Source organism: Rutidosis leptorrhynchoides, chromosome 2, assembly GCF_046630445.1.
Source record: "Rutidosis leptorrhynchoides isolate AG116_Rl617_1_P2 chromosome 2, CSIRO_AGI_Rlap_v1, whole genome shotgun sequence".
Lineage (NCBI taxonomy): Eukaryota > Viridiplantae > Streptophyta > Magnoliopsida > Asterales > Asteraceae > Rutidosis > Rutidosis leptorrhynchoides.
In genome coordinates this window covers 79021783-79165961 of record NC_092334.1, presented here as the reverse complement: position 1 = coordinate 79165961, position 144179 = coordinate 79021783, and the positions used below count along the sequence as shown (strand labels likewise).

Sequence of the window (144179 nt, the reverse complement as noted above, 5' to 3'; positions counted from 1 at the left end):
CAAGAAGTAAGTAACCTAGCAAGGTTAATAGGTGAAAGAAAACCGGGAAGTCTACCTAGTGATACAAATGCTAACCCCCGGAATGAAACACCTAAAGCTATTACCACAAGAAGTGGTACAACGCTTAAACCACCGGAAATACCTGTAACTTCTGATGAAGCTATTCCTACTCCACAAGAACCACAACCTGATCAAGATAAGGAAAAAGAACCGGTAGTTGAAAAGGTTAATGAAGATAACACAGTTAAGGATAAACCTTATGTTAAACCATATCAACCACCACTTCCTTATCCGAGTAAAATGAAGAAAGAGAAACTTGAAGCCGAGCAATCCAAATTCTTGGATATGTTTAAACAGATAAATGTAAATCTTCCTTTCATTGATGTGATTTCAGGAATGCCTAGATATGCTAAATTCTTGAAAGATCTAATCTCAAATAGAAAGAAAATGGAAGAACTCTCGGCTGTTACTATGAATGCTAATTGTTCAGCAGTGCTGTTGAATAAGATACCAGAAAAACTATCTGATCCAGGAAGTTTCACAATTCCATGTTTTCTGGGAAGTCTTAGTTCAATAGAAGCATTGGCAGACTTAGGTGCTAGTATAAATCTAATGTCGTATTCACTATACGCTAAACTAGACCTTGGAGAATTGAAACCAACAAGAATAAGCATACAACTAGCCGATAGATCAATAAAATATCCTAGAGGGATAATGGAGAACATGCTAGTTAAAGTTGGTACTTTAGTATTTCCAGTAGATTTTGTTGTTTTGGACATGGAAGAAGATTCTCAAGTTCCTCTCATATTAGGAAGACCATTCTTAAACACGGCTAAAGCAATGATAGACGTGTTCGGTAAGAAACTGACCCTAAGTATAGAGGATGAGAGTGTTACCTTTTCAGTTGATAGAGCAATGCAACAACCACAATCTGCAGATGATACATGTTATTATATTCAAACTATAGATGCACATGCAGAATTATTAGAAGAATTTCTAGAATTACAAGGAACAGGAGAATGTTCTTTAGGAGAAGGTAATGAACCAATTGATGAAGCTGAAATGTTAGCTACACTTATAGCTAATGGATATGAACCAACAACAGAAGAAATTCAAATGCTTAAAGAAGAAGACAGATATCGATATAAATCATCGATAGAAGAACCACCGAAATTAGAGTTAAAGCCACTTCCAAACCATTTGGAATACGCTTATTTACATGGTGAATCTGAATTACCTGTAATAATATCGTCTTCTCTTACTGAAAATGAGAAATCACAACTCATTTCTGTGTTGAAAGCTCATAAACCAGCCATTGCATGGAAGATTCATGATATTAAAGGAATAAGTCCTTCGTATTGCACACATAAAATCCTTATGGAAGAAGGTCATAAAACGTATGTGCAACGCCAACGAAGACTAAATCCTAATATGCAAGATGTAGTTAAGAAAGAGATTATTAAACTGCTAGACGCAGGTCTAATTTATCCAATCTCTGATAGTCCATGGGTAAGCCCAGTTCAATGCGTGCCTAAGAAGGGTGGCATGACTGTCATTACAAATGAGAAAAATGAGCTTATTCCTACTAGGACTGTAACAGGATGGCGTGTATGTATTGATTATAGAAAATTAAATGACGCCACCAGAAAAGATCACTTTCCCTTACCTTTCATTGATCAAATGTTGGAAAGATTAGCCGGAAATAGTTACTATTGTTTCCTAGATGGATTTTCCGGATATTTTCAAATTCCAATAGCACCCGAAGATCAAGAGAAAACCACATTCACGTGCCCTTATGGTACTTTTGCTTACAAACGCATGCCATTTGGACTTTGTAACGCCCCTGCAACCTTTCAAAGGTGTATGATGGCGATTTTTCATGACATGATAGAAGAATGCATGGAAGTTTTCATGGATGACTTTTCAGTCTTCGGTGATACATTTGAATCATGTCTAGTTAATCTGGAACGAATGCTTCTTAGATGCGAACAATCAAATCTAGTACTTAATTGGGAGAAATGCCATTTCATGGTTAAAGAAGGCATCGTTCTTGGACATAAAATTTCAAAAGAAGGAATTGAAGTGGATAGAGCTAAAGTAGATGTAATTGCTAAACTTCCACATCCCACCAATGTTAGAGGAATTAGGAGTTTTCTAGGGCATGCCGGTTTTTACCGACGTTTCATAAAAGGTTTTCCTAAAATTGTCACTCCTATGAATAAACTCCTAGAAAAGGATGCTCCATTCATCTTTTCAGATGAGTGTATCAAATCTTTTAATATTCTTAAAGAAAAACTCACTAATGCGCCGATTATGATAACACCAAATTGGAATCTACCATTTGAACTAATGTGCGATGCAAGTGATTTTGCAATGGGAGCCGTTTTAGGACAAAGGATTGAAAAACGATTTCAACCTATATATTATGCTAGTAAGACGTTACAAGGAGCACAAACGAACTATACAACTACTGAAAAAGAACTCCTTGCTATTGTCTTTGCTTTTGACAAATTTCGATCATATCTCGTTCTAGCAAAAACGGTGGTCTATACCGACCATTCTGCTCTTAGATACCTATTTTCAAAACAAGATGCTAAACCAAGATTAATCCGTTGGATCTTACTCTTACAAGAGTTTGATATTGAAATCCGAGATAAAAGAGGAGCAGAAAATCTCGCCGCTGATCATCTTTCTCGTCTTGAAAATCCCGAATTAGAAGTTCTAAATGAATCGGCCATACAAGACAACTTTCCTGATGAATATCTATTGAAGATAGATTATAATGAAATCCCATGGTTTGCAGACTATGCAAATTATTTAGTATGTGGATTCCTTGAAAAAGGATTATCGTACCAAAGACGAAAGAAATTCTTCAGTGATATAAAACACTATTTCTGGGAAGATCCACATCTGTTTAAAAGTTGTCCCGATGGAATAATACGCCGATGTGTATTTGGAGATGAAGCTAGTAAAATTTTAAACCATTGTCACACAGGACCAACAGGAGGGCATTATGGGCCTCAACTAACAGCAAGAAAAGTTTATGAAGCTGGATTCTATTGGCCTACAATTTACAAAGACGCACACCTTCTTTGCAAATCCTGTGATGCATGTCAAAGGGCCGGAAAAATAAGTCAACGTGATGAAATGCCACAAAATGTCATCCAAGTATGTGAAGTATTTGACATTTGGGGTATTGACTTTATGGGTCCATTTCCAAAATCTCATAATAATCTATATATACTCGTAGCCATTGATTATGTATCTAAATGGGCGGAAGCACAAGCTCTCCCAACTAACGATGCACGAGTTGTAGTCAACTTTTTAAAACGTGTTTTTGCAAGGTTTGGAACACCGAAAGCTTTAATAAGTGATCGGGGTACTCATTTCTGTAATAATCAACTTGAGAAAGTTCTTAAAAGATATGGAGTAACTCATAAAATCTCCACCGCATATCATCCACAAACAAGTGGACAAGTTGAAAACACCAACTGAGCTTTAAAACGTATTCTAGAGAAAACCGTAGGATCAAATCCGAAGGAATGGTCCATTAAATTGGAGGATGCACTCTGGGCTTTTAGAACAGCCTACAAAACTCCAATTGGAACCACACCTTTTAGACTCGTTTATGGAAAAGCATGTCATCTTCCAGTAGAAATTGAACACAAAGCATTTTGGGCTTTGAAGACATGTAATCTTGATTTACATGAAGCCGGACGTCTACGATTAAGTCAACTAAACGAATTAGAAGAATTAAGACATGAAGCATACGAAAATTCGTTAATCTATAAAGAAAGAACGAAGAAATGGCATGATAAAAGAATCAGAAGTTCAAAAGAATTTAAAGAAGGAGACAGAGTTCTTCTTTTCAATTCACGATTCAAGCTATTTCCTGGAAAATTGAAATCAAGATGGTCTGGACCATTCATAGTCAAAAGAGTTTTCCCATACGGAACGATAGAATTGATAAATTCAAATGGGATTGAATTTAAAGTTAATGGTCACAGAGTTAAACATTACATACATGGTCCGATGGAAGTCGACAACGAAGTTAATCACAATTTCGACACCACAGCTAACTAAGTGTGGGGAGAATCAAGTCTTTAAAGGATAATATGTATTTCTGTTAGAGTTAGATTGTCTGTTTTCGTGTAGTTCTCGAAAATGGAACCCGAATGGTCTTTCCCTAGCAGACCCTAAAGAACTAGTCTTCTCCCCCCATTCTGAATTTTTATTTTTTTAGGTTTTTACAAAATGAAGACTGCCTGTGAACTAAACCATGGTCTAATGCTACACGCTTTGATCACTAAAAGAAATAATGACATACTACCAAGTGAAATAGTATCAGTAATCAGAGAAAGAATGGACGGAGTTAGAAAAGAATCCAGATGCGAAGATAATAAGTTACAATTTGGTAAAGGAAAATCAAAATCCGCAGCGAAAAGAAGAGCACGACACCTAGAACGATGTCACAAATGCGGAAAATGGTCACATGGAGGTAAATGTTCAAATAATCAAATCTATTCAAATACCGAATTTGTTACTTTATGCAGAGACGGACCGTTCATATGTTTAGAAGAAAAGACACTGAATGCTCGAGGTTACGCCTATGTAGCCATGGAAAACCAATTAAACCGACTATCTTATGAATGGGATAGATCATATAACTAAGAAATCTATTTCACAGGTATGTCTGTACAGTTTTTATTTTTATTTTTAACCTTTTGATAATAAACGCTAATTTGTTCGCTAAAAAGTATTAAATTGGTATTGAATAAAATTAGGTTTGGCGACCGAAATTATTGATATCATTCAAAAATTTATTACATCACTGTGAAATTTAACGTTTATTCTTAAGGTATAAATATCTTTAAACAATCAACCCAAAATATTTCAAAAATTCGTCATGAGTTAAATTAGGTTTTGGAACCGAAATTACTTTACCGAAAAGAGGGGCGCATATTTTTGATAATATTTGATTGATTAAAGTGGGATAAAAAGACAAAAATATTTTTAATTTTATTTTTACCATGTTTTTAAAATTAATATTTAAATCTTAAATTAATATTGTAAACTTTGTAAAAACAATATATTTAAAATTATAAATATTTGAAAAATTAATATAAGTTTGGTGTGAATTTATAATATGAATTTTTAAATTAAGTTTGGTGTGAATTTTTAAAATATGAATTTTTAATTTTATGCATTTCAAATTTTAAGTTTGGTGTGAATTTTTAATATAAATTTTGAATTTTATATTTAAGTTGTGTGAATTTAAAAACAAAAATTTACTTTATCTCATTAAGTTAAAAATATGATTTTTAAAATTCGTCGTAAGTTGAAGACTAGGTCTTTGAACCGAAATTGCTTTACCCGAGGGAGGGACGAGAACTTTTATTATCATTGTTTTTAATCTTATTGAATTAAAGTATGCCAAAAACATTAAAAAACCCAAAAATCTTAGCTTTTAAAATAATCGCTACAAAAAGACAAATTTTAAAAATTTTGTCGAGGGAGGGACTAGGACATCGATCTGAAACGACCTCGTCCTAAATAACAAGGGAAACAAAATTTTAAAATTAAGTACTTAATTGTTTTATAAGTTAATGATTATAAAAAATAAAAAAAACTCCGCGAGTCGCGAAGTTTGAAGGCCAAAAAGGCCGCGACTCGCGGGAGGACCGGATTACAGAAAAAAAAAATAAAACGAGCTGAAACAGCTCAATTTCACTCCCCAAAACCGAAAACCTGCGAAATACTCCGAAAAAATACCCAAAAACAACCCCAAAATCACAATTTTTAACCGTTAATCACCAAATTTTTTACTAAAATCATGTTGAGAAGGATGCTATCTAGGAATTACTCAAGAAAAACGGTAAATTTCTACACCTAAACACCATTTAATCCGAAATTTGGTGTTCTTGAGCAATTTTTTCCCCAATTTGATTTTGATGCTTTTTAGTGTAATTATGCTTAAATTGTTTATGTATTATGCTTGTATAACCTAGATTGATGCTATTTAACATGATTAGAAGCCTTAAACTTCAAATTTTGAGTAATCTAGGGTTTGTGTTCTTGAGCAAATTTGGGGCTTTTTGATATAAACAGGTTATGGCCGATTTTTGTCATGAATTGTTGCTAAATTAAGTAGTGTAACATGTTTAGGTAGTTAAATGATCCAAACTTGAGCCTAAACATGATTTTGAGAATTAAAGTAGACTTTTTCAAGTCTAAAAATTCATGAACTTGATTTTTGAAAGATAATGCCATTTGAGACTTGTTTAATTGCTAGTAATGATTATTTTGACATGTTATTTGAGTTGAATGCTTATGAACTTGGCGAACATTTTCGTATATGCTTATTTGAAAAAGTGTAGATTTGATAAAAATGTGAAAATAAGCTTAAGTTTAATATAAATTGATAATGTCATTGTAATTATTTTGATTGATGTTTTTGCTGACACTAATGCATATTTGGATGCACAAAAAAATTGTGTTTGATGTGTTTTGCAGACTGAAAGGGGTGAATCTTCATCCCAAGCTCGCAATGCTCCTGCTGAGAATGCGGAACAACAGGAGGTGGATAACTACTACAAGCAGGATATACCTCATCCAGTCATGACCTTTTCCGATATGCACTTGGAAGAGTTGCACCCGAACCTGAGATTTGACAGACTTTGGATAGATTATCCAAAATATCAAAGGGGTTTGCATACTCTTCATTCTAAGGTTGTTGAGGTACCAAGGGTCATAGAATGGGGACCCTTAGAAGCTGTAGAATTGGCCGGGCCAATTAGGGAATTACTTGTACAGAGGTATGGTAATTCTACTTTTAATGACTGGGTACGTTTATTCACCATGCGTAGACCTGTATATAAAGTATGGTGTGAAGAATTGTTGTTTAGTATAGAGTTGAATGATCGGGTAGCTAGTTTAACCGATCGTTCTTTTATTAGATTTTTGTTAGGCGGTTCGATGCGCCACATGTCTTTACTAGACATGGCTCAGGCTTTACGTATATATACGCCTGAGGAGTTAGCATCTGCCGATTGTAGAGGGTTGATACTAAACGGTAGAAAGATAGATGAAAATTTTGATACACACGGTGTGTGGAGTCAAATGACAAGCCATCACCGTTTCAAATGGGGAAATTACTCTTATTTGGATATAGATAGAGCCGAATTAAGAGTGATTCATAGGTTTTTAGCCAATTCGATTACACAAAGGGGTAAGAACAAGGAAAAAGTAAATGAACAGGATTTGTTTTACCATATGTGTATTCGAGACCCACAAAGCGCTGTAAGTATACCATATTGTGTGGGTTATTATTTATCAGCTATGGTTCGGGGGATGCGACCGCATAGCATAATAGGAGGTGGTATTTTTATTACTTTGATTGGTGAATATCTCGGTGTGGATATAAGTCGGGGGAGATTATTAGTAGAAGAACCGGAACCCCGCGATACTATAGGTTTAAATGTATACCATGGTGCGAAAGTTTTGAAGAGGCGAAATAACGCCGCAGTACAATACCATGGTAGACATCCACAGGTTGAGAGAAACCAACAGCAAGGTAATGTAGGAGGGGGGAATGAGATGCAAGAAATGCAAAGGTTTATAGCTTCTCAGGAATACGAAAATGCTAGACAGAGAGCATTTGAAGATTGGCAAGTTCATCAGAACCAAATCATAGCTCATTGCCAACATATAGGTAGAAACTATATTCCTACACCGAAACCCATCTTCCCTCCCTGGTCTATAGAGATGCAGCCACCATATCCTACGTATAACCCTGCCGAAGCATTCTATAGCACCTATGGTTATGCCTGGAACCCCTATTGGTACCAGTATCATCCCTAGTATACTTATTTTTTTTTTGTAATTTGTAATTATTGATACGTTTAATACTTTTGTTAATATTGTAATCATTTTTATAATTATCTAACTTTTATTCTTAGATTTTAATAATTTTTGAATGTGGGGTAATATACCAAACTTCAAAAATATGTATATATGTTATCAGTTTATCTTATGTACACAACAGGGTAAAACAACTCATTTTCAAAGACTGGCATTAAGTTCAGCAAAAGCAACTAATTTTGACGACAAGATGCAAAATATATGTGAAATAACAACAAGACGGAATGAACAAATGATGTGCACCATTTATCATTCAGCAAACAAACGCCAATATATTTGGAAACTTTGGTAAAAATTTAATCATTTTTACACTAATCACCCTCAATAATTTAAATTGTTACTGATTTCTTGCAAATGAGGGCATTGCAAGATCTTAAGTGTGGGAAGGGGTTAAATTCTTTCGGATTTTAAAATTTTTTACTTTATACACTTGGTTACCATTAAAAATACTAGTAAAGCAGTAGTTGTATTAGAATCTAGTGCTCTCTGATAATAAAGAACAGCCCTGGTCTTATATACTGACTACCCAATTCTAGTAAAAAATTTCAAAATTTTCAATTAAATGAACTCAAAATCATGTTTATACATATTTATGAACGATAAAACTAGGTTTTAACACCGAAATTATTGTTACCTCGGAAAGGACATAAATTGAGAAACAAACCAAAATGTTAAAATTCATTTAAAATGGAATAGAGGACGATAAAAAGGAAAATAAAAGCCAAGTGTGGGAAAATTTACCAAGTTATCTTAAACATATGTCACATATATCTGTAACAAATAACTGAAAATACTTTTGCTTTGGACTAAACTAAACTGTTTTACCCGATAAAAGAAAAGAAGAGATGGATCTACATGATGAATCAATTCCATCATTAAAAGGAAGTAAAGTCTTCCGAAAAAGAAACGCGCTTCTTGATTTAGGTCATGAAGTTGTCGTCCAGACCAGCTGTAGGTTGACGAAAAATCTAGAAAAGTCATCACTAAAATCAGCAGGAAATCCACGGACCTCAGCATTAAACAGGGTCGCCAAGTGGTCAGATTTATCCTAACCATGAGAAGGATTTATCTCGTACAATGGGGGGGCACCATGAAAATTAGCTGGATAAGACTAATGAATCAGATCCCCAGAAAGGATAATCTCCATAAAGATAAAAAATCAGCTTTTAAGACTGATATTACTCAATCCTAGAGATTGACCTTAAAGATTGAGAATTCAAACTCATGGAATTCAATGATATCTAAACTTGAGCTTGAACGAGAAAATATTTTGATCAAAATTACAAACCGATTTGTTTTCTGAAAACCCTATTTTCAATGCGTTCATTACCATTGAACGTAAAATCCTAGGAATTCACCTGGAATTCATTAGGTCACCTGAACTAAAACGGGTGTCAATCGTAAGAACGGTGGTTGCATAGTGGTCAAAGACAGGACCTTGTGCCATACCGAAAAATTATAAGGGTGAGCTTTACTATTGCTCCTACCAAGGATAGTAATTGCGTCCGACACATTATAGACCATAATTAAAAGCATGTCAGGGGACATTGCCTTAACAGTTGCTTGTTCAACGCTTTCCTTTACAACCGGACGGTAGTTTACCGAAAGGTAATATACGGGACAAGTAAACTGGACGTGTTGCTTTCCAAATACAATGTTAGCAAGTGGGTGACACAAAACCGCAAGTTTTGAGCTAAAATTTTCAAATCTGAAACCCACCAAACCCACAAAAATATTTTGCAAACACCGGTAAAGGGTTATCCCGGAAAACTTATCTAGGGTAAAAACTAGATTTAATTTTCAAAAGATCAAATGTTTTCATAAAGATCCAATTTCCTTAATGGATCTAAATTTTTATAGTCATGTGGGACTGTAAACCATATCGTTACTACCATTGTTTATACCGCCGTATAGAAATCACTGATGTACAAAGTGTGAAGAATAAAGAAGTGATTCTAGTATTTCAAGACGATATTGCTTGAGGACAAGCAACGCTCAAGTGTGGGAATATTTGATAATGCTAAAAACGAACATATAATTCATAGCATTATTCCTCAAGAAAGACAAGCTTTTAGTTGCAATTGTTCTATTTACAAGTGATATTCGTTTAAATAATAAAAGGTGAAGACAAAAGACAGATTCGACGAATTGAAGACGCAAACGACCAAAAAGCTCAAAAGTACAAAAGCCAATCAAAAAGGTTCCAATTATTGATAAGAAACGTCTCGAAATTACAAGAGTACAAGATTCAAAACGCAAAGTACAAGATATTAAATTGTACGCAAGGACGTTCGAAAATCTGGAACTGGGACATGAGTCAACTCTCAACGCTCGACGCAACGGACTAAAAATTACAAATCAACTATGCACATAAATATAATATAATATTTAAATAATTCTTATAATTATTTATATATTATAATAAATAATAAAAACCGTCGGCAATAAAGACTCCAAACCAGAGTGAGCTGTAATTGCAAACTCCGCGACTCGCGGAGTTTGAAGGCCAAAAAGGCCGCGAGTCGCGGAGCCCCAAGTTTCAAAAATCCCTATAAAAGCAACCGAATTCTGATCGCAAAAACCATCTTTTTCTTCTCCTCATTCATACGTAAAATATATATATATATATTTATAATTTATATTTTAATTTTAATTATAATTCTAATAATAAGGGTATGTTAACGAATGTTGTAAGGGTGTAAGTCGAAATTCTGTCCGTGTAACGCTACGCTATTTTTAATCATTGTAAGTTATGTTCAACCTTTTTATATTAATGTCTCGTAGCTAAGTTATTATTATGCTTATTTAAAACGAAGTAATCATGATGTTAGGCTAATTACTAAAATTGGGTAATTGGACTTTGTACCATAATTGGGGTTTGGACTAAAGAACGACACTTGTAGAAATTAGACTATGGGCTATTAATGGGCTTTATATTTGTTTAACTAAATGATAGTTTGTTAATGTTAATATAAAGATTTACAATTGGGCGTCCCTATAAATTACCATATACACTCAATCGGACACGATGGGCGGGGTATTTATATGTACGAATAATCGTTCATTTAACCGGATACGGGAATGGATTAATAGCCACTAGAATAATTAAAACAGGGGTGAAATTATGTACAAAGGACACTTGGTATAATTGATAACAAAATATTAAAACATTGGGTTACACTCAGTCGACATCCTGGTGTAATTATTAAACAAAGTATTAAAATCTTGTTACAGTTTAAATCCCCAATTAGTTGGAATATTTAACTTCGGGTATAAGGATAATTTGACGAGGACACTCGCACTTTATATTTATGACTGATGGACTGTTATGGACAAAAACCAGACGGACATATTAAATAATCCAGGACAAAGGACAATTAACCCATGGGCATAAAACTAAAATCAATACGTCAAACATCATGATTACGGAAGTTTAAATAAGCATAATTCTTTTATTTCATATTTAACTTCCTTTATTTTATATTTAATTGCACTTCTAATTATCGCATTTTTATTGTTATTATATTTAATTGCACTTTTAATTATCGTACTTTTTAATTATCGCAAGTTTATTTTATCACACTTTTATTATTCGCAATTTCATTATCGTTATTTACTTTACGCTTTAAATTAAGTCTTTTATTTATTTATTATTTTACATTTGGTTTTAACTGCGACTAAAGTTTTAAAATCGACAAACCGGTCATTAAACGGTAAAAACCCCCCTTTATAATAATAATTTTACTTATATATATATATATATATTTGTATTTTTATAAAAGTAAACTAATATAGCGTTAAGCTTTGTTTAAGAAGATTCCCTGTGGAACGAACCGGACTTACTAAAAACTACACTACTGTACGATTAGGTACACTGCCTATAAGTGTTGTAGCAAGGTTTAAGTATATCCATTCTATAAATAAATAAATATCTTGTGTAAAATTGTATCGTATTTAATAGTATTTCCTGCTAAAATTAATAACTATTTTATACCACTCCGCTACCACATCAGAAGTACACCAGATCAGGTGTGTTTAATATAACCTCGAAGTACTAAAGCATCCCATAGTCAGGATGGGGTTTGTCAGGCCCAATAGATCTATCTTTAGGATTCGCGCCTACCGTACATAGACAAGTAGTTTAATGTTACCAAGCTAAGGGTATATTTCTGGTTTAAACCCACGTAGAATTAGTTTTAGTACTTGTGTCTATTTCGTAAAACATTTATAAAACAGCGCATGTATTCTCAGCCCAAAAATGTAAATTGCAAAGCAATTAAAAAGGAAGCAAATGAAACTCACGCATATAATTATTGTAAAACAGTTAATAAAACATTTGCATGTATTCTCAGCCCCAAAAATGTAAAGAGTAAAAGGGGAGCAAATGAAACTCACGCATATAATTATTGTAAAACAGTTAATAAAACATTTGCATGTATTCTCAGCCCCAAAAATGTAAAGAGTAAAAGGGGAGCAAATGAAACTCACCATACTGTATTTTGTAGTAAAAATACATATGACGATATTGAACAAGTGTAGGTTTGACCTCGGATTCACGAACCTATATCATTTATATATATTAACACATGTAATTGTAATCGAATAACTTATATATTATTAATGATATACTTGTTATTTCAATAAATTATATGTTATATGTATTAAATATAGTTTTATGTAACTAATTGTTAATTGGTAAAATAATATTTGTAATAATAAATAAAAAGTTGTATTATTTTATGATAATAATAATAATGATAATACTTAAAATAGTTATAGTAATAAAGATAGTTTTTAATGATCATAAAATGATCACTTAAATAATACTAATAATAATAATAATAATAATAATAATAATAAAAATATTAATTTTTAAATAATAAAAGAAAAATAATAATAAAAATTTTAATAAAAATGATAAAATTAATTATTAGAAATGATAATATTAAAAATGATAGTTTTAATAATGATAATAACAATAATAATAATAAATAACTACCTCAAGGAAGTATCCCCTAAAAAAATGCCCAAATCTGGGTTTGAACCCGCGACGTCCCGCTAACCCGGTAAAATCCTTAACCGTTCCTTTGTCGCTTACTTTTCTAAATTAATGATCATTTTTATTTAAGTTTTATTTTATTGTTTCCCTTAATTCTTCTTCTTCTTCAATTTTACTAATCATCATCGTTCATAGCTCGTTCCTCATACTAATTAGCAAGACAAACTTGAGGTTACTTCTTTACGGCTCAATTAGGAGGTTATTTGTTGAATCATGGCCCAAGAATCACGGCCCAAAAGAGGAAATCACTTGATCCGATACATTGTGGAACGAATACAACATGGAACGGTAAAAAAAAATTATAGATAAAGTAAAATGGAACCCACACTCCATTACAATATCATTTTCGTGCATGTATGTTTTGTCACCCCATAGCTTTCAACGTGGGCACTACAACCAACCTTCTCCAGCACATGTTTGTCCCCCCATTATCATTAAATAAAAAAAATGTATGTTTGTATAACCCAAAACAAACATAGCAAAAACCGTAAAATTTATGGGGTGTTCGGTTACGATTAAAACAACCGAAGGAAGAGGAGAAGCAAGAAATTAAAGGTGGGGTTGAAGCCATGATTTAAGGTTGCATTGGTGTTTCATGTTGGTTGTGGGTTTCGGTTTATATGAAGGTAGTGGTGATGAGTTTCGTAAGCCACAGTATTAATAATCATGGGTTTCGGTTAGGGTTTTCACTCAACGCATATAACAGAAACAACAAACCTAGTAGTAGCAGTTCACGATGGTATTGTAACTGCAGCCCGTACACATACAGTAGAAAATATAATAATAATAGTTGCAAGTGTGTGGGGTCTTAGTGGTGGTTAAATGGTGGTTATGGTGGAAGACAATGGTTGAATGAAACCGAAGACCAAGGTAGCAGCAACATGTAGTTGCGGTGGTGACCGGTAACAAAAGCAACAACAAGTGGGTTTGTGTTAATGAAGGTGATGGCTATGGTGTGTTGATCGGATAGGGTGGTTTGGTGGGTTTTGGTTTGGGTTTCCATCTAATAGCAAATCCAGAAACAGTATCGGCTTCATGATGGTGGTGACTTCTCAAGCAACCGAAACAATATGGCATATGGCGGTGATTGTTTCAATAGGGAAGAGAAGGAGAGATATAATGGTGAAGGAGATGGTGAGATTATGTTTGGTTAGTTCACATATCAAGAAAGAAAGAAAGAAAGAAAGGATGAGTTTGTGTTTTGGAATGATCATAAAAAAAATGAATTTGATTGATCTCGGGCGATTGTTTTATGGGTTGGTGGTGTATAATTGGGATAGCCAAGAATATTACATGGAAGCAGAAGACAAATAAAAGAAATAAAAGTTAGATGGCGATTAGTAACAGATTTTGTATGTATCAGGAATTTTATTTGATTGAATGTCAATCATATAGACAAATTGAACAGAACGGAAAGTGATATGAAGCATCTTCTTGTAGTATTTATGTTTAATTTATATTAAATAAATATTAATAATAAATGTATTAATACTAATAATAATACTAATAATAATTATTTTAATAATAATAAAAATAAAATCATTAATAATAAGGATATGAAAAATAATGATAATTATAATATATTGTATTATTTTTTTAAAGAAATATAATAATAATGATAGCTATACCATTGATTTTTGATATTAATGGTAATGATAATTATAACAGTAATAATATTAATAATGATAATATAAAAATTATTACTTTTAGTATAATACTGTTACAATTTATTACTTACGTAATATTTACTAGTAATATTTAATTTAATATATATTTACTATATCTATTACATTATGCATTTAATAATAATTATACATTGAACTTTTATCTATTTATATATAGACTCATTTTTAAATTACAACATAATTATTTTGTATTTTGTTTTTACATATTCAATTTTAATGCTTAAATTACATTTTATAATTTCAAATTAATATATATATACTTACATTTATATATATACATATTTATTTATAATTAATTGTTCGTGAATCTTCGGACACAATCAAAGGTCAATTGAATATATGAAACAAATTCAAAATTTTTGAGATATCACCTTACAGACTTTGCTTATCGTGTCAAAAATACAATATCGTATTGAGAGTTTGGTTTAAAATTAGTCAAAATTTTCTGGGTCGTGACAGTATGCTATTTGAGAAGCGTATACATTGGTTTGCGTGTAATATTAAAATTATTATACAAATGGTACTTATTAGATAGACGTTAAAGTTCAGTTACCAGGGTGCTCTGTTACGTAGAATCTTTTGATAAACGTTTCTGGATGAAACAACTGAAATCTTGTGATCCATCTTTATATACAGATTATGCGCAACATTAAAACTATGAACTCACCAACCTTTGTGTTGACACTTTTAAGCATGTTTATTCTCAGGTTCCTAGAAGTCTTCCGCTGTTTGCTTATATGTGATACAAGCTATATGCATGGAGTCATACATGCTTTATTTAAGACAACTTTGCATTCACAAAATCATCACCATGTATCTTATTTTGACTGCATTGTCAACAGATGTAGTATTGTAAACTATTATATACGGTGATTGTCTATACGTAGAAATCATCAGACGTCAAAAACTTTGGATTTATATATTCATTTATGGTGTGTTTTTTCAAAAGAATGCAATGTTTACAAAACGTATCATATAGAGGTCAAAACCTCACTATGAAATCAATGAATGATGTATTCGTCCAAAGGGATTTGGAAGGATCGTCACAGTTGGTATCAGAGCTTGAGGTCATAGGGAACCAGAATTTGCATTAGTGTGTTTAACTGGTAATAGTTAGGATGCATTAGTGAGTCTGGACTATGACCGTATCTGTTTTTACCGAATTTTGCTTACCATTTATCGTCGGAAATTACTTGCTTATCATTCCTAAGTCTAGACACGTCTTACTGCATTTACTGCATAGATAGTGTACCGACAAAATTCATATCTTAGCATATCTGTTACTGTAAACTTTTCCTGACATCTTCCGAAAATTTCTCCGTAATTTACGGGATTTTGGTATTATATATACATATGTAAATTATGTATTGAAGAGTACCAATCTAAATTCTATAATCTATCTTATATCAAAAATCAATTCCCTGATTATACAAGATGGATCACGTATCTAGTTCAAATTTCTTAAATTCCGACAGCTATTCCGATATGGATATTCACCTGAACTCCGAAGACAGTGTAACCGGAATGGATCAAACAATTAGCCATCATCTATTCTGGATGAATTGGGGATGGGTTCGTAGCTTACTTAGTCATTGGAGACAAGAAGAAGGCGATCCCTTCCATCCACCACATTGCCCTCTTGGCGAAGAACCTGAAGCACTTACCGGCGAACCTGTTCGTAATACCATTTTCTCTCTCATTTCCAGAGTATCTAGTCATGATTATATACTATCTCACATTCTAAATCTTATCCGTCTGCTCGTCCGAACCGACAATCATCCCGGTGTAGTAGAAGAAGTCAACGAGCTTCGTGCTCGAGTGGTGACTTTAGAGAATATGGTACAAAGGTTACAAGCACCAGCAGCATCACCAGCATCAACAGTATCACCATCATCAACGCCAACAGTATCATTACCACCACCAACAACAACATCCGTATTCCACACCTCAACATCACAATCTGTACCTCGAACATCAACGTCATACGCACCATAGATACCAAGAAATACCAACAACAACAAACGATGAAGTATTGATTCATAACTTCATCGAAGAAATATTCTGCAGAGAATATGTAGTTTCTAAAAGTTTTAGAGATTATATATTCTAGTCCTAGTCGAAAACCAGATGAGATTAATATTATATTAACTCATTAAATCCATGATTACATCTAAAGAAAATATATATGTAGGTATATTTTCATAAAGATTGTAATTAAGAAAATTCTTTTGTACAAACTGTTATTGGTGAGAATATTTTAACGGGTAGGTAATACCCGATATATATATAAATTCACAATTAATATGTTACATTCTTCGATTCTGATTCAACAAATCATCAACTATACTCACTACTTTCACAACAAAATATATTCTTTTACAAAAATCAAAACAACTATCCTCATCCAAATTTGATTACATGTTTTTATTTTTACAAATCAAAATCCAAGTCAAGATTTAACAAAAGACATCATTCTTAGATTCCTACATCTTTCGAAGCTATACTTTGACTTCAAAACTATGCTAGAATATCATTTCTATTCATAGAACCCAGAAAAGTATTTGCATCATTCAAAATCCTAGAACATCATATGAATATTAACGATTACAATCTATGTTCAAACCCTTCGAAATTTCTGAAGACACTTCAAATAATGAATCATCGAGATGATGATCCAACCACATGTTAACCGCAGTCTTGTACATGAAAAACCCTCGAAACCAAATGTAGTGACCCGAAATTTTCCATGTTTATATATATTAATTGAGATTGATATTTACATGATTAAATGTTTCCAACATGTTAAGCAATCAAACTTGTTAAGACTTGATTAATTGAAATATGTTTCATATAGACAATTGACCACCCAAGTTGACCGGTGATTCACGAACGTTAAAACTTGTAAAAACTATATGATGACATATATATGGATATATATATATATATATATATATAGTTAACATGATACTATGATAAGTAAACATATCATTAAGTATATTAACAATGAACTACATATGTAAAAACAAGACTACTAACTTAATGATTTTTAAACGAGACATATATGTAACGATTATCGTTGTAAAGACATTTAATGTATATATATTATATTAAGAGATATTCATACATGATAATATCATGATAATATAATAATTTAAAATCTCATTTGATATTATAAACATTGGGTTAACAACATTTAACAAGATCGTTAACCTAAAGGTTTCAAAACAACACTTACATGTAACGACTAACGATGACTTAACGACTCAGTTAAAATGTATATACATGTAGTGTTTTAATATGTATTTATACACTTTTGAAAGACTTCAATACACTTATCAAAATACTTCTACTTAACAAAAATGCTTACAATTACATCCTCGTTCAGTTTCATCAACAATTCTACTCGTATGCACCCGTATTCGTACTCGTACAATACACACCTTTTAGATGTATGTACTATTGGTATATACACTCCAATGATCAGCTCTTAGCAGCCCATGTGAGTCACCTAACATATGTGAGAACCATCATTTGGCAACTAGCATGAAATATCTCATAAAATTACAAAAATATGAGTAATCATTCATGACTTATTTACATGAAAACAAAATTACATATCCTTTATATCTAATCCATACACCAACGACCAAAAACACCTACAAACACTTTAATTCTTCAATTTTCTTCATCTAATTAATCTCTCTCAAGTTCTATCTTCAAGTTCTAAGTGTTCTTCATAAATTCTACAAGTTCTAGTTACATAAAATCAAGAATACTTTCAAGTTTGCTAGCTCACTTCCAATCTTGTAAGGTGATCATCCAACCTCAAGAAATCTTTGTTTCTTACAGTAGGTTATCATTCTAATATAAGGTAATAATCATATTCAAACTTTGGTTCAATTTCTATAACTATAACAATCTTATTTCAAGTGATGATCTTACTTGAACTTGTTTTCGTGTCATGATTCTGCTTCAAGAACTTCGAGCCATCCAAGGATCCGTTGAAGCTAGATCCATTTTTCTATTTTCCAGTAGGTTTATCCAAGGAACTTAAGGTAGTAATGATGTTCATAACATCATTCGATTCATACATATAAAGCTATCTTATTCGAAGGTTTAAACTTGTAATCACTAGAACATAGTTTAGTTAATTCTAAACTTGTTCGCAAATAAAAGTTAATCCTTCTAACTTGACTTTTAAAATCAACTAAACACATGTTCTATATCTATATAATATGCTAACTTAATGATTTAAAACCTGGAAACACTAAAAACACCGTAAAACCGGATTTACGCCGTCGTAGTAACACCGCGGGCTGTTTTGGGTTAGTTAATTAAAAACTATGATAAACTTTGATTTAAAAGTTGTTATTCTGAGAAAATGATTTTTATTATGAACATGAAACTATATCCAAAAATTATGTTTAAAATCAAAGTGGAAGTATCTTTTCTAAAATGGTCATCTAGACGTCGTTCTTTCGACTGAAATGACTACCTTTACAAAAACGACTTGTAACTTATTTTTTCGACTATAAACCTATACTTTTTTTGTTTAGATTCATAAAATAGAGTTCAATATGAAACCATAGCAATTTGATTCACTTAAAACGGATTTAAAATGAAGAAGTTATGGGTAAAACAAGATTGGATAATTTTTCTCATTTTAGCTACGTGAAAATTGGTAACAAATCTATTCCAACCATAACTTAATCAACTTGTATTGTATATTATGTAATCTTGAGATACCATAGACACGTATACAATGTTTCAACCTATCATGTCGACACATCTATATATATTTCGGAACAACCATAGACACTCTATATGTGAATGTTGGAGTTAGCTATACAGGGTTGAGGTTGATTCCAAAATATATATAGTTTGAGTTGTGATCAATACTGAGATACGTATACACTGGGTCGTGGATTGATTCAAGATAATATTTATCGATTTATTTCTGTACATCTAACTGTGGACAACTAGTTGTAGGTTAGTAACGAGGACAGCTGACTTAATAAACTTAAAACATCAAAATATATTAAAAGTGTTGTAAATATATTTTGAACATACTTTGATATATATGTATATATTGTTATAGGTTCGTGAATCAACCAGTGGCCAAGTCTTACTTCCCGACGAAGTAAAAATCTGTGAAAGTGAGTTTCATTTGCTCCCTTTTTAAATGATTTTGCAATATATATTTTTGGGACTGAGAATACATGCGCTGCTTTTATAACTGTTTTACGAAATAGACACAAGTAATCGCAACTACATTATATGGTTGAATGATCGAAGCCGAATATGCCCCTTTATGCTTGGTAGCCTAAGAATTAGGGAACATCACTAATTTTGAGAATTAGTGCACCCCTAATTGACGCGAATTCTAAAGATAGATCTATTGGGCCTAACAAACCCCATCCAAAGTACCGGATGCTTTAGTACTTCGAAATTTATATCATATCCGAAGGGTGTCCCGGAATGATGGGGATATTCTTATATATGCATCTTGTTAATGTCGGTTACCAGGTGTTCACCATATGAATGATTTTTATCTCTATGTATGGGATGTGTATTGAAATATGAAATCTTGTGGTCTATTATTATGATTTGATATATATAGGTTAAACCTATAACTCACCAACATTTTTGTTGACGCTTTAAGCATGTTTATTCTCAGGTGATTATTAAGAGCTTCTGCTGTCGCATACTTAAATAAGGACGAGATTTGGAGTCCATGCTTGTATGATATTGTGTAAAAACTGCATTCAAGAAACTTATTTTGTTGTAACATATTTGTATTGTAAACCATTATGTAATGGTCGTGTGTAAACAGGATATTTTAGATTATCATTATTTGATAATCTACGTAAAGCTTTTTAAAACCTTTATCTATGAAATAAAGGTTATGGTTTGTTTTAAAAATGAATGCAGTCTTTGAAAAACGTCTCATATAGAGGTCAAAACCTCGCAACGAAATCAATTAATATGGAACGTTTTTAATCAATAAGAACGGGACATTTCAGTTGGTATCCGAGCGTTGGTCTTAGAGAACCAGAATTTTGCATTAGTGTGTCTTATCGAGTTTGTTAGGATGCATTAGTGAGTCTGGACTTCGACCGTGTTTACTTGAAAAATGATTGCTTAACAAATTTTGTTGGAAACTATATATTTTTAACATGTGAATATTATGTGATATATTAATCTCTTAACGCGTTTGATATTATGTGATAGATGTCTACCTCTAGAACAAGTCCCATTGACTCACCTAATAATAATGAAGAGTCAAATGTAAATTGGAATGATTCGTGGACTGATTCACAAGTTCCCGAAGAGGAACCGGAAGAAGAGTCGGAACCGGAAGAAGAATCGGAACCGGAAGAAGAATCGGAACCGGATGAAGAAATAGAACCGGTGGGGGAAATAATAAAACGGTTAAGTAAAAGAAAATCCTCAACCAACCGACCAAGGTTAATTATGGTCAATGGTGTTTCCGCCAAGGAAGCAAAATATTGGGAGGATTACCAATTCTCCGATGAATCGGATTCCGACGAGAATTCCGATGATGTTATAGAAATTACCCCAATTGAATTTAAAAAGGCAAAAGAAAATAATAAGGGAAAGGGCATAAAAATAGAGAAATCTAATTCCAACCCCGATGAACTTTATATGTATCGTCAACCACCGAAGTCCTTAAGTTGTAACAATGACCCGGGAACCTCTAAACCACCAGGTTTTTCTAAACCAATGTGGAAAACGACGGCTCGTATTAGGGGAACATCATATATCCCTAGAAACTTGGCAAAACGAACCAAAACCGAAGAAGGAGAAACAAGCGAGTCGGAATAAGATAGTTGTATTCGTGTGGTGTAATATATGTAATATAGTGTGCTTATGCTTTATGATATATGTAAAAATTGCTTGTATTAATAAGTATTTTTTTTTATGAATCTAACTCTTGTCTTTTTTACAGTATAAAAACACAAAATGGATAGACAACCCAATATTTTAAGAGACCTACCCGGAGACATGATTGATGAAATCTTGTCTAGAGTCGGTCAGAATTCTTCGACACAACTATTTAAGGCGAGATCAGTTTGTAAGACATTCGAAGAACGTTCCAAGAATGCCTTGGTTTATAAAAGGCTTTCGTTCGAAAGATGGGGGATATCACATTGGGAAATCCATAAGTTACGATGTGTTTACTTTGACGCATATATTACGGGGAACCCAAATGCTATTTTACGCAATGGGTTAAGAAATTATTTTGACTCAATATATCCGAATATTGGACTTCGTGATTTAGAAAAAGCGGCTAACATGCAACATAAAGAAGCATGTTATGCTTACGGATTACTAATGTTCGCTTCTCACCAAAGTGAGAACAAGAACATCGGGCTACAACTATTAAACAAAACGTTCCCACAAGTGACGGAGTCGGTAATTGGGGTAAGAAATGAGGTTTTTAGATTGTTACGGGACTGTTGGACATTACGTAACCCTCGTCCCTTTGACGACGTTACAACACGCTGTCTTATCAACGGCCATAACGGTTATGTTCCACAAGACCAAGGATGGGAAGTAGTCCTAGTAAAACCAGAATGCATGACTTGTTTCTGGACGTATGAATTACGTGTCTTTATTGCCTTTGCTGAACGACTTGTGTACTAGCTAGAATTATCTTCACAACTATCTTGTATCAAAGTTATTGTGTGCTATATTTCATGCTTTATGTAAAATAAGCGGTATTGTAAGTTTGTAAAATATTGTATAAAAGTTTGAACGCGAAATATTATTATAATCAGTTTTTCATATAGAATTGTAGTAGTTGAATTGTATATTAGCTACTAAGTATGAACTTAACGGGTAGGTACTACCCGAATTTAAACTTATAAAACGCTAATATGAAGAAAAAGCTTTTATAAATGAGTTCATATTATGCTACGAAATACTATTAACTACTCTTAATATTCTGTATGACTAACTTGTTCCATTTGACTATTTTGAAGGAAATGGCACCGACTACTCGACACACCGTGAATATGAATGAAGAGGAATTCCGTACTTTTCTAGCTTCAAACATAGCCGCAGTACAGGCTGCGCTACATACCAACAATAACCTTGGATCTAGCAGTACAGGAAATCGTGTAGGATGCACCTACAAAGAATTCACTGCCTGCAAACCTTTGGAATTTGATGGAACCGAAGGACCGATCGGATTGAAACGGTGGACCGAGAAGGTCGAATCGGTGTTTGCCATAAGTAAGTGTACTGAAGAGGACAAAGTGAAGTACGCTACGCATACCTTCACAGGTTCTGCATTAACATGGTGGAATACCTATCTAGAGCAAGTGGGACAAGACGATGCGTACGCACTACCGTGGTCAGCATTCAAGCACTTGATGAACGAGAAGTACCGTCCCAGAACCGAGGTCAATAAGTTCAAGACAGAACTTAGAGGGTTACGAACCCAAGGATTTGATATTACCACGTACGAAAGACGATTCACAGAATTGTGCCTATTGTGTCCGGGAGCATTCGAAGATGAGGAAGAGAAGATCGACGCGTTTGTGAAAGGATTACCGGAAAGAATCCAAGAAGATATAAGTTCACACAAACCCGCCTCCATACAACAGGCATGTAGAATGGCTCACAAACTAGTGAACCAGATTAAAGAAAGAATTAAAGAACAGACGGCTGAAGAGGCCAATGTAAAGCAAGTCAAAAGAAAGTGGGAGGAAAATGGTGATAAGAATCACCAATACAACAACAACAGCAATTACAATAATAATCGCAACAATTATCCCAACAATCGCAACATCAATCGCAACTACAACAAATGGCCCAACAACAACAACAACAACAACAACAACAACAACAGCAACAGTAACTACAACAATCATCCCAACAACAATAACAACCGCAACAACAACAACAACAACAACAATCAGAAGCAGCTATGCCAAAGGTGTGAAAAGTATCACTCGGGGTTCTGCACCAAATTTTGCAACAAGTGTAAAAGAAATGGTCATAGCGCGGCGAAGTGTGAGGTCTATGGACCAGGGGTTAATAGAACGAAAGGAACAAATGGTGTCGGAACGAGTAATGGCGGAGCAAGTAGTGTCAGAGCAAGTTATGCCAATGTAGTTTGTTATAAATGTGGAAAACCGGGCCACATTATTAGAAATTGCCCGAACCAGGAGAACACGAATGGACAAGGCCGCGGAAGAGTTTTCAATATTAATGCGACAGAGGCACAGGAAGACCCGGAGCTTGTTACGGGTACGTTTCTTATTGACAATAAATCTGCTTACGTTTTATTTGATTCGGGTGCGGATAGAAGCTATATGAGTAGAGATTTTTGTGCTAAATTAAGTTGTCCATTGACGCCTTTGGATAGTAAATTTTTACTCGAATTAGCAAATGGTAAATTAATTTCAGCAGATAATATATGTCGGAATCAAGAAATTAAACTTGTTAGCGAAACATTTAAGATTGATTTGATACCAGTAGAGTTAGGGAGTTTTGATGTGATAATCGGTATGGACTGGTTGAAAGAAGTGAAAGCAGAGATCGTTTGTTACAAAAATGCAATTCGCATTATACGAGAAAAAGGAAAACCCTTAATGGTGTACGGAGAAAAGGGCAACACGAAGCTACATCTTATTAGTAATTTGAAGGTACAAAAACTAATAAGAAAAGGTTGCTATGCTGTTCTAGCACACGTCGAGAAAGTACAAACTGAAGAAAAGAGCATCAATGATGTTCCCATTGCAAAAGAATTTCCCGATGTATTTCCGAAAGAATTACCGGGATTACCCCCACATCGATCAGTTGAATTTCAAATAGATCTTGTACCAGGAGCTGCACCAATAGCTCGTGCTCCTTACAGACTCGCACCCAGCGAGATGAAAGAACTGCAAAGCCAATTACAAGAACTTTTAGAGCGTGGTTTCATTCGACCAAGCACATCACCGTGGGGAGCTCCTGTTTTGTTTGTCAAGAAGAAAGATGGTACATTCAGGTTGTGTATCGACTACCGAGAGTTGAACAAACTTACCATCAAGAACCGCTACCCACTACCGAGAATCGACGACTTATTTGATCAACTACAAGGCTCGTCTGTTTATTCAAAGATTGACTTACGTTCCGGGTATCATCAAATGCGGGTGAAAGAAGATGATATTCCAAAGACTGCTTTCAGAACACGTTACGGTCATTACGAGTTTATGGTCATGCCGTTTGGTTTAACTAATGCACCAGCTGTGTTCATGGACCTTATGAACCGAGTGTGTGGACCATACCTTGACAAGTTTGTCATTGTTTTCATTGATGACATACTTATTTACTCAAAGAATGACCAAGAACACGGTGAACATTTGAGAAAGGTGTTAGAAGTATTGAGGAAAGAAGAATTGTACGCTAAGTTCTCAAAGTGTGCATTTTGGTTGGAAGAAGTTCAATTCCTCGGTCACATAGTGAACAAAGAAGGTATTAAGGTGGATCCGGCAAAGATAGAAACTGTTGAAAAGTGGGAAACCCCGAAAACTCCGAAACACATACGCCAGTTTTTAGGACTAGCTGGTTACTACAGAAGGTTCATCCAAGACTTTTCCAGAATAGCAAAACCCTTGACTGCATTAACTCATAAAGGGAAGAAATTTGAATGGAATGATGAACAAGAGAAAGCGTTTCAGTTATTGAAGAAAAAGCTAACTACGGCACCTATATTGTCATTGCCTGAAGGGAATGATGATTTTGTGATTTATTGTGACCCATCAAAGCAAGGTCTCGGTTGTGTATTAATGCAACGAACGAAGGTGATTGCTTAAGCGTCTAGACAATTGAAGATTCACGAACAAAATTATACGACGCATGATTTGGAATTAGGCGCGGTTGTTTTTGCATTAAAGACTTGGAGGCACTACTTATATGGGGTGAAAAGTATTATATATACCGACCACAAAAGTCTTCAACACATATTTAATCAGAAACAACTGAATATGAGGCAGCGTAGGTGGATTGAATTGTTGAATGATTACGACTTTGAGATTCGTTACCACCCGGGGAAGGCAAATGTGGTAGCCGATGCCTTGAGCAGGAAGGACAGAGAACCCATTCGAGTAAAATCTATGAATATAATGATTCATAATAACCTTACTACTCAAATAAAGGAGGCGCAACAAGGAGTTTTAAAAGAGGGAAATTTAAAGGATGAAATACCCAAAGGATCAGAGCAGCATCTTAATATTCGGGAAGACGGAACCCGGTATAGGGCTGAAAGGATTTGGGTACTAAAATTTGGAGATATGAGAGAAATGGTACTTAGAGAAGCTCATAAAATCAGATACTCAATACATCCTGGAACGGGGAAGATGTACAAGGATCTCAAGAAACATTTTTGGTGGCCGGGTATGAAAGCCGATGTTGCTAAATACGTAGGAGAATGTTTGACGTGTTCTAAGGTCAAAGCTGAGCATCAGAAACCATCAGGTCTACTTCAACAACCCGAAATCCCAGAATGGAAATGGGAAAACATTACCATGGATTTCATCACTAAATTGCCAAGGACTGCAAGTGGTTTTGATACTATTTGGGTAATAGTTGATCGTCTCACCAAATCAGCACACTTCCTGCCAATAAGAGAAGATGACAAGATGGAGAAGTTAGCACGACTGTATTTGAAGGAAGTCGTCTCCAGACATGGAATACCAATCTCTATTATCTCTGATAGGGATGGCAGATATATTTCAAGATTCTGGCAGACATTACAGCAAGCATTAGGAACTCGTCTAGACATGAGTACTGCCTATCATCCACAAACTGATGGGCAGAGCGAAAGGACGATACAAACGCTTGAAGACATGCTACGAGCTTGTGTTATTGATTTCGAAAACAGTTGGGATCGACATATACCGTTAGTAGAATTTTCCTACAACAACAGCTACCATTCAAGCATTGAGATGGCGCCGTTTGAAGCACTTTATGGTAGAAAGTGCAGGTCTCCGATTTGTTGGAGTGAAGTGGGGGATAGACAGATTACGGGTCCGGAGATTATACAAGAAACTACCGAGAAGATCATCCAAATTCAACAACGGTTGAAAACCGCCCAAAGTCGACAAAAGAGCTACGCTGACATTAAGAGAAAAGATATAGAATTTGAAATTGGAGAGATGGTCATGCTTAAATTTGCACCTTGGAAAGGCGTTGTTCGATTTGGTAAACGAGGGAAATTAAATCCAAGGTATATTGGACCATTCAAGATTATTGATCGTGTCGGACCAGTAGCTTACCGACTTGAGTTACCTCAACAACTCGCGGCTGTACATAACACTTTCCACGTCTCGAATTTGAAGAAAAGTTTTGCTAAAGAAGATCTCACTATTCCGTTAGATGAAATCCAAATCAACGAAAAACTTCAATTCATCGAAGAACCCGTCGAAATAATGGATCGTGAGGTTAAAAGACTTAAGCAAAACAAGATACCAATTGTTAAGGTTCGATGGAACGCTCGTAGAGGACCCGAGTTCTCCTGGGAGCGTGAAGATCAGATGAAGAAGAAATACCCGCATCTATTTCCAGAAGATTCGTCAACACCTTCAACAGCTTAAAATTTCGGGACGAAATTTATTTAACGGGTAGGTACTGTAGTGACCCAAACTTTTACATGTTTATATATATTAATTGAGATTGATATTTACATGATTAAATGTTTCCAACATGTTAAGCAATCAAACTTGTTAAGACTTGATTAATTGAAATATGTTTCATATAGACAATTGACCACCCAAGTTGACCGGTGATTCACGAACGTTAAAACTTGTAAAAACTATATGATGACATATATATGTATATATATATATATAGTTAACATGATACTATGATAAGTAAACATATCATTAAGCATATTAACAATGAACTACATATGTAAAAATAAGACTACTAACTTAATGATTTTTAAACGAGACATATATGTAACGATTATCGTTGTAAAGACATTTAATGTATATATATCATATTAAGAGATATTCATAGATGATAATATCATGATAATATAATAATTTAAAATCTCATTTGATATTATAAACATTGGGTTAACAACATTTAACAAGATCGTTAACCTAAAGGTTTCAAAACAACACTTACATGTAACGACTAACGATGACTTAACGACTCAGTTAAAATGTATATACATGTAGTGTTTTAATATGTATTTATACACTTTTGAAAGACTTCAATACACTTATCAAAATACTTCTACTTAACAAAAATGCTTACAATTACATCCTCGTTCAGATTCATCAACAATTCTACTCGTATGCACCCGTATTCGTACTCGTACAATACACAGCTTTTAGATGTATGTACTATTGGTATATACACTCCAATGATCAGCTCTTAGCAGCCCATTTAAGTCACCTAACACATGTGGGAACCATCATTTGGCAACTAGCATGAAATATCTCATAAAATTACAAAAATATGAGTAATCATTCATGACTTATTTACATGAAAACAAAATTACATATCCTTTATATCTAATTCATACACCAACGACCAAAAATACCTACAAACACTTTCATTCTTCAATTTTCTTCATCTAATTAATCTCTCAAGTTTTATCTCCAAGTTCTAAGTGTTCTTCATAAATTCTACAAGTTCTAGTTACATAAAATCAAGAATACTTTCAAGTTTGCTAGCTCACTTCCAATCTTGTAAGGTGATCATCCAACCTCAAGAAATCTTTGTTTCTTACAGTAGGTTATCATTCTAATACAAGGTAATAATCATATTCAAACTTTGGTTCAATTTCTATAACTATAACAATCTTATTTCAAGTGATGATCTTACTTGAACTTGTTTTCGTGTCATGATTCTGCTTCAAGAACTTCGAGCCATCCAAGGATCCGTTGAAGCTAGATCCATTTTTCTATTTTCCAGTAGGTTTATCCAAGGAACTTAAGGTAGTAATGATGTTCATAACATCATTCGATTCATACATATAAAGCTATCTTATTCGAAGGTTTAAACTTGTAATCACTAGAACATAGTTTAGTTAATTCTAAACTTGTTCGCAAATAAAAGTTAATCCTTCTAAATTGACTTTTAAAATCAACTAAACACATGTTCTATATCTATATGATATGCTAACTTAATGATTTAAAACCTGGAAACATGAAAAACACCGTAAAACCGGATTTACGCCGTCGTAGTAACACCGCGGGCTGTTTTGGGTTAGTTAATTAAAAACTATGATAAACTTTGATTTAAAAGTTTTTATTCTGAGAAAATGATTTTTATTATGAACATGAAACTATATCCAAAAATTATGGTTAAACTCAAAGTGGAAGTATGTTTTCTAAAATGGTCATCTAGACGTCGTTCTTTCGACTGAAATGACTACCTTTACAAAAACGACTTGTAACTTATTTTTCCGACTATAAACCTATACTTTTTTTGTTTAGATTCATAAAATAGAGTTCAATATGAAACCATAGCAATTTGATTCACTCAAAACGGATTTAAAATGAAGAAGTTATGGGTAAAACAAGATTGGATAATTTTTCTCATTTTAGCTACGTGAAAATTGGTAACAAATCTATTCCAACCATAACTTAATCAACTTGTATTGTATATTATGTAATCTTGAGATACCATAGACACGTATACAATGTTTCGACCTATCATGTCGACACATCTATATATATTTCGGAACAACCATAGACACTCTATATGTGAATGTTGGAGTTAGCTATACAAGGTTGAGGTTGATTCCAAAATATATATAGTTTGAGTTGTGATCAATACTGAGATACGTATGCACTGGGCCGTGGATTGATTCAAGATAATATTTATCTATTTATTTCTGTACATCTAACTGCGGACAACTAGTTGTAGGTTACTAACGAGGACAGCCGACTTAATAAACTTAAAACATCAAAATATATTAAAAGTGTTGTAAATATATTTTGAACATACTTTGATATATATGTATATATTGTTATAGGTTCGTGAATCAACCAGTGGCCAAGTCTTACTTCCCGACGAAGTAAAAATCTGTGAAAGTGAGTTTCATTTGCTCCCTTTTTAAATGATTTTGCAATATATATTTTTGGGACTGAGAATACGTGCGCTGCTTTTATAACTGTTTTACGAAATAGACACAAGTAATCGAAACTATATTATATGGTTGAATGATCGAAGCCGAATATGCCCCTTTATGCTTGGTAGCCTAAGAATTAGGGAACATCACTAATTTTGAGAATTAGTGCACCCCTAATTGACGCGAATCCTAAAGATAGATCTATTGGGCCTAACAAACCCCATCCAAAGTACCGGATGCTTTAGTACTTTGAAATTTATATCATATCCGAAGGGTATCCCGGAATGATGGGGATATTCTTATATATGCATCTTGTTAATGTCGGTTACCAGGTGTTCACCATATGAATGATTTTTATCTCTATGTATGGGATGTGTATTGAAATATGAAATCTTGTGGTCTATTATTATGATTTGATATATATAGGTTAAACCTATAACTCACCAACATTTTTGTTGACGCTTTAAGCATGTTTATTCTTAGGTGATTATTAAGAGCTTCCGCTGTCACATACTAAATAAGGACGAGATTTGGAGTCCATGCTTGTATGATATTGTGTAAAAACTGCATTCAAGAAACTTATTTTGTTGTAACATATTTGTATTGTAAACCATTATGTAATGGTCGTGTGTAAACAGGATATTTTAGATTATCATTATTTGATAATCTACGTAAAGCTTTTTAAAACCTTTATCTATGAAATAAAGGTTATGGTTTGTTTTAAAAATGAATGCAGTCTTTAAAAAACGTCTCATATAGAGGTCAAAACCTCGCAACGAAATCAATTAATATGGAACGTTTTTAATCAATAAGAACAGGACATTTCACCAAAGTCATAGTTTAACACGTATCCGTGTCAGACCCTTTGGCATTTATTAGCTAAAATAACTTTTCAATTCCTTCTAAAAATAGACAGCTTTGTCACAGCTCCAACAAACCAACTTCAATTGTTCATTCGAATAAGCCTTATTATAACGATTACCCATTCACCATTGTTACTGAAGAACCTTTCATATTCCACCACATTAGCAGTAAACTTATCAGCAACCATAATGATCTAGGATTTTCTGAAAAACTGTTATATTTATCAGAACCCTATCATTTACTCATCCGCATATTATAACGAGAATTGCCATACGACTCATCGGGAATTAGCAATCAATATTTTGAATCCCGTAGCAATTTTATGCCAACAGTTATATATATACATATAACATCTACCTCTAAGACTTACAGACTTTGAATGTCAAGTTTCTGAAAAACACCTTAAACCGCGAACTAGTTCTCAAAATTTTGAAAAGTACTGATGAAGCAGCAAAAACTGTAAACGACCTTAACAGTAAAAAGTTTGATGATAAAGAATAGTGTGTTGGCAAAGCTCAGAAAAAGAAAAGGCTTGGAACTGGAAAATGAATTGAGCAAAATATGAAGGAGGCTGTGGATAAATCACAAGGACGAAACCTGCCTTCCAAGAATCCAAATGATTCAGTATTTGCTGAAGCCATTAATGAATACCTTGCTTCCGAATCTAAACCCTTGCGGACAATATTCTTCATCATCCTCTGATATTAGAAATTCTAAGATATCATCGTATCTTTCATTATAAATATCCTCCATATTTCTGGAGATAATTCCATAATCATTCTTATCAGAAATCAATTTTCTCCTTATGATATCTGTGTTACATCATAAAAGAAACTATTTTAGTTTCAAAATTCTGAAACCTTCGAGTTTAAAATATGAATATTTTTTAAGTGGTGTTGGGAGCTGAAGCATGAGTTAGTATAATATAATGACACTTGATCAACGTGATTATATTAAAGTAAGTCATGCTGACTTTCTAAATGGAACGTGATGATTCACAGATCATAACGTCATCATGTGCTATGTCATACGACTCTTGTATTCTAGTTAATCTCTAAAATATCAAGAAAATATTTCTTGATGATTCTGTCTTTTCCAGGACATTCTTGATTATATATAGTTTGAGTTGTGATCAATACTGAGATACGTATACACTGGGTCGTGGATTGATTCAAGATAATATTTATCGATTTATTTCTGTACATCTAACTGTGGACAACTAGTTGTAGGTTACTAACGAGGACAGCTGACTTAATAAACTTAAAACATCAAAATATATTAAAAGTGTTGTAAATATATTTTGAACATACTTTGATATATATGTATATATTGTTATAGGTTCGTGAATCAACCAGTGGCCAAGTCTTACTTCCCGACGAAGTAAAAATCTGTGAAAGTGAGTTTCATTTGCTCCCTTTTTAAATGATTTTGCAATATATATTTTTGAGACTGAGAATACGTGCGCTGCTTTTATAACTGTTTTACGAAATAGACACAAGTAATCGAAACTACATTATATGGTTGAATGATCGAAGCCGAATATGCCCCTTTATGCTTGGTAGCCTAAGAATTAGGGAACATCACTAATTTTGAGAATTAGTGCACCCCTAATTGACGCGAATCCTAAAGATAGATCTATTGGGCCTAACAAACCCCATCCAAAGTACCGGATGCTTTAGTACTTTGATATTTATATCATATCCGAAGGGTGTCCCGGAATGATGGGGATATTCTTATATATGCATCTTGTTAATGTCGGTTACCAGGTGTTCACCATATGAATGATTTTTATCTCTATGTATGGGATGTGTATTGAAATATGAAATCTTGTGGTCTATTATTATGATTTGATATATATAGGTTAAACCTATAACTCACCAACATTTTTGTTGACGCTTTAAGCATGTTTATTCTCAGGTGATTATTAAGAGCTTCCGCTGTCGCATACTTAAATAAGGAAGAGATTTGGAGTCCATGCTTGTATGATATTGTGTAAAAACTGCATTCAAGAAACTTATTTTGTTGTAACATATTTGTATTGTAAACTATTATGTAATGGTCGTGTGTAAACAGGATATTTTAGATTATCATTATTTGATAATCTACGTAAAGCTTTTTAAAACCTTTATCTATGAAATAAAGGTTATGGTTTGTTTTAAAAATGAATGCAGTCTTTGAAAAACGTCTCATATAGAGGTCAAAACCTCGCAACGAAATCAATTAATATGGAACGTTTTTAATCAATAAGAACAGGACATTTCACCAAAGTCATAGTTTAACACGTATCCGTGTCAGACCCTTTGGCATTTATTATCTAAAATAACTTTTCAATTCCTTCTAAAAATAGACAGCTTTGTCACAGCTCCAACAAACCAACTTCAATTGTTCATTCGAATAAGCCTTATTATAACGATTACCCATTCACCATTGTTACTGAAGAACCTTTCATATTCCACCACATTAGCAGTAAACTTATCAGCAACCATAATGATCTAGGATTTTCTGAAAAACTGTTATATTTATCAGAACCCTATCATTTACTCATCCGCATCTTATAACGAGAATTGCCATACGACTCATCGGGAATTAGCAATCAATATTTTGAATCCCGTAGCAATTTTATGCCAACAGTTATATATATACATATAACATCTACCTCTAAGACTTACAGACTTTGAATGTCAAGTTTCTGAAAAACAGCTTAAACCGCGAACTAGTTCTCAAAATTTTGAAAAGTACTGATGAAGCAGCAAAAACTGTAAACGACCTTAACAGTAAAAAGTTTGATGATAAAGAATAGTGTGTTGGCAAAGCTCAGAAAAAGAAAAGGCTTGAAACTGGAAAATGGATTGAGCAAAATATGAAGGAGGCTGTGGATAAATCACAAGGACGAAACCTGCCTTCCAAGAATCCAAATGATTCAGTATTTGCTGAAGCCATTAATGAATACCTTGCTTCCGAATCTAAACCCTTGCGGACAATATTCTTCATCATCCTCTGATATTAGAAATTCTAAGATATCATCGTATCTTTCATTATAAATATCCTCCATATTTCTGGAGATAATTCCATAATCATTCTTATCAGAAATCAATTTTCTCCTTATGATATCTGTGTTACATCATAAAAGAAACTATTTTAGTTTCAAAATTCTGAAACCTTCGAGTTTAAAATATGAATATTTTTTAAGTGGTGTTGGGAGCTGAAGCATGAGTTAGTATAATATAATGACACTTGATCAACGTGATTATATTAAAGTAAGTCATGCTGACTTTCTAAATGGAACGTGATGATTCACATATCATAACGTCATCATGTGCTATGTCATACGACTCTTGTATTCTAGTTAATCTCTAAAATATCAAGAAAATATTTCTTGATGATTCTGTCTTTTCCAGGGTATTCTGGTAATTTAACAAACCAAGATCGTGCCATTACCATTTTCTTCTTAGAACATTAACAATGTTCATTCCAAAATTCATATCTGCGAATTCTGGACCATTACAAGCAATGCTTAGTCACAAGAAGAAGAAACGAAGGGACAAAACTCCAAAATAGAAATTGGGGTATAAATTGCAGCAAATAAAAGAAAGCATTAACTGGGGATGACAATAATTATAGAAGACAGAAGCAGGAACTTTGAAATATAAGGGAGAATATAAAGCCCGGTAACAACACATAAATTACAAACTGTGTATATCAATGTTTATAGCAACATAAATATACGGGAGAATTAAAAGCATTATAACCCCAAGAGCAAAGTAGAAGTAAGCAGATTCCTCCGGTGGTAGATGAAAAGGAAGAATGACAGATATGAAAGTTAAGAGTATATCAAGAACCAGAACTGGATGAAGCATTTTTCACAATCTTTTGAAAATAGAAAATGAGGAAGAAGATGTAAGAGTGATGAAAATAATGAAACGGAAGAGGTCAATTTATAGCAAAATATCAAACATAGCAATCAAGGCAAATTACGCATTTAATCAAAAGAAATCTTAATTTCCTTAAATTCTGAAGAATCAAATCTTATATAGATTATGAAGATTTTCTATTCCTTAAATTACGAAAATCAATCGTTAATACGTCAAGAGTTAAGACGAATCTCTATTCTTCATTTCACTCTTTTACGATAACTTCTCTCATACGCTTCGAATAATCGGATTGTTTTATCCATATTATTCAACGGTGATAAAACTCTATTTATCAACACATATACGGCATGAAAACATTTTTATTGTTAGTCATGACGACCTCACTCAAATTTCGGGATGAAATTTCTTTAACGGGTAGGTACTGTGATGACCCGGAAATTTCTGACCAAATTTAAACTTAATCTTTGTATGATTAATATTTCTGACGCGATAAGCAAAGTTTGTAAAACTGAATCTCAAAATTTTTGAACTACTTTCAGATATTCAAATACCTTTCGGTTGTTCTCGATGATTCGCGAACAATTATATGTATATAGACACACATATATATACTATAACTTGAAAACGTAACAATGTATTAATTGTTTGATACCGTACATTAAACTTATTGGTTTAAATATTTATTTGAATATATATGATAAGTTGGAATATTAATTGTATGAATAACTTGCGACGTATATTTAAAACGTGTTTATGAATGTTGAAAATATATATTAACTTGGTCATAAAACGATTTGTTATTATATATATATATTAATAAATAGCGAGACAATGATTTATAGAAGTAAATGACCAAAACACTCGAAAGTTTAAGATACACTTTGAATGATATAGTTTATTGATAATTTAAGACTATATTTTGACAAAGGTACGAGTCACAAAACGTAAATTGAAAGTTTTCTAAGAGTATGAAAATGCGTTCGAGAAACCGAAACCAGGACATAAGTCGAGTGACATCGTACGAGTCATCGAAATGAAAATTACAAGTTAACTATGCACATGAATTTAATATAATATATAATTAATTATTTAAATTATATATATTATATTTAAATATGTCGACAAACTAGCAAACAAAAACATTTTGAGCTGGATCAGGCGGCCATGCGATCGCATGGCAAATACACTAAAAACTCATGCGATCACATGGGCATCAGATTCCAAAAAGTTGCCTATAAAAGGCCAGTTTCTGCTCTAGTTTTTTTTACACATATACTACTCCCTCTGTAATATTATTATTATTTTTTATTATTATTATTATTATTATTATTATTATTATTATTATTATTATTATTAAGATTAATATTATTATTAATCTTATTATTATTAGTAGTATTTGTATTATTGTTAGTATTATACATAAAATACTACGACGAGGTCATGAGCGTGTCACTTTCAAAATGGATTTTCAAGCAGGATAGAGCTAAGAAAACTATGGGTTATTACTAAGGAGGTTTTTGGTATTGTTCAAGGGTTTTGCTTGTGAGTCAAACTAGTATTTATCATCTTCGTTGCGTCTACGTACTTTCCTACAATATTGAATCACAATATTGATACGTAAGCATTTATATCTTATCTATTATATATTAATTGTGTATCCCTGACTAGTGCTCAAGTATATAGGATTATGCATGCTAGTACGATTAATTTTGTCGTTAAATAGTTTATGATAGATCACGAATTTAATACATATATTACTGATATAAGGTATATGATATGCATGTTTTTGGAAAGCTGGCGAAAAATCAATAACTTTTAATTTAGAGATCGCGTAATTTCGATGAACGAATTAAAAGATATGGACAACTGAATTATGATTAACATTAATTGAAATTGATTTTGAATCTGCAATTGATATTTAAACAACTTGTTTATAAGATTGATAATTTGGATTTTCAAATATTACTAATCGAGTAAATGAATTTCTATATAAGGCACGTCTCGATTTGTTGAACAATTGTCAAAATTGACTGTTTTATCATATTTTAAAGCTTTATAAAATTATAGTCTAATTATTCAAGTATTGGGAAACCATGTGAAATGTTAAACTATTTTCGATTACCATGATCATTCATACTATAGTATAGATTTTAAAAGATCATATTGGGTCAGGTTGACTTTTTGAAATGACTTTTGATAACTTTTGTATGTCAATCTCGAGCATTAGGATTGTGATACACTATGACCCAACCTAGCTTATTAGACATGTATTGACCAACATATGTTCTATAGGTTGAGATCTACGGTTAATTTTGCATTCTGAGTTTCGGTCACTTTTTGGTGAATGACCTTATGTGCTGCTAATGTGAGTTTCATTTGCTCCCTTTTTAATTGCTTTTGCAATATATATTTTTGGGTTGAGAATACATGCAATATATTTTAAACGCAATGGATACAAGTACATACTTAATTTTACACTGAGTTTGAACCAAAAATCCCTTAGCTTTGGTAACTAGTAACTGCCGGTTATAAGAACTGGTGGGCGCGAATAGTGGTATATGGATCCATAGGGCTTGACATCCCCGTCCGAGCTAGAGCACTAGCCTTTTAACGGACGTATGCTATTTGAGAAGCATATACGTTGGTTTGCGTGTATTATTAAGATTATTATACAAAGGGTACTTATTATATAGACGTTAAAGTTCAGTTACCAGGGTGCTCTGTTACGTAGAATCTTTTGATAAACGTTTCTGGATGAAACAACTGAAATCTTGTGATCCATCTTTATATACAGATTATGCGCAACATTAAAACTATGAACTCATCAACACAATGAACTCACCAACCTTTGTGCTGACACTTTTAAGCATGTTTATTCTCAGGTTCCTAGAAGTCTTTTGCTGTTTGATTATATGTGATACAAGGTATGTGCATGGAGTCATACATGCTTTATTCAAGACAACTTTGCATTCACAAAATCATCACCATGTATTTTATTTTGACTGCATTGTCAACGGATGTAGTTTTGTAAACTATTATATACGGTGATTGTCTATATGTAGAAATCATCAGACGTCAAAAACCTTGGATTTATATATTCATTTATGGTGTGCCTTTTCAAAAGAATGCAATGTTTATAAAACGTATCATATAGAGGTCAAAACCTCACTATGAAATCAATGAATGATGTATTCGTCCAAAGGGATTTGGAAGGATCGTCACAAAAAATCAAATCATTTAATCATATAAATATATTTTAAGTTACGAACGACAAACGTTGTTACGAATAATTAATTGAGCATAAAACGAGTTTTAAGAATCCAATTCAAGTGATATCTTAGTCTAAATTGTGTAATTTTTTAATAAATCATATGGTAATCAACTCATGTTCCATATCATAACACAATTCACCCAGATTTCAGATTAATGCAAAGACGAAAATTCAACTAATCATAACGGTAGCATAACATAACAAAAATCCATGATTCTTGAGCCTAAAATTAATAGTTTTCGAGTGATTTTCAAATACGTAATAATATTTAACAAATTATAAGTCTAAGTTTCTGTTAGGTCAAGTTTCAAATTCGGGATTTAACATAAACATAGCAATCGAGCAAACTAACGAATACAATCTAGCATAAACACATAGACTTGAGCAATAGACGCTAATAACATATGTAATCATCAAAAATATGAACTTTAAGAAATAGGGTTACATGTTTTATACCTCAAACAATCATATTGCTTATACCAATGTGTAGAGAAAGATGCAAGCAACAACTTTGATCAAAGAAGCAAGTGTTAATTTTTAGTAATTGATGGTGTTAGGTTGGTGATGATGATCGACGAAGAATAGAGGGAGAGGAGGAAGAAAAAAGTCGACCGCCCTAGGTTATGAGAAATAAGATGCAGTTTACCTATTTTAAATTAGTTTAGGGCCTAAATCACACCACTAAACACATGGACTAGGTTTGAAAGGCCAAAAATAGAGGGGTGAGATGGGGGTCGGCCGAATGGCCCATGGGGTGTCATCCCGAGATTGTTTTTTTTTTTTGGACAGCGATTGGGATCACCCGAGGGGGACTAAACCACCCGTTGCGATCATCTCCCGTTTCGACTATCCCGAGATTTTTTTGCTTGCTAACTCATAACGTGTGGCTCGTTTCTAGTTGCCGTTAATCGAAACCGAATTCTCAGAACGTTAACCGGACGTTTAAACAAATCCACAAGGTTTAATTTATTAAAATAATTATTAAATTAATTAATAATTATTTAATTAATTATTAATATTTACTTCGAGTGTTTCCTTAATCCGAAAAACAACTTTTGCAGTGATCAATGCCATATCGTTTTATTCATATTTCAATATCCGAAATAAGTTAATCAATTAATATCTAATCATATTACTTATGGTAACCCTCAAAAGATTAAGTATGTATTTATTAAGCTAAAAACATAAACTTTAAGTAAACAATGTAACAGAAAGTTAAATAGAAGTAACGGAAAAAGTATGGTTGTTACACAAAACGTCAAATTAGTTTTACTTAAATGGAACCATCTCAAAGTTTGAAATCATATAAATGATGAAAACAATTAAACGTCTTTAAAGCGAACAATATTAGGATGCCTTAAAAGCCTATGATTGGTCATTTTTCTTTAAACATTTTCATCTCTGTGAAAAAAACAAAAAGTGTTAAAATACTAATCACAATTTACAATATATAATGATGATATCACTGTTACTAATCGTTTATGAACATGAAAAAATAATTTTCATAATATACAATCAAAGTTTGCTTGATATCATAACCTTAATCGATTATTATGTAACATATAAACAATATTGCGCATTCAAAGCCAAATAATTATATTAAAATCTTATCAAATATACTTCATTCGAAGAATATCAATGCCAGATGGAGCCTAAATCTCCAATTCTATCCTCTTATGGTGTAATCGATGGTTAGGTTTATTGAATTGAAAGAATAGATTGTAATTTAGATTTTCTAGGGTTTTGATCTGCACAATCGGAGTATCTGCACAATCAATTTCCTAGGGTTTGAGAGCATGCGTTTATTTTTCTGCCCAATTAAAGGAGAGCATTTGTTTTTTTATACTAATACTAATTATTAAATTAATGTTAGTTAGGGAATTAATTTATTAATTGAATGAATGAATAGATTATATATTTAAATTTGTTATTATATAAATATTATGTTAATGATATCATTTACATGTTGTCAGATTTCTTCAATTTTTTTTATTTTCTTTTGTGAAGGAAATTTTTTTATTTATGACATTACGAGGGCTAGAATAAGAATAGTTGAGTAGGGCTACTTTTATTATTATTATTGTTATTGTTATTGTTATTGTTATTGTTATTACTGTTATTACTGCTATTACTGCTATTACTGTTATTATTCTTACTATTACAATTATTAGTATTATTATTGTTATTATTATTATTTTTTGTATCACTATTATTAATTATTAGTGTATTAGTATTTGTATTACAAATATTTATTACTATTAATATTTATATAAACTATTATTATTACTATTATTTGTATTACTATTACTATCGTTTTTATTAGTTTTATGTACTGTTACTAATATTATTAAATGAGTATGTTTTTGGTATCTTTGGTTTTGGATGTATGCATGCTTGCTTGGTTGTTTGTACGTATGCACGTAGGTTCTTGTATGTTTGTATGTATGTATGCATGCATGCATGTATGTAGGTTTTGTAATGAAGGTGTGATGCAGTTACACACGTTTTTGTATGTGAGTTTATTTTTTATGTATGTATATTTGTAGGTAGGTATGTATGTATGCTTGTTTTTTACTTGTCTGCAGGTGTGGTATATTCACTCATGTATGTATGTTTTGCTAATAGGTTTATGTAGGACTTGGTGTTTATGCTATGTATGTATGGTTGTATGTGTGGCTTTATGCATGTATGTATGTACGTAGGTATGTTTCATGCTTGTACGTAGGTATGTCTCATGTATATACGTAGGTATGTCTGGTGTGTATGTAGGTTTAGGTATGTGTGTATGTATGTACGTATGTATGCATGTATGTATGATCAGGTGATTCGCATCGCTCGGTGCATCTTGGGACCATTATGGCTGAGGACGACTTCCCTTGCTCTAGAGCTTGGTTGGTTCCTTTTAGTTGGGTGGTTTCGGGGGTGTCTACCATAAAGGTGCATGAGTGGTTTTTGGTTTGCTAAGGGTGGTTGGCTCTTTGCTTGCGCAACAACTTCCACCCGGCATGCCCTCGAGTTGCTGTCCACAAGGTCTTTTGGCTCTATTTTTTGAGGCAACGACAAGCGTCGTTTTAGTGGCGTCTTGACTGCCGCTCAGAGCCTAAATTGATTCTTAGGCATGCTTTAAACCCCATGAAAATCTGATTCTACCATTTTCATGGCGTCCCCCCTTTTTCTTTTTTTTTTCTTTTTTTTTATATATCTATATATTTATCTATTTATTTTATTTTATTTTTTTATTTATCTTTGTATTTTTTAATTTATTTTTTAATTTCTTTTTTTTAGTTTTAAATTTAAAAAAAAAGTATTTTTTAACCGGAGGTCCTCACGGAAGCAATCTCTCTACCCTGGAGTAGAGAGGGGGATGAATTTCCTTTCCCGTGGGTGGAGAATTCTCTCGACTCGTGGTAAAAGAAACGACTTCTCTTCTAGTTTAGGGTAGAGGAAGGATTGTCTACATCTTACTTCCCCCATACCTCGCAGGCGCGGGATTGAGTATTGTTGTTGTTGTAAGGTTAGTATTTTATATGATACTAAGATAGAAGATAAACATGGTACATCCAAGTTAAAAACTTTCATTTTTCAAGTAGGATAAACATATAAAATCTTATATGTTTATAAGTTTTTATTTTAACGTATCAATAACTTACTTTTAGTCTATTATATGAGAAGTGATTGTCTACCGTTTATTTTCTCATACCTACATTTTTATGATACAGTATTGTTATTGTTTTGTATGAAGTCAATAAGTTGATTCCTTAGAGCAAAGTACGGAGTATATATATTTCCATATAATATTCCTGAAAAATAAGAAGGACCAGCGTGGTGACATATGTGTGTACTACTCGGTTTTAAAATATAAAAGTTTAAGTTATTTAAAAAAATTGAATACAAAAAGGTGAAAGAACAAATTCCCTCCAAATGATAGGGCATCTCAAACCACCAAAATTAGCTTTTTTCAAAAGAAGTTGATCCCATACCCTTTCTCTCCCACCAAAAAATTACATGCATTCATATTCATATTATATATCTATATCTATCTATCTATATGTATCAACAAATGGAATTCAAACAGAACCTCAACCTACTATCTATACTACGTCATCTGTCGAATTTTGCTTTCATGATTCCTGATCATTTTCTATACGCTTTTATTATATATGCATTCAATAGCACAATTTCTACATCTACAAAAACCTAAATTTCAATTCTTCATCTTACACATTCGTGCTTAATTGAAGAAACTTGACTGTCCTTTGCTGAGGTTGACGGAAGCGGTAGTAATCGCGATCAGGTTAGGTCGTATATATATGTATGTGTATTTCAATTCACAATTTAGAGTTATGCAATTATGTGACGTACTATACGTTGCTTCTTAACTATGCATGATTTAGATGAACAACTGAAGACGCTAAGTATTGAAACCTCATCGATTAATTAGGTTATACACACAACTTGAACCCAACTACAGAGTGGTAAAACTAATGACAATGGGTAAAAACCCGTATTATTTAGTAAGAATTTTTTTTATTTAGTGTAATTTTTTTTTTAAAGACTGACGGGGTGCTAGCGAGCACCTCTTCCAGCATCCACTATCTTCCGCCGCTGCAATACACTCGTGTAATGAATTCTTCTTATATTTGGCCAATCAATAGACGTAAAAGTTTAATGTTTTGTCGAGTAGAATAATACGGACTATGAAATTGTTGTGAGTTTTTTGTTTTGCCAAAAAAGACTAACCTATAAAAATTTTGGGAGTAAGTTGCAAAGAAAATTATCACTTCAATACTAGTCGGCTCACAAAGCGAGTCTAAAACTCAAGCCGAAAAAAACCAAATAAAATAAAATAATAATAAATAAAGGGTCAAAAAACCACCCCGAATGAAAGTAATCCAAAACAAGCTTAAACGAATCACAAACTATGGAGTAACCCAAACAACCAAATTGGAGTGAGTTTAGAATTGGATTTAGGTGTTTATTTTATGTTGTAGGAACTTTATTTATTTATTATTATTATTAATGATTAATGATGGGCAAATGACCCGAAAAGGTAACGTATGTTGTCAAATTTGACAATCAAGGTAACCTCCAAAAAAAGATGCTCGAAAAAAATTTTAATTTTAAAAACTTCAGAGAAAAGGTAACATCGTCAAATTCATTAACGATCGTCAGTTAGAATTACACAATTGGTCTCTAAAGTTTGTTAAAAGATTTCATCTTCAATCCCAATCTTCATCCTCTTTTTCTTTTTCAAAACCTAATTCCATTGTACATTCAAACACCCAAAATTAACATACAATTACAATATAATTAAAAAGAAAATAATTAGCAACAAAATAACTAAAAAGACATACAAAACCTAATTCCACTTTCGGATCTAAAACCACCATCGACGATTTAAGATAGCAATTCAATTTAAAGGAGCAATTCTAACTCTACACAATAACAATTTAATAATAAATCCTTTCAAGGAGCAATTCAATTTAAAACTATCGATAATTATCAATTTGAGAATTAAAATTGATAAATTGATAGTTACTAGCCAGAATTCATACGTGAGTCAAGGAGCAATTCAATTTGATAAATACTCCTTTTTCCGGTGACTTCCGGCGGGTGCAAACGCCAGGATTCTCTTAATCCATTATGGGTGGTCACTCACATACGATTCCTTTAAAGGATGGGTCGTTTGTTCAGGAACGAAGAGGGTGTTCCCGATGCTTGATATGAATTTTAATAGAAGTGATGAGAAGGAAAACACATCATTCTTCGTCACTAATTTTCCAGAACAGGCGACTGTTGATTCCTTTGGAACGTGTTCGATTCTTATGGTTGTTTGGTGATGGTGATGAATAAAGATGAAGATTTGTTTTTTTTTTTTTTTTTCTTTGAACAGATCAACGGAGGGGGACTTTACCACCCGTTGCGATCATCTCCCGTTTCGACTATGCCGATGCAGCGATAATAACCCCGCCTTCATCGCTGCCTGGGAGGAAACCTTGAAACCTATCCAAGGGCACGGCCAAGTAAACCCCCCCTCCTCTTTACCCCAAACGATGATGGGTATGAAATTGTGTTTTTAATTTAATTTAATATTTCATTTTTCATTATTTCATTAAAATATAAAGGTGAAGATATGTTTTAATTTAATTTAATAAAGATGCTGATTCAAATTAGTTTTTGGCTTGAATTTGGATTCATGAAGAAACCATGAACTCCTCCTACTTACTGCTGCTGTTATTTAATTCTTTTAAGGAAGACGATACAAGGACTTTTGGTGCAACGTTTTTAGAAACTTCAGGGACCAACTATGTATTTTCACCTAACGATTGTTAATGAATTTAATGAAGATTACCCTAATTTTAAAATTTTTGAACACACAATCCTTTTCTTGAGCAAAAATAAAATTGAAATTCTTTTCGGACTTATACGATTTGAGGGTTACCTTGATTGTCAAATTGGGTAACTTACGTTACCTTTTCGGGCCATTTGCCCCATAATTAATTTCAATATTATAGTATTATTATTTAGTATCATTAATTATAATAAATATTAATATCATTTTTTACAAACTTCATTTCAACAATGAGTAAATGGACAGCGTGCTTAGCTATTAAATTAAACTAGTTATGGAGCCTTCGCTTCGCGCCGGGGGCTCCGTTTTGAATGCGAGTAAAAAAAAAATCTTGATCTATTTTGTAAAAAAGAATTTTTTTTCGACATCTAACATTGAAGGGTTGTTCCTTTTGTGAAAATTGCTTTTTTAACGTTAAAGTTAGTTGATCTATTTTGTAAAAAAGAATGTTTTTCGACATCTTTTGGTAGCATTGAAGGGTTGTTCCTTTTAAGAAAGTTGCTTCTTTTATCGTTGGAGACAAAAAAAAAATTGTAGCACAGTAGTGGCCTATGTGGGTCCTACTGTTTAAGCGCAGTGTACAAGTCTGTGACGATCGCTCCAAATCCATATGGACAATACGTCATTCATTGATTTCATTGCGAGGTATTTGACCTCTATATGATACATTTTGTAAACATTGCATTCTTTTGAAAAGGCACACCATAAATGAATATTTAAATCAAAGGTTTTCGACATCTGATGATTTCTACATATAGACAATCACCGTAAATAATAGTTTACAATAGTACTTCCGTTGACAATGCAGTCAAAATAAGATACATGGTGATAATTTGGTGAATGCAACGTTTCCTTGAAAAGTATGTCAGGTAAGACTCCATGCACATAGCTTGTCTAACATATAAGCAACAGCGGAAGACTTCTAGGAAACCTGAGAATAAACATGCTAACAAGTGTCAACACAAAGGTTGGTGAGTTCATAGTTTTAATGTTTCGCATAATCTGTGTATAAAGGTGGATCACAAGATTTCAGTTGTTTCATCCAGAAACGTTTATCAAAATATTCTACAAGATTGAGCACCCTGGTAAATAAACTTAACGCATATATAATTTGTACCATTTGTATAATCATCTTAAAAATACACGCAAACCAACGTGTACGCTTCTCAAATAGCATACGTCCGTTAAAAAGGCTAGTGCTCTAGCTCGGACGGGGATGTCAAGCCCTATGGATCCATATACTACTACTCGCGCCCACCAGTTCTTATAACTGGCAGATACTAGTTACCAAAGCTAAGGGATTTTCGGTTCAAACTCGGTGTAGAATTTAGTGTGTACTTGTGTCCATTGTTTTTAAAAATAAAGTGCATGTATTCTCAGCCCAAAAATATAGATTGCAAAAGCAATTAAAAAGGGAGCAAATGAAACTCACGCATATAAATCTAGTATTTTCAGTATTTATAAACAGTCGCATGTATTCTCAGCCCAAAAATATATTGAGTAAAAGGGATCATATGAAACTCACCTTAGCAGCACATAAAGTTGTTCACCAAAACGTGACCGAAACTCGGAATATCAAATAACCGTAGATCTCAACCTAGAGAACATATGTTGGTCAATAAATGTCTATCAAGCTAGGTCAGGTCATAGTGTATAACAATCCTAATGCTCGAGATCGACATACAAAAGTTATCCAAAGTCGTTTCAAAAAGTCAATTATGACAATAGTTCAACAAAACGAGACATACCTTATATAAGGATTTATTTACTCGGTTGGTAATATTCAAAAATCCAATTTATCAATCTCGTAAACAAGTTGTTTAAATCTTAATTGTAGATTCAAAAGCAATTTCAATTAACGTTAATCATAATTCAGTTGATCATATCTTTTAATCCGTTCATCGAAATTATTCGATATCTAAATGAAAAGTTATTGATTTTTCGCCAGCTTTCCAAAAACATGTATATCATATACCTTTTACCAGTAATATATGTATTTACTTCGTGATTCATCATAACTGTTTAACGACAAAATTTAGCATACAAGCATGCATAAATATATATACTCGAGCACTAGACATGGATACACAATTAATGTATAAAAGATAAAATATGAGTGCTTACGTATCAATATTGAGATTCAATATTGTAGGAAAGTACGTAGACGCAACAGAGATGATAAACACTAGATTTGATTCAAAAATATACCCTCGAACATTACCCATAACCTCCTTGACAATAACCCATAATTTTCTTAGCTCTATCCCGCTCAAAAACCTATTTTGAAGGTGACACGCTCATAACCTCGTCGTAGTATTTTAGGTATATATACTACTAATAATAATATTATAATAAGATTAATAATAATAATAATATTAATCTTAATAATAATAACAATAATAATAATAATAATAATAATAATATAAAAAAATAATAATACAGAGGAATGAATCGAGCTTTTATAGTATGTGGCCTGCTACAGTACCTCATGCGATCGCATGAGTTTTCAGCGTTTTTGCCATGCGATCGCATGGCCGCCTTATCCTGTTTTTGTTTGCTAGTTCGTCGACATCAAATAGTGTTTTACTGTAGCAAATAGTGCACTGTAGCAAATAGTGTTTACTGTAGCAAATCACTGTAGCAAAGTCGTTTTCACTGTAATACTGTAGCAAAATACGGTTTCACTGTAGCAAATAGTATTTTACTGTAGTAAATAGTGTTTTACGGTAGGAAAGTCATTTTACTGTAGCAAATAGTGTTTTACTGTAGGAAAGTCGTTTTTACTTGTACATATATATATATACATACATATAATTGTTCATGAATCGTCGAGAGCAGTCAAATGTAATTTAATACATGAAACAGTTCTAAAATTTTAAGATTCAACTTCATAGACTTTGCTTATCGTGTCGGAAACATTAAATCATTTATAGATAAAGTTTAAATTTGGTCAGAAATTTTCGGGTCATCACAAAGTCGGTAAAGAGTGGTGGGTATTATTATTCAGTATTTTTGGTGTTAGTGATGGGATAAATAATAATTTAGAATATAGGTATAAAGTGGGGGGTTCGATTTGTATTTTAATGGAAGTTAGGGGGTTAGGTATAAAGTGGGGGGTTCGATTTGTATTTTAATGAAAGTTAGGGGTTATGTTTGTGAAAAGTGAAAAACTAAATAGTACTATTCATAACAAATAAGACAAATTTTGTCTATTAGTTATATTGGTAAATTAATGTATAAAATAGTTACATTTTAATTGTTCACTTTTTATAGTAAAAAAAATGTTATTAAAGTATATAAACTTCCAAATATACCACCGTCATCTATATAGATAATATTAAAATGCTAAAATGATGATGTCATTATTAGGCTAATTCCTTTATTAAGAAAAAATCAAAAAGAAAAAGAAAAAAAATCTAAGCATGGTGAGTGATGTCATTAATTAAATAATTTTGAACTAAATTAAATCTTATTAATTAATTATTATTATTATTAAATATTATTAATAATTATTTCAATTATTAAAATTAAAAATTTTTGAATTATTTTAATTAATTATTTGGAAATTGAATATGAGAATGTATAAAAGCTCGGCATAAGGAAACTAATTCTAATTCTAAATTTATATTTTAATTTACACTTTTAAAATAAAATGACAACCAATATCATCTCTTATGATTGGATGTTGATTGTTTAATATGCATTTTAGGTGTTTGATGAAATGTTCAGTTGACGAGTTTCTTAGTCGGACTCTGTGGTTTCACGGGTCATTAAACTAAATAACTTTAGCATTTACGTTCACTTAATACCTAAAACATATCATTAAACTGTTTCGTTTAAACAAACACGTGATTCCAAGGGTCATTTCACTAGTTATGTCATTAAACTGTTTCGTTTAAACAAACCCGTGATTCCACGGGTCATTTCACTAGTTTATTCTAAAATAGTCATATTTAAAAAAAAATAAGTCAAAAGTATCTTGATTATAAGAGAAAAATTGTCATTTTCTAGCGTATCTTAAATTCGAGATTTTTGACGGATATTATTATTGAAAGAGAAGAAATATTATACTACGTATTATGTATGACTGCTAACGCTTACTAGAATTCCTTAATGATAAACTAAGAACAAGTAATTCAAGATATACTTATTGATTGATTTATTAAAAGTTGATAACTAATTTAAAGCTTTACACAAATAAAAATAATAATTTTTGAGCATTGAAAATAGTTGAGGTATAATATTAACGTTTTTTTTTTTTTGGGTACGCAAGAAAACCTTCCTATGAACGAGCACATTGGCTCCCCCATAGAAGGTAAAATCTCGGGTAATCAAGCCCCCCGATCGCGAGACCTGGTACCGGATGAATTGCACATTATGCGCACCCTCTAGTCACACTCTCTTTTTGAACAATTTGGCATGGCCAGAAATTGTACTCGGGTTGTGTGCTATATTGGACAACTCGATGGCCACTCAACCAAGCATGCATGGTTTAATATTAACTTTTTTACTCCGTATTTGTTTTTTAAAATTTCCTGACGTCAAAAAAGATGTATGATATTTTTAATCCTTTTATTTTTATACTGATAGTAAATTACTCCTAGTAATATATATATATATATATATATATATATATATATATATATATATATATATATATATATATATATATATATATATATATATATATGATATTTCAACTTCAATTTTTAATAAATTTATTTATATCTATACATTAACACTTTGTACTAATGATGTACTAATCATTACCCAAATGATGTATATTAATCATTATGTAAGTTCTCAATGTGTCTGTTTTATAACCTTTGACGAAAGAACATCAACAATCTTTTTCAATCATAAACAATAATTTTGCTTTTATAAAAGTTAGTGATGTCATCAGGAAATCTTTAATAATTAATTCAACGATTTGGACATACGTGTTTTCGTGTTTATATGATGTGTCTATGTGTTAGAGAAAGATTCCATCAACACTATATCATAATAAAAATATCTTATTTTAGTGAGGCTACAATGAAAAGCATGCCCGTCTCAATAATTTAGAGGCCTTAGGCGAAAATAAAAATGGACCATTATACACGTTAATTTTTTTTTAATACAGATAAAAAGATTATACTATAATTTATCAATACAAAAGAAGTTTTCAAGACAGCCGTAACAAATTTTTTTTGTTATCAGATATTTATTCGACAATATTTTATTTAATTTACTCAACTATTCGACAATTGTTTTATTATTAAATAAATATTAAAAATTTCGGGCCCTTCTAGTATTTGGGCCCTACGCGATTGCCTATGTTGCCTTATGCTTGAAGACGCCTCTGATGAAAAGTTTTTTAAAGTTGCATGTTTTTTCCTACATAAACAAACATGTATAAACTTAATTCAGTGAGGTTTAGATTTAGACCACGTTTCCGAGTCTATTTTTGGATAGGAAAAAGAACGACAAAGAAAACAATACAAAACCGAGTATGCAATTATGATTTTTTTTTTTTTTTTTTCAAAAATAGTGAAAGGCAAATTATCCAAAATTTTATATGAGTCTTTTCTTTAATATTTAATAATAAAGGCAATGACATGAAAGTAATCGTCTAGCTAGAAGAGTTATAAAATTGTTACTTTCTTTCATTTTTCTGTAAAATAAAAAAATAAATCTAAAGGTGTAATAGCCTAATAGGCCGAGTCGAATTCGCCGCCTTTGAGCATTTGATAAGTTTACTTCTAACTCGACTCATTTAACATTATAAAAATTTGTATTCAACTTGTTTGACATTATACAAGCTCGAGTTCAATCAGAATCAAACTTATTTAAAGTATACTCCGTATTATTATATATATAAATATAATATATTAATTTTTTTAGTTAAGCGAGTAAACTCTCCTATGAACAAGCATACTGGCTCCCCCATAGAAGGTAAAACCTCGAGTAATTAAGCCCCCCGAACGCGAGACCTGGTACCAGGTGAATTGCGCATTATGCACACCCTCTAGTCACACTCCATTTTTGAACAATTTGGCATAGCCATGAATTGAATTCGAGTGGTGTGCTTTATTGGGCAACTCGGTGGTCACTCAAGCAAGCCTGAATGGTTTATATATATATATATATATATATATATATATATATATATATATATATATATATATATATATATATATATATATATATATATATATATATATATATATAGTGTTTTAATCAAGAGGAGAGCACTTTTTTCGGGAGAAGTGGGGGGAAGTATGTGATGACCCGGGAATTTCCGACCAAATTTAAACTAAATCTTTATATGATTTCGACACGATAAGCAAAGTCTGTAATATTGAGTCTCGAAAATTCTGAACTATTTTATATATTCAATTGACCTTCGACTGTTCTCGACGATTCACGAACAACTATTTATAAATAGATACATATATATATTTAAAAATATAAAAATATATATTAATTCGAAATATAATTTGAAATATTATATTATGTAGTTATTAGAATTAATTATGTAAAATAATAATAATATATAATAATTATTATTTAAAAAGTATCTATCTATATATATAAATAAAGTATACAGAATAAATATTTTGTGCTTTCGAATTTATTTATTAAACGATAGAAGCACTCGTTTATCATTCGATGGTTATTTAAATAAGTTAAGTTCAAACTTAGGTGATTTTAAAAATTAACAGTGATCCAAAAATGAGTAATATAAATTTTAGGCTTATTAAAAATATATTTAGGAACTGTTTGTTGAATTTTAAAACTTTTTATATTTTACTTTCGATTGGGAGTGAATAATTAATGTAATTTTTATTTAATAGTTAATGACCGAATTTTATACCATAATGATTAGAATAATTAAAGATAGTTAATTTAAATATTTGGAATTTTTTTGAAGACTTTTATCCGCCACTGATTAATAACGGAGTACAAAATACTATCCCATTAAAACTGTGGTAGAAGAATTTAAAATTTAGGTTGCCTGCTTTTCATATTCACACGTTTTTATTGTATTAAATTATTAATTTCATTGATTTCTTTTTCTCTATATATTACTTCCACTTGAAAGTGGTTAAGCAAGACACATGACTTTATCGTTTACTACTACCTTTATATATGTTTCTATTTCAAACAAATAAAAAAAAAAAAAACGCTATTAATCACCCACCACATCATTCCCTATTTTTTCTTTGCATCGACCACCACCACTAAACTAATTCTGTTTCTTCTCAAATCAAGTTTTGGACACAATACATGTGAAGAACAATTATTGTTAAAAAGCTTGAGGCCTGCTACTTTCTAAGTTTTAAATTGAAAAGAATTAATAGGTGGGTCATGGTCTTAGTGATAACTTACGGAATATATATCTAAAATAAGGAGAGTCCTTATTCTTCTTCTCATTTATCTCTACTACTTATTCAACCAACACACATGCACCAACACAACCCAGGTCATCTCTCAACAATATGTTCATATCCTTGTACTCGACATGCATATACATACATACATATATATACATACATACATATATATATATATATATATATATATATATATATATATATTTTTTGCAAACCGATTACCATTTCGTCTTTAATAAACCACCATCGAATTTTACTACACCACTACTATGTTAATCACTTACTACTGCAGTCCCGTACCCATTTCTTTTCTCTGGTCCGGTTAAACCCACTCGAGAACATCCAACCACGCAACAGTTTGAACCTCTTGATGTTTCTACGGGTTCCTGTTCCTTTCTGATTATGATCATGAAATAACCACACCACAACCACCCACCCTGAACCCGCTTACTATTTCTTGTATGTTTATAACCGAGAACCCTCGTCGTATTCACCACCCTCTATTCCTCGATTACCATCAACAACTTAATAAATTTGCAACTTAACCCATTTTGTTCTTGCTATTTCTCGATGATCTTAAAGTTAAGGAAACTAAATGAAGTTGAAAGAGAAGATGCAAGATGGTCGACAAATTGCTGTTGTGTTGTTTTAAAAAAAAAATATATATAAATAATGAAGATAATAAAGGTGAAACACGTTGGTATGGGTAAAGTCTCTCTGGTTCCTATTTTAGCCAAAACCAATTTTTAATTATGATGTTGCAGTGAGTTAGCGAGTAAACAAAGGTGATTATTATTCTGTGATTAAAAAAAAAAAAAAAAGGAAACGAAGACGGTGATGCGATGTAATGATAAAGATGATCACGATAGGAATAAGATGTTAAGATTATGATGTTATGATACATAAAATAACGATTTAGATAATGGTGAATTGGAGACAAGGTGATTATATGATAATGAAGGTGAAACAGTTATATGGGTTTTAATCCACGATTTAAAACAGAAATGTTTAAGCAGAGGATTGGTTAGGCAGGGTGTTAAGGGAACAAGAGGTTATAGGTTCGAACCTAGGCTACATCACTAATTTTCTTTTTAGTAATAAAAGTCGCTGTTGGGCCAGGAACGAAGAGTTGGGCCGTGTATTCACTCTGTTGGGCCGAGTAATTAAGCCAAGTACTACTTGGGCCGAGAGATGGGTTAAATAGAATTAGGCTGGGATTGTAATTAGAAAAGCAGGAGCAGTGGAACGGTTAAGAAGGGTGTCGGGTGTTCGAGAGGTCATGGGTTCGAGTCCCGTTGCGAGCAATTTATTTTTTTAGCCTATTTGAGGTAGTTACTTATCATTATTATTATATGTACTATTATTGTTATTATTATTAATTGTTAGGTTAATTAAATTAATATTAGTATTACTAAAAGTATCAATACTGTAAATTTATCATTTTTATTAGAATGAGTATTACCATTGTAATGAACATTTTATCAAAATTATCATTTTTGTTATCAAATTTATCATTAGTATTATCATTAGAAACTATCATTTAAAAGTAACATTTTAATATTATCATTATTATCATTAGTTGTATCATTATTATTATTATTATTATTATTATTATTATTATTATTATTATTATTATTATCATTATTATTAATTTCAAATCTAATTATTACTATCACAATATTATTCTTATTATAATTATTATTTTACAAACAAATGATATCAATATAAAAATATATATTTATTACATATATCATAAGTATACTAATTTCAGATTTTAATATATTACCTAATATAATATTATTTATATTAATGTAACATCTAATAAAGTGTATATATCATATAAGTATTACCCCAAATTATAAGGATTAATATAAATATATATAAGGATATGTATTTATATATACTATAAAATATATATATAAACTTAGTTGATTAATATCACAAGGTGTTAATGAATATACTTGATATAGGTTCGTGAATCCGAGGTCAACCCTACATTGTTTCAAATGTCGTCGTATGTATTTTTACTACAAAATACATTAGGTGAGTTTTATTTGCACTTTTTACTCTTTACGTTTTTGGGCTGAGAATACATGCAAATGTTTTATTAACTGTTTTACAATATTTATATGCGTGAGTTTCATTAATCCCTTTTTAAATGCTTTCACAATATATATTTTGGGACTGAGAATACATGCGCTGCTTTTATAACTGTTTTACGAAATAGACACAAGTACTTAAAACTACATTCTATGGCTGGATTATTAAACCGAATATGCCCCTTTTTATTAAGTCTGGTAATCTAAGAATTAGGGAACAGACACCCTAATTGACGCGAACTCTAAAGATAGATCTATCGGGCCCAACAAGCCCCATCCAAAGTACCGGATGCTTTAGTACTTCGAAATTTATATCATGTCCGAAGGAGGATCCCGGAATGATGGGGATATTCTTATATGCATATTGTGAATGTCGGTTACCAGGTGTTCAATCCATATGAATGATTTTTGTCTCTATGCATGGGACGTATGTTTATGAGAAATGAAAATATGAAATCTTGTGGTCTATTAAAATTATGAAATGATTATTTATGTTAAACTAATGAACTCACCAACCTTTTGGTTGACACTTTTAAGCATGTTTGTTCTCAGGTGTGAAAGAAACCTTCCGCTGTGCATTTTGCTCATTTTAAAGACATGATTTAGAGTCGATCATCGCTCTGGAATCAGTTGTTGGCGACTTCGTCCGGATGGTTTAGGACGGGTCCTTTCAAAGTAATTTTTTTCATTTTTTTTTTTGAATTTTTTTCCAAGCATTATGATCACATGAAAATATGAATATTTAAAAAAGACACTTTGTGATAAACCTTACTATTTTAGCGAGAAAACGCAAAAGAAATAAATGACAGCATTCAATGCACTCAATGTTTTGTTCTGATTTTTTTAAGGGGTTAGAAATTAGGGTTTAGAAATTAAGGGGTTAAAAGTTAAGGTTTAGCTATTAGGGTTTAGAAATTAGGGTTTGGGGTTTAGAAATTAGGGTTTAGATTGAATTTTTAACACGAACGGTTTAGAGTTGAAGGTTTAGGGTTTTAGGTTTAGGGACTAAACCCAAAACCCACCCTAAACTTGAATTTAAGAGCCCGTGATGTTTGATAAGTTTGATAAGTTTTAAAAGTTTTTTTGAATTTAAGAAGTCGTAGTATTGACAAATTTTAAAAGTGATTTTGGGTGGTGTTAATAACTTAATGTCTAGTTTTTTTTTTTACGATTAATATCTTTTTAATAATATCTAAATTATATACTACGTAATATTTAGAGAAAATATGAGAACATTGAAAATTTATGACAGAACATAACATTAGTAAATTTAATATATACAATTATTTACCTTTCTAGCTATTTTTAAAGATCAAAGATAGATGGTACTTTTCTATACTTTATTTAATTATTATTTATTTGTTTTCATAAGGGTGGAGAAAAAGAAAAAAGCTAAATAATAAACTCACGATACTAAAGGAGAGTTAGGAATCTCGAAGGCAATCAATGATCAAATTAATTGTAGCAACTATCTTAGATATTTACGGGTAATATCTATTTTATATATTAATATATTTGTTATAATCTACACACATATATGTAAATCTATATATCTATATTTATATATTAAATATAATTAATAATTAATTCAATTTAATAAGAAAATCACACCTAAGCAAAAGCCTATTCCTAGGTTTGTTAAATGACTCGTGAAATCACGAGTTTGTTTAAATGAAATAGTTTAATGATATGTCTTATGTCTTAAGTGAGCGAAATAGCTTAATGATATGTTTTAGGTATTAAGTGAATGAAATAATTTAATAATATGTTTAAGGTATTAAGTAAAAGTAAATGCTAAAGTTATTAAGTTTAATGACTCATGGAACCATGAATTTCGACTAAGCAGTTTCACGTTGTTTTTACAAACATATTGATGTACTTAACTTGGTCAGAAAAAATGAACTACATTTATTCTTCCACCACCATCTTCTAAATTTCTTCATAATTATTTTTTCTTTGTCATAAAACTCTACATTACAACCTTTTATTGAGACATGTATTTCGCATACATATGTAACGTAATTAATCATGTTAAAAGAACCTATATTTGAATAATAATAATATAATTATTATAATTATTATAATAAATAATAACAATAAAGTTTGATTAAAAGTTGAGTATTTATATTTTTAATAATAATTATTAGTAATAACAAATACCTTTTGAATTTAAAAAAAAAATTAAAATACAATTACTATATAAAGATTGTACAATATGATTCAAAGTTTGTACATGTGTTCATGAGATGTTTTGTAAAAGATTGTACAACTTGTTTTAGAGTTTGTACATATGATCATAGAGCTGTTTTATCATAAAGTTGTACATAATCCTTCAAATATTATATATATAATCATGATGTGTTTTATTATAGCCAGAAATTGAACCCGAGTAGTGTGTTTCATTGGGCAACTCGGTGGCCACTCAGACAAGTCTGCGTGGTTAAAAAAATCTTCATTTTACCTTCTTAGTTTGTTCTAGCTTAATATAAGAAGCTCAATCTCGTTTTTTAAACAATATGTAAATTTTATTCGAGCTCGGGCTCCAATTCTATGTCGCTGAGTTATTAATAAGTCGAATTCAAATAGCTCACGAGTAATTCGATTTGTTTACACCTCTAGATAAAAGTATTATTTTTTTTTTCAAACCCTATCTTTAAAAGTTCCCTTTTTCCTTCTTTTCACCATTTGTCCATTCTGGTTCTATTTCTTTCCTTGCTTATCAAAATCTGTGAAGTGGATAGCAATTTACTAACAAAAAGATTTTTTGTTAAAATATACTGTATAAAGCAGCATTATATATCTCCTTTTCATATCCAAAAAGTAGATCTTGATTACTTTTCCTTTAGTAGACCCCAAGACCACGCCTAGTGCAAAGTTTTTGAGCCTGTCCCATGGTGACATACACTATCCTTAGACCATCCCTTATGGTAAAAGTTGTGGGCTGACGATGTGAGCTTTTCTACGACGTAACATTGTGGGTTGAAAAATATAAAGTTATGATGGTGTGGGTTGGAGACGTGGGTGAGGAGAGAGGTGATGATGCGATAAAAATTATTGAGAGTGAATTAAAACGTAAATAAAAATAGGGAATTGCTAATTTGTGCCACCATGGCACATGATAATCAACAATATGAAAGTAAATATTTCCTTAAATTAATTAAAAAACATATAATAAACACAAAACTTTCTAAAATTAAATGTGTATTGAATGTAACTAGTGTTCGAACCCTCGCTTCGCGCCGGGGGTTCGGTTTTTAATGTATTTTATTGTGTTTAGTTTGTAAATTTTTTTTGTGGCTAACGATGATGTTGTTGAAGCGCAACTCGGGTCGAACTAAAAGGTATAACCCGTGAAAGATTTAAATGTTATTTAAAATTAACAATATATGTGCATCTCCGCGTTTTGCTATGGAGTTGTCGACTTTTAAAAATTTAACGGGGAATTAACGTGTATGAAAAGTACCCCAAATATTTAGTGTTTTTTAAAAAGCGCCCGTTTTGCGTATAGCTAGTGACATTGTGTTCCTAAAATTATTTCAAGTTTAACGATGGTGGCGGAAAAATTTAACTCGTTGCGAGTGCGAAGATATGGCCCGTTGAATATTTGGGTGGAGTTTGTTCAAGATTTTTTATGAGAATGGTTAATTGACACTTTACCCTCCTGGTTGGGGGGTGGATTTAATTTTTTGGATAAAGTGTGTGGTGGTTTGTGGTTGAATTTGCAAAAAAAAAAAAAAAAAAAAAAAAAAGAAGCAAAAAGTCGTAAATACCCCGGGTACTATTCATTTCCCCTATGTCTTTTAGAATATAGGTATAATATAATGGTTAATTGACACTTTACCCCCTGGTTGGGGGTGGATTTGTTTTTTTGAATAAAGTGTGGGGTGGTTTGTGGTTGAATTTGCAAAAAAAAAAAAAAAAAAAAAACAAAAAGTCAAAAATACTCCCGGGTACTATTCATTTCCCCTATGTCTTTTAGAATGTAGGTATAATATATATATATATATTTTTTAATCGGCGAAGAAAGATTATATTAATAAAGAAACGCTTGCTACCTTCATCAAAACGATGAATGATAACAATGCAAAAAGATTCAATTGAGGAGTTACAATTGAGAATCGATAACTCGATCTACTTACACCGATAAACTACTAATCGAAAATACATAGACATTGACTTTGAATGCAAACTAACAACATATCAAATATGGGTTTTGAACCCATATATATGATTGAAATCTATGGCACATCTTCAAATTTGTAGACCATAAGAAAACTTTTAACTTGATATTTCGAACGATGATCGACCTACACGTGAATTTGTAATATTTTTTTTAAAAGGTAAATTTTATGATCAATTAATGCTTTTATCATATGCCACCATGGCACATTTTAGCATAACCCATAAAAATAATTTAATTAAAAAAAGTGGACCAATCATGTCAAACCACGACATTTTATTTTTTGTTGCTTTCCCACGATTTCTTCTCCCACTCTCCCAAGCAACGCAACGTAACCACAAAAATGGACGTGTTTCGCCATGTAAGCAAGCCAACAACGTAAGTGGATACTGTAACGCATGATTTTAGTACCAAGAGTGGTAAGTTAAGACATCTGTCACTTTTCGGTACTTGACCTAGTCAGAAAAAGTAGAGGTAAACGGATAAAAAAATACGGAGCAAGTATTTTTTTGTAAACTATCATAAAACATAATAACATAAAACTTTTATAAGTTTATAAACCATCATGTTTGTATCATTGTATGTTTATAGTAAGAGTGCTTCCAACCAAGACATGGTTTCTTCCAAGACTAACCAATCATTCACCGCCACATCAGCACTTCCATCTCACTTCCTTACCAGGACTAAATCAGGACTAAACACTCCCAACAATGACACTCCTCCCTCAAATAAATTGAACCACTATATTAATTAAATAAATACATGTACAACTTCAAAAGCAAAAGGTACCTGTGATTATTGCATCTCCCTCGTTCGCATTGTCCACAAATGTGCTGAAAAAGGACTAAAATGAGAACGAGTGAGCTGGGCGGCGGTCTGAGCGAAGGCTGGGCGGCCGTGGTGCCATCGGAGCCCAGCTGGGCGGCGGCCTGGGCTGGAGGTGAACGGGACCATTGGGAGCACTCTAAGAGAGCTCCCAATGGAGTAAGACCTTCATCTTAGTCCAGGTCCACCACATCAGCGCCACCTCAGCACTTCCTTCACAGGACTGACCCAGGACTAAACACTCCCAACAATTATACCTTTATTCCATATTTTTTATTTATTTTTTATTTTTTTTAAACAATCTTTATTTAAATAACACTAAACTTTTATTAAAAATTATAAAACATTACAATACTTGAAATTAAAAATTAAAAAAAATACATTAAAAAATACATTTAAAAAAAATTACATTAGAAATAAATAACTAGTCTTCGCCTTCTTCTTGATCTTGGACTTCTTCTTCGTCATCGGGAATGTGTGAAGGTCCTGCCTCGAATTGATTGTTTGGATTAATTGCATTCTAGTCGTTAACTTTTTTTTTTATATATTTTTCCAACGGTCATTTTTTTTCCAATTTTCCCGTCCAACAATATGATTAAAAAGCACGGAGGGGAGAACGATGGGCTTGACGATTTGCTGGGCGGACCCCTGGGCGGCCTGCTGCCATCGGCGCCCAGGAGGGCGGCCCGCTGGGCGGCCCCCAGGGCGGTATCGTTGGGAATGCTCTAAAGGTAAACAAATAAAAAAAATAAGTATTTTTTTTTAAATCACGACAACGAACTTCTATTAGCATATAATGAAAAGTACTAAAGTACGTAAAGTACGAATGCACATACAAAATTATAAGAAGCAATCATGCACTTCAAAGCACTGTTTTTTTAAGGTCAAAACTTGCAACAAACATTTCGTCACAACACCTTATTGAAAAGAAGAGGGGACCCGCAACAACGTGCGTTGGACACCACACCTCGTTATAAACAGAAGCCCATAGTAAATTTTCTTCAATAATTAGTATACATACCCTTTAATGGACTTTGTATATAAATGACAAATAATATAATTAGGTTTCAAGTTGACAAGAGGTTATTATGAGTAGAGGGGTAAACACATTCAAATTCGTACTATTACTTCCCATGTTCATATTTTTCATGTTGTGACGCACCATAGTATCCAAATATCTTCATGAAGGTACTCAGGGGCGAAAGTGTTAAGGGGCAAGGGGGCGGCCGCTCCCGGTGGATTTTTTTTCAGTGTAAAAATTTTGGGTTTTTCGACTTTGCCCTCGGTGAATTTTATTTTTTGCCCTCAAACCTATATATTTTGCCTCAAAACCTTCAAATTTTGCCACAAATTCTCCAACTTTTGCCCCAAAATTTACAACTTTTGTTTCAAAATCTTCAAATTTTGTCAAAAAAAATTGCTACGGTTAAAAAAATTTTTTTTGCCCCCGGTGAAAGAAATCCTAGTTTCGCCACTGAAGGTACTCCCATCAACAATGTTTGAAGAATTTCGATTCAGTTTGACCGTACGATCATCTTCCGCTTTAACTGGGGATGTTAACGACTGCTCCGTATTATTATTGTTTAACTATTGTATTTATGTTAAGCAAGTTGTAATTATGTTAGTGATTACAGTTTGGCCCGTTATATGATTCTATACATATGCTTTTGAAATCGTTTATTGATGGAAGATTTCACAATGAACGAACACATTTTTTCACAATGAACGAACACATTCTTTTACACGAATGATAAATGTTGTGACGATCGCTCCAAATCCATATGGACGAACACGTCATTCATTGATTTCATTGCGAGGTATTTGACCTCTATATGATACGTTTTGTAAACATTGCATTCTTTTGAAAAGGCATACCATAAATGAATATTTAATTCCAAGGTTTTCGACATCTGATGATTTCTACATATAGACAATCACCGTAAATAATAGTTTACAATAATAATACTTCCGTTGACAATGTAGTCAAAATAGATACATGATGATGGTTTTGTGAATGCAACGTTTTCTTGAATAAAGCATGCAAGACTCCATGCACATAGCTTGTATATCATGTAAGCAAACAGCGGAAGACTTCTAGGGAACCTGAGAATAAACATGCTAACAAGTGTCAACACAAAGGTTGGTGAGTTCATAGTTTTAATGTTTCGTATAATCTGTATATAAAGGTGGATCACAAGATTTCAGTTGTTTCATCCAGAAATGTTTATCAATAGATTATATAAAAGTGGATCACAAGATTTCAGTTGTTTCATCCAGAAACGTTTATCAAAATATTCTACGAAATTGAGCACCCTGGTAACTAAACTTTAACGTATATATAATTTGTACCCTTTGTATAATCATCTTAATAATACACGCAAATCAACGTGTACGCTTCTCAAATAGCATACGTCCGTTAAAAGGCTAGTGCTCTAGCTCGGACGGGGATATCAAGCCCTATGGATCCATATACTACTACTCGCGCCCACCAGTTCTTATAACTGGCAGTTACTAGTTACCAAAGCTAAGGGATTTTCGGTTCAAACTTAGTGTAGAATTTAGTATGTACTTGTGTCCATTGTTTTTAAAATAAAGTGCATGTATTCTCAGCCCAAAAATATAGATTGCAAAAGCAATTAAAAAGGAAGCAAATGAAACTCACACATATAAATATTGTATATCGGTTAATAAAGCATTTGCATGTATTCTCAGCCCAAAAATGTAGAGAGTAAAAGGGATCTTATGAAACTCACTGTTTTATATTGATATACAATATTGCAGGAAAGCACGTAGACGCATTGGATATAATAAGCACGAGGTTTGATTCACAAAAATACCCCCGAATATTACCCATAACCTCCTTGGCAATAACCCATATTTTCCTTAGCTCTAGCTTTCTCGGAAACTCGTTTTGAAAAATTACTTGGACAGCACTCCGTCGTAATATTTTATGTACATTATTATTTTTGTATCGCAAAAATAATAACACTAATAATAAAAATAATAAGATTAATAATAATCTTATTATTATTAATAATAATAATAATAATAATAATAATAATAATAATAATAAAATAAATAAATACGGAGTAAAAATAATATATGTGTGTGTGTGATTTATCTGGCCAAAACTCGAGAATTTATAGCACTTGGCCTGAAATCTGGAGTCATGCGACTCGCATGGAAATGGCCTTCTGACCATGCGACTCGCATGAGGACCAGGGACAGCTCACATTGTTTTTGTCCTAACATTTGTCGACATAATAAAATATAAATATAATATATATAATTTAAATTAATTAATTATATATTATATTAAATTCTCGTGCATAGTTGACTTGTAATTTTTGTTCCGATAAGTCGTACGTTGTCACTCGACTTATGTCCCGGTTCCGGTTTTTCGAACGCCCTTTCGTACGCTGAGAAAACTTGTACTTTACGTTTCGTGAATCGTACATTTGTCAAAATATAGTCTTAAATCATCCATAAAATATACCACTGTAGCAAAGTTACTGTAGCAAAGTCAATTTTTACTGTAGCAATTCACTGTAGCAATTCACTGTAGCAAGTCAATTTCACTGTAGCAAATAGTGATTTTTGAAAACACTGTAGCATTTTGAGTAATGTGGCAATTTGAAAACACTGTAACAAATTAGTGTTTAACTGGTTCATCTTAAACGCTTTAGTTAACTTATCTAAATATCAATTGAATCAATAAACGAATGTTACTATCGTTTATTATATATATGTATATATCTTTTTAATATACATAAATCAGTTTTTAAATACACATTGGAAGTTATTTATAAATAAATTTTAATAATAAATATTTCAACTTATCATATACATTCAAATAGATATTTAAACCAATAAGTTTAATGTACGGTATCAAACAATTAATACATTGTTACCTTTTCATGTTATAGTATATATGTATCTATTTACATATAATTGTTCGCGAATCGTCGAAAACAACCGAAGGGTATTTAAATATATAAAAGTAATTCAAAAATTTTGAGATCCAGTTTTACAGACTTTGCTTATCGTGTCGGAAATGTTAATCATACAAAGATTAAGTTTAAATTTAGTCGAAATTTTCGGGTCATCACAGTACCTACCCGTTAAAGAAATTTCGTCCCGAAATTTGAGTGAGGTCGTCATGGCTAACAATAAAAATGTTTTAATGACGAATATGGGTTGATAATAGAGTTTTATCTATGTTTGAATAATATAGATAAAATAATCCAATTACTCGAAGCGTATGAGAGAAGTTATCGTAATAAAGTGAAATGGAGAATAAAGATGCGTCTTATCTCTTAATGTAGTAACGATTGATTTCCGGATTTTAAGGAATAGAAAATCTTCATAATTTAAATAAGATTTGATTTTTCAGAATTTGCGGAAATTAAGATTTTCTTTGATTAAATGCGTAATCTGCCTCTATTGCTGCGTCCGATATTTTGCTATAAATTGACCTCTTTCGTTTCATTTATTTTCAACACTCCTATAATCTTCTTTCTTATTTCATACATCCCAATAGATTGTGAAAATGCTTAATCCAGTTCTGATTCTTGATATTTTCCTGGCTATCGTATCCTTCATTCTTCTTTTTCATCTGCCACCAGAGGAGGTTATTTTCTTCTACTATTACCTTGGGGTTATAGTGTTTTTCATTCTCCCGTGTCTTTATATTGCTATACGCATTGATATACACGGTTTGTAATTTCGGGGTTGTTATCGGGCTTTATGTTCTCCATTATATTTCGGAGCTTCATGCTTTCGTTTTCTCTTCCCGGCCTTAAGTCAAGCGAATAATGGTCCAGAATTCGTAGGTATGAATTTCAGAATAAACATAATTAATGTTCTAAGAAAGAAACGGTAATGGCACAATCTGACTTGTCAAATTACCAGAATATCCGGAAAAGACCAAATCATCAAGAAAATATTTTCTTGATATGTTTAGAGGTTAAATAGAATAAAAGAGTTATGTAACATGGTTTATGATGAGGGTGTGATCTGTGAACCTTTGTCACGTTCCATTAGAAACTCAACATGACTTACTGTAATATAATCACATTGATCAAGTGTCATTACATTATACTAACTCATGCTTCAGTTCCCAACATTACTTCAAAACATCCATTTTTTTCGAATTTTTTTTTTTTTTTAGATTTTAGAAATTAAAATAGTTTCTTTTATGATGTAACACAGATAGCGCGAAGAGGTAATGATTTCAGATAAGAATGGTTTAAAAAAATATCTTCAGAAATATGGAGGATATTTATAATGGGAGATACGATGATATCTTTAGAATATTTAAGATAAGATGATGATGAAGAATATTGTCCGCAAAGGTTTTAGTGTAAGGAGCAAGGTATTCTTTAATGATTTCAGCAGACTCTGAATCATTTGGATTCTTTGAAGGTAGATTTAGTCTTTGTGATTTGTCCACAGCCTCCTTCATGGTCTGCTCAATACGTTTTTCAATTCCAAACCTTCTCTTTTTCTCTGCTTTACCACCATACTATTCTTTATCATCAAACTTTTGACTGTTAAGGTCGTTTACAGTTTTTGCTGCTTCATCAACATTTTTCCAATTTCAGAGAACTAGTTTCATAGTTTGGGGTGTTTTTCGGAAATTTCACATTCGAAGTATGTAATTCGAGGAGGTAGACGTTATATGTACACATATAACTGTTGGCGTAGACGTGCTGCAAGATTTCAAAATACTGATTGCAAATTCCCGATAGTTGGAATGGCAACTATTGTTACAAGATGTGGATGAGTACATGATAGGGTTTCAATGTATATATAGTGATTTCCGGAGAGTTTCAAATAGCAGAGTGACGGAGTCGCTGGTACATTTACTGCTAATATGGTGGAACATAAAAGGTTCCCCAGTAACAAAAACGTATATGCCAAAGTTATAAGTCTGAAAGGTCGTCGTTGACTAGTTGAATGGGTGATAATACTGGATACTTTTAAAAAGGAATTGCAAGGTTATTTTCAGTAATAATAATGCCGAAGGATTTATCACAGATACGTGTTAAAGTTTTACTTAGGTTTCGAGAGCTTTCCAGATATATGATTATAAGTACAAATCTTTCTTCTCGTAGATATCGTGTAGTTGGTTTGTCTTCTCGTTTGTTCATTAGTTGAAGTGTTTCCAAGAATTTCGATGGGTTTGAATGCAAAATGTAATCATATGATGTTCTAGTACTGTTCTGAATTCAAAGCATGGTTTTCGAAGCATGGTTTTGAAAGATGTAGGAATCTAAGAGTGATGTTTTTCGTTTAATCTTGACTTGGATTCTGATCTATCGAAATCAGAATATGAAATTGAATGAAAATGGTTATTCTGCGATGAACAGATACGTATATCTATAGGTTTGAGCAGTATAGTTAATGATTGCTGAATCAGAATTGAAGAATGTATAGTGTAACATATTAATGTGGAATTTATATATTTCTAGGGTATTACCTACCCATTAAAATATTCTCATCATTAACAGTTTGTACAAAAGGATTTTCAATTATAATCTTTATGAAAATATATGTATGTATATTTCCTTCAGATGTAATATAGATTTAATGAGTTATTAAACTCATTTGATTTTCGGTTGGAACTAGAAACGAATAATCTCTTCTATATTAAAGATTACATAATCGTCGCAGGATATTTCTCCAATGAAGTTATGAATTAATACTTCATCGTTTATAGTTATTAGTATTCTTCGGTGTCTACGGTGCGTATGAGGTTGATACTCGTGGGACAGATTGTGAAGTTGAGGTTTGCGATGAAGATGTTGTTGGTGATGGTAATGGTACTGTTGGTGTTGTTGTCGGTGGTACTGTTGATGCCGGTGATGCTGCTGGTGTTTGTAACCTTTGCACCATATTCTCCAAAGCCACTACCCGAGCACGAAGCTCGTTGACTTCTTCTACTACACCAGGATGATTGGCGGTTCGGACGAGCGGATGAATAAGATCCAGAATTTGAGAGAGTATATGATCATGACGAGATATTCTGGAGATGAGAGAGAAAATGGTATCACGAACAGGTTCGCCGGTAAGTGCTTCAGGTTCTTCGCCAAGAGGGCAATGTGGTGGATGGAAGGGATCGCCTTCTTCTTGTCTCCAATAATTAAGTAGGCTACGAACCCATCCCCAATTCATCCAGAATAGATGATGGCTAATTGGTTGATCCATTCCGGTTACACTGTCTTCGGAATTCAGGTGAATATCCATATCGGAATAGCTGTCAGTGTTTGAACTAGATATGGGATCCATCTTGTATAAATAGGGAGATGATTTTTTTTATATGAATTAGATTATAGAATTTAGTTTGGTATTCTTCAATACATAATTTACATATGTATATATAATACCAAATTCCGTAAATCACGGAGAAATTTTCGGAAGATATCAGGAAAAGTTTACAGTAATAGATACGCTAAGATATGAATTTTTGTCTATACACTATTTATGCAATAAATGCAGGAAAACGTGTCTAGACTTAAGAATGATAAGCATGTAATTTTCGATAAGAAATGATAAGCAAAACTTTTAACTTGCAGACACGGTCGAAGTCCAGACTTACTAATGCATCTTAACAACTATCAGTTAGACACATTCATGCAAGACCTGATTCGCTAGGACCAACGCTCTGATACCAACTGTGACGATCGCTCCAAATCCATATGGACGAACACGTCATTCATTGATTTCATTGCGAGGTATTTGACCTCTATATGATACGTTTTGTAAACATTGCATTCTTTTGAAAAGGCATACCATAAATGAATATTTAATTCCAAGGTTTTCGACATCTGATGATTTCTACATATAGACAATCACCGTAAATAATAGTTTACAATAATAATACTTCCGTTGACAATGCAGTCAAAATAGATACATGATGATGGTTTTGTGAATGCAACGTTTTCTTGAATAAAGCATGCAAGACTCCATGCACATAGCTTGTATATCATGTAAGCAAACAGCGGAAGACTTCTAGGGAACCTGAGAATAAACATGCTAACAAGTGTCAACACAAAGGTTGGTGAGTTCATAGTTTTAATGTTTCGTATAATCTGTATATAAAGGTGGATCACAAGATTTCAGTTGTTTCATCCAGAAATGTTTATCAATAGATTATATAAAAGTGGATCACAAGATTTCAGTTGTTTCATCCAGAAACGTTTATCAAAATATTCTACGAAATTGAGCACCCTGGTAACTAAACTTTAACGTATATATAATTTGTACCCTTTGTATAATCATCTTAATAATACACGCAAACCAACGTGTACGCTTCTCAAATAGCATACGTCCGTTAAAAGGCTAGTGCTCTAGCTCGGACGGGGATATCAAGCCCTATGGATCCATATACTACTACTCGCGCCCACCAGTTCTTATAACTGGCAGTTACTAGTTACCAAAGCTAAGGGATTTTCGGTTCAAACTTAGTGTAGAATTTAGTATGTACTTGATATTGCATATTTCTCATACGTTTATCTTAGCAATATCAGTCGCATTTTGGTCCTTTTGGATGCGGTTCGGTTAATATTTGGTGGTATTAATGAAGATTTGTGTTTTGACGTCAAGAGGTGCTTCGGTATAAGTTTTATTGGTTTTCAGTGTGTTTTCGATCTCATTTATCAGCACAGTTTATTCTGGTTCACATTGAAGATTCAAATCATAAAGTTAGAGAGTTTTAAACTTCGTTTACATGGTATGTTTAATCGATCTTGCATTCGGGTAGTATCATTTAACAATGGAGAAGTTGTGTGGAAGGTTGATGGTATTGCAAAGTCCGCGCGCCTTCACGAAAACGGCCATATCTCATTGCTCGTAACTCCGATTGAGGTGAGGTCAGAGCCCAGACGTCCGTATCTCAGAGCTCTACAACATATAATTGAATGTTTGGTGGTTTAATGAGTTAAGAAGTGCGCGCCGCGCATTGGAGTGCGCACCGCGCAAATGTGCTTCAAAACAGATCAGAAAATTCAGATTTTGTGCAGCAGAATTTATTTGGGGTTTGCGCACCGCGCATTTTGGGTCGGCCAGGTGGTTTCCACATGATATAAAAGGCAGTTTTTAACCCTAATCTTTTAGCTTTCACTTTGGACGATTAGGAGCAGCAAAAAGGACGAAAAAAGGTGATTTTTGGGGAATTCCAAGGTCACCAATCCCATCCAATCGATCCATTAACGCGTTGCAATCCTACAAACATTGAAGATTCATCATCATCTTTGGTTGATTCTTTTCTCAAACTTATGAATTATCAATTGATTTTGATTTTATCTTTTAACATGGTTGTTGGCTAATTTATTTATGTTCATCTAGACTAAATACATTGTTGGATGTAATTTTATGATTGATTATTATTTGTTTGATGATTGATAGCTTGAACACTTGATTGTTCTTGTTGATACTTATTTTTGGATTGATTGATAATTGTGATTGTCTAATAGAGAGAGATTTCATTGGAGTCTATTGCAATTGTTCATTAAGTTCTAAGCGTTTAGTTGATTGATTAATTTGGTTGTCCAATTTAGTGACGTTTGTTGGAGTCTATCATATTAAGTGAATTGATCAAACTGTCTTAGATACTTGTGCATTTAACCGGAGACGGTAATGAATCGTAGGAAATAATTAGTTGAGGCAGGGATAGATTGTGTGCAACGAGAGTTGGCACGATTGTTGATCTTAGAGAACCCTAGGTCACGGTTTGGGTCTATCAGTCAGTCAATTTGATTAATCACAGATTAGAGGTCCTAGGCTACAGGGAATTATGTGTCGTGTAATCTAGTTTGAAGTGTTTACTCAAGGGAATTCTTGGTGAACCGATTAGTTAATTTGCAAGCATTTGGCAATTGATCAGGGCGTAATCTAGAAACATCCAACATTTGTGAAGAAAGTCTAGGTGAACATATTTTCATCTTATCGATATCACATCTATTTAAAAACGTTTTATTAATATAAAACACCAAAAACATTGTCTTTACTTTTAAAGTTACTCTTGATTCGGCTAATCGTTAAATAGCCATAAACCAAACTATCTCGTACTTTAAATTTTATTAGATTAACTTTAGTTTATTTCCATTAGTTACAATCTTAATTCTCACGTTTAAACTGTCATTGGAACGATCACGGATTTACCAACTGTATACTATTGCACGATCGGGTACACTGCCCGTTAGTGTGTAGTAATCCTTTTAACCGGTATTTCCTACTTATAAATTTATAGACACGATTTCACACATCAAGTTTTTGGCGCCGCTGCCGGGGACAGTTGTGTTGAAAATTAAGTTTGTTTTCTAATCGTTTTTAGTTAAGTTTAATTATTTTAGTTTAATTTTATTTGAGTCGGTGCGTTTAATTGTTTTGTTAGCCGTGTTCTTGCAGTTACAGGTAGTGCATGCCACATACGCGTTCTTCAGATTCTCCGATTCTTAAACCATTTGACGAGCCTGAAAGAGAGTTGTTTAAAGCGTTAAGTCAAGAGCAAAAGTCTACAGTGGATTCATCTCATTCTTCGAGTGATAGTTTAATTAACTTGGGTAGTAGTTCTGAGACTGTGGTGCCCGAGACACCACCTGAAATCAACAAAGAAGAGGAATCTTACATTTCATTAGATACTTTCGAGACTGAAGAGATGGCTGATCAACCACCTCGTCCTCAGACCATGGCAGAAAAGTTAAAGGTCACCCGAGGTGGCCAAGGCAATTCGATTACTCAGCCGGATATTACTCAGCCTTTTCAAATTACAGGGCCGATCCTGAATTTGATTTCTACTGAGTGCCGATTCTATGGCAAAGATACTGAGGATGCTAACGAGCATCTTCGTAATTTTAATGATGTTTGTAACTTATTTAAGCTACATGAGGTTGCCGACACTTCAATCAAGTGATGTGCAACGAGGTGTATATAAAATAGCTTATATTTTACGCAGAAAATACTATTAAATACGATACAATTTTACACAAGATATTTATTTATTTATAGAATGGATATACTTAAACCTTGCTACAACACTTATAGGCAGTGTACCTAATCGTACAGTAGTGTAGTTTTTAGTAAGTCCGGTTCGTTCCACAGGGAAATCTTTAAGCAAAGCTCAACGCTATATTAGTTTACTTTTATAAAAATACAAATATATATATAAGTAATATTATTATTATAAAGGGGGGTTTTTACCGTTTAATGACCGGTTTGTCGATTTTAAAACTTTAGTCGCAGTTAAAACCTAATGTAAAATATAAAATAAATACAAGACTTAAATTAAAGCGTAAAGTAAATAACGATAATGAAATTGCGAATAATAAAAATGCGATAAAAATTAAATTGCGATAATTAAAAAGTACGATAATTAAAAGTGCGATAATTAGAAGTGCAATTAAATATAAAATAAAGGAAATTAAATATGAAATAAAAGAATTATGCTTATTTAAACTTCCGTAATCATGATGTTTGACGTGTTGATTTTAGTTTTATGCCCATGGGTTAATTGTCCTTTGTCCTGGATTATTCAATATGTCCGTCTGGTTTTTGTCCATAACAGTCCATCAGTCATAAATATAAATTGCAAGTGTCCTTGTCAAATTATTATTATACCCGAAGATAAATATTCCAACTAATTGGGGATTCGAATTGTAACAAGGTTTTAATACTTTGTTTAATGAATACACCAGGTTATCGACTGCGTGTAAACCAAGGTTTTACTACTTTGTTAACAATTACACCAATTACCCTTGAATGTAATTTCACCCCTGTTTTAATTATTCTAGTGGCTATTAATCCATTCCCGTGTCCGGTTAAATGAACGATTATTCGTACAAATAAATACCCCGCCCATCGTGTCCGATCGAGTGTATATGGTAATTTATAGGGACGCCCAATTGTAAATCTTTATATTAACATTAACAAACTTTCATTTAGTTAAACAAATATAAAGACCATTAATAGCCCATAGTCTAGTTTCCACAAGTGTCGTTCTTTTGTCCAAACCCCAATTATGGTACAAAGCCCAATTACCCAATTTTAGTAATTAGCCCAACATCATGATTACTTCGTTTTAAATAAGCATAATAATAACTTAGCTACGAGACATTAATATAAAAAGGTTGAACATAACTTACAATGATTAAAAATAGCGTAGCGTTACACGGACAGAATTTCGACTTACACCCTTACAACATTCGCTAACATACCCTTATTATTAGAATTATAATTAAAATTAAAATATAAATTATAAATATAAATATATTACGTATATATTGAGAGAGATTGAGAAAATAAGATGTTAAATTCGATCAGAATTCGGTTGGCTTTATAGCCAGAAATGAAATTTGGGGCTCCGCGACTCGCGGCAAAAAGCCCTTCAAACTCCGCGAGTCGCGGAGAGGTATTTTCATTTTACACCCTTGGAGTTTATGGCTGCCGACGGTTTTAATAATATATATATATAATATATATATAATTAATATAATTAATTATATATTATATTATATTTATATACATAGTTAACTTGTAATTTTTAGTCCGTTGCGTCGAGCGTTAAGAGTTGACTCTGGTCCCGGTTCCGGATTTTCGAACGTCCTCGCGTATAATTTAATATCTTGTACTTTGCGTTTTGAATCTTGTACTCTTGTGATTTCGAGACGTTTCTTATCAATAATTGGAACCTTTTTGATTGTCTTTTGTTCTTTTGAGCTTTTTGGTCGTTTGCGTCTTCAATTCGTCGAATCTGTCTTTTGTCTTCACCTTTTATTATTTAAACGAATATCACTTGTAAATAGAACAATTGCAACTAAAAGCTTGTCTTTCTTGAGGAATAATGCTATGAAATATATGTTCGTTTTTAGCATTATCAAATATTCCCACACTTGAGCGTTGCTTGTCCTCAAGCAATATTGTCTTGAAATACTAGAATCACTTCTTTATTCTTCACACTTTGTACATCAGTGATTTCTATACGGCGGTATAAACAATGGTAGTAACGATATGGTTTACAGTCCCACATGACTATAAAAATTTAGATCCATTAAGGAAATTGGATCTTTATGAAAACATTTGATCTTTTGAAAATTAAATCTAGTTTTTACCCTAGATAAGTTTTCCGGAATAACCCTTTACCGGTGTTTGCAAAATATTTGTGTGGGTTTGGTGGGTTTCAGATTTGAAAATTTTAGCTCAAAACTTGCGGTTTTGTGTCACCCACTTGCTAACCTTGTATTTGGAAAGCAACACGTCCAGTTTACTTGTTCCGTATATTACCTTTCGGCAAACTACCGTCCGGTTGTAAAGGAAAGCGTTGAACAAGCAACTGTTTAAGGCAATGTCCCGTGACATGCTTTTGATTATGGTCTATAACGTGTCGGACGCAATTACTATCCTTGGTAGGAGCAATAGTAAAGCTCACCCTTATAATTTTTCGGTCTGGCACAAGGTCCTGTCTTTGACCATGCTATGCAACCACCTTTCTTACGGTTGACACCCGATTTGGTTCAGGTGACCTAATGAATTCCAGGTGAATTCCTAGGATTTTACGTTCAATGGTAATGAACGTATTGAAAATAGGGTTTTCAGAAAACAAATCGGTTTGTATTTTTGATCAAAATATTTTCTCGTTCAAGCTCGAGTTTAGATATCATCGAATTCCATGAGTTTGAATTCTCAATCTTTACGGTCAATCTCTAGGATTGAGTAATATCAGTCTTAAAAGCTGATTTTTAATCTTTAAGGAGATTATCCTTTCTGGGGATCTGATTCATTAGTCTTATCCAGCTAATTTGCACGGTGCCTCCCCATTGTACGAGATAAATCCTTCTCATGGTTAGGATAAATCTGACCACTTGGCGACCCTGTTTGATGCTGAGGTCCGTGGATTTCCTGCTGATTTTAGTGATGACTTTTCTAGATTTTTCGTCAACCTACAGCTGGTCTGGACGACAACTTCATGACCTAAATCAAGAAGCGCGTGTCTTTTTCGGAAGACTTTACTTCCTTTTAATGATGGAATTGATTCATCGTGTGGATCCATCTCTTCTTTTCTTTCATTGGGTAAAACAGTTTAGTTTAGTCCAAAGCAAAAGTATTTTCAGTTATTTGTTACAAATATATGTGGCATATGTTTAAAATAACTTGGTAAATTTTCCCACACTTGGCTTTTTATTTTTCTTTTTATCGTCCTCTATTCCATTTTAAATGAATTTTAACATTTTAGTTTGTTTCTCAATTTATGTCCTTTCCGAGGTAACAATAATTTCGGTGTTAAAACCTAGTTTTATCGTTCATAAATATGTATAAACATGATTTTAATTCATTTAATTGAAAATTTCGAAAAATTTTACTAGAATTGGGTAGTCAGTATATAAGACTAGGGCTGTTCTTTTTATCAGAGAGCACTAGATTCTAATACAACTACTGCTTTACTAGTATTTTTAATGGTAACCAAGTGTTTAATATAAAAATTTTAAAATCCGAAAGAATTTAATCCCTTCCCACACTTAAGATCTTGCAATGCCCTCATTTGCAAGAAATCAGTAACAATTTAAATTATTGAGGGTGATTTGTGTGAAAATGATTAAATTTTTACCAAAGTTTCCAAATATATTGGCGTTTGTTTGCTGAATGATAAATGGTGCACGTCATTTGTTCATTCCGTCTTGTTGTTATTTCACATGTATTTTGCATCATTGTCGTCAAAATTACTTGCTTTTGCTGAACTTAATGCCAGTCTTTGAAAATGCGTTGTTTTACCCTGTTGTGTACATAAGATAAACTGCAAACATATATACATATTTTTGAAGTTTGGTTTATTACCCCACATTCAAAAATTATTAAAATCTAAGAATAAAAGTTAGATAATTATAAAAATGATTACAATATTAACAAAAATATTAAATATATCAATAATTACAAATTACAAAATAATAAAAAAAATAAGTAAACTAAGGATGATATTGGTACCAATAGGGGTTCCACGCATAACCATAAGTGCTATAGAATGCTTCGGCAGGGTCATACGTAGGATATGGTGGCTGCATCTCTATCGACCAAGGAGGGAAGACGGGTTTCGGTGTAGGAATATAGTTTCTACCTATGTGTTGGCAATGCGCTATGATCTGGTTCTGATGAACTTGCCAATCTTCAAATGCTCTCTGTCTAGCATTTTCGTATTCCTGAGAAGCTATAAACCTTTGCATTTCTTGCATCTGGTTCCCCCCTCCTACATTACCTTGTTCTTGGTTTCTCTCTACCTGTGGATGTCTACCATTGTATCGTACTGCGGCGTTATTTCGCCGCTTCAAAACTTTAGCACCATGGTATACATTTAAACCTATAGTGTCGCGGGGTTCCGGCTCTTCTACTAATAATCCCCCCCGACTTATATCCACACCGAGATATTCACCAATCAAAGTAATAAAAATACCACCTCCTATTATGCTATGTGGACGCATCCCTCGAACCATAGCTGATAAATAATAACCCACACAATATGGTATACTTACAGCGCTGTGTGGGTCTCGAATACACATATGGTAAAACAAATCTTGTTCATTTACCTTTTCTTTGTTTTTACCCCTTTGTGTAATCGAGTTAGCTAAAAACCTATGTATTACTCTTAATTCGGCTCTATCTATATCCAAATAAGAGTAGTTTCCCCCTTTAAAACGGTGATGGCTTGTCATTTGACTCCACACACCGTGTGTATCAAAATTTTCATCTATTTTCCTACCGTTTAGTATCAATCCTCTACAATCGGCAGACGCTAACTCCTCAGGCGTATATATACGTAAAGCCTGAGCCATGTCCAGTAAAGACATGTGGCGCATCGAACCGCCTAACAAAAATCTAATAAAAGAACGATCGGTTAAACTAGCTACCCGATCATTCAACTCTATACTACATAACAACTCTTCACACCATACTTTATATACAGGTCTGCGTATGGTGAATAAACATATCCAGTCATTAAAATAAGAATTACCATACCTCTGTACCAGTAATTCCCTAATTGGCCCGGCCAATTCTACAGCTTCCAAGGGTCCCCATTCTATGACCCTTGGTACCTCAACAACCTTGGAATGAAGAGTATGCAAACCCCGTTGATATTTTGGATAATCTATCCAAAGTCTGTCAAATCTCAGGTTCGGGTGCAACTGTTCCAAGTGCATATCTGAAAAGGTCATGACTGGATGAGGTACATCCTGCCTGTAGTAGTTATCTACCTCCTGTTGTTCCAAGTTCTCAGCAGGAGCGTGACGGGCTTGGGATGAAGATTCACCCCTTTCATTCTGCAAAACACATCAAACACAAATTTTGTGCATCCAAATATGCATTAGTGTCAGCAAAATCATCAATCAAAATAATTACAATGACATTATCAATTTATATCAAACTTAAGCTTATTTTCACATTTTTATCAAATCTACACTTTTTCAAATAAGCATATACGAAAATTTTCGCCAAGTTCATAAGCATTCAACTCAAATAACATGTCAAAATAATCATTACTAGCAAATAAACAAGTCTCAAATGGCATTATCTTTCAAAAATCAAGTTCATGAATTTTGGACTTGAAAAAGTCCACTTTAATTCTCAAAATCATGTTTAGGCTCAAAGTTTGGATCATTTAACTACCTAGACATGTTACACTACTTAATTTAGCAACAATTCATGACAAAAATCGGCCATAACCTGTTTATATCAAAAAGCCCCAAATTGCTCAAGAACACAAACCCTAGATTCTAAAGATTTTGAAGTTTTTGGCTTCAAATCATGTTAACAAGCATCAATCTAGGTTATACATGCATAATATACTAACAATTTAACACTAATTACACTAAAAATTAACAAAATTCAAATTATGAAAATATGCTCAAGAACACACTAAAATTCGGATTTAAAGGTGATTTGGGGTGTAATTGTACCTGTTTTCTTGAGTAGTTCCTAGATATCATCCTTCTCAACATGATTGTAGTGAAAAATTTGAAGATTAACGGTGAAAAATCGAGTTTTTGGGATGATTTTCGTGGGTTTTCTCGGGTTTTTTCGAGCTGTATTTGGGTGTTTTTGTGTGTGTGAGTGATCAGTTCGTGTGCAGCTGTTTTATTTTTTTTTCTGTAATTTGGTCCCTCCGCGAGTCGCGGAGGTTTGTACTTAAAACTCCGCGAGTCGCGGAGTTACTTTTTTTTTTTTTTTTTTTTATAATCTTTAACTTATAAAACAATTAAGAAATTAATTTTAAAATTTTGTTTCCCTTGTTATTTAGGACGAGGTCGTTTCGGATCGATGTCCTAGTCCGTCCCTCGACAAAATTTTAAAATTTGTCTTTTTGTAGCGATTGTTTTAAAAGCTAAGATTTTTGGGTTTTTTCAATGTTTTTGGCATACTTTAAATCAATAAGATTAAAAATAATGATAATAAAAGTTCTCGTCCCTCCCTCGGGTAAAGCAATTTCGGTTCAAAGACCTAGTCTTCAACTTACGACGAATTTTAAAATCATATTTTTAACTTAATGAGATAAAGTAAATTTTTGTTTTTAAATTCACACAACTTAAATATAAAATTCAAAATTAAAATTCAAAATTCACACCAAACTTAAAATTTGAAATGCATAAAATTAAAATTTCATATTTTAAAACTTAAAAATTCACACCAAACTTAATTTAAAAATTCATAAATTCATACCAAACTTATATTAATTTTTCAAATATTTACAATTTTAAAAATATTGTTTTTACAAAGTTTACAATATTAATTTAAGATTTAAATATTAATTTTAAAAACATGGTAAAAATAAAATTGAAAATCTTTTTGTCTTTTTATCCCACTTTAATTAATCAAATATTATCAAAAATATGCGCCCCTCTTTTCGGTAAAGTAATTTCGGTTCCAAGACCTAATTTAACTCATGACGAATTTTTGAAATATTTTGGGTTGATTGATTAAAGATATTTATACCTTAAGAATAAACGTTAAATTTCGCAGTGATGTAATAAATTTTTGAATGATATCAATAATTTCGGTCGCCAAACCTAATTTTATTTAATACCAATTTAATACTTTTTAGCGAACAAATTAGCGTTTATTATCAAAAGGTTAAAAATAAAAATAAAAATAAAAACTGTACAGACATACCTGTGAAATAGATTTCTTAGTTATATGATCTATTATATTCATAAGATAGTCGGTTTAATTGGTCTTCCATGGCTGCATAGGCGTAACCTCGAGCATTCATTGTCTTTTCTTCTAAACATATGAACGGTCCGTCTCTGCATAAAGTAACAAATTCGGTATTTGAATAGGTTTGATTATTTGAACATTTACCTCCATGTGACCATTTTCCGCATTTGTGACATTTTTCTAGGTGTCGTGCTCTTCTTTTCGCTGCGGATTTTGATTTTCCTTTACCAAATTGTAACTTATTATCTTCGCATCTGGATCCTTTTCTAACTCCGTCCATTCTTTCTCTGATTACTGATACTAATTCACTCGGTAGTATGTCATTATTACGTTTAGTGATCAAAGCGTGTAGCATTAGACCATGGTTTAGTTCACAGGCAGTCTTCATTTCGTAAAAACCTAAAAAAAATAAAAATTCAGAATGGGGGGAGAAGACTAGTTCTTTAGGGTCTGCTAGGGAAAGACCATACGTGTTCCATTTTCGAGAACTACACGAAAACAGACAATCTAACTCTAACAGAAATACATATTATCCTTTAAAGACTTGATTCTCCCCACACTTAGTTAGCTGTGGTGTCGAAATTGTGATTCACTTCGTTGTCGACTTCCATCGGACCATGTATGTAATGTTTAACTCTGTGACCATTAACTTTAAATTCAATCCCATTTGAATTTATTAATTCTATCGTTCCGTATGGGAAAACTCTTTTGACTATGAATGGTCCAGACCATCTTGATTTCAATTTTCCAGGAAATAGCTTGAATCGTGAATTGAAAAGAAGAACTCTGTCTCCTTCTTTGAATTCTTTTGAACTTCTGATTCTTTTATCATGCCATTTCTTCGTTCTTTCTTTATAGATTAATGAATTTTCGTATGCTTCATGTCTTAATTCTTCTAATTCGTTTAGTTGACTTAATCGTAGATGTCCAGCTTCATGTAAATCAAGATTACATGTCTTCAAAGCCCAAAATGCTTTGTGTTCAATTTCTACTGGAAGATGACATGCTTTTCCATACACAAGTCTAAAAGGTGTGGTTCCAATTGGAGTTTTGTAGGCTGTTCTAAAAGCCCAGAGTGCATCCTCCAATTTAATGGACCATTCCTTTGGATTTGATCCTACGGTTTTCTCAAGAATACGTTTTAAAGCTCGGTTTGTATTTTCAACTTGTCCACTTGTTTGTGGATGATATGCGGTGGAGATTTTATGAGTTACTCCATATCTTTTAAGAACTTTCTCAAGTTGATTATTACAGAAATGAGTACCCCGATCACTTATTAAAGCTTTCGGTGTTCCAAACCTTGCAAAAAGACGTTTTAAAAAGTTTACTACAACTCGTGCATCGTTAGTTGGGAGAGCTTGTGCTTCCGCCCATTTAGATACATAATCAATGGCTACGAGTATATATAGATTATTATGAGATTTTGGAAATGGACCCATAAAGTCAATACCCCAAATGTCAAATACTTCACATACTTGGATGACATTTTGTGGCATTTCATCACGTTGACTTATTCTTCCGGCCCTTTGACATGCATCACAGGATTTGCAAAGAAGGTGTGCGTCTTTGTAAATTGTAGGCCAATAGAATCCAGCTTCATAAACTTTTCTTGCTGTTAGTTGAGGCCCATAATGCCCTCCTGTTGGTCCTGTGTGACAATGGTTTAAAATTTTACTAGCTTCATCTCCAAATACGCATCGGCGTATTATTCCATCGGGACAACTTTTAAACAGATGTGGATCTTCCCAGAAATAGTGTTTTATATCACTGAAGAATTTCTTTCGTCTTTGGTACGATAATCCTTTTTCAAGGAATCCACAAACTAAGTAGTTTGCATAGTCTGCAAACCATGGGATTTCTTTATAATCTATCTTCAATAGATATTCATCAGGAAAGTTGTCTTGTATGGCTGATTCATTCAAAACTTCTAATTCGGGATTTTCAAGACGAGAAAGATGATCAGCGGCGAGATTTTCTGCTCCTTTTTTATCTCGGATTTCAATATCAAACTCTTGTAAGAGTAAGATCCAACGGATTAATCTTGGTTTAGCATCTTGTTTTGAAAATAGGTATCTAAGAGCAGAATGGTCGGTATAGACCACCGTTTTTGCTAGAACGAGATATGATCGAAATTTGTCAAAAGCAAAGACAATAGCAAGGAGTTCTTTTTCAGTAGTTGTATAGTTCGTTTGTGCTCCTTGTAATGTCTTACTAGCATAATATATAGGTTGAAATCGTTTTTCAATCCTTTGTCCTAAAACGGCTCCCATTGCAAAATCACTTGCATCGCACATTAGTTCAAATGGTAGATTCCAATTTGGTGTTATCATGATCGGCGCATTAGTGAGTTTTTCTTTAAGAATATTAAAAGATTTGATACACTCATCTGAAAAGATGAATGGAGCATCCTTTTCTAGGAGTTTATTCATAGGAGTGGCAATTTTAGAAAAATCTTTTATGAAACGTCGGTAAAAACCGGCATGCCCTAGAAAACTTCTAACTCCTCTAACATTGGTGGGATGTGGAAGTTTAGCAATTACATCTACTTTAGCTCTATCCACTTCAATTCCTTCTTTTGAAATTTTATGTCCAAGAACGATGCCTTCTTTAACCATAAAATGGCATTTCTCCCAATTAAGTACTAGATTTGATTTTTCGCATCTAATTAGCATTCGTTCCAGATTAACTAGACATGATTTAAATGTATCACCGAAGACTGAAAAGTCATCCATGAATACTTCCATGCATTCTTCTATCATGTCATGAAAAATCGCCATCATACACCTTTGAAAGGTTGCAGGGGCGTTACAAAGTCCAAATGGCATGCGTTTGTAAGCAAAAGTACCATAAGGGCACGTGAATGTGGTTTTCTCTTGGTCCTCGGGTGCTATTGGAATTTGAAAATATCCGGAAAATCCATCTAGAAAACAATAGTAACTATTTCCGGCTAATCTTTCCAACATTTGATCTATGAAAGGTAAGGGAAAGTGATCTTTTCTGGTGGCGTCATTTAATTTTCTATAATCAATACATACACGCCATCCTGTTACAGTCCTAGTAGGAATAAGCTCATTTTTCTCATTTGTGATAACAGTCATGCCACCCTTCTTAGGCACGCATTGAACTGGGCTTACCCATGGACTATCAGAAATTGGATATATCAAACCTGCATCTAGCAGTTTAATAATCTCTTTCTTAACTACATCTTGCATATTAGGATTTAGTCTTCGTTGACGTTGCACATACGTTTTATGACCTTCTTCCATAAGGATTTTATGTGTGCAATACGAAGGACTTATTCCTTTAATATCATGAATCTTCCATGCAATGGCTGGTTTATGAGCTTTCAACACAGAAATGAGTTGTGATTTCTCATTTTCAGTAAGAGAAGACGATATTATTACAGGTAATTCAGATTCACCATGTAAATAAGCGTATTCCAAATGGTTTGGAAGTGGCTTTAGCTCTAATTTCGGAGGTTCTTCTATCGATGATTTATATCGATATCTGTTTTCTTCTTTTAGCATTTGAATTTCTTCTGTTGTTGGTTCATATCCATTAGCTATAAGTGTAGCTAACATTTCAGCTTCATCAATTGGTTCATTTCCTTCTCCTAAAGAACATTCTCCTGTTCCTTGTAATTCTGGAAATTCTTCTAATAATTCTGCATGTGCATCTATAGTTTGAATATAATAACATGTATCATCTGCAGATTGTGGTTGTTGCATTGCTCTATCAACTGAAAAGGTAACACTCTCATCCTCTATACTTAGGGTCAATTTCTTACCGAACACGTCTATCATTGCTTTAGCCGTGTTTAAGAATGGTCTTCCTAATATGAGAGGAACTTGAGAATCTTCTTCCATGTCCAAAACAACAAAATCTACTGGGAATACTAAAGTACCAACTTTAACTAGCATGTTCTCCATTATCCCTCTAGGATATTTTATTGATCTATCGGCTAGTTGTATGCTTATTCTGGTTGGTTTCAATTCTCCAAGGTCTAGTTTAGCGTATAGTGAGTACGGCATTAGATTTATACTAGCACCTAAATCAGCCAATGCTTCTATTGAACTAAGACTACCCAGAAAACATGGAATTGTGAAACTTCCTGGATCAGATAGTTTTTCTGGTATCTTATTCAACAGCACTGCTGAACAATTAGCATTCATAGTAACAGCCGAGAGTTCTTCCATTTTCTTTCTATTCGTGATTAGATCTTTCAAGAATTTAGCATACCTTGGCATTCCTGAAATCACATCAATGAAAGGAAGATTTACATTTATCTGTTTAAACATATCCAAGAATTTGGATTGCTCGGCTTCAAGTTTTTCCTTCTTCATTTTACTCGGATAAGGAAGAGGTGGTTGGTATGGTTTAACATAAGGTTTAGCCTTAACTGTGTTATCTTCATTAACCTTTTCAACTACCGGTTCTTTTTCCTTATCTTGATCAGGTTGTGGTTCTTGTGGAGTAGGAATAGTTTCATCAGAAGTTACAGGTATTTCAGGTGTTTTAAGTGTTGTACCACTTCTTGTGGTAATAGCTTTAGCTGTTTCATTCCGGGGGTTAGCGTTTGTATCGCTAGGTAGACTTCCCGGTTTTCTTTCACCTATTAACCTTGCTAGGTTACTTACTTCTTGTTCTAGATTTTGAATAGAAGCTTGTTGATTTCTAAATGCTTGAGCATTTTGTTCATTGGTTTGTTTTTGCGATGTGAAAAACTGCGTTTGAGTTTCAACTAGCTTCGTCATCATATCTTCTAAATTCGGCTTTTTATCATCGGTTTGTTGTGGTGGTTTGTTTTGAAAATTCGGTCTTTGCTGATTGTAAGTATTATTGGATACTTGTTGATTGCTAGGACCTTGTTGGTTATTGTATGGAATATTTCGGTTATAATTCTGGTTTTGATTGTAAATCGGTCTTGGCGGTTGATAATTATTCTGATAATTATTTCCAGGCCTTTGGTTTATGTATGAAATATTCTCTCTTTGTTCCATTGTTAATTCAATACTGAGACAATCTTTTGTCAAATGTGGTCCTCCACACTGCTCACAACTAATTCTTATAGCATGAATATCCTTAGTCATCTTTTCCATTCGTCTCTCGAAAGCATCTATCTTTGCGGAAATGGAATCTAAGTCATGGCTAGAATCGGCTCTAGCTGCTTTAGATGATCTAATGATATCTTTTTCTTGGTGCCACTCATGTGAGTGGGAAGCAGTATTATCAATAATTTTGTAAGCTTCAGTTTCGGTTTTCTTCATAATAGAGCCACCAGCTGCTATATCTATGTCTTTTCTTGTAGTGATGTCGCATCCTCGGTAGAATATTTGTACTATTTGACAGGTGTCTAAACCATGTTGCGGACATCCTCTTAACAACTTTCCATATCTTGTCCACGCCTCATATAGAGTTTCATTTGGCTTTTGTGTGAACGTAACAATTTCTGCTTGAAGTCTTACGGCTTTAGATGCAGGAAAGAATTGTTTAAGAAATTTGTCAATTAAAACGTCCCATGTATCAATCGCCCCTTCAGGTAACGATTCCAACCAATCTTTGGCTTCTCCCTTTAAAGTCCAGGGAAATAACATGAGATATATCTGTTCATCCTCCACTTCTCGTATTTTAAATAGTGTGCAGATCCTATTAAAGGTACGTAGATGTTCATTTGGATCTTCCTTCGGCGCACCACTAAATTGGCATTGATTAGTCACCATGTGTAGAATTTGTCCTTTGATTTCATAATCTGGCGCATTAATGTCTGGATGAGTAATTGCGTGACCTTGGCCAGTGCGTTTAGCTCTCATTCGGTCTTCCATACTTAAAGGTTCCAGATTCTCCATAATTGAATTTGTTGAATCGGTATCACTAGATGCTTCAGATTTAATAGTTCGTTCCTCAACAATCTCTGTTTGAATGATTGGTGGTTCCGGAGGAAAGTTTAATGGTTCAGGATCTATGAACCGTTCCTGAATATTTTCTGGATTCTCAATTGTGAGGTTCGTTTCAAAAACTGGATTATCGGAAATTTGAACTGAAGTACTTGGTCGACTGGATGACGATTCTAAAGAAAAATCAACGGCGGTTATATTTGTTAAACGATGTCTTGATCGAGTTACAGGTGGTGAACGTACAAAAGGTGGTGAACGTCTTGCTCGGTGCATTCACAGAATATCCTATTAGTTTTTAAAAGGAAAGAAAAATTATAATAAGTTATCCAATCAATAGACTTTTCTGATTTTGCCCACGTTTCGAATAGCCAAAAGATGCAGCAGAGGGGCAGGATTCGTTTGGTCTCAATATAATTGAGGACTGTTTGGCTCCAATAACCCGGTCCACGTACAAATCCAACTATTACTACGAACCAGAAAATTTTGATGTCTATCAATTTAACCACTTAAAATAAATTTTCGTAATTTTAAGAAATTTAGAGAAGAAGTAGAAAAAAATTCTAAGTCCTAAAAACTAGAATGGCGAGAAATAAGAAAGAAAAAGAGTTCGTCGCAAAATGTCGAAAAAAAAAAAATGGTTGAAAAATAAAAGGTGACGGAAAAATAAAAGAAACTTATAAAAACTTAAAAATACTTAACTAATTTAACCTTATTACTACAACTAACTTAAAATTATAATCGCAAATTGAAATTACTAATTGGAATGATAATTGATACATAGTAAAAGGTCTAAAAATATTAAAGCTTACAAGAAAAACTAAATCCCAAATGGAAATAACTTAAAAAGAAACTAAAACTTAAAAAGGCGTCGCAAAATTCTAAAGCACCTAAATCTTAGTCTAAAGAAAAAGCACTTAAGGAATTCTACGGCAAAGCCTAAAAATATAGGAGTAAAAATAACTATAGCAAAAACTAAGTTTAAAATTAAATATGAGCTAAAAATATAAATATTACGCTACAACGATTAAAAAGGTACAAAATATAAAAATATATAAAAAGTTGTAAAAAGTACAAAAAAATATTATTTTTATATTATTTATTTAATAAAAACTACTAATTTTACAATTTTAATAAAACTAATTAAACAAAATACATAAATATAAAGTAAAAAGTAAAAATAAAATTAATAATAATAATAATTAAGTAATTAATAATAATAATAATAAATTAAAACCCGTGATTAGGGTTTTGTCCGTGTGTCAGAGGGCCTCCGCGAGTCGCGGTGATAAATGAGGAAAACCCCGCAAGTCGCGGGGTTCAGGAATTCAGTTGACAGGTTTTGTTTTTACGCGTTTTTCTTTATTTTTTTTTTTTTTTTATTTTGTTTTCTGTTTTTAATTTAAATAAACGATTTTTAATAAAATTTATATTTTTATAAATTAAAATAAAGATAAAGAAACTTATAAAACTTAAATATTTAACAAAATCCTAAAAATACTAATATTTTTGTTTTTCTTTTTATATTTTTGAATAATTAAAACGTATTTTTACAAAAACGAATTTTAATAAAATTAAACTAAAAAATCTTTTTTTTTTTTTTTTTTATATTAGCGTTGCGCTTCCGGCTTTTAAGATAGATTCCCCGGCAGCGGCGCCAAAAATACTTGATGTGCAACGAGGTGTATATAAAATAGCTTATATTTTACGCAGAAAATACTATTAAATACGATACAATTTTACACAAGATATTTATTTATTTATAGAATGGATATACTTAAACCTTGCTACAACACTTATAGGCAGTGTACCTAATCGTACAGTAGTGTAGTTTTTAGTAAGTCCGGTTCGTTCCACAGGGAAATCTTTAAGCAAAGCTCAACGCTATATTAGTTTACTTTTATAAAAATACAAATATATATATAAGTAATATTATTATTATAAAGGGGGGTTTTTACCGTTTAATGACCGGTTTGTCGATTTTAAAACTTTAGTCGCAGTTAAAACCTAATGTAAAATATAAAATAAATACAAGACTTAAATTAAAGCGTAAAGTAAATAACGATAATGAAATTGCGAATAATAAAAATGCGATAAAAATTAAATTGCGATAATTAAAAAGTACGATAATTAAAAGTGCGATAATTAGAAGTGCAATTAAATATAAAATAAAGGAAATTAAATATGAAATAAAAGAATTATGCTTATTTAAACTTCCGTAATCATGATGTTTGACGTGTTGATTTTAGTTTTATGCCCATGGGTTAATTGTCCTTTGTCCTGGATTATTCAATATGTCCGTCTGGTTTTTGTCCATAACAGTCCATCAGTCATAAATATAAATTGCAAGTGTCCTTGTCAAATTATTATTATACCCGAAGATAAATATTCCAACTAATTGGGGATTCGAATTGTAACAAGGTTTTAATACTTTGTTTAATGAATACACCAGGTTATCGACTGCGTGTAAACCAAGGTTTTACTACTTTGTTAACAATTACACCAATTACCCTTGAATGTAATTTCACCCCTGTTTTAATTATTCTAGTGGCTATTAATCCATTCCCGTGTCCGGTTAAATGAACGATTATTCGTACAAATAAATACCCCGCCCATCGTGTCCGATCGAGTGTATATGGTAATTTATAGGGACGCCCAATTGTAAATCTTTATATTAACATTAACAAACTTTCATTTAGTTAAACAAATATAAAGCCCATTAATAGCCCATAGTCTAGTTTCCACAAGTGTCGTTCTTTTGTCCAAACCCCAATTATGGTACAAAGCCCAATTACCCAATTTTAGTAATTAGCCCAACATCATGATTACTTCGTTTTAAATAAGCATAATAATAACTTAGCTACGAGACATTAATATAAAAAGGTTGAACATAACTTACAATGATTAAAAATAGCGTAGCGTTACACGGACAGAATTTCGACTTACACCCTTACAACATTCGCTAACATACCCTTATTATTAGAATTATAATTAAAATTAAAATATAAATTATAAATATAAATATATTACGTATATATTGAGAGAGATTGAGAAAATAAGATGTTAAATTCGATCAGAATTCGGTTGGCTTTATAGCCAGAAATGAAATTTGGGGCTCCGCGACTCGCGGCAAAAAGCCCTTCAAACTCCGCGAGTCGCGGAGAGGTATTTTCATTTTACACCCTTGGAGTTTATGGCTGCCGACGGTTTTAATAATATATATATATAATATATATATAATTAATATAATTAATTATATATTATATTATATTTATATACATAGTTAACTTGTAATTTTTAGTCCGTTGCGTCGAGCGTTAAGAGTTGACTCTGGTCCCGGTTCCGGATTTTCGAACGTCCTCGCGTATAATTTAATATCTTGTACTTTGCGTTTTGAATCTTGTACTCTTGTGATTTCGAGACGTTTCTTATCAATAATTGGAACCTTTTTGATTGTCTTTTGTTCTTTTGAGCTTTTTGGTCGTTTGCGTCTTCAATTCGTCGAATCTGTCTTTTGTCTTCACCTTTTATTATTTAAACGAATATCACTTGTAAATAGAACAATTGCAACTAAAAGCTTGTCTTTCTTGAGGAATAATGCTATGAAATATATGTTCGTTTTTAGCATTATCATCAAGACTAGGCTTTTCCCTTGGACTCTTAAGGGAGAAGCTAAGAGATGGTTAGACAAGCAACCAGAGGGTACGATTAGATCTTGGGAGACTTTGGAGGATAAGTTTTTAGCTAAGTTTTTCCCTGCATCTCGAGCTGCTCGACTTCAAGCAGAAATTTCACAATTTAGACAAAAGAGCAGTGAGACATTGTTTGATGCTTGGGACAGTTTTGCTACTCTGTTACGCTCGTGTCCGCAACACGGGTTGAATGATTTACAGAAGGTTCAGATTTTCTACAAAGGTTGTGATATTCCAACGCGTCAGAGTATTGATCAAGCAGCAGGTGGTACTTTAATGGATAAGACCGAAGAAGAGGCACTAGAGATCATTGAAAAGCAAGCCGCCTACACTCACGAATGGCATCAAGATCATGAGTCATCCCGTTCTGCTTCAGTTAAGAGAACCGAAACCACTAGTGCATATGATGATTTCGGGTCTATAAGTGCTAAGTTGGATTCCTTTGGTAGGAATTTGGAGAAGATAAACAAGGATATTCATGGTATGAAGGTTGGTTGTGAGTATTGTGGGGGATTACATTTAGGTAAAGATTGCGATGCGGGGTTGACTATGAACCAAAAAGAAGAGATCAATTTTATTAGTCAACAAAACAACAATCAATTTCAGGGACGAGCTCAATTTAACAGAAATTTCAATAATCCTTACAATCCTCAAGGTAATCAGGGTTCGAGGTTTCAACCCAGTTCTAGTGGAGGTTTTCAGCAGCAAGCTCCAGGGTATTTTCAAAAGCCCCAAGTTGAAGAGAAAGAGTCGAATCTTGAATCTATGTTAGAAAAGCTTGTGGTGTCTCAAACTCAGCTTGTCACTACTGTTACTCAAACCAATGAGAAGAATGATCAAATGTTTCGCAATCAACAAGCCGCTATACAAAATTTGGAAAGGAAAATAGGTAGTCTTGCGGGAAATATGAATGACAAGAAACAGGGTGAGTCGCCTAGTGATGCGAAGATCAACTCAAAAGGTGAAAATTTGCATGTGATTGTGTCTTCGTCGGGAGAGAAGTCGGGTGATGAGAAGAGTACATTAAAATTAAAAGAGGTTGAAGATGTTCCACCAGTTGTTAAGAATGAGAAGCCGGTGGTTAAACCGTATCGACCACCGATTCCCTTCCCGATAAAGGGGGTTGAATACGAGGTGGTGGAGAGACCTTCTAACCTTAATAATGTTTGTACTGATAGCTCTTTTTCAGGTACTTCCAAGATGCAAAAAGAAATGCGAAAAGAGGCTAGGAAGGAAAAGAGAAGAGCGGAGCATGAAGCAAATTTCAAGGCAAAGCAAGAGATTAAGGCTGCACGGGCAGTTCCAATGAAAGTTGAACATCCGGTGTTTCCACCCAAGATGGGTGATCCGGGTGAATTTATAATTTCTTGTTTACTTAGAGACTCTGTTATGTATAATGGGTTAGCGGATTCGGGGGCGAGTTTAAATGTTATGCCCTTAGCTTTGTATAAACGATCAGGTTTGCCTGACTTAGCACCCACTACTATTAGTATAAGTTTATATGACCAAGCCAAGAAACGCCCGGTTGGTATGGCAGAAGATGTGCATGTCCGGATTGGTGACATGAATTTCTTGGCAGATTTTGTGGTTATGGATGTAGAGGAGGACACCGATGTCCCTCTCATTTTCGGGAGACCTTTTCTCTTTACCGCCCGTATGTTAGTTGATGAGGAAGCGAGTAAGCTTACGTTGAGAGAAGGTGACAAATCGGTCACCTTTATGAGAAAGAAACGTGGAAGCTTACCTACTAAGGTCATGGGGTATTTAGGAACAGTTGTGACTATTAAAAATTGTGGTGATCCTTTAGATACCCCAGTTGAAAAAGATAAGGTTAAAATACCTAAGTGTGAAGTGGTTGAACCTCAACCAATTGATAACCCACACTACATTGACCCTTTAGTTGAGAAGTTGGTAGATGAACTTGTTGTTGATCGTAGTATGAGAAAATTATACAAACGAGTTCATGAGGCTAGAAGTAGGGGGGACTATAAATTGTGTAACCGGCTTGTATCGAATTTATCGCCTATCGAAAAGGCGAAACTTGTTGAATTTGCGCAGGTTAATAAAGAAGCCGACGAATGGCTCATGTCAAAGGTAGATGTGAATGTTATTGGAGTAGGTTCCCGAAAATTGTCGGATGATGGAACCTACGATCCCGGAGCTGGCTAATTACGGGGTTTTGAATTGTTGTAGAGTTTGTAAATGATGTTTTGAAAACCTTTTAAAAATCCTAAAAATTTGAATAACCCTTAAAAAAACACAAAAATATTTTCTTTTCTTTTTGTATTGGTTTGTTTCATGTGCAGGTACTTTTGGATATTTGGTTTGTTGCATGGTAGTGAAGAAAGATTCTGCCATACTGTTGCGTATTTTGATGTCCGGGCATTACAAAGACACCTGCACATGATTATGTAAAGTTTTATATATTTCATTTTCATATTATTTCCGAGAATTATAACTCACCTTATACTAATGTCCTCTTAAATTCATACTTATTTATGGTTTTAACGTAATGAGGACATTACTTAACTCAAGTGTGGGGTGGGTGTATGAATTCTCGCGGGTGTATGAATTCTCGTGGTTATTAGATTTGGTTTCAGTTATTTTGAACTTTAAAAAGCGTGAAACATCACGTTTTAGGTCATTTTTTTGGGAAATTAAAATTTTTTATGGCTAATTCGTGACTTAAAAGAAGCCAAAAGTGTTCCACATGTCCATTACCATTGGACATGAAATCCTACTAGTTCAAAGAACTCAATAGTAGGTCACCTGTACCAAAACGGGTGTAAACCATGAGAGAGCGGTGATTGCATAGCGTGATTGTGACCGAATCACGTGCCAGATCAAAAACTTTTAGTTACTTGGTATAGCAGACTTCCGAAACTATATCATTTTATTATTACATCATCTAATGGTGTGATACTGTGGGAAGAGGAGCCTCGAGCTTCACCAGTGCTGTCCTTTTTAGGAGCAATAGCTACGTGCTTGTGTTTGCTTAGACAACACAACCCATAGCCAAAAGCTATGGAACCCGAAGGTTTTCGGGATTTATCGGGAGTAAAGTCTTCTGAAAGTTGTTTCAAAACCGGTGTCAATTGACATAGATTGGCACTTCCGAGTGACTCAGATCCACTCAATTAAGGAAGTAAAGTCTTCCGACTGTTCTACTTGGTACGTATACCTCTTAAGCGTGCCATTTCATTACCCATCATTTCACGATGAGGTACTGTTAGAGGAGAAAGTCTTGAACTTTCAAAACATATTCATTATTTTGAATATGAAATCCTACATGAACAGAACAGTTCATACGTAGGTCACTTTTACAAAAACGGGTGTCAACCGTATGAACGGTGATTGGATCGTGTGGTCGTAGCCGGGCCATGCGCTAGATCGAAAACTTTTATAGGGCGGTCTTCATTGTTTCTCCTAACAAGGACAATGATGCGCCCGACCACCTTATATGACCATACAGGATGTATCCATTCCATCCTAAAGGGAGTCAAGTCTCCCGAACGACACACTTGCTGATTTATTTCAGAAGTTGTAGTCCAGACCAGTTGTAGGGTGACGAAAAGTCTTGAAAAGTCATTGCTATGATCGACTGGAAATCTACCAGGCCTCAACATCAAACAGGGAAACTGGTAGTCAAAGCGTATCTCAATGAGGAAGATTTGCTGGCCAAATGGGAAGCGCACCATGATACACAAAATGTCAGTGATTGATCAGATTCCCAGTGGATAACCTCCGGAAAGGTAATATATCAGCTTTTAAGCCTGATGAACCTCAATCTTTATGATTGACCTAACGGATTAGGTGATTACCTCATAATTATCGATGATATCCGGACGTAATGTGTATCCTCCTAAGCACATTATTTTCTTACCGACATCTCACGATGTTAGGTACTGTGGGAGGCATTGGCTTGACCAATCGCGGAGTAGCCCGTACGGTTCTTTGGTTCGTTGGTTTATCTTCTCGGCTCACGGCTTCCACTTGTATCCATTGTTTTACATATTTGAAGACATTATCAGGTTTGAGATTTCCTACATTTAATTGGATTATCTATTGGGCACACTTTGTTCGAATTATTATTATTGTGCCGATACTCTGTTTGGGGATGTTGGAGATTTTGGGATTACAAGTGGAAGTCGTTTTTGTTGATATGTTCTATTTAAACCGTACCCACGCTAGTTGATTCATTTGGTTATCATTCGTTGGTTCTACTTACACTTATGAAGGCGTTATAATTTGGTAGAAGATATTTTTGAGTCGAATTTGCTTGAGGACAAGCAAGACTCTAGTGTGGGGTGATTTGATATTGCATATTTCTCATACGTTTATCTTAGCAATATCAGTCGCATTTTGGTCCTTTTGGATGCGGTTCGGTTAATATTTGGTGGTATTAATGAAGATTTGTGTTTTGACGTCAAGAGGTGCTTCGGTATAAGTTTTATTGGTTTTCAGTGTGTTTTCGATCTCATTTATCAGCACAGTTTATTCTGGTTCACATTGAAGATTCAAATCATAAAGTTAGAGAGTTTTAAACTTCGTTTACATGGTATGTTTAATCGATCTTGCATTCGGGTAGTATCATTTAACAATGGAGAAGTTGTGTGGAAGGTTGATGGTATTGCAAAGTCCGCGCGCCTTCACGAAAACGGCCATATCTCATTGCTCGTAACTCCGATTGAGGTGAGGTCAGAGCCCAGACGTCCGTATCTCAGAGCTCTACAACATACAATTGAATGTTTGGTGGTTTAATGAGTTAAGAAGTGCGCGCCGCGCATTGGAGTGCGCACCGCGCAAATGTGCTTCAAAACAGATCAGAAAATTCAGATTTTGTGCAGCAGAATTTATTTGGGGTTTGCGCACCGCGCATTTTGGGTCGGCCAGGTGGTTTCCACATGATATAAAAGGCAGTTTTTAACCCTAATCTTTTAGCTTTCACTTTGGACGATTAGGAGCAGCAAAAAGGACGAAAAAAGGTGATTTTTGGGGAATTCCAAGGTCACCAATCCCATCCAATCGATCCATTAACGCGTTGCAATCCTACAAACATTGAAGATTCATCATCATCTTTGGTTGATTCTTTTCTCAAACTTATGAATTATCAATTGATTTTGATTTTATCTTTTAACATGGTTGTTGGCTAATTTATTTATGTTCATCTAGACTAAATACATTGTTGGATGTAATTTTATGATTGATTATTATTTGTTTGATGATTGATAGCTTGAACACTTGATTGTTCTTGTTGATACTTATTTTTGGATTGATTGATAATTGTGATTGTCTAATAGAGAGAGATTTCATTGGAGTCTATTGCAATTGTTCATTAAGTTCTAAGCGTTTAGTTGATTGATTAATTTGGTTGTCCAATTTAGTGACGTTTGTTGGAGTCTATCATATTAAGTGAATTGATCAAACTGTCTTAGATACTTGTGCATTTAACCGGAGACGGTAATGAATCGTAGGAAATAATTAGTTGAGGCAGGGATAGATTGTGTGCAACGAGAGTTGGCACGATTGTTGATCTTAGAGAACCCTAGGTCACGGTTTGGGTCTATCAGTCAGTCAATTTGATTAATCACAGATTAGAGGTCCTAGGCTACAGGGAATTATGTGTCGTGTAATCTAGTTTGAAGTGTTTACTCAAGGGAATTCTTGGTGAACCGATTAGTTAATTTGCAAGCATTTGGCAATTGATCAGGGCGTAATCTAGAAACATCCAACATTTGTGAAGAAAGTCTAGGTGAACATATTTTCATCTTATCGATATCACATCTATTTAAAAACGTTTTATTAATATAAAACACCAAAAACATTGTCTTTACTTTTAAAGTTACTCTTGATTCGGCTAATCGTTAAATAGCCATAAACCAAACTATCTCGTACTTTAAATTTTATTAGATTAACTTTAGTTTATTTCCATTAGTTACAATCTTAATTCTCACGTTTAAACTGTCATTGGAACGATCACGGATTTACCAACTGTATACTATTGCACGATCGGGTACACTGCCCGTTAGTGTGTAGTAATCCTTTTAACCGGTATTTCCTACTTATAAATTTATAGACACGATTTCACACATCAGTACTTGTGTCCATTGTTTTTAAAATAAAGTGCATGTATTCTCAGCCCAAAAATATAGATTGCAAAAGCAATTAAAAAGGGAGCAAATGAAACTCACACATATAAATATTGTATATCGGTTAATAAAGCATTTGCATGTATTCTCAGCCCAAAAATGTAGAGAGTAAAAGGGATCTTATGAAACTCACTGTTTTATATTGATATACAATATTGCAGGAAAGCACGTAGACGCATTGGATATAATAAGCACGAGGTTTGATTCACAAAAATACCCCCGAATATTACCCATAACCTCCTTGGCAATAACCCATATTTTCCTTAGCTCTAGCTTTCTCGGAAACTCGTTTTGAAAAATTACTTGGACAGCACTCCGTCGTAATATTTTATGTACATTATTATTTTTGTATCGCAAAAATAATAACACTAATAATAAAAATAATAAGATTAATAATAATCTTATTATTATTAATAATAATAATAATAATAATAATAATAATAATAATAATAATAATAAAATAAATAAATACGGAGTAAAAATAATATATGTGTGTGTGTGATTTATCTGGCCAAAACTCGAGAATTTATAGCACTTGGCCTGAAATCTGGAGTCATGCGACTCGCATGGAAATGGCCTTCTGACCATGCGACTCGCATGAGGACCAGGGACAGCTCACATTGTTTTTGTCCTAACATTTGTCGACATAATAAAATATAAATATAATATATATAATTTAAATTAATTAATTATATATTATATTAAATTCTCGTGCATAGTTGACTTGTAATTTTTGTTCCGATAAGTCGTACGTTGTCACTCGACTTATGTCCCGGTTCCGGTTTTTCGAACGCCCTTTCGTACGCTGAGAAAACTTGTACTTTACGTTTCGTGAATCGTACATTTGTCAAAATATAGTCTTAAATCATCCATAAAATATACCACTGTAGCAAAGTTACTGTAGCAAAGTCAATTTTTACTGTAGCAATTCACTGTAGCAATTCACTGTAGCAAGTCAATTTCACTGTAGCAAATAGTGATTTTTGAAAACACTGTAGCATTTTGAGTAATGTGGCAATTTGAAAACACTGTAACAAATTAGTGTTTAACTGGTTCATCTTAAACGCTTTAGTTAACTTATCTAAATATCAATTGAATCAATAAACGAATGTTACTATCGTTTATTATATATATGTATATATCTTTTTAATATACATAAATCAGTTTTTAAATACACATTGGAAGTTATTTATAAATAAATTTTAATAATAAATATTTCAACTTATCATATACATTCAAATAGATATTTAAACCAATAAGTTTAATGTACGGTATCAAACAATTAATACATTGTTACCTTTTCATGTTATAGTATATATGTATCTATTTACATATAATTGTTCGCGAATCGTCGAAAACAACCGAAGGGTATTTAAATATATAAAAGTAATTCAAAAATTTTGAGATCCAGTTTTACAGACTTTGCTTATCGTGTCGGAAATGTTAATCATACAAAGATTAAGTTTAAATTTAGTCGAAATTTTCGGGTCATCACAAATGTACTCAATCAAATTTGTATCGAAGATCAATATTTTATTTTCGGGTCTGTGTCAATAACTGTAACAAAGACCGTACAATCTTTTAATCACACGGCTGTGACTCAATTGTAACTCTCATTTATCTTTTGACTTTTTAACCCATCATAGTGGTGCAGTGGTTCACCCCTTTATACTTGTGTATTGGGATGAGGGTGAGAAGGTCTCAAGTTCGAGTCACCTCCCTTAAAAATATTCGTTAGATTTATTTCTTGAAAGCTGGATTGCCCCGGAGAGGTTTTACCGACCCGTATTCAGGATCTAGGTCCGACCTGCCTGCCTATTGGGATGGTTTAAGGTTCGGATTCCTATAATGAGGTTCGAGTTTCTGCGCAAAAGCGCGTGCGGGCGTGACAAATAAGAGTATTCGATGCGAACAACTTACCTTTCAAAAAAATAATAATTAATTAATTCATATTGTTCGAAACAAAATAAAATATAAGGGTGATAATAAATTCAACAAGAATTTTGATAAATCCACTCAAATTGTGCATTATTTGTTAAGCTAGTTGTAACGGGTACAAGAAATGCCAAGATGGGATGATGTGGAGGGGAAGAAACACCATTTTGTTTCATAGGTGTGTGTTGGAAAGAAACACCCGTTTCTTGCGTTTTATTATTTTTTATTATTTTAAAAATATTATTTATATCTCCATTTAATACTTAACTTAATTATATTTTAACACATCATCACAATATTCCTAACTAACATAAAAAAGTAACACCACTAATACTCCACTCACGTCCTACTCATCTAAAAAGTGCAAAAAGGCAAGTGATACCGCTAACCATTACAAATGGTCTTAGCACAGTAGAATATCTTAATAATCGTTATTGGATTTATCAATCCCGAGAATAAAATATTAGGGAGTATATACATAGAGGGGTCGATCTGTACACCACTTCAAATTTGCCATACACCACCAAATTAATTATTTAGACATTTTTACCCCTTCTTTTACACTATCAAATTTATCATACACCACCAAATGAAGGGTATAAATGTCTAAATAATTTATTTGGTGGTGTATGGAAAATTTGAGGTGGTGTACGAATCAATTCCCTATACATAGGTTTAAATAGGAAAATCTGTTGTATAAACTAAATCAAAAATCAAAAACAAAGCCCTGAAATGAGTCCAATGATTGGGGTTTAAACCTGCATGGCTGGCTGGTAGAGAGAGACCTTGTAAAGTTTACACGAGTATCCCTCTTCTTTCTACCACTATGTCTATTTTCTGCCACCCAAACCCACCATTTCTTTCTTTCTTCTTTTTTATCATCTCTCTTAAACCCTTCTTCTATATTCTACGGCTGTGATTGGGTTCCTTCATCTAACGGCCGATTCAACTAAATGACTCAATTTTGGTCAGTCCGTCTTTAATTACATGTTTCTTGAATTAATTTCAACTGGGTTTCGTTAATTAATGAAAAAGCTTGCTCCTTTATTCAGTCTACAGTGTTAGTTCACATGCAATGTCTGGATTCTTGAAGCTAATTCGAGCCCTGAGTTATATTATATTATTTTCATGATCTTTGGCCTGGTGTGTTTCAGTGTTTTTCTGTTTGCCTTTTGTTTGAATTTATTATGTATGTTAGTTTTTATTTAAGTGGATTTAATTAATTAAGATGAATTGTAAACGTGGGGTTTTGATATCATGGACTGAAATAAATCAATAATATGGTAGGACCCCATCCCCATTTGTAGTTTGATAAAATTATGTGGATCCCATTTGTAATCTCTTTCTTTTATATGCCCTTTTATTTTTGCTAATCTAACAATGGTGAAGAATTTTCTGTTTATGACTAAATTATGCTCTGTTTTGATCATTATTACTTGTATTTGTAAGTGTTTAAGGTTTAATGGATTTGCTTATTTTCTTCAAACATAATGTAGAACAACAACTGCTTTGGGTTGGTTCAACATTACTGTCCACTCCTTTTAAGGTTATTATGCCTGGGAATAAGTACAATGGCAACTCATCGGTTCCAACGAGTCGTATCGAGCGGCTTTTAAGAGAACGAGAGCTAAGGAAGATCAACAAAGCTTCGTATGCTAATGAATTTACCACCAATGATGGTTCTGAGTACGAACCACGTGGTGATAATTTTGTCGAACAGTATCTAGAAGGTGCGTCTGCTGCACGTGACGGGTGGGAAAAGCCAGATGGCGGATTATTTACGCAACGGTTATTGGTTGTTGCTAACCGACTTCCTGTTTCGGCTGTCAGAAGAGGTGAAGAGAGTTGGTCGTTGGAGGTTAGTGCAGGCGGCCTTGTCAGTGCCCTTCTCGGTAAGTTTTTATAAATTAAAACTCTGTTTTGAATAACGTTTGTAACGAAGTTTAAGTTTTTATGCATTTAATCTGTTTTGAATGTACTAAAGGTGTTAAGGAGGTTGAGGCAAAATGGATTGGGTGGGCAGGAGTAAATGTGCCCGATGAGCCCGGGCAGAGGGCATTGACAAAAGCATTGGCTGAGAAGGTATTTTTATTATTTTTTTTAGGTGCGGATTGTTTTTTAAGATGTTTTTGTCTGAAGAGCTGTGACCATGTCTGTAGAGAAGATGTGGTCTAAAGGTCTGTATGTATGCTGGATAGTGAAGCCTGTTTGTTTTTATGTTTGCAAAATAACCTAATCCTATTTGGTAGACTAAGAAGCATATTTCCAAATAAGATAGAATAAGACATTATTTTATTTTATGTTTAGAAAAACAAAGAGTGAGAAAAACGTTTATATAGGCGCGCGGACATAAGACATAATAAGATCTACAGACTTAGAAACAAACAACACCTTTCTTTTTTTATGATAGAATAGAAGATTGATTAAATGGTATTGATTATGATGACTTACAATTGCTGCAGAGGTGTATACCGGTGTTTCTTGATGAAGAAGTTGTGCATCAGTATTATAATGGTTATTGTAACAACATATTATGGCCTCTTTTTCATTATCTTGGTCTTCCACAAGAAGACCGTTTAGCTACAACGAGAAGTTTTCAATCTCAGTTTGCAGCATACAAGAAAGCAAATCAGATGTTTGCTGATGTGGTAAATGAGCATTATGAAGAAGGTGATGTTGTTTGGTGCCATGATTATCATCTTATGTTCCTTCCAAAATGCTTAAAAGATCATAACAGCAACATGAAAGTTGGTTGGTTCCTTCATACACCTTTCCCGTCTTCAGAAATTCATAGGACGTTGCCGTCTCGTTCCGAGCTTCTACGTGCGGTTCTTGCAGCAGATTTGGTTGGGTAATATTGTGATTTTACCCGATTAAAAAGCTTTTATCTTTATATGTTAGAACATGTGTTAATTAACTTGACTTGTTTTCAGTTTCCATACGTATGATTATGCAAGACACTTTGTTAGTGCGTGTACTCGTATTCTTGGACTCGAAGGCACTCCCGAAGGGGTAGAAGATCAAGGGCGATTGACTCGAGTTGCTGCGGTAATATTAAGTGGACTATTTTTTTATTTTTTATTTTCGCTTATTAGAAAAAAATAAAATAAAAAGTTATTAAGTGGACTATTGTAATGTCTACCCATTTATGTTGTGTTATATGGGTGTGCATGGTACGTAACCGGACCAAACTAGTTCAGTTCAGTTCTGTCCCGAGTCCCAATTTGCAACTGAAAGTCGGACCGAGGACTAGAGCATATATTTTCTGTTCGGTTTGGTTTGTGTCGGTTCGGCTTTTTGGTGTTGTTTTCGGGTTTGCTCCGAACCGAAAACCGAAAATTTGGCAAAATTTGGACCGAGGACCAGATCGAAATAGCTCTGTTCGGGATCGGTTCGGATCCTCGGTTTTTCCCGGATATGCACACCCCTAATGGGAAATCCCACACTTACATGTCTCTTTTTATTTACATTTTTTTTTGTTTGTCTGGGAATATAGTTTCCGATTGGGATCGATTCAGATCGATTCATTCGCGCACTCGAGAATCCACAAGTACAAGAACATATGAAAGAATTGAAAGAAAGATTTTCTGGTCGAAAAGTGATGTTAGGTGTTGACCGACTCGATATGATTAAAGGAATTCCACAAAAGATACTTGCATTTGAGAAGTTTCTAGAAGAGAATCAATATTGGCGTGATAAAGTCGTGTTGTTACAGATTGCAGTTCCAACAAGAACCGATGTTCCCGAGTGTAAGTTTCGTATACGTTATCATCATATTTCTTATATTTTTTCTCGGTTTCTGATAATCTGATTTTGCAGATCAGAAGCTCACGAGTCAGGTTCATGAAATTGTTGGCCGAATTAATGGACGGTTTGGGACACTGACAACTGTTCCCATTCATCATCTGGTTAGCCTTCCTTTTTTAAATTTACAGTCATATATAATGTATTTCATATTTTTATATTTTCATGAATATTTGCTTTTTGAATGCAGGACCGATCTCTAGATTTTCAGGCTTTATGTGCACTATACGCTGTTACTGGTACTGATCTATGGTTCTGTAAAATCTTATACTCCATGTAACAAAAGTTGGGACTACATGTTTTTACATTTATTCACACTACAATAATTAATGTTCAAACTAGAGTGCAAGATTATTCGCATATGTGCGACAGTAGGATGTAGTTGAATTCTCAAATAAGCTCGTTAAAGTAGGTAATATGACTGTCTTCCTTTTTTTTGACATTGACAGATATTGCGATTGTTACGTCTTTGCGGGACGGAATGAATCTTGTCAGTTACGAGTTTGTTGCATGCCAAGATGCTAAAAGAGGGGTTCTGATTTTAAGTGAGGTAACTATGAGTCCCATTGTGTATTTCTGTTCTTTATTATTTAATTTAAATAAAATATAAAATATAGATATGGAGATTTTATTATATAAATTCTTGTGTACATGTAGTTTGCGGGTGCTGCACAATCGCTTGGTGCTGGTGCTATTCTTGTTAACCCATGGAACATAACCGAAGTGGCGGCTTCAATAGGCCAAGCTTTGAATATGAGTGCGGAAGAAAGAGAAAAACGTCACCGTCACAATTTTTTGCATGTCACGACCCATACTGCTCAAGAATGGGCGGAAACGTTTGTTAGGTATATGTTTGACCTCTGACTTTGACTAATGTTCTACCTATGACTTTGACTAATGTTTGACCCATTCGGACTACAAAATTGTAGTGAATTGAACGATACAGTAGTTGAAGCACAACAGAGGATAAGACAAGTTCCACCACCGCTGCCAGTTGAAGAAGCTATCGAGCGTTATTTGCAGTCAAGTAACCGGTTAATCATACTTGTAATGCTTTCTATACATCTTTATGAAAACCAAATTAATATCTGGTCTTATCGTATTTATAATTTTCTCATGTTTCACATCATCAAAAACGACAGGGATTCAGTGCGACATTAACTGAACCAGTCGATACTCCTGATAGGCGTGGTGGTGATCAAATCAGAGAAATGGATCTTAAATTGCACCCAGAATTAAAAGAATCACTTATAAAGCTGTGCGATGATCCGCAGACAACCGTTGTTGTTCTCAGTGGAAGTGACCGAACTGTATTGGACGAGGTACTTTTTAATTACAAAATCAACTTTGCTCAAGTTTTTAACCACACATTATCGAGGTCGGAAAAATCACGAGACAGAGTAAGTCGGTCAGGATTTTGAAACGACTAGTCGGTTGAGTCGGGGTCGAGTTGGACGTTGACTAATTTTGACTTCTAGTAATATATAAATTTAACATATTTATGTTACACAGAAATATGTCAACTATAAATATTTCAATAGTAAGTATTTCAAACATATGTATAGGGCAAACGTAAACTTTTGACCTAACTTTCACCAACCATTACTCAGACCCGACTCAAACAGACTTTGACTGACTTTTTAGTGTTGACCGACAAATTAGACGTTTTTGGGCGAAACGGGGCGGGCTAGTCACCTGAACTACTAGTCTGCTGAGACGGCCACCGCAACACTGCACATTATTATCTTTTTTATTCTTCTCTGAGGTATTCTTTAATTCCTAGAATTTTGGTGAGTACAACATGTGGTTGGCGGCTGAAAATGGAATGTTTCTACGCTCCACTAAAGGAACCTGGATGACGACTATGCCCGAGCATTCAAATATGGAATGGGTCGACAGTGTAAAGGTACTTTTTACTTAAGGGATACCTAATTTTTGGATCGTTTTGGATGTATAATATTTATGCCAAATGACAGCATGTCTTTGAGTATTTCACTGAAAGAACACCTCGATCGCATTTCGAGCTCCGTGAAACGTCACTCGTATGGAATTACAAGTACGCAGGTAATGCACAAATTCCCTTCTCCAGGTTCCATGTGATCCATCAAAGAGTATAATATTTTTTTTTTCTGTTTTGGTTGCTAATTGTTATGAAAATGGGAACTTAGATGTTGAATTTGGGAGGCTTCAAGCCAGAGACATGCTACAGCATCTGTGGACAGGCCCGATATCTAATGCATCGGTTGATGTTGTACAAGGTAGCCGCTCTGTTGAGGTTCGAGCAGCTGGTGTAACTAAGGTGAATGCTATCTTATATCTTGTATCTTATTCCTATCCTATCCTATAATTTATAATAACAATGTGACTATTATTTGTTATTCCATGGTAGTACCATTTAAAAACATATCGACCAAAAAATCTAGTTTTGCCAGATGTGGCAAAATGGACACATCAAGACAGGTTGGTTAGCAGTCAAAACATGAAACTTAGTACTGGTCGGGTTGGGGTTACCCGAAACATATTTAATAATAAATACATAAGTTCGCAAAAAAATTAATGAAGTCGTACCATTTGATTACAGAAGCTTTAGTAATGTATAAGACTTATGATCATATTGTCGAAAAATAAAATAAAATAAGGAAAATGATTTTGGAGGTCTTTTGCTTTGAAAGTAAACCTTGGAAGGTTTCAACCTATCCAATTTGACCCGTGTTCTTTTATACCAATTTTATGTTTTTTATCTGTTTTGTTTAACCCGCTAAAGATAACAGATAGTCTGCTACGTAAGGTTAATAAGGTAATTTTACATCATTCATAATGTTAATTCAAATTGATTATTAAATAGGTCATTGTCATTTAGAACCAACTCCATTCAAAACATTTGAATTATTGAGATTGTGAACCATTCAACGCTAAATCATTCATTTTTATTTATCAAACGCACCCTAAATCAGTTAAATGTCTACCTCTAATGTAATTACACATTCTAATCCATTTAAAACATCTTTTACAGGGTATCACGATTGTTCGTATATTAGGAGAAATAGTTCATAGCAAATCTATTTCATCTCCAATAGATTACGTCCTATGTATTGGCCATTTCCTTGGGAAGGTATGGTATATCACATTAAACATGTTGATAATAACACTTCCTAATGTTCGACACACGTCATATGATTTTAAGTAACCTATCGTTTTCTTATAGGACGAAGATATTTATACTTTTTTCGAGCCAGAACTTCCTTATAATGGCATGGGCCTTCCGAGACCCAAACTAAATGATTCTACTAAGCTTCCTGGTGACAGAAAGGCTAGTAAAGGCGGATCAAAATCATCTCAAAAACAGAGTTACCAACGACCTCCGCAAAGTCCAGATAACAAACGAACGATTAACAATAACAGGAATAATAATTCTTCTGAAAACGGTGGAAAAAGATCATCCGCGTCACCAGACAAAGTGTCGTGGAACGTTCTAGATCTGAAAGCAGATAACTATTTCTCGTGTGCTGTAGGACGCACACGTACAAATGCTCGGTACCTGCTACCGACATCGGATGATGTGGTTTCGTTTCTGAGAGATCTTACTCAAGCTTCTTAAAGATTAGTTAAGCTTAAACCCCCTTCATTATTATTAGTATTAGTTATATTATAAATCAATATATTCGGGGTGTGACCTTTTGTTTTAGATTTGTTACATTATTATTAAGATCATGTTTTTAGATAGTGATCGACTTTTGTGTTTCCATAAAAGGGAGGATATTATTAATTACATCACAAGAATATACCTCTGTGCACTATGTATTTGTGTGGTGTATATGTACCTTGTACATGTGAATGAATAAAATGACAGCTATTGGTGTTATTGCATCTGAAAGATGATCAATGGTAGTGGGTGATAATAATTAATGCCTTTTTTTTTTTTTTTGGGTTCGTGTCAATTGTAGATTTGTTGATCCAAGTTCATCCCACGTTAGGAAATTTAGTACGTGCTCTGTAGTAGTACTAAAAAGTAAAAACGTCGGTGTTTTAATCAATGAGAGTGGTTGAAAAGTTATGGTTTCAAACTTAAAAATTCTTTTGGTAAAAAAATATAAAATAATATTTGTTATAAGACAAATATGTATCGCCGACAACTTTTATGTATATGATCAAATGCATTTAACAACTCTTAACTATGTAAAGTATGTACAGTAGATTTAAGCACTATAAATAAGCCTCATATGTATGTAAGTTTTGTACAACGAAGAATATCAATATACTCTCTTCCTCTCTTTTATCTTTTAATTATCAATAGCCTAAAGTTAAGAACCAAACCACTAAAGGTAGTTATAAGCCTACTGAATTATAACACGTTATCAGCACGAAGTGCTCCGTATAATCAAGGTTTATCTAAGTAAGCACAAATCACTAATCAAGGTAAGAAATTCTTTAACGATATCTTCTATTATTTATTAGTAAGGTAAATATTATTATCATCATAACTAATATTTATATTTATATTATATATGGTCGGTTATACCGCCTGAATTATATTTCTGTAATCTAACTATTATTAACTTCACTAACATCTATATTTATGTTATATATGGTCGGTTATGCCGCCTGAATTATATTTCTGTAATCTAACTATTATTAACTTCACTAACATTTATATTTATGTTATATATGGTCGGTTATACCGCCTGAATTATATTTCTGTAATCTAACTCTTATTAACTTCACTAACATTTATATTTATGTTATCTAACATTTATGATTACTTATGCAATTAATCATTATTTATTTCATGCATACTAACGTTTATTCTTAAATTTATTATTTATGCATAATATGTTTTTTCTCTTAATCTTTGTATTTATACTAAACGTATTTATACTAAATGTATTTTATATTAATCATATTTATACTAATAAAATTCTTTTATTAAAATTATTATTAATATAATGAGTACATAACAGTCGTTAACGTCAACTGACGACGTTACAACGGCTATATTTTTCAAATATAAAATAAACATCTCCGTTTTTCACATTTTCACAAATCAATCTTCATTTTCTCAGATTACCACTCTCAAAATTTTTTGTAAAGATGATTCACACAAGGATGATTTTTCCTATTGTATTGATCATATTAACTATCATCATTGTTGCTAATATACCACCGGGTGAACCTATATTCTATCCTGCCTTTGTGGTTTTATTATTTGTAATCATACTATTATTCTGTTGTTTGCTACTTATGAATTTAAAATGATTCTAATTTCATGTTGTTAGAAATTGATTATGATTATAATTTATGTTGTTCATCTTTCTGAAAATAGAAAATGTCAAACTTATCAAAACTTGAGTTTGATGCCCTAGACGTATCGGGAACAAACTACACATCATGGGTCATGGATGTAGAAATAAATCTTGGATCATTGGGTATTCTAGAAACTTTAAAAGAAAACAATACTTGTTCTGATCAAGATAAATTAAAATCAATTGCTTTTATTCGCAAACATATTGATATCACCTTAAAACATATGTATCTCACTATCAAAGATCCACATGTTTTATGGGAAAGTATCAAAAGTAGATTCGATAATCAAAAGAAAATATTACTCCCAGCTGCGAGGGAAGAATGGAGAAATCTAAGGTTCCAAGATATTAAAAAGGTAAGTGAATACAGCTCGGCCAGGTTCAAGATCCGTTCAAAGCTTCAATTCTGTGGTCAAGAAATAAGTGATGCTGATATGATGGAGAAAACTTTCTCCACAATGCATTCTGCAAACATAACTATACAAGAAAATTTAAGATTGCAGAATTACAATTTTTTTTCCAAACTTCAAACTTATCTCTTAGTTGCAGAAGTGAATAAAGAATTACTGTTGAAGAATCAAGAATCTCGTCCTACGCTAGCATTCCCTGAAGCTAATGCTATTAACAATTAACAATAATAATAATAATAAAAAAATGCAGCTGGACGAGGACGTGGGCGAGGTCGTGGTCATATTGGCCAAAACCATCATCATGGAAATTACCATAACAATAATAAAAATCATAACTATGTTCGAAATCACCCTTATGGTAATGGTCGTGGTGGTGGTCGTGGTCGTAATGGTTACGGTGGTCGTAGTCGTGGACAAAGAAATAACAATCCACAAAATTATAAAGTTCAACTACCATACAATCCCACAAATCATAATGTTGAAGGAAGTTCTTCAAAGAATATTGAAGATTCTTGTTATAGATGTGGTAAAATTGGACATTGGTCTAAGAACTGTCGAACAAATCAATATTCTGTTAATCAATATCAAGAATCCCTAAAGGAAAAAGGAAAAGAGGCAAACCTTGTGGATGACCTTGATACAAAAATCACTGAGCCAACAAGTGACTACTTTAATGAATAAATTTTCTATTATATGTCCATATCAAATAAATCGATGTAGATTTACGATCTATACCATATTTACTTTACTATATGTTTCCTTATTATGTACTTTCGTTTATAACATATTTTGAATGTAATATATTGATGAAATATGTACTCATTATTTGTTTCTCATATTTTGAAGTTCATGATGTACACTACTGGAGTGCAAAATCAGTCAAATGGTGGGGATCTTTATATTGCAGACAGTGGTACCACACACACTACACTCAAATCTAAAAAATATTTCACTGATTTTAAAGCAACAGAAGGAACGATACATACTATATCAGGTCCTGCGGATTTAATAAAAGGAATGGGAAAGGCAAAATTCATGTTACCAAATGGTACAAATTTTCTGATAAAAAATGCCTTATTTTCTCCCATGTCAAAGAGAAATTTGTTAAGCTTCTCTGACATATACCAAAATGGATATGATTATCAGTCAGTGACTACAGAAAATGATAAATACTTAAGTATCACTGACAAGATGCATGTGATTGAAAAACTACCAAGACTTAGTTCTGGTTTACATTATATATTTATAAATGTACCAGAAGCACACGTGGTAGTTAATGAAAAGGCATGTGATCCTATAATGATCAATCTGTGGCATGAAAGATTAGGCCACCCAGGATCAACAATGATGAAAAAAATAATTCAAAATACACATGGACATCCATTGACGGATCAAAAGATCCCTCATGATGCACTTATCCCATGTACATCATGCTCACTTGGAAAATTAATAATAAGACCATCACCTCTTAAGGTTGAAAACGAATCACCATTGTTTCTTGAAAGAATTCAAGGTGATATATGTGGACCAATTCATCCACCATATGGACCATTTAGATATTTTATGGTCCTAATAGACGCATCTAGTAGATGGTCTCATGTGTGTCTATTATCAAGTCGAAACATGGCATTTGCAAAATTTCTTGCTCAAATTATTAAATTGAGAGCACATTTCCCTGATTATACTATTAAAAGGGTGAGATTGGATAATGCTGGTGAGTTTACATCTCAAGCATTTAATGATTTTTGCATGTCTATTGGGATTGCTGTTGAACATCCTGTTTCCCATGTGCATACACAAAATGGTTTAGCCGAATCACTAATCAAACGATTGCAATTAATAGCTAGACCATTGATAATGAGAACAAAACTCCCAGTATCTGTATGGGGTCATGCAATTTTACATGCTGCATCATTAATTCGCATTAGACCAAGTGCAAGTCATACATATTCTCCCTTGCAACTTGCTTTTTGCCATCAGCCAAATATTTTCCACCTTAGAACATTTGGTTGTGCGGTTTATATTCCTATCGCACCACCACAACGCACTAAAATGGGTCCTCAAAGAAGGATGAGAATATATGTTGGATATGAAACATCTTCAATCATAAGATATATTGAACCCATGACGGGTGATGTTTTTACAGCATGTTTTGCAGATTGTCACTTTTATGAAACATTGTTCCCTAGATTAGGGGGAGAAATAAAAAAATAAAGAAAATGATGTTTCATGGTGTGAACCTCAATTAATGTATCTTGATCCTCGCATAAAAGAATGCGAGATCGAAGTTCAAAAAATAATGCATATGCAAGAACTTGCGAATAAATTGCCTGATGCATTTACAGATACTAAAAGAGTGACTAAATCATATATACCAGCAGTAAATGTTCCAATTCGAATTGAAATTCCAAAAGCTGGCAATAATGTCACTCTTGAGTCTTTGCCATGCCAGAAACGTGGGAGACCAATTGGTTCCAAAGATAAAAATCCTCGAAAAAGAAAATCAGCTGATAATGAGGTAAAAGAAAGTGTTCAAGAAGAAATACAAATCAATACTCCTTCTGCAGAAGAGATTGATGATGTCAATACGGAATTTTCAATTAATTATGCACATTCAAAAATATTATGGAACCGAAATGAAATGAAAAATCTTGATGAGATATTTTCATATAATGTTGCATATGACATCATGAATGATGATGATGATCCAGAACCAAAATCTGTCATGGAATATCAAAATATACATGATTGGGATCATTAGAAAGGAGCAATACGAGCTGAATTTGAATCGCTCAATAAAAGAAAAGTTTTCAGATCTATCGTTCTCACACCTAAAGATGTGAAACCTGTGGGATATAGATGGGTTTTTGTGCAAAAAAGAAATGAGAAAAATGAAGTTATAAGGTATAAAGCTAGACTTGTAGCTCAAGGTTTTTCTCAAAGACCGGGAATTGATTATGATGAAACTTATTCCCCTGTTATGGATGCAATTACTTTTAGATACTTAATCAGCCTGGCAGTTTCTAAAAATTTAGAATTGCATCTCATGGATGTTGTGACTGCTTATCTATATGGATCACTTGATAGTGATATATATATATGAAGATACCTGAAGGATTTAAGGTATCAGAAGCAACCAATGCAAAACCCAAAGAAATGTACTCAATCAAGTTACAAAGGTCTTTATTGAAATGTCTTATTGATTAAAAACGTTCCATATTAATTGATTTCGTTGCGAGGTTTTGACCTCTATATGAGACGTTTTTCAAAGACTGCATTCATTTTAAAACAAACCATAACCTCTATTTCATCAATAAAGGTTTAAAAAGCTTTACGTAGATTATCAAATAATGATAATCTAAAATATCCTGTTTACACACGACCATTACATAATGGTTTACAATACAAATATGTTACAACAAAATAAGTTTCTTGAATGCAGTTTTTACACAATATCATACAAGCATGGACTCCAAATCTCGTCCTTATTTAAGTATGCGACAGCGGAAGCTCTTAATAATCACCTGAGAATAAACATGCTTAAAACGTCAACAAAAATGTTGGTGAGTTATAGGTTTAACCTATATATATCAAATCGTAACAATAGACCACAAGATTTCATATTTCAATACACATCCCATACATAGAGATAAAAATCATTCATATGGTGAACACCTGGTAACTGACATTAACAAGATGCATATATATAAGAATATCCCCATCATTCCGGGACACCCTTCGGATATGATATAAATTTCGAAGTACTAAAGCATCCGGTAATTTGGATGGGGTTTGTTAGGTCCAATAGATCTATCTTTAGGATTCGCGTCAATTAGGGTGTCTGTTCCCTAATTCTTAGATTACCAGACTTAATAAAAAGGGGCATATTCGATTTCGATAATTCAACCATAGAATGTAGTTTCACGTACTTGTGTCTATTTTGTAAATCATTTAAAAACCTGCATGTATTCTCATCCCAAAAATATTAGATTTTAAAAGTGGGACTATAACTCACTTTCACAGATTTTTACTTCGTCGGGAAGTAAGACTTGGCCACTGGTTGATTCACGAACCTATAACAATATATACATATATATCAAAGTATGTTCAAAATATATTTACAAAACTTTTAATATATTTTGATGTTTTAAGTTTAATATATTTTGAAGTGTTCTTGAAGTGTTCTTCCTATGATGATTATAGCTTGATTCTTGAAGTGATTTTTGATGAAGATGATGATTAACTACTGGAAAAATACGTTCATAATAGTGTGTGTGTGTTGAGAGAGAATTAGAAAGAGAATTGGAAGTGAAATGGAGTGAATGATGAGTGGTAATTGGTGAGTGGTGAGTGGGGTTAAAAGGAGTTCTAGTTAGTTGACTAGCTCATGGTAGAAGTTAAAATTGATTAGTCATACATGACATAATCAAGAGTGGAATCCCATGCTAGTTCCTATTGGTATATACCCATAGTAAGTACGTTTTGAAGCTGTGTATAATACGGGTAAGAATACGACTAGAATTCTTGATGAAAGAAAAGAATGGGAAAGTAACTGTAACCATTTTCGTTAAGTATGAGTGTTTTGATATATGTCTTGAAGTCTTCCAAAAGTATTTTAATACATCTAAATACACTACATGTATATACATTTTAACTGAGTCATTAAGTCATCGTTAGTCGTTACATGTAAGTGTTGTTTTGAAACCTTTAAGTTAACGATCTCAATTAATGTTGTTAACCCATTGTTTATTATATCTAATGAGATGTTAAATTATTATATTATCATGATATTATGATACATTAATATATCTTAATATGATATATATACATTTAAATGTCGTTACAACGATAATCGTTACATATATGTCTCGTTTCGAAATCCTTAAGTTAGTAGTCTTGTTTATATGTATATAACTTATTGTTAATATACTTATGGAGATACTTACTTATCATAATCTCATGTTAACCATATGTATATCCATATATATATCGTCATGTCGTTTTTACAAGTTTTAACGTTCGTGAATCGCCGGTCAACTTGGGTGGTCAATTGTCTATATGAAACATATTTCAATTAATCAAGTCTTAACAAGTTTGATTGCTTAACATGTTGGAAACATTTAATCATGTAAATATCAATCTCAATTAATATATATAAACATGGAAAAGTTCGGGTCACTACATTTATATGGGTTGAAACAATCGGGTCGCATGTGGTATAAACGATTAAGTGATTACTTGATAAGCAAAGGGTATACCAATTGTTGAGTCCCCAAAATAATTAAGGATTTAATTATGACAAAACTGTAATTTATTTGCACTAAAATGTTATGTGCAGCCAGCACAAGTTTGTTTATGTATAGACAGCAGATATTGCTGTGTCGAGTGTAGTTTGCTGCTCAGTCTACCAACACAAGGTAGACAGTGTTCTTCAATCAGCACAGGATGTGTACTCAGCATTTCAAGAATATCAAGTGTCTCAGCAATGAAGAACCAGCACAGCTGGAATGCAGCTTACTACACAAGACAGCTATGCTCCATTATAAGGATAGTAGTTTTCCGAGTGGTCTACATCAATTGTACTATTCAACAGAAGTCAAAGACAAAGTTGAACAGAAAAGGACACGCGTCGGCGGCTGACAAGTGACCTTACAAGACCACATGGGAATGCAGAAGTTTAATGCATGTGCAGACATGGGTTATACTTTGTCAACACCTAGCAAACACAATATTCTATTTGTTTAATCAAATAGTGGTGCCAAACCGAATTGGGGTGTTCCTGCAAATAGCTACCAAAGAGGAAAGAGGAGAGCATGCTCTCTGATGCAGTTGTCCCCACAAGTACAGAGATCCTATGTACCAATGGACAATAGAACCATTACACGGTTAATTGGACTACTATAAATTGTTGTATCCACTATTGTAACAACTAGTGGTGTGGGTTTATTTATTTAGAGTCAAAAATGTGTAATAGCTTTTAGTTTACCTCTTAGCTATATTCTAGGTAATCTGTATCAACCAACTATCATTCCGCCAAGGATAGTTGTGATTCTTTATGATTCAATCAATAAAGAATAACCGTTGAAAATTACTTGTGACTCTATTTAATTTACATGCTTGAATACTAATCGTGTTTAACTGTTAAGTTAATTAAAAGAAATTGTATTCACCCCCCCCCTCTACAATACTCCTGTTGTTATCAAGGGACCAACAACCGGTATCAGAGCTTCATTCTTGATAATTAATATCTTAGATCAGAATTCTCTCATGGCTGCATATTCAAATACAGCTTACCTTGAAAATGGCTCATCCAATAGACCACCCAAATTTGATGAAGATGAGTATGAAACTTGGAAGGCAAGATTCATGCTTCACCTTGAGTCTATTGACCCACTCATGCCTGGTATTGCCACAGATGGTCCATTTGTTCCTACTGAGACTATTGGTAGTGCTCCAGCTATAGCTGACACTCTTGCTGTTCCTTGCAGAGAGGTTATTATCACTCCTTCTAGATGGGATGCTGAAGATAAACGTCATGTTGGACTTGACCCTAAAATCAGAACCCTGTTAGCTATAACTTTGCCTAACCCACTGTTCAAACTGATTAGGGGAAAAGCAAATGCCAAGCTTATGTTGGACTATCTAGATGTCACCTATGAGGGTATGGGAGAAGTAAGGCAGAACAGAATGATTACTTTGAAAAGAGAATATGAAATGTCCTTTGCCTACAAGAATGAAACCCTTAAGCAAACCTTTATTAGGTTTAACTCCTTGATTGCAGACCTGATCACTTTGAATGTCAACTATACTGAATTTGAACAAGTAAACAAATTCATTGATTCACTGCCTACTAAATAGAAATCTGTTACTGACCCCTTAAAAACCACTCAGACCTTAAAGAACTTTAACATGTCTTCTCTTTACAGTTCACTTTGGAACCATGAGAAAGTAGAGGCTAAATTTGAACTTAACTTGAAAGAAAACTTTAGGTCTGCTCCCACCACTTCAAAATCTTCTAAGACAGATGATACTGCTCTTATTGCTGCTAAAAAGAAAGCTCAAAAGGCTTTACTGGTTCAAAAATTGTTGGCAGAAGAAGAGACAGCTGAGAGTGATGTGGATAGTGGCACTGGGTCTGAAGAAAGCAGTGATGATGAAAGTGATGTAGAAGGGTTTGCTGAAGGTATGGCTTTGCTGGCTAGGCAGTTCAAAAGGTTCAATCGTAATAGAACCAGCAAGTCATACAAAGGGAGTAAGAAACCGAGTGCTAGGTATAGCAGCAAGTCAGTCAAGGGTCCTAAATCTGAGTGTTATAATTGTGGGAAGGTTGGACATTTTGCTGCTGAATGCATGTAAAGGAAACCTTCAACTTCACATGCTAACTCTTTCTCAAAAGCTGATAAGTACAAGAACAAGTACAAAGCTATGAAAGCTCAGATGAAGGAAAGTGCTAAGACTGATAAGAAGGGTAAAAAGCCAGAAAAGGTTCTAGTTGCTGAGCATCATGATTGGGATGAAACCAGCTCGCCGTCATCCTCTGATAGTGATACTGATGATGATGGTGCTGGTTATGCTTCTGATAAAAAGCTGTGTTTAATGGCCAAGGAGGTCAAGGAGTCTGATGAGGATGATAGTGGTAGTAAGTTTTTGGCTGATATGAGGGAAGCTGATCAGAAAAGAGATTCACCTCAATGGAAAACTGAAATGATGTATAAGGTTGATAATTTTCGAACTTATACTAATGATGAAAAAGCCGAAATGTTTGACTACCTAAGAGTTGACTTATGTAGAGGCAGCAAACGTGAAGAAGTTTTGAAAACTGACAACAAATCTTTAAATGAGAAACTTAAAAGCAAAAATGATGAAATTAAAATCTTGAAAGATGATATTTCAAAACTTGAAAAACAAAACTATGCTTTAAAGTCTCTTCACGTTGAGGCAGCAGAAGTCAAGAACCAGCTGGATAATCTTAAAAAGGTTGTCGCTTCGTGGTGTACATCTGCTCAACGCACAGCCAAGTGTGTTAATGAGCAGGTGCCTGCCCAAGTTGAAGCTTTCTTTGCTGGTAACTATGCTGCTGCTGCTGCTATTGCAGAAGTTACTTTCATGGACCCAATTCTTGAAATTGATCCTGAAGCAGTCTTGCCAAATACTTTTGCCAAGATAGTTAAGGGTAAAAAGGTCTTAACAAATAAGTTTGTTAGACCTGCTGTGTCCCCACCACCTACCATGAAAGAGATTTTGGAGGATGAAGTTAGAGCAAGAGAAGCCAGTACCTCAATTGATGAGACTACTGACCCCTCAAGCATCTACTACATGACTCCAAAAGAAAGACGTATTAAAAGGGAAATCACTGAAAATAATCTAAGAAAAATTAAACCAACTGATTCCCCTTCGTGTTCCAGTTCCAATTGTGCTGAGCCAGCTGATGACAAACTTACTGGTCAACCAGTAGCTGTAGACAAGCCAGTCAAACGAAATACTGGCAAGTCCAAGGCAGCAGGTAAAATTCCTTCTAGTTCATCAGCTTCAGTAGATAAGCCAGTAACTTCCCACGCTGGCTCGTCAAGTGATAAAGGCAAAGCAATATGAAATGTCCCGTTCTTATTGATTAAAAACGTTCCATATTAATTGATTTCGTTGCGAGGTTTTGACCTCTATATGAGACGTTTTTCAAAGACTGCATTCATTTTAAAACAAACCATAACCTTTATTTCATCAATAAAGGTTTAAAAAACTTTACGTAGATTATCAAATAATGATAATCTAAAATATCCTGTTTACACACGACCATTACATAATGGTTTACAATACAAATATGTTACAACAAAATAAGTTTCTTGAATGCAGTTTTTACACAATATCATACAAGCATGGACTCCAAATCTCGTCCTTATTTAAGTATGCGACAGCGGAAGCTCTTAATAATCACCTGAGAATAAACATGCTTAAAACGTCAACAAAAATGTTGGTGAGTTATAGGTTTAACCTATATATATCAAATCATAATAATAGACCACAAGATTTCATATTTCAATACACATCCCATACATAGAGATAAAAATCATTCATATGGTGAACACCTGGTAACCGACATTAACATGATGCATATATAAGAATATCCCCATCATTCCGGGACACCCTTCGGATATGATATAAATTTCGAAGTACTAAAGCATCCGGTACTTTGGATGGGGTTTGTTAGGCCCAATAGATCTATCTTTAGGATTCGCGTCAATTAGGGTGTCTGTTCCCTAATTCTTAGATTACCAGACTTAATAAAAAGGGGCATATTCGATTTCGATAATTCAACCATAGAATGTAGTTTCACGTACTTGTGTCTATTTTGTAAATCATTTATAAAACCTGCATGTATTCTCATCCCAAAAATATTAGATTTTAAAAGTGGGACTATAACTCACTTTCACAGATTTTTACTTCGTCGGGAAGTAAGACTTGACCACCGGTTGATTCACGAACCTATAACAATATATACATATATATCAAAGTATGTTTAAAATATATTTACAACACTTTTAATATATTTTGATGTTTTAAGTTTATTAAGTCAGCTGTCCTCGTTAGTAACCTACAACTAGTTGTCCACAGTTAGATGTACAGAAATAAATCGATAAATATTATCTTGAATCAATCCACGACTCAGTGTATACGTATCTCAGTATTGATCACAACTCAAACTATATATATTTTGGAATCAACCTCAACCCTGTATAGCTAACTCCAACATTCACATATAGAGTGTCTATGGTTGTTCCGAAATATATATAGATGTGTCGACATGATAGGTCGAAACATTGTATACGTGTCTATGGTATCTCAAGATTACATAATATACAATACAAGTTGATTAAGTTATGGTTGGAATAGATTTGTTACCAATTTTCACGTAGCTAAAATGAGAAAAATTATCCAATCTTGTGTTACCCATAACTTCTTCATTTTAAATCCGTTTTGAGTGAATCAAATTGCTATGGTTTCATATTGAACTCTATTTTATGAATCTAAACAGAAAAGTATAGGTTTATAGTCGGAGAAATAAGTTACAAGTCGTTTTTATAAAGGTAGTCATTTCAGTCGAAAGAACGACGTCTAGATGACCATTTTAGAAAACATACTTCCACTTTGAGTTTAACCATAATTTTTGGATATAGTTTCATGTTCATAATAAAAATCATTTTCTCAGAATAACAACTTTTAAATCAAAGTTTATCATAGTTTTTAATTAACTAACCCAAAACAGCCCGCGGTGTTACTACGACGGCGTAAATCCGGTTTTACGGTGTTTTTCGTGTTTTCAGGTTTTAAATCATTAAGTTAGCATATCATATAGATATAGAACATGTGTTTAGTTGATTTTAAAAGTCAAGTTAGAAGGATTAACTTTTGTTTGCGAACAAGTTTAGAATTAACTAAACTATGTTCTAGTGATTACAAGTTTAAACCTTCGAATAAGATAGCTTTATATGTATGAATCGAATGATGTTATGAACATCATTACTACCTTAAGTTCCTTGGATAAACCTACTAGAAAAGCGAAAAATGGATCTAGCTTCAACGGATCCTTGGATGGCTCGAAGTTCTTGAAGCAGAATCATGACACGAAAACAAGTTCAAGTAAGATCATCACTTGAAATAAGATTGTTATAGTTATAGAAATTGAACCAAAGTTTGAATATGATTATTACCTTGTATTAGAATGATAACCTACTGTAAGAAACAAAGATTTCTTGAGGTTGGATGATCACCTTACAAGATTGGAAGTGAGCTAGCAAACTTGAAAGTATTCTTGATTTTATGAAACTAGAACTTTTGGAATTTATGAAGAACACTTAGAACTTGAAGATAGAACTTGAGAGAGATCAATTAGATGAAGAAAATTGAAGAATAAAAGTGTTTGTAGGTGTTTTTGGTCGTTGGTGTATGGATTAGATATAAAGGATATGTAATTTTGTTTTCATGTAAATAAGTCATGAATGATTACTCATATTTTTGTAATTTTATGAGGTATTTCATGCTAGTTGCCAAATGATGGTTCCCACATGTGTTAGGTGACTCACATGGGCTGCTAAGAGCTGATCATTTGAGTGTATATACCAATAGTACATACATCTAAAAGCTGTGTATTGTACGAGTACGAATACGGGTGCATACGAGTAGAATTGTTGATGAAACTGAACGAGGATGTAATTGTAAGCATTTTTGTTAAGTAGAAGTATTTTGATAAGTGTCTTGAAGTCTTTCAAAAGTGTATGAATACATATTAAAATACTACATGTATATACATTTTAACTGAGTCGTTAAGTCATCGTTAGTCGTTACATGTAAATGTTGTTTTGAAACCTTTAGGTTAACGATCTTGTTAAATGTTATTAACCCAATGTTTATAATATCAAAAGAGATTTTAAATTATTATATTATCATGATATTATGATGTACAAATATCTCTTAATATGATATATATACATTAAATGTCGTTACAACGATAATCGTTACATATATGTCTCGTTTCAAAATCATTAAGTTAGTAGTCTTGTTTTTACATATGTAGTTCATTGTTAATATACTTAATGATATGTTTACTTATCATAATATCATGTTAACTATATATATAACCATATATATGTCATCATATAGTTTTTACAAGTTTTAATGTTCGTGAATCACCGGTCAACTTGGGTGGTCAATTGTCTATATGAAACCTATTTCAATTAATCAAGTCTTAACAAGTTTGATTGCTTAACATGTTGGAAACATTTAATCATGTAAATATCAATCTCAATTAATATATATAAACATGGAAAAGTTCGGGTCACTACACAATACACCATGACTATGGTACTGGTTCTAAGAAGAAAGCTGCCCTTAAGAGAAAAGCAAAAGTGGACTCGAATGATGAGCTGTCTATCACTGAGATTATGACAGTCAAGCTTGACCAGCTAATTGAGGCAGTAAAAAAAAGTCGACCCATTCTTACTGCACCTATTTACTCAGTGTATGACCAGTCACCAATACCAAATGTGAGAAAATGCTTCAAATGTGGCAGCAAGTTTCACTTAGACAACCGGTGTACTCTAACCCTAACCCCATCTGATGCTGCTTCTTCAAGCAAACCAGCAGATAGGAAGAGATCATCAAAGATGACCCTTCCAGAACCCATCCTTGGATGGGTTCCCAAAAAGAACTAATCTCTTAGCTACTATGCAGGGCATTCAAAACAAGCAAATCTGTTATCTCGATAGTAGTTATTCGAGACATATGACAGGATGTAAGTCCCTGCTGATGGACTATCAAGAAAAGGATGGTCCAGTTGTTTCATATGGAGATAATTCATTGGGTTACACAAAGGGTTTTGGTACTTTGACAAATGGGAATGTCACGTTCTCAAATGTTGCATATGTTGTTAGGCTTAAACATAATTTACTCAGCATAAGCCAACTGACAAGTAAGAATAAGATAGTCTAATTCAGAAGGAAAATTGGCACTATTTTTGATAAGACAGGGAAGCCACTGCTGACTGCAAAACGTCATGAAAACATGTATCAAATTGACATGAACACAGTAGTCATAACAACTGATACTTGTTTCTATTCAAAGGCAGCATACAACCTGAAGTGGTTATGGCACAAGAGACTCTCACATCTCAACTTCAAAGACATTCACAAATTATCCAGTAGAAGTTTGGTGTCTGGACTACCTACTATGTCTTATGTAAAGAACAGATTGTGTCCTGGCTGTGAAAAGGGAAAACATCACCATGCCTCATTCAAATCAAAGCAAATCTCATCTGTTGAGAAACCATTTCATTTACTTCATATGGATCTATTTGGTCCTGTTAATGTGGTCAGCTGTAGTGGGAAGAAGTATACACTGGTTATTGTTGATGAATATTCTAAATACACCTGGGTATTCTTTTTGAAGCAAAATGAAATGTTCCGTTCTTATTGATTAAAAACGTTTCATATTAATTGATTTCGTTGCGAGGTTTTGACCTCTATATGAGACGTTTTTCAAAGACTGCATTCATTTTTAAAACAAACCATAACCTTTATTTTATAAATAAAGGTTTAAAAAGCTTTACGTAGATTATCAAATAATGATAATCTAAAATATCCTGTTTACACACGACCATTACATAATGGTTTACAATACAAATATGTTACATCGAAATCAGTTTCTTGAATGCAGTTTTTACACAATATCATACAAACATGGACTCTAAATCTTGTCTTTATTTTAGTATGCAATAGCGGAAGCTCTTAGTATTCACCTGAGAATAAACATGCTTTAAACGTCAACAAAAATGTTGGTGAGTTATAGGTTTAACCTATATATATCAAATCGTAACAATAGACCACAAGATTTCATATTTCAATACACATCCCATACATAGAGATAAAAATCATTCATATGGTGAACACCTGGTAACCGACATTAACAAGATGCATATATAAGAATATCCCCATCATTCCGGGACACCCTTCGGATATGATATAAATTTCGAAGTACTAAAGCATCCGGTACTTTGGATGGGGTTTGTTAGGCCCAATAGATCTATCTTTAGGATTCGCGTCAATTAGGGTGTCTGTTCCCTAATTCTTAGATTACCAGACTTAATAAAAAGGGGCATATTCGATTTCGATAATTCAACCATAGAATGTAGTTTCACGTACTTGTGTCTATTTTGTAAATCATTTATAAAACCTGCATGTATTCTCATCCCAAAAATATTAGATTTTAAAAGTGGGACTATAACTCACTTTCACAGATTTTTACTTCGTCGGGAAGTAAGACTTGGCCACTGGTTGATTCACGAACCTATAACAATATATACATATATATCAAAGTATGTTCAAAATATATTTACAACACTTTTAAATATTTTGATGTTTTAAGTTTATTAAGTCAGCTGTCCTCGTTAGTAACCTACAACTAGTTGTCCACAATTAGATGTACAGAAATAAATCGATAAATATTATCTTGAATCAATCCACGACCCAGTGTATACGTATCTCAGTATTGATCACAACTCAAACTATATATATTTTGGAATCAACCTCAACCCAGTATAGCTAACTCCAACATTCACATATAGAGTGTCTATGGTTGTTCCGAAATATATATAGATGTGTCGACATGATAGGTCGAAACATTGTATACGTGTCTATGGTATTTCAAGATTACATAATATACAAATCAAGTTGATTAAGTTATGGTTGGAATAGATTTGTTACCAATTTTCACGTAGCTAAAATGAGAAAAATTATCCAATCTTGTTTTACCCATAACTTCTTCATTTTAAATCCGTTTTGAGTGAATCAAATTGCTATGGTTTCATATTGAACTCTATTTTATGAATCTAAACAGAAAAAGTATAGGTTTATAGTCGGAAAAATAAGTTACAAGTCATTTTTGTAAAGGTAGTCATTTCAGTCGAAAGAACGACGTCTAGATGACCATTTTAGAAAACATACTTCCACTTTGAGTTTAACCATAATTTTTCGATATAGTTTCATGTACATAATAAAAATCATTTTCCTAGAATAACAAATTTTAAATCAAAGTTTATCATAGTTTTTAATTAACTAACCCAAAACAGCCCGCGGTGTTACTACGACGGCGTAAATCCGGTTTTACGGTGTTTTTCGTGTTTTCAGGTTTTAAATCATTAAGTTAGCATATAATATAGATATATAACATGTGTTTAGTTGATTTTAAAAGTCAAGTTATAAGGATTAACTTTTATTTGCGAACAAGTTTAGAATTAACTAAACTATGTTCTAGTGATTACAAGTTTAAACCTTCGAATAAGATAGCTTTATATGTATGAATCGAATGATGTTATGAACATCATTACTACCTAAAGTTCCTTGGATAAACCTACTGGAAATGAGGAAAATAGATCTAGCTTCAGAGGATCCTTGGATGGCTTGAAAGTTCTTGAAGCAGAATCATGACACGAAAACAATTTCAAGTAAGATTTCCACTCGAAATAAGATTGTTATAGTTATAGAAATTGAATTAAAGTTTGAATATGATTATTACCTTGTATTAGAAAGATAACCTACTGTAAGTAACAAAGGTTTCTTGATCTTGAATGATTACTTGGAATGGATTTAGAAAACTTGGAAGTAAACTTGCAATCTTGGAAGTATTCTTGATTTTATGAAACTAGAACTTTTGGAATTTATGAAGAACACTTAGAACTTGAAGATAGAACTTGAGAGAGATCAATTAGATGAAGAAAATTGAAGAATGAAAGTGTTTGTAGGTGTTTTTGGTCATTGGTGTATGGGTTAGATATAAAGGATATGTAATTTTGTTTTTATGTAAATAAGTCAAGAATGATTACTCATATTTTTGTAATTTTATGAGATATTTCATGCTAGTTGACTCACATGGGCTACTAAGAGCTGATCATTAGAGTGTATATACCAATAGTACATACATCTAAAAGCTGTGTATTGTACGAGTACGAATACGGATGCATACGAGTAGAATTGTTGATGAAACTGAACGAGGATGTAATTGTAAGAATTTTTGTTAAGTAGAAGTATTTTGATAAGTGTCTTGAAGTCTTTCAAAAGTGTATGAATACATATTAAAACACTACATGTATATACATTTTAACTGAGTCGTTAAGTCATCGTTAGTCGTTACATGTAAATGTTGTTTTGAAACCTTTAGGTTAACGATCTTATTGAATGTTGTTAACCCATTGTTTATTATAACAAATGAGATGTTAAATTGTTATATTATCATGATATTATGATATATAATATATCTTATTATGATATATATATATATAGTTAAATGTCGTTACAACGATAATCGTTACATATATGTCTCGTTTCGAAATCATTAAGTTAGTAGTCTTATTTTTACATATGTATTTCATTGTTAATACACTTAATAATATATTTAATTATCATTTAACATAATTAACCAAGTGTATCAATATCTTAATATGATTCATATGTACCTAGTAAGACGTTGTTATAACGATAATCGTTATATATATCGTTTTCGAGTTTCTTAAATTAATAGTCTCATTTTTATGTATATAACTCATTGTTAAAATACCTAATGAGATACATACTTATAATAAAATCATGTTAACTATATATATAACCATATATATGTCATCGTATAGTTTTTACAAGTTTTAACGTTCGTGAATCACCGGTCAACTTGGGTGGTCAATTGTCTATATGAAACCTATTTCAATTAATCAAGTCTTAACAAGTTTGATTGCTTAACATGTTGGAAACATTTAATCATGTAAATATCAATCTCAATTAATATATATAAACATGGAATAGTTCGGGTCACTACAGTACCTACCCGTTAAATAAATTTCGTCCTGAAATTTTAAGCTGTTGAAGGTGTTGACGAATCTTCTGGAAATAGATGCGGGTATTTCTTCTTCATCTGATCTTCACGCTCCCAGGTGAACTCGGGTCCTCTACGAGCATTCCATCGAACCTTAACAATTGGTATCTTGTTTTGCTTAAGTCTTTTAACCTCATGATCCATTATTTCGACGGGTTCTTCGATGAATTGGAGTTTTTCGTTGATTTGGATTTCATCTAACGGAATACTGAGATCTTCTTTAGCAAAACATTTCTTCAAATTCGAGACGTGTAAAGTGTTATGTACAGCCGCGAGTTGTTGAGGTAACTCAAGTCGGTAAGCTACTGGTCCGACACGATCAATAATCTTGAATGGTCCAATATACCTTGGATTTAATTTCCATCGTTTACCAAATCGAACAACGCCTTTCCAAGGTGCAACTTTAAGCATGACCATCTCTCCAATTTCAAATTCTATATCTTTTCTTTTAATGTCAGCGTAGCTCTTTTGTCGACTTTGGGCGGTTTTCAACCGTTGTTGAATTTGGATGATCTTCTCGGTAGTTTCTTGTATAATCTCCGGACCCGTAATCTGTCTATACCCCACTTCACTCCAAAAAATCGGAGACCTGCACTTTCTACCATAAAGTGCTTCAAACGGCGCCATCTCAATGCTTGAATGGTAGCTGTTGTTGTAGGAAAATTCTGCTAACGGTAGATGTCGATCCCAACTGTTTCCGAAATCAATAACACATGCTCGTAGCATGTCTTCAAGCGTTTGTATCGTTCTTTCGCTCTGCCCATCAGTTTGTGGATGATAGGCAGTACTCATGTCTAGACGAGTTCCTAATGCTTGCTGTAATATCTGCCAGAATCTTGAAATAAATCTGCCATCCCTATCAGAGATAATAGAGATTGGTATTCCGTGTCTGGAGACGACTTCCTTCAAATACAGTCGTGCTAACTTCTCCATCTTGTCATCTTCTCTTATTGGCAGGAAGTGTGCTGATTTGGTGAGACGATCAACTATTACCCAAATAGTATCAAAACCACTTGCAGTCCTTGGCAATTTAGTGATGAAATCCATGGTAATGTTTTCCCATTTCCATTCTGGGATTTCGGGTTGTTGAAGTAGACCTGATGGTTTTTGATGCTCAGCTTTGACCTTAGAACACGTCAAACATTCTCCTACATATTTAGCAACATCGGCTTTCATACCCGGCCACCAAAAATGTTTCTTGAGATCCTTGTACATCTTCCCCATTCCAGGATGTATTGAGTATCTGGTTTTATGAGCTTCTCTAAGTACCATTTCTCTCATATCTCCTAATTTTGGTACCCAAATCCTTTCAGCCCTATACCGGGTTTCGTCTTCCCGAATATTAAGATGCTGCTCCGATCCTTTGGGTATTTCATCCTTTAAATTTCCCTCTTTTAAAACTCCTTGTTGCGCCTCCTTTATTTGAGTAGTAAGGTTATTATGAATCATTATATTCATAGATTTTACTCGAATGGGTTCTCTGTCCTTCCTGCTCAAGGCATCGGCTACCACATTTGCCTTCCCCGGGTGGTAACGAATCTCAAAGTCGTAATCATTCAACAATTCAATCCACCTACGCTGCCTCATATTCAGTTGTTTCTGATTAAATATGTGTTGAAGACTTTTGTGGTCGGTATATATAATACTTTTGACTCCATATAAGTAGTGCCTCCAAGTCTTTAATGCAAAAACAACCGCGCCTAATTCCAAATCATGCGTCGTATAATTTTGCTCGTGAATCTTCAATTGTCTAGACGCATAAGCAATCACCTTCGTTCGTTGCATTAATACACAACTGAGACCTTGCTTTGATGCGTCACAATAAATCATAAAATCATCATTCCCTTCAGGCAATGACAATATAGGTGCCGTAGTTAGCTTTTTCTTCAATAACTGAAACGCTTTCTCTTGTTCATCCTTCCATTCAAATTTCTTCCCTTTATACGTTAATGCAGTCAAGGGTTTTGCTATTCTGGAAAAGTCTTGGATGAACCTTCTGTAGTAACCAGCTAGTCCTAAAAACTGGCGTATGTGTTTCGGAGTTTTTGGGGTTTCCCACTTTTCAACAGTTTCTATCTTTGCCGGATCCACCTTAATACCTTTTTTGTTCACTATGTGACCGAGGAATTGAACTTCTTCCAACCAAAATGCACACTTTGAAAATTTAGCGTACAATTCTTCCTTCCTCAATACTTCTAACACCTTTTTCAAATGTTCACCGTGTTCTTGGTCATTCTTTGAGTAAATAAGTATGTCATCAATGAAAACAATGATAAACTTGTCAAGGTATGGTCCACACACTCGGTTCATAAGGTCCATGAACACAGCTGGTGCATTAGTTAAACCAAACGGCATGACCATAAACTCGTAATGACCGTAACGTGTTCTGAAAGCAGTCTTTGGAATATCATCTTCTTTCACCCGCATTTGATGATACTCGGAACATAAGTCAATCTTTGAATAAACAGACGAACCTTGTAGTTGATTAAATAAGTCATCGATTCTCGGTAGTGGGTAGCGGTTCTTGATGGTAAGTTTGTTCAACTCTCGGTAGTCGATACACAACCTGAATGTACCATCTTTCTTCTTGACAAACAAAACAGGAGCTCCCCACGGTGATGTGCTTGGTCGAATGAAACCACGCTCTAAAAGTTCTTGTAATTGGCTTTGCAGTTGTTTCATCTCGCTGGGTGCGAGTCTGTAAGGAGCACGAGCTATTGGTGCAGCTCCTGGTACAAGATCTATTTGAAATTCAACGGATCGATGTGGGGGTAATCCTGGTAATTCTTTCGGAAATACATCGGGAAATTCTTTTGCGACGGGAACATCATTGATGCTCTTTTCTTCAGTTTGTACTTTCTCGACGTGTGCTAGAATAGCATAGCAACCTTTTCTTATTAGTTTTTGTGCCTTCAAATTACTAATAAGATGTAGCTTCGTGTTGCCCTTTTCTCCGTACACCATTAAGGGTTTTCCTTTTTCTCGTATAATGCGAATTGCATTTTTGTAACAAACGATCTCTGCTTTCACTTCTTTCAACCAGTCCATACCGATTATCACATCAAAACTCCCTAACTCTACTGGTATCAAGTCAATCTTAAATGTTTCGCTAACCAGTTTAATTTCTCGATTCTGACATATATTATCTGCTGAAATTAATTTACCATTTGCTAATTCGAGTAAAAATTTACTATCCAAAGGCGTCAATGGACAACTTAATTTACTACAAAAATCTCTACTCATATAGCTTCTATCCGCACCCGAATCAAATAAAACGTAAGCAGATTTATTGTCAATAAGAAACGTACCCGTAACAAGCTCCGGGTCTTCCTGTGCCTCTGCCGCATTAATATTGAAAACTCTTCCGCGGCCTTGTCCATTCGTGTTCTCCTGGTTCGGGCAATTTCTAATAATGTGGCCCAGTTTTCCACATTTATAACAAACTACATTGGCATAACTTGCTCCGACACTACTTGCTCCGCCATTACTCGTTCCGACACCATTTGTTCCTTTCGTTCTATTAACCCCTGGTCCGTAGACCTCACACTTCGCCGCACTATGACCATTTCTTTTACACTTGTTGCAAAATTTGGTGCAGAACCCCGAGTGATACTTTTCACACCTTTGGCATAGCTGCTTCTGATTGTTGTTGTTGTTGTGGTTATTATTGTTGTTGGAATGATTGTTGTAGTTGCTGTTGTTGTTGTTGTTGTTGTTGTTGTTGGGCCGTTTGTTGTAGTTGCGATTGATGTTGCGATTGTTGGGATAATTGTTGCGATTATTGTTGTAATTGCTGTTGTTGTTATATTGGTGATTCTTATCACCGTTTTCCTCCCACTTTCTTTTGACTTGCTTCACATTGGCCTCTTCAGCAGTCTGTTCTTTAATTCTTTCTTCAATCTGGTTCACTAGTTTGTGAGCCATTCTACATGCCTGTTGTATGGAGGCGGGCTCGTGTGAACTTATATCTTCTTGGATTCTTTCCGGTAATCCTTTCACAAACGCGTCGATCTTCTCTTCCTCATCTTCGAATGCTCCCGGACACAATAGGCACAATTCTGTGAATCGTCTTTCGTACGTGGTAATATCAAATCCTTGGGTTCGTAGTCCTCTAATTTCTGTCTTGAGCTTATTGACCTCGGTTCTGGGACGGTACTTCTCGTTCATCAAGTGCTTGAATGCTGACCACGGTAGTGCGTACGCATCGTCTTGTCCCACTTGCTTTAGATAGGTATTCCACCATGTTAACGCAGAACCTGTGAAGGTATGCGTAGCGTACTTCACTTTGTCCTCTTCAGTACACTTACTTATGGCAAACACCGATTCGACCTTCTCGGTCCACCGTTTCAATCCGATCGGTCCTTCGGTTCCATCAAATTCCAAAGGTTTGCAGGCAGTGAATTCTTTGTAGGTGCATCCTACACGATTTCCTGTACTGCTAGATCCAAGGTTATTGTTGGTATGTAGCGCAGCCTGTACTGCGGCTATGTTTGAAGCTAGAAAAGTACGGAATTCCTCTTCATTCATATTCACGGTGTGTCGAGTAGTCGGTGCCATTTCCTTCAAAATAGTCAAATGGAACAAGTTAATCATACAGAATATTAAGAGTAGTTAATAGTATTTCGTAGCATAATATGAACTCATTTATAAAAGCTTTTTCTTCATATTAGCGTTTTATAAGTTTAAATTCGGGTAGTACCTACCCGTTAAGTTCATACTTAGTAGCTAATATACAATTCAACTACTACAATTCTATATGAAAAACTGATTATAATAATATTTCGCGTTCAAACTTTTATACAATATTTTACAAACTTACAATACCGCTTATTTTACATAAAGCATGAAATATAGCACACAATAACTTTGATACAAGATAGTTGTGAAGATAATTCTAGCTAGTACACAAGTCGTTCAGCAAAGGCAATAAAGACACGTAATTCATACGTCCAGAAACAAGTCATGCATTCTGGTTTTACTAGGACTACTTCCCATCCTTGGTCTTGTGGAACATAACCGTTATGGCCATTGATAAGACATCGTGTTGTAACGTCGTCAAAGGGACGAGGGTTACGTAATGTCCAACAGTCCCGTAACAATCTAAAAACCTCATTTCTTACCCCAATTACCGACTCCGTCACTTGTGGGAACGTTTTGTTTAATAGTTGTAGCCTGATGTTCTTGTTCTCACTTTGGTGAGAAGCGAACATTACTAATCCGTAAGCATAACATGCTTCTTTATGTTGCATGTTAGCCGCTTTTTCTAAATCACGAAGTCCAATATTCGGATATATTGAGTCAAAATAATTTCTTAACCCATTGCGTAAAATAGCATTTGGGTTCCCCGCAATATATGCGTCAAAGTAAACACATCGTAACTTATGGATTTCCCAATGTGATATCCCCCATCTTTTGAACGAAAGCCTTTTATAAACCAAGGCATTCTTGGAACGTTCTTCGAATGTCTTACAAACTGATCTCGCCTTAAATAGTTGTGCCGAAGAATTCTGACCGACTCTAGACAAGATTTCATCAATCATGTCTCCGGGTAGGTCTCATAAAATATTGGGTTGTCTATCCATTTTGTGTTTTTATACTGTAAAATAGACAAGAGTTAGATTCATAAAAAAAAAAAATACTTATTAATACAAGCAATTTTTACATATATCATAAAGCATAAGCACACTATATTACATATATTACACCACACGAATACAACTATCTTATTCTGACTCGCTTGTTTCTTCTTCTTCGGTTTTGGTTCGTTTTGCCAAGTTTCTAGGGATATATGATGTTTCCCTAATACGAGCCGTCGTTTTCCACATTGGTTTAGAAAAACCTGGTGGTTTAGAGGTTCCCGGGTCATTGTTACAACTTAAGGACTTCGGGGGTTGACGATACATATAAAGTTCATCGGGGTTGGAATTAGATTTCTCTATTTTTATGCCCTTTCCCTTATTATTTTCTTTTACCTTTTTAAATTCAGTTGGGGTAATTTCTATAACATCATCGAAATTCTCGTCGGAATCCGATTCATCGGAGAATTGGTAATCCTCCCAATATTTTGCTTCCTTGACGGAAACACCATTGACCATAATTAACCTTGGTCAGTTGGTTGAGGATTTTCTTTTACTTAATCGTTTTATTATTTCCCCCACCGGTTCTATTTCTTCATCCGGTTCCGATTCTTCTTCCGGTTCTGATTCTTCTTCCGGTTCAGACTCTTCTTCGAGTTCCTCTTCGGGAACTTGTGAATCAGTCCACGAATCATTCCAATTTACATTTGACTCTTCATTATTATTAAGTGAGTCAATGGGACTTGTTCTAGAGGTAGACATCTATCACATAATATCAAACGCGTTAAGAGATTAATATATCACATAATATTCACATGTTAAAAATATATAGTTTCCAACAAAATTTGTTAAGCAATCATTTTTCAAGTAAACACGGTCGAAGTCCAGACTCACTAATGTATCCTAACAAACTCGATAAGACACACCAATGCAAAATTCTGGTTCTCTAAGACCAACGCTCGGATACCAACTGAAATGTCCCGTTCTTATTGATTAAAAACGTTCCATATTAATTGATTTCGTTGCGAGGTTTTGACCTCTATATGAGACGTTTTTCAAAGACTGCATTCATTTTTAAAACAAACCATAACCTTTATTTCATAAATAAAGGTTTAAAAAGCTTTACGTAGATGATCAAATAATGATAATCTAAAATATCCTGTTTACACACGACCATTACATAATGGTTTACAATACAAATATGTTACATCAAAATCAGTTTCTTGAATGCAGTTTTTACACAATATCATACAAACGTGGACTCCAAATCTTGTCCTTATTTTAGTATGCAACAGCGGAAGCTCTTAGTATTCACCTGAGAATAAACATGCTTTAAACGTCAACAAAAATGTTGGTGAGTTATAGGTTTAACCTATATATATCAAATCGTAACAATAGACCACAAGATTTCATATTTCAATACACATCCCATACATAGAGATAAAAATTATTCATATGGTGAACACCTGGTAACCGACATTAACAAGATGCATATATAAGAATATCCCCATCATTCTGGAACACCCTTCGGATATGATATAAATTTCGAAGTACTAAAGCATCCGGTACTTTGGATGGGGTTTGTTAGGCCCAATAGATCTATCTTTAGGATTCGCGTCAATTAGGGTGTCTGTTCCATAATTCTTAGATTACCAGACTTAATAAAAAGGGGCATATTCGATTTCGATAATTCAACCATAGAATGTAGTTTCACGTACTTGTGTCTATTTTGTAAATCATTTATAAAACATGCATGTATTCTCATCCCAAAAATATTAGATTTTAAAAGTGGGACTATAACTCACTTTCACAGATTTTTACTTCGTCGGGAAGTAAGACTTGGCCACTGGTTGATTCACGAACCTATAACAATATATACATATATATCAAAGTATGTTCAAAATATATTTACAACACTTTTAATATATTTTGATGTTTTAAGTTTATTAAGTCAGCTGTCTTCGTTAGTAACCTACAACTAGTTGTCCACAGTTAGATGTACAGAAATAAATCGATAAATATTATCTTGAATCAATCCACGACCCAGTGTATACGTATCTCAGTATTGATCACAACTCAAACTATATATATTTTGGAATCAACCTCAACCCTGTATAGCTAACTCCAACATTCACATATAGAGTGTCTATGGTTGTTCCGAAATATATATAGATGTGTCGACATGATAGGTCGAAACATTGTATAGGTGTCTATGGTATTTCAAGATTACATAATATACAATACAAGTTGATTAAGTTATGGTTGGAATAGATTTGTTACCAATTTTCACGTAGCTAAAATGAGAAAAATTATCTAATCTTGTTTTACATATAACTTCTTCATTTTAAATCCGTTTTGAGTGAATCAAATTGCTATGGTTTCATATTGAACTCTATTTTATGAATCTAAACAGAAAAAGTATAGGTTTATTGTCGGAAAAATAAGTTACAAGTTGTTTTTGTAAAGGTAGTCATTTCAGTCGAAAGAACGACGTCTAGATGACCATTTTAGAAAACATACTTCCACTTTGAGTTTAACCATAATTTTTGGATATAGTTTCATGTTCATAATAAAAATAATTTTCCTAGATTAACAACTTTTAAATCAAAGTTTATCATAGTTTTTAATTAACTAACCCAAAACAGCCCGCGGTGTTACTACGACGGCGTAAATCCGGTTTTACGGTGTTTTTCGTGTTTTCAGGTTTTAAATCATTAAGTTAGCATATCATATAGATATAGAACATGTGTTTAGTTGATTTTAAAAGTCAGGTTAGAAGGATTAACTTTTATTTGCGAACAAGTTTAGAATTAACTAAACTATGTTCTTGTGATTACAAGTTTAAACCTTCGAATAAGATAGCTTTATATGTATGAATCGAATGATGTTATGAACATCATTACTACCTCAAGTTCCTTGGATAAACCTACTAGAAATGAGGAAAATAGATCTAGCTTCAAAGGATCCTTGGATGGCTTGAAAGTTCTTGAAGCAGAATCATGACACGAAAACAATTTCAAGTAAGATTTCCACTCGAAATAAGATTGTTATAGTTATAGAAATTGAATTAAAGTTTGAATATGATTATTACCTTGTATTCGAAAGATAACCTACTGTAATTAACAAAGGTTTCTTGATCTTGGATGATTACTTGGAATGGATTTAGAAAACTTGGAAGTAAACTTGCAATCTTGGAAGTATTCTTGATTTTATGAAACTAGAACTTTTGGAATTTATGAAGAACACTTAGAACTTGAAGATAGAACTTGAGAGAGATCAATTAGATGAAGAAAATTGAAGAATGAAAGTGTTTGTAGGTATTTTTGGTCGTTGGTGTATGGATTAGATATAAAGGATATGTAATTTTGTTTTCATGTAAATAAGTCATGAATGATTACTCATATTTTTGTAATTTTATGAGATATTTCATGCTAGTTGCCAAATGATGGTTCCCACATGTGTTAGGTGACTCACATGGGCTACTAAGAGCTGATCATTGGAGTGTATATACCAATAGTACATACATCTAAAAGCTGTGTATTGTACGAGTACGAATACGGGTGCATACGAGTAGAATTGTTGATGAAACTGAACGAGGATGTAATTGTAAGCATTTTTGTTAAGTAGAAGTATTTTGATAAGTGTCTTGAAGTCTTTCAAAAGTGTATGAATACATATTAAAACACTACATGTATATACATTTTAACTGAGTCGTTAAGTCATCGTTAGTCGTTACATGTAAATGTTGTTTTGAAACCTTTAGGTTAACGATCTTGTTGAATGTTGTTAACCCATTGTTTATTATAACAAATGAGATGTTAAATTGTTATATTATCATGATATTATGATATATAATATATCTTATTATGATATATATACAGTTAAATGTCGTTACAACGATAATCGTTACATATATGTCTCGTTTCGAAATCATTAAGTTAGTAGTCTTATTTTTACATATGTATTTCATTGTTAATACACTTAATAATATATTTACTTATCATTTAACATAATTAACCAAGTGTATCAATATCTTAATATGATTCATATGTACCTAGTAAGACGTTGTTATAACGATAATCGTTATATATATCGTTTTCGAGTTTCTTAAATTAATAGTCTCATTTTTATGTATATAACTCATTGTTAAAATACCTAATGAGATACATACTTATAATAAAATCATGTTAACTATATATATAACCATATATATGTCATCGTATAGTTTTTACAAGTTTTAACATTCGTGAATCACCGGTCAACTTGGGTGGTCAATTGTCTATATGAAACCTATTTCAATTAATCAAGTCTTAACAAGTTTGATTGCTTAACATGTTGGAAACATTTAATCATGTAAATATCAATCTCAATTAATATATATAAACATGGAAAAGTTCGGGTCACTACACAAAAGAGTGAAGCTGCTGATGAAATTATCAATTTTATCAAAAGAATGGAGCTTTTAAATGGGCAACTGGTGAAACAGCTAAGAAGTGATCATGGTACAGAATTCAGAAATGCTACATTAGAAGAATTTTGTGCTGACAAAGGTATTTCACAGAACTTTTCTGCTGTGAGAACACCTCAACAGAATGGTGTTGCAGAAAGAAGAAACAGAACTCTCATTGAAGCAGCAAGATCTATGTTAGCTGAGTCTGGGCTGAAAAATTCATATTGGGCAGAAGCTATGAACACTGCATGTTTTACCCAGAATAGATCTTTAATAGTGAAAAGACATCAGAAAACTGCTTATAAAGTTCTCACAGGAAGAAGACTCTCAATTTCATTTCTTCATGTATTTGGCACTCCCTGTTTCATTCTAAACAATAGGGATTAGCTAGGCAAGTTTGATGCTAAGGCTGATGAAGGTATATTCTTGGGATATTCCAACATGTCAAAGGCATATAGGGTTTTCAATAAAAGAAGGGGTTGTTTTGAAGAATCAATTAATGTTACATTTGATGAAACTGCCCCAGCTTCATCTCCCAGTCAAGAAGATAAAGATTTATTGTTTGAAGAGCCTACTCAGCAAGCTCTTGATGATGAAGAAGAACCAGCTGCAAATCCTTCACCAATCCATGTTGCTGGGTTCTCTGATGATGAGATGGAGCACTCTGTTCTATCTGTATCTAAACCAAGTGGACCTACTGGCTCTACTGAAGTCCTACAACTTGAGCATAGGTCTACTGGTTCTGAAGGATCACAAGCTGGTACTGGTTACATTAATAATGAACAGCTGTCTCCAACTGCTGCTCATACCTTTGAACCAGCTGATGATCAAGATGTTGTGTGTTCCACGACAATCTCACCTGTTCACAACACTAGATGGACAAAAGAGCATCTAATTGAGCAAGTTATTGGTAATCTGGCTAGTGGTGTTAAAACAAGAAGACATGCAACCAACAACTTTTGTATGCATGTAAATTTTGTGTCTACCATTGAACCTACATGTCCTGATGAAGCAATCAAAGATCCAAGATGGGCAGGAGCTATGCAAGAAGAGATCTCCCAGTTTGATAGGAATAAGGTTTGGACATTGGTACCTAAACCTGATGATGAAACTAAGAAGATCATTGGTACCAAATGGGTTTTCAAGAACAAGATGGATGAAGATGGGATTGTGATCAGAAACAAAGCTAGATTGGTAGCTCAAGGATTCAAACAGGAAGAAGGATTGGATTATGGAGAGACACATGCTCCAGTGGCTAGGATGGAAGATATCAGATTGTTCTTGGCATATGCTGCTAAAATGAACTTTAGGGTATTCAAGATGGATGTTAAATCTGCATTTCTAAATGGGAAGCTGCAAGAAGAAGTTTATGTCAAACAGCCTCCTGGTTTTGTAAGCAGTAAATATCCAGACCATGTCTACAAGCTAGACAAATCTCTTTATGGCCTCAAACAGGCACCAAGAGCATGGTATGAGACACTTCATGTGTATCTCACTGGTATAGGTTTTAAAGTTGGAACAATTGATACCACTCTGTTCTCAAAAGAGACAGATGGTGATCTCTTGCTGGTACAGATATATGTGGATGATATTATTTATGGATCTAAAAATGAGAAACATTGTCAAGATTTTTCAAAACTTATGTCAAAGACATATGAAATGAGCTTACAAAGAGATTTGCAATACTTTTTGGGATTGCAAATTAAATAACTTGATGATGGAATTTTTGTAAGTCAGGATAAATATATCAAAGATATGTTAAAGAAATTTGGTCTGACCTGTTTAAAGGATATAGGGACCCCAATGGCAGTATCTATTAAAATAGATGCTGATACCAATGGTGAACCAGTCAATATCACTGAATATAGAGATATGATTGGATCCCTACTTTATCTTACAGCCAGCAGACCAGATATTATGTTTGCCACATGTCTCTGTGCCAGATATCAAGCTGATTCTAAAGAGTCACACTTGCTAGCAGTAAAAAGGATACTTAGGTATCTGAAAGGTACTGCTAAACGTGGTCTTTGGTATCCCAAAGACCAGGATTTTGAGCTAATTGGGTATTCAGATGCTGACTTTGCAGGGTGTAAAATAGACAGGAAAAGTACTACTGGTGGTTGCCAGTTACTGGGTGGTAGGCTAGTCAGCTGGACGAGCAAAAAGCAAAATACTGTGTCCACATCTACTGCTGAGGCAGAATATGTTTCTGCTGGTAGTTGTACTGCTCAAGTACTATGGATGCAAAGCTAGCTGAAGGACTATGGTGTTCATGTTACAAAGACTCCAATCTACTGTGACAACACAAGTGCAATTGCTATCACCAACAATCATGTGATGCATTCAAGGACGAAGCACATTGACGTTCGATATCATTTCATAAGGGATCATGTTCAAAACGGAGACGTGGAGCTACATTTTATTTCAACAGACCAGCAGTTAGCAGATCTATTCACAAATCCCTTAGATGAGAAACGTTTTAACTATCTCATCTCTGAGCTGGGTATGCTTGAACTTTAAATAAAAGACAATTTTATTGGTGTGCTGGCTCTACAACATGTAGGGCAAACCAGTAAGTCACATTTATTAGCTTACTGCCTACATGTCAAACACTCAGCACAACAAGGTCTTTTATACTTTGGTTACTCAAAATGTTTTAAATGGAATAATAAATAGCTCACAAAATTAAATGATTCCTTAAAACTGAAACTCATTTAATTCCAATGATTTAAATTAAATTCATGACATATTAAATGTAACAAAGTATTTTGTATTTAATACAAAACTTATTTTGTGGTCTTTAAATCAATTTTTAATTAAAACCTGCTGCATTTAATGCTGAATGGGAGGTATGAGTATTCAAGCCGTATATACACCATGTCAACAGTCTGTGTCCCCTCGAAACTATGCCAGTCTGTCACCTGCTCACGCGCCTGCAAATGACAGTTGCCATTTTCTCTCTCCTACACTTTTTCACCCAATCAGAATGGATAAAAGAGTGTTTTATATTCTATAATAACCTTCGGTTATTCATTATTCAAAATCACACACTCTTTTCTCTCAAAATCTTCTAAACTTTCAACTTCATATCTTCATCTTTACCTATCATCAATGGCAGACCAACCACAATCACCACATGCTGAAAACCAGCCAGAGGAACAACAACAGCAACAACAACCGGTACAACAACCTGATCAACAACCACAACCGGCACCGGAGGAACAGGTTGTTCAAGGACCACTGTTCAATCTCCACTCAACTCTGGTTAGCGCTGCTAATGCACCTGAACATGAGACTATTCGCCTATCGAAAGGCAATGCTGCTCATTCACTCTCCATTCCCAAATCAAAAGCCAATATGGGTTATGAAACGCTAATCAACTACATCTGGCAATCCCCTCTGGCTAGATCTATCATCGGTGTACCTTCACACTTATATGCTGCCTGCTTGGCACGATTTTGGTATACTGCCACCACTACCACCACTCCCCAGAATGTTCCATGTATTCGTGGCATGGTAACCGAAACCCTAACTTGCTCCGTCACCGTTGAGGCCATCCGCCGTGCCCTTCAATTACCAGATGGACCGTTTGTCGATTCACTAACCATCGATGTATTCAGATGGGAGGTGCTCAAAATCATTGGGTTTTCTTAACCAATAGCTCATACACCTTTGAGGAAGCATATGCCACCTCTTTGGTACTACTTCTTTGGGCTGCTGACCCAGTGCATCAGCCAGAAATCATGAAGTTTTGACCAGTGCTCAAATTTTGAGCTTAAAATTGGTCATGGTTTGTTGTTTAACAGAAACATTGATTATGCCGGGGACATTTATTTGAGGCTAAGGGAGATGGTGCATGCACCTAAACAAACACATTTAATCCCCTTTCCAAGGTTCTTAAGCCTGGTTTTTGAAAATGAGCTGGGTGAAGCCTATCAGCAAATTACTGATCAATCATATGACATGCTTCTAAAACAAGGGGGTATGCCAAAAGATGCACCTGCTGCTCCATATACTGGTTTAACACCAGGCATGCTCGAGTATCTTGCTGCTCGGGGTGGCGCTCACCAATCGACTGCCTCTGGTGTTGCACCAGCTGAGGGAGAGGGTTCTCAGCATAAGCCAGCTATGCGTAGGAAGCAGCCAGCTACCTCAACTAGAACATCCACCATCTCACATACTGGTAAAGCAGTAGTTTTATTAGAATCTAATGCTCTCTGATAATAAAGAACAGCCCTAGTCTTATATACTGACTACCCAAATCTAGTATTGGAATCCTTTGCTCATCTATTTCTTGGTAATAGGAAAATCTAAACCTGCAAAGGCTGGCTCTAAGAAAACCACAGGGGAGATTGCACCAGTCGCAACTGCTGCTCCTGCAAAGGATGTGGCTATAGAACCTGTTGCGTTTCTAGACCAAACAGCAGAAAATTCTAACTTAATTGAAAATATTTTAACTGCTGACTTGAAAAATGAAAGTGGAGTTAAAGGTATAACCTTGGCTCCCAAGCTGACTGGTTTTAAAACTAGTGTTAAGAAGAGTAGCAACCCATACTCTTCTAACCAGACACTTCCACATTTTTCTAAATTGAACTTAATGCTATATCATCTGCTGACAGTACAACCAGCAGAGCACATAACTGACCCCTAAAGCAGACTTGAGCTGGGTCCTCATCGTGTTGAACCAAATCAGGATACTACACAGCCAATATGTTACTTGGATCATGATAAGAGTCTCACTCCTACATCATTACCAGCCAGAACTCTTACACTATCTGGGTCAACATGTGTTCCCAATGAGTCAGCAGAGTCACAGCTGCACTTACAGACACCTAACTCTATCTCAATCAAAGGGCTGACTAAACCACCAGTCTGTCCCCAGAGACCAACAACAGATGCAATTGTTGAGTCAAATTTATTTGGTTCTACAGTTGTTAACATAAAATGTTCTTTTGTTTCAGTTCTTAGCAGGGTAGATGAACAAGCAGAGGGGGAGCAAGAAAATGATGTTAATGTTTCTACCGATGAGCTCTCTGCTTCTGCTACTGGTGTTGGTGCTACTGATTTTCCTACTGGTGGTGCTGATACTAGTACTGTTGTCTCTACTGCTGCTGGCTCTACTGGAGACAATGTGGTTGCTGGTTCCACTGTTCTTACTGATAATGAGGAATTAGCTACTGCTGATATTACTGCTACTCCTCCTACTGTCTCTGGTATTGCTGTTTCAACCACTGATTCTGTAGTGGTTGAGGAGATGATAATAGAACCTCCTCCTACACTTGAAAAGGACATTGGTAATATTGTTAAGGAGGTTCTTGATATTGATGTTACTGGTTTTACCATCGTTACTCCTCCAACTGCTGTTACTGAGGAAATTACTACGGGTGGTGACCAGGATGACACTGGTTCTATTAGTATTTCGGATGTTTCTGATCTTCAATCAAGACAATTTATTACTGTGGATCCCGCTGGTAATCTACAGGTTTCTGATTCAACACCGGATACTTTCTTTAGAGGTGCTACAGATGCTGCTTCTTCACTACTGCACAGTCACCTACTGCTGCTACTGGTTCTACGGAACCCATTATGGATGTTGGTACCTCTGCTACTGCCACTACTGATTCGTCTCAGGCTATTGCTTCTGCTGAGAAGCAACCATATGTGTGCCAGGTACTAGATCCTGATGAAGTTGTACCTAACTTCATTTATAGGGGAGCATCCATCACTCCCAGAGTTGCCTTGCTGGTGGATCAGCTGACTATTGATCCCCAAAGTGCTCTAGTGTCAGCCAGTAAACTACCTAGAGAAGAGCTGACTGAAATGTTGTCTCAGCTTGATCGACCCGCAAGAGAAGAGGTATATGAGAGGCTGGCCACTTTAGAACAGATCAATGAGCAGCCATACTATCACTATTTTGGTATGGCTCCAGCTGCTTCTCCATGGCTTGGTACATGGAGGCCTCTCAAGTTCATCAGAGATCCCACTACTGGTAAGTTTATCATGCAAAAACTTCCTGATTTGCCAGTACCTTCTTCTTCATCAACTTCTTCCTCATCATCTTCTTCATCTGATGGTGATGCCGATAAAGGTACTGGTAAGGAAGAGCCATTCATTCATGATAATGTGACTGGCTCTAAAGATAAACCAGTGGATCTCACTGATGATGCTGATAATGATGCTGACAAGGATACCAGTGGTTCTAAACCTTCGAGTGAAGGTAAAAATGATGGTGATCATGGTGATGAGTCAGACTCTGACCTTCCACCTCCACCACCCCACGGAGGTACTCCTATTTTAGTTGCTAGTGATCGCCCCTCCACCAGCTATACTAAGTTTAATGCTGATGAGGTGGCTGCCATCTCCACTTTGGCTGTCTATAAGACATTAACTGAAGTCACACTGGATCTACAAAACACCATTCGTTCTGCCATTGTTGATAGAATGACTGAAGCCATACAATAAGCTGGGCAAGTTACAACTTCATCCATTGAAGCCCAGCTCAAACAAGTATGTGCCTTTGCAGATCTTGCGGTGGAAGCCATTGTCAAACAACATGAAGAGGAGGAGGATTTAAAGAAGTGAGTCATCTCTCACAATGAGTATATTGAGGATATTTCCCGTCTTCAAGCTGATTTGAATGCTGCTAATCGCAGAATTCTCTTTCTTGATGAGGAGAATAGGGTATTGTCAGAGAGATTGGATTCTCTGGAACAACAAATGGCTACTATGATTCCTGCCTCAGCTTATGTTCAAATGGTAGAGGTAATGCAATGAATGGCTGCTCTTCAAGCTGATGTTGGCGCTGATGTCCAACAAATGGCCATGGGTGTTGCTAGAAATGAAGTTCGAACTTCCAACCTCTGCCTAAGACAATATGGCGTAGATCCTGGTGCCCATCTTTCTCCTACTGATGCTGGCTGGAATAATTTTGCTTTCGCTATTCCTCAGTCCGATAGTGACCTTGATGCACAGGTCTCCCCTGCTCACCCTTCTGCCCCTGCTGATGACAAAAAGGGGGAGAAGAAGTCTAGAAAGAAGTCCAAAAAGAAAAAACAATCTGAGGGGGAGCATGAGCATGAAAAGGCTCCTAAACAGCAAAGGAGAGATGGTGATGGTACTGGCACTAAGCCCAGCAACGCTCATGTGACGACCCGAAAATTTCCGACCAAAATTAAACTTAATCTTTATATGTTCTTGACACGATAAGCAAAGTCTGTTAAACCGAGTCTCAAAATTTTTGAACTATTTTATGAAATCATCTGACTTTGACCACTCCCGACGATTCACGAACAATTGTGTAAATATATATATATATATATATATATATATATATATATATATATATATATATATATATATATATATATATTTATAAACATAAGTATATATATAATAATTCGAAATAATAGAAAATAATTTAATCATTTGAATTGAATATGTAAGATAATATATAAAATAATAAAGATGTGATTAAAATAAATAAATATGTAAACATATATATTTTCTTTACATAATTAATGTAATATAAATATATATATATTGTAATATATATAAATATTAATGTAATATATATGATATTATAATGTCATAATTAATAATATGTAATATTAAGTTTGATTACGAGTTAAAAATAGAATTAAATATAATTGTTATAGTTACTTTCAATATTTTTAAATATTAATATCAGTATTAGTATTGTTAACACTATTATTATTAATATTGATATAATTTAAAATTCTAATAATTGTAAAGTATGTTTATCAAAATAAAAGTTAAAAATATAAGTATTATTAAAATTATAATCTAAATATGATTTAAATATTATTAGTAATTAAAATTATCATTTATTATATTTATTATTATTATTATTATTATTATTATTATTATTATTATTATTATTATTATTATTATTATTATTATTATTTCTATCATTATTATTAGTATGATTATTTTGATTAGTAATATTTTTATTATTATTTTCTATTATAATAATTATCAGTATTTTATTTATTATTATTATTAATATATTTATTTATATTCACTAATTATTAATATAAACAATAATTATAAATAAAATTATATAACGAATCGATTTTCTATGTGCATCACAATCGTACTGTTTTTCTTTCTTGTTTTGTCTCTAATTTGTTAGCAGTCTTAATCCATTCTAGTACATAAGAATCGAATCTAAATCTCTAATACCTACAAAATTCGTTAGCAATCTCTTTCCCCTCTTATTTTTTATATTTATTTTTCTGTATCTAATTTAATAAATTATCGACACAAGTCTTTATATAATTCAATCCAGTTGTTAATTGATATGAGAAGACTCGCATTTTCATTCACAACTTACAGAACTCCTTAACAACTCCTAAATTAATTAAATTAATCGAAAAAAGCAATGAACATCAGGTTCTGCCCTGTTCTTGGGTGATTTTCCAAAAATCTTGATTTTTCAATCAATTTCAGAAAGTGTTAGTGCAAAATTGTCAGAAATACTTCATTCAAGATATCTGGAAAGTTTCAAAGTCCAACTTTTACTATCGAGATCTAATTTTGGAGTCAAAGTGTGATTTTTAAAAAGTCAAACTTGTTGTTCATCGTCAAATTCAAGTTCAGGTTGATGTTTTAGGATCAATTGTTGAATCATATAGTTTCTATGAGTCGTTTACAACCTTTTTCATGTTATAAGCTTTGCCTAAAACATCCTCAAAATCAAAATCAGAGTTTGAGTTCTTGTTTATAAAAAAAAACGTTGTAATGACTATTTTGTTTTTTTTCTCTTTCTGTAATATAAATTCAAACACATTTTTAATTGGTTCTGTTTCGATTTTTAAAACTTAAATTAAACTGACAACTCAATTTTATGAATGTGGAATTGATTTTGATGTTTGAAGTTGTTTTTGTTCTTCGCGACTGTTTTTCAGTTATTTAATTTTTTTTAGTTAGACTGATAATTAAAAACCCTACTTCTAGTCGATTATAATTTAAAAATCAAGTCTTAACACAAATTAGTAAAACACGATTTGGTTTGTTCTGAGACTTGGCCGAGTAGAGAAGAAGGAGAAATAGAAATAGAGGATACGGGTTATAATTATTTGGAAGTGAGATTAATCAGAAAAACACACAGCAGCGTAACAGCTTAGGAGGATGTTGGGTGAGTGTGAGGTCTCGGGTTCAAGCCCGGCGGGTAGCAACTATTTTTTTAAAGGCCGTATGAGGTAGTTTTTAATGTCAAGAATCTTTATTATTATTATTATTATTATTATTATTATTATTATTATTATTATTATTATTATTATTATTATTATTATTATTATTATTATTGTTATTGTTATTGTTATTGTTATTGTTATTGTAATTGTTATTGTTATTGTTATTGTTATTGTTATTGTTATTGTTATTGTTATTGTTATTGTTATTGTTATTGTTATTGTTATTGTTATTGTTATTGTTATTGTTATTGTTATTGTTATTAGCATTATAAGCATACTTAAGTATTAAAATTCTTATTACCATTACTACTATTATGATTATTATTAATATTAGTATTAGTATTATTAATTTTATCATTTTAGTATAATTATCATTTTTTTACGATTATGAATATTATTATTATAATTATTAACAAAATAATACAACTTATTATTATTTTCGTAAATATTAGTATTTGTACCATTTTTAGTACTATTATTACTATTATTATTAACTCAAGTATTATTATCATTATTAGTATTTTTATTATTAAAACTTATTATCATTTTTACAAAAATTGTTATTTTGTTATCATTACAACTATATTATTATTATTATTATTATTATTATTATCATTTTTACTGCTAATATCATTATTATTATTATTACTATGATTCTTATTATAATTATTATATGTAATGTTATTTTTTTATATATATTACCATTACTATCAAATACAACTATTATTAATATTATTACGTATATAAAAATATACTTATAAGTAATATTACATAAAAGTAAGAAATTATTTATATTAACAATCTTATTATAAATATTCCCACATAACAAATCAAGTACTTTTATAATATATATATATATATATATATATATATATATATATATATATATATATATATATATATATATATATATATATATATATATATATATATATATTTTTAAACATATATACAAATTAAATATATAATATATATAAGGTTATAATATATGAAATTGCTCAATTACGAATATGTATTAATATATATATATATATATATATATATATATATATATATATATATATATATATATATATATATATATATATATATATATATATATATATATATATATATATATATATATATATGAATAATATAGGTTCGTGAATCCAAGGCCAACCCTGCATTGTTCAATGTCGTCATATGTATTTTTATTACAAAATACAGTATTGTGAGTTTTATTTGCCTTTTTACCCTTTATATTTTTGGGCTGAGAATACATGCACAATTTTTATAAATGTTTTACGAAATAGACACAAGTAATCGAAACTACATTATATGGTTGAATGATCGAAGCCGAATATGCCCCTTTTTACTTGGTAACCTAAGAATTAGTAAACCAGTCTACTAATTGACGTGAATCATAAATATAGATCTATTGGGCCTAACGAACCCCATCCAAAGTAGTGGATGCTTTAGTACTTCAATGTTGTTTTATATCATGTCCGAAGGATTTCCCGGAATGATAGGGGATATTCTTATATACATCTTGTTAATGTCGGTTACCAGGTGTTCAATCCATATGAATGATATTTTTGTCTCTATGCATGGGACGTATATTTATGAGAACTGAAAATGAAAATCTTGTGGTCTATTAAAATGATGGAAATGATTATTTATGTTAAACTAATGAACTCACCAACCTTTTGATTGACACTTTAAAGCATGTTTATTCTCAGGTATGAAGGAAATCTTCCGCTGTGCATTAGCTCATTTTAAGGATATTATTTGAAGTCATTCATGGCATATTTCAAAAGACGTTGCATTCGAGTTGTTGAGTTCATCAAGATTATTATTAAGTCAAATATAGTTGGATGTATTATGAAATGGTATGCATAATGTCAACTTTCGATGAAAAGAAAGTTTGTCTTTTAAAAATGAATGCAATGTTTGTAAAATGTATCATATAGAGGTCAAATACCTCGCGATGTAATCAACTATTGTGAATCGTTTATAATCGATATGGACTTCGTCCGGATGGATTAGGACGGGTCTCTACAGTTGGTATTAGAGCGGTGGTCTTAGTGAACCAGGTCTTGCATTAGTGTGTCAAACTGATAGTCGTTAGGATGTATTAGTAAGTCTGGACTTCGACCTTGTCTGCATGTCAAAAGTTTTGCTTATCATTTTTGTCGGAAATCATCTGTTTATCATCCTTAGAAAATTACCTGCTTATCATTCTTAGTCTAGACACATCTTACTGCAATGATTGCATGAATAGTGTATAGACAAAATTCATATCTTAGCGTATCTGCTAATTCATATCTTAGCATATCTGTTACTGTAGACTTTGCCTGACAACTTCCGTAGATTCCTCAGTAACTTATGGGATTTTAGTATTATATATGCATATGTAAATTATGTATTGTAGGGTACTAATCTACATTCTATAATCTATTTCTTATCGAAAATCCTTCATCTGATCGTACGAGATGAATCCCTCAACTAGATCGAGTCCCTCAGATTCCAATAGCTATTCCGATAGTTATTCCGACAGCTATTCCGACATGGATATTCACCTAAACTCCGGAAGCAGCGTCACCAGAATGAATCAACCAATCAACCATCCCTAATTCATCTGATGGGTTCGTAGTCGACTTAACCTAGGGAGAAAAGAGGAAGGCGATCCTTTCCACCCACCAACCTGTACTCTTGGCAAAGAACATGAAGCACTTATCGGCGAACCTATTCGAAACACCATTCTCACATTCATTTCCAGAGTATCTCGCCACGATTATATTCTATCTCAAATTCAAAACCTTATTCATCCGCTCGTTCTGACCGACAATCATCCCGGAATAATAGAAGAAGTCAACGAACTTCGCGCTCGAGTAATCAATTTGGAGAATATGGTGCAAAACTTACCAGCTTCAGCAACATCACCGGCACCAACAGTACCAACAGTAACAGCACCAGTACCATCAACAATCCATGCCTCAACATCTCATTCTGTACCTCGAGTATAATCATCGTTCTACATGCCTCAACATCTCATTCTGTACCTCGAGTATAATCATCATTCTACGTATCGTTCTACATCGATTATCTTCGTTCTTCATGGCGATTAAGTAATCTCTAAATGTTTTAGAGATTAAGTATTCTAATTCTAACGGTAAACCAAATGAGTTTAATATCATATTAACTCAATGAATCCATGATTACATCTGAAGAAAATATATATGTATATATGTTTTCATAAAGATTGTAATTAAAAATTCTTTCGTACAAAGTGTTAATTGTGAAAATATTTTAACGGGTAGGTAATACCCGAGGAATATTCAGATTTCACATTAATAAGTTACAATGTACATTCTTCGAAGCTGATTTAACAGTCGTTTACTATCCTACTTACATCCACCGATATACAAATCCGTTCACCACAGAATAACCATATTCATCCAATTTCATATTTGGATTTTGATATATCAGAATCCAACAAGTGGCATAATGAAGAAAACATTTGACAAAATAAAATTTGTTAGAAACAAACAAATTAACTATGAGGAATTTTGTTAAGAATCCATGCTAACTGTTCCTAGCTAACTGTTCCTAGCTAACTGATTACATTTTATTTATCGCAGTTTATTTATCGCAATTTAATTATCGCAATTTTATCTATCGTCATTTAATTTCTGTTATTTACTTTACGCATTTAATTTATCGTCATTTAATTTCTGTTATTTATTTTACGCACTTTAAATATCGGGGCACGTATACAAGGTTTTGACATATCATATCGACACATCTATATATATTATTTGGAATCACCATAGACACTCTATATGCAGTAATGATCGAGTTCGCTATACATGGTTGAGGTTGATTCTACAATAATATATATAGTTTGAGTTATGATCGAGTCTGAGACATGTACACGGGTCACGATACATATTAATTAATTCGAATATTATATATTAAACTATATATGAATTATTGAACTGTTAACTGTGGACTATTGACTGTGAACTGCCAACATTGGACAATTAAAATGAATTAAAATATTGATTATAACATATGAAACTAAACATTCCTTCAAGTTTGCCACTTGATTTCATCTTAAACCCCATTTATATCTTGACGATTACAATCTGCGTTCAAACCTTTCATGATTCTTGAAAACACCTCAATCGATAGGATGAATCAACCGCACTTCATCTACGGAAGGAAAGATTTATGCATATAGTTATGCACCTGAGAAACTCTCGACAACTGAGTAAAAGTTTAACACGTAGCCGCGTCAGATCCTTTGGCATTTATTAGCAAAAATAACTTTGCGATCCCTTTTCAAAGTAGCCAATTTTGTCACAGCTCTAACAAGCCAACTTCGACTTTTCATTCGAAGTAGTCTTACTATAATCCTGATATATACTATTACCCTTTTGATACTGGAGAATTCTTTTATATTCCACCATATTACCAGCAGACGTACCAACAACCTCGATGCTTCTTGGCTTAAATCTCTCTGATAAATCATTATATTTATTCATTGAAACCCTATCATATACTC

At 33.4% G+C, this 144179-nt stretch overlaps 1 protein-coding gene across 1 annotated transcript; it reads left to right on the top strand.

Annotated features, from left to right (window-relative positions):
* Window positions 1-41861: 41861 nt before the first annotated feature.
* Window positions 41862-102141, top strand: LOC139891060 (alpha,alpha-trehalose-phosphate synthase [UDP-forming] 1-like). Its single transcript, XM_071873986.1, has 17 exons — window positions 41862-42065; window positions 95962-96357; window positions 96450-96547; window positions 96928-97316; window positions 97399-97513; window positions 97962-98214; window positions 98285-98373; window positions 98460-98508; window positions 98719-98819; window positions 98927-99114; window positions 99199-99316; window positions 99412-99591; window positions 100053-100175; window positions 100246-100333; window positions 100438-100568; window positions 101283-101381; window positions 101475-102141. Exons 2-17 carry the CDS (start codon window positions 96018-96020, stop codon window positions 101865-101867), a joined length of 2754 nt encoding a protein of 917 aa, XP_071730087.1. The 5' UTR covers window positions 41862-42065; window positions 95962-96017; the 3' UTR covers window positions 101868-102141.
* Window positions 102142-144179: the final 42038 nt, after the last annotated feature.

Excerpts from the sequence above, each read along its gene's own strand:
- LOC139891060 (XM_071873986.1), top strand. The coding sequence starts at position 96,018 with ATGCCTGGGAATAAGTACAATGGCAACTCATCGGTTCCAACGAGTCGT. Across the intron at positions 97,317-97,398 it reads CTTGCAGCAGATTTGGTTGG|TTTCCATACGTATGATTATG; the intron begins GTAATATTGTGA and ends ACTTGTTTTCAG. Across the intron at positions 101,382-101,474 it reads TTGGCCATTTCCTTGGGAAG|GACGAAGATATTTATACTTT; the intron begins GTATGGTATATC and ends GTTTTCTTATAG.